Genomic DNA, 144179 nt, shown 5'->3' with positions numbered 1-144179 from the left:
GTCTTGACCAGGACAAAAAGTCTCTGTTCACTCTAGGTCAGATTATTCCCGGAAATTAAAATCCGGTGAGGGACCATATTATTACAGGAGGTCACATATGGATAGTGAGCTTAAGAATTGATTCTGACAAAAAGTCATGTAATAGACAAGAATCAAACATTATCTTGAAAACAATTTTGAGCAAGAATACTCAAAACTGAGGCTGATGAGCCGTAAGGTCCAGCTAAATATAAGAAGGTTGCTGGAGCAACCACCATTAGCATTATTTGTTGTGTATACTTGTAAAATTTGATATTATTTTCTTAAGGTTTCATCAAAATTGAAGGAATTCCAGAACAGAGTTAGGCAAAAGCGGAAGGCTTGAAAAACCAGTAAGCTTTTGGGCGTAACACCAGAATGGTATTGACCCAGAAAGGTACCATTGGCGTTAACGCAGAAGGGACCTTCTGGGCGTAACCAGAATTGAGCATCCTGGGCTCAGAAGCCAGGAAAGTTTCTGGGTTAATGCAGCCAGGACCTGCTGGGTTAAACCCCTAAGGCACAATGGCGTAAGGAAGGATAACGGGCGAGCAGAGGCAGGGGAGGAGATTTTGTTTCCAAATTCAAATTTTTTTTCAAATTTTCATGTTTTAACTCATAATTTTCTGCATAAACATGTTCAAACTTCATTATTCACCCTCAATTTTCAAAAATTCAACAATTCTCTAAATCTCTTTCCAATTTCTTTCAAATCCTTCCCAAATCTTCTTCAAAAACTCAAGTATCTTTTCAATTTCTTTTCAAATCTTTTCAAACCCATCATATCATCTCTTATTTCTTAGATGCATAACCAAATTTTCAGATTTAACCTCTTTATATCTTTTTCTATTGAAAATCTCATCTTTTTCATATCATGATTTTATTTTCTTCCACCAATCATATCTCTATGGCATATCTCTTTCAAAATTTTTGAAATCCCTCCCCTCCTCTTATAATACACATTTGGCCACCCTCCTTCTCCACCATTCGAATTTGCCTCTTCTCCTCTCTCTCCCCTTTCCTTTCTTTTGCTTGAGGCAAGCAAACTTCTAAGTTTGGTGTGTTTTTCTGTGATCACTGAGCTAAGACTCATCAAGTCATGGCACCTAAGGGAAAATAACCAAATCAAGAGGCAAGAAAGCAAATACTCCAAAGAGTCTTTGGAATCAAGAGAGGTTCCTAACCAAAGAACATGCATACCATTACCACAAAATAATGGGTCTGAGGTCAGTGATCGGGAAGTAAATTCAATCTAAAAGAGATGAATATCCAGAGATCCAAGAGCAAATTTGAAACAGAGGATGGGAAATTCTAGCTAATCCTGAACAAAGGTTGGAAGAAACATGGTTCAGGAATTCTACTCAAATCTGTGGCTAACAGATAAGTAGAGAATAACTGGAACCGCCTTTCATATCTACCGAACCATAGTTAGAGGGAGGCTTATTTACTTCCATCTGGACAAAATAGAGAGGTCTTCAAACTGCCTCAACTACAAGATGATCCAGAATCCTTTAATAGGAGAATGGTGAGAGTAGATAAGGGGTTGGATCAAGTTCTAGAGGACATATGCCTCCCTAGAACTAAGTGGATAACCAATTCAAAAGGTATCCCAAACCAACTCAAGAGGGGAGATCTCAAACCAGTTACAATAGGCTGGTTGGACTTCATTGGGCATTCTATATTGCCCACTAGCAACCGCTCTGAGGTCACTGTCAAAAGAGCAGTGATGATTTATGTATTATGCTTGGAAAAGAAGTGGAGATTCATCATCTGATTTCTTGTGAGATTTACATAATTACAAACAAGAACTCCACCGAAGCCAAACTGGCCTACCCAAGCTTAATTTCTTTCTATGTAAAGATGCTGGGTGAGGAGGGAGTAGATGAATTCATCCCAATCGAACATCCAATCACAAGAAGTCATTGGAAGGACAAGTGCAAGACAACTCCATAAAAAGGAGGGCCAGGAGTTCCTCCTAGAAATTCCTGAAATTGACTACTGGACCCGTCTAGAAGCATCTGTTACCAAGCTGCAAGAAGATATGGAACAACTTAAGGAAGAATAGCAGAATCAAAACTGCATGCTCTGTAAACTACTGAAGGAACAGGAGAAGCAGGGCGTGAGCTACAGGAGCTGAAGCGCCAGAAGCTCTCCCTTGAAGGACCAAGCACCCCACAGATTGAGGGAGCATCCACTTCTCAAGATCAAGGTTGTTGAGTCCTAACTCTGTGATAACCTTTATTATTAAGAATCTATTTAAGAGTCATTATTTTTCTGTTTTTTTTTACTTTTCTGTCTTCTATTATTATTAGTTTGCTCTTATATTTATTTTTAGTCTTATTGTCATTCCATGATTAATAAAATTTATAGTTTATGTCTTAAAGCTATGAATTCCTATGAATCCATCACCTTCTTAAATAAAAAGTGTTTTTAATTGAGAAAGAAAAAGAAGTACATGAATTTCAAATTTTAAAACAGTTTAATTACTTTGATGTGGTGGCAATACTCTTATTTTCTGAATGAATGCTTGAACATGCATATGTTTGAATTTGTTGTTTATGAATGTTAAAATTGTTGGCTCTTGAAAGAATGATGGAAAAGGAGAAGTGCTATTGATAATCTGAAAAATAAAAAAATTGATTCTTGAAGCAAGAAAAAGCAGTGAATAGAAAAAAAAAGAGAGGATGATATGCGAAAAAAAGAAGAAGAAAAAGAAAGAAAAAGCAAGCAAAGAAGCCAATAGCCCTTTAAACCAAAAGGCAAGGGTAATAAAAAGGATCCAAGGCTTTGAGCATCAGTGGATAGGAGGGCCCTCAGGAATAAAATCCTGGCCTAAGCGGCTAAACTAAGCTGTCCCTAACCATGTGCTTGTGGCGTGAAGGTGTCAAGTGAAAACTTGAGACTGAGCAGTTAAAGTCGTGGTCTAAAGCAAAAAAGGGTGTGCTTAAGAGCTCTGGACACCTCTAATGGGGACTCTAGCAAAGCTGAGTCACAATCTGAAAAGGTTCACCCAGTTATGTGTCTGTAGCATTTATGTATCCGGTGGTAATACTGGAAAACAAAGTGCTTAGGGTCACGGCCAAGATCATAAAGTAGCTGTGTTAAGAATCAACATACTAAACTAGGAGAATCAATAACACTATCTGAATCTGAGTTCCTATAGATGCCAATCATTCTGAACCTCAAGGATAAAGTGAGATGCCAACACTGTTCGGAGGTAAAAGCTAATAGCCCGCTCATCTAATTAAGACTGATCTTATAGTATTTTTGAATTCATTGTATATTTCTTCTTTTTATCCTATTTGATTTTTAGTTGCTTGGAGACAAGCAACAATTTAAGTTTGGTGTTTGATGAGCGGATAATTTATACGTTTTTGGCATTGTTTTTAGTATTTTTTAGTATATTTTAGTTAGTTTTTATTAATTTTTATTATTTTTATTTAAAATTCACTTTTCTGGAATTTACTATGAGTTTGTGTGTTTTTTTTGTGATTTCAGGTATTTTCTGGCTAAATTGAGGGACCTGAGCAAAAATTTATTCAGAGGCTGAAAAAGGACTGCAGATGCTGTTGGATTCTGACCTCCCTGCACTCGAAGTAGATTTCTTGGAGCTACAGAAGCCCAATTGACGCGCTCTTAATTGCGTTGGAAAGTAGACATCCTGGCTTTCCAGCAATATTAATAGTTCATACTTTGCCCAAGATTTGATGGCCCAAACCGGCGTTCTAAGTCAGCTTAAGAATTCTGGCTTTAACACCAGAACTGCATAAAAGCTGGAGTTAAACGCCCAAACTGGCACAAAAGCTGGTGTTCAACTCCAGAAAAGTCTCTACACATGAAAGCTTTAATGCTCAGTCCAAGCACACACCAAGTGGGCCCCGGAAGTGGATTTTTTACACTAAACATGCTAGTTTACTCATTTTTGTAACCCTAGGTCACTAGTTTACTATAAAAACTACTTTTAGTAATTCATCTTGTACCTCATGACACTTTACACGTTTTATATTTATCTTCTATGGCATGAGTCTCTGAACCCCATTGTTGGGGGTGAGGAGCTCTGTGTGTTTCGATGAATTAATGCAATTACTACTATTTTCCATTCTATCATGCTTGCTTCTATTGTAAGATATTCATTCGTACTTCAACCTGATGAATGTGATGATCCGTGACACTCATCATCATTCTCACCTATGAACGCGTGCCTGACAACCACTTCCGTTCTACATGCAATCAAGCTTGAATGTGTATCTCTTGGGTTTCTAATCTAAGATTGAAACCTTCGTGGTATAGGCTAGAATTATTGGCGGTCATTCTGAGATCCGGAAAGTCTAAACCTTGTCTATGGTATTCCGGTAGGATCTGGGAAGGGATGACTGTGACGAGCTTCAAACTCACATTGTTGGCGTGTGACAGACCAAAAGGATCAATGGATCCTACTCCAAAATGATCGAGAACTGACAGATGATTAGCCGTGCGGTGACAACGCATTTGAAATATTTCACTGAGAGGATGGGAAGTAGCCAATGACAACGGTGATTCCCAACATAAAGCTTGCCATGGAAGGAGCCTTGCGTGTGTGAAGAAGAAGATAGTAGGAAAGCAGAGATTCAGGGGACGGAGCATCTCCAAAACCTCAACCTGTTCTCCATTACTGCAAAACAAGTATTTATTTCATGTTCTTTTACATTTTACAATTAAATTGAGAATTATTGATATCCTGATAAGAGTTACAAGATAACCATAGCTTGCTTCAAGCCGATAATCTCCGTGGGATCGACCCTTACTCACATAAGGTATTACTTGGACGACCCAGTGTACTTGCTGGTTAGTTGTGGAATTGCAAAAGTATGATTGATTTTGTGACCACAAATGCAACATATAAAAGAAAATAAAATAGAAGAATAAAAAGTGAAAATTTGAGAAGAGAAGAAGAAAGGAGAGAATAAGAAGAAGAAAAGGAAAGGAAGGAAGAAGAAAGGAGAAAGAGAAAGAAAGAAGAGAACAGAGCAAAAACAGGGGAAACAGGGCGCGGAAGGGGACGCACGCGCTTCGGCGACGCGTACGCATCGGTAGGAAGAGGGGGTGAAGCGACGGTAAGCATTGTCCCCGCGTACGTGTGGAACGCAGAAAGTGCAGAAACGTCACCCATGCCTAAGCTGGGTCTTTGCATAGTTCTCGCACAAATTTCGCACAACTCTCTGTTTTTGTACCAGGAGTTGTGGAAGTGCAATCAAGGCGTACGCGTCGTCCACCTTACGCGTGGACACCTTTCTTTTTTTTAAAAGAAATGAAAATAGAAAAGGGCACTCTCCTATTCTACAAGCATTCTAAAGCAGTCAAAATTCAAATTTAACAAATCTTTTTGGTTTTGAAAAATTTTCAAGTACAAAGCAACAAAACTTACACTTCAAGTAAAACACTACTCAACAACAACTACTCTACAACTTTAGGCACAAACCTAATCAAACAAGCTAACAACTAAAACCCAAATAAACAAGAATATGCAAAGAAGAATACTACCTAACAATGGCAACTCAATGCATTAATTGATTATATATACAAGAGAATGGAAAGGGTTTACCATGTGGGGTGTCTCTCACCTAGCACTTTTAGTTTAAGTCCTTAAGTTGGACATTTGGGAGGCTCTTTGTCATGGTGGTTTATGCTTCTATTCATCCTTGAACCTCCAAGAATGCTTTCTCCTCAATTGGTTGTCAGAATTTCCAACCATCTTCACCAAGCTTGGTCTTCATGTTGTGATCGGGATCCTATATCTTATTTTCACACCCATCTTCTAATTGATCCTTATGGTTCCACTTGGTGGTAGGCGAGCCGAATTCTCAATGAGACCTCCAAATAACTTCCTAGACCCATGCAATTTAGTTCTGCACCAACTATTACTATTCAAGTTTGAGCATGCAACCATCATGAACTTAGAGTGATGTTTCCAACCACCACACAACTCTCTCCTACTCTTAATTCCACAAAGAGCTCTAAGTTGACCATCATTTCCAATCAAACCATATTCAAGTGAAAAAGTAAGCTTAGGGATAAGAATTTTACCCACTTGAATATTGTGTAGGATGGTGACTTAGGAAAGGTATCTCCAACGGTCTTGCAAGTTCCACTCCCTTGTTCTCTTCTTTGATTATCCCTACCTCTTCACAAGCTTCTTCAATTTCAATATCTTCCTCTTGATAGCTTCCTTCCAATTCAATCTCTTCTTCATTGCTTACCAAGGGTATGGGAGGTTGTGTATCTTCTTCCTTGATCTCTATCTCAAGTCCAATAGGAGATGATTCAATTGTAGATAGGAATTCATCAATAATTGAATCTATCTCTTGATCAACCTCTTCCAATCTTTCATCATTCATACTATGCCTTGGAGGTTGCACATTATCCTCCTCAACATTATTTTCAAGTTCAATGGAAGAAAGTTCAACAACTTCCACAAAATCATCAACAATATCACTTGGTGTGAAGTGTCCTCAAGCTTGGAATCCACCTCTTGTTCAACTTCGCCTAGGCTTTCAACCACTTCTTCTTCTTCAACAATCTCCATCCTTTCCACTTGTTGCATAACACACTCCATGCTCCGCTCTTCGATTGATTTCTCACATTCATCGTGGAGACGCCTTGTCTACGATATAAATCCCATACGTCTAAATTGGATTTAATTTTGGCAAGGTTAGCCTCGATAGCTTCATTCATCCTTTGGGCTTCCTCAAGCTCCTTTTGACGGATTATTGCTTGAAGCCGATCCATTGCTTCCTTGAGATGATCCATTGGCTCTTGTTCCACTTGGCTAGTATAAGTAGGATCATATTTCTCTTGGATGGATGGATATGGGTGTTCTTCCATGGAGGGTTGTGGTGGAAAGGAAAATTCATTATGTGGTTGAAAATTCTCATACATGGGAGGTGGTTCATCTTGATAAGAAAAATGAGGTGGTGATTCTTGAGGGTATTATGGTGGAATTGGGTGGTTCTACATATGGTTTATATGGTTCAAAAGGTGGTTGGTATGGTGGGTAAGGATTAGGGTCATATGGAGGTAATTGGGGGTAAGGGGCTTGTGAGTAAGGTGGTTCAAAACCATGTTGAGGAGATGGTTCAAAGCATATGGTGGTGGTTTTGACAATCACAATTAGAGTGATATGCATTAGGATTGGAATTATACCTATAAGGAACCGGAGGAGGTTGTTGCCAAGAAGGGTGACCAATCCTTTGAGGCTCCTCCCATCTTTGATTGTTCCATCCTTGGTAATATTGTCATTGTAGCTCCCATTTCCTACAACATAATTTGAACCAAACTCATAGCCAAAGGCTTGAGAATTCATAGTAGAAAATAAAAGCAAAAGCTAACAAAAATAAGCAACAAAGTCCTAAACCTAACAAAAACAAACAAACAAGCAAAAGAAACATATTCACATATTCACAATAGCCAATAACATAACACCATTGCAATTCCCCGAAACGGCGCCATTTTGATGTTAAGGAATTATCGTGTTGGTATAGAATTTTACAAATGAAATCTCATTGCAAGTATAGTTCTAAACCAACAAACAATCCTCAATAAAAAATTTGGTTGTCACAAGTACAAACCCCAATAAAAATTAATCGAAGTATTTAAATCTCGGGTCGTCTCACAAGGAATTGCAATGAAGTGCTTAATTATTGGCTATGAAGAACAAGGGGGTTTGATTTGTAATTGGCAATGATATATAAAAGCAAGAAAGTAATAACAAGAACTAATAAGAGAAAGAAAATAACTCTTGCTAAGACAGGGAATTGAGATCACCATGCTTGTCAACAACCATATATTGACAATTATGAGGGACCAACCCATTAAGTCTACTTCTATGCTTGAAGTATGTCAAATAGGCTTTATCAACATCAATCCATAAGTCCTAACCTAGCTACTAATTGACTTAGTAGTAGGCTAGTATCAATGGTTATCAAATTGACCATCAAAGGTTCTCAAATCACCAATTTAATGAGACCCAATGATTCAAGGTCACTCAATTCCTTAGCCTAGGCCAAGAGTAAAGAAAACTACTCAAAAACTAGTGGAAGCATTTCATCAAACACTAGAATGGAATGAAAGTAAACATCATAAAATGCAAGAATTACAAAACCCATAACTAATATAAGCAAGAAATCAACAATAGCAATAAGATAACATAAAAGAAGATATGGAAATATAACATGCATTAGAAGAAATCAAGATCAACAATTGTTCACAATATAAAAGAGAGAAAAATAAGAAATTAACAAGAGAAACTAAGAAGTTTAAGACAATAAAACACTAAAATATAAAGAGAATTGAAAGAGAAATTTGAGAGAGATTAACCTAACTTTACCCTAATTTCTACCATAAATCTAGAGAGAGAGAGAGCCTATTTCTCTAGAATTCTCCCCTAAAACATGATGAAAACTCAATGATGACTACTTGGTTCATTCCCCCCTTCAATCCTTGGGTTCAATAGCATCAGAAATAGTTGGATTGGCCCAAAATGAGCAAGAAAATGCTGGCCACGTTTTGCCCAAAATCGTCCACATGATCCTGCGATGCGTGCGCGTGGAATGACGCGTACGTGTCACAAACGCAAAAACTATGGAAAATTTTATAGATTTTGAAGCCCTGGATGTTAGCTTTCCAACGCAACTGAATCTCCTCATTTGGATATTTGTAGCTCAAGTTATGATCTTTTAGTACGAAGAGGTCAGGATTGCACTTAGCGATTCCTTCATTTCTTCATAAGTTCTCCCGCTTTGTATGATTTTCCTTCATTCCTTCAATCCAATCTTTGCCTTCTAAACCTGAGACCACTTAACAAAATATCAAGGCATCGAATGGAATTAAAGTGAATTAAATTTAGCTATTTTTGGCCTAAAAAGTATGTTTTTACACTTAAGCACAAATTAAGGGAGAATTACAAAACCATGCTATTTCGTTGAATAAATTGAGAAAAGTCGATAAAATCCCGTAAATTAAGCACAAGATAAACCACAAAATTGGGTTTATCAAACGCCACCGCCGTGCCTCCATCGTCAATGAAGACGTCGGTTGTTGCTACTGCTTGTGAGAGAGAAGACGTGAAGCGATGCTGTGAATAGGGTTGTTTCTCCACCATGAGTCTCGCTGCTGTTGATGCCATGGCCACTACACCACTGGCCACTGGGAACACTTCTGTGACTTCCGGAGCACCGCCAAAGCTTCTGGCCACTTTTGCTATCGCTAGAAAACTCTCCGGTAAGGGTTTCTGAGTCAGTTTCATTCATTTAAGATTCCAAAAGCTTTATCTCTATGTATGTGGGTTCCAGTAACTATCGCCAGAGTCCGGTCGCCGCTGCTGCTTGAGGTGGCTGCCGGGGCCGTCGTGCTGGTTCAGAGCCGCCACTTTTTGTTACACTAGTTCATAAGTATTTCTGCTTCGAAAGCCCGCGTAGTGTTCAGCACATGTATTAAAGCCTTTACGATGTTAATATTCTTAGGATTTAGTAATCGAGTTGCTTGTTGTGATTTACAGCTATTTATGCTGTTGCGAAAATGTGTGGGCTGTGCTTTAAGTGTCGTTGATTTTGGGTCGACACGAAAGGATTTCTGAGGCGTTTGGATTATAGTTTCGACAATCAAGGTAGAGGCTTTTTAGAAAATCATATTTTATAAATTTGAATTATTATATATGGATATTATGTGGTAAAAATGTATATTTGAGTGATTGTATAAGTCTTATGTAATGTTGGTTATTTTAGATGAATATGAATGCTTGGTTGATTAGATTATTATTTGGTTTTGTGAAACGGACGGTTTTAAAGTGTTTCTTAAAAGTCGCTTCTTTAAAGCTTTGAAATCAATTTAATCCGTTGAAAATTGACTTGAGTTTGATTGGGTTTTCTTGAAATATGAAAATGGAATGTATCTTTGGATTCAGTTGGATTTTGAGCTGATTTGGTTTTGAATCCTTTAAAGAGGGTTGTGGATTGGTTTGGAAGGGACTCAGAAAGGGTGGCAGAGTCCAAATTTTAGGGAGGTGCTGCCGAAATTTCGATAGAATCCGAGACTTTATTGAAGTGTAATTTGGAAAATTATAAGTTAAAGACTTCTACTATTTTATTTAGATTATTTAAGAAAGGGATGACTTATGCTTTTGAAACGAGTTGTTAAAAAGGAAATTATGATTTAGTCTTGGTTCTTAAGAAAAGTATTGTTTCTCTTTCGGGAGCAAGTTATTTAGATGAAACTTATATTTTAAGGCTATTTTAAATGTGAAAAGGGTTTATGTCTTTGAATTTGACTTGAGGGTTTCAATTGGAGGAGTTTCAGTGACCTTGAAAGAACCTGAATGTCTATTGACAAGTATCATTTTACAATGTTTAGGAAAAAGTTTAAAGTACTCTTTGAATTCTGAATTTTTGCAAGACTAAAATAATTTTTGAGCAGTTTGAAATGCTTTAGACTTAATCATGATTTTGGATATTTCAAAAGAGATCTTTAATTTGTCATGGTTTTGGAAGTTTTAGAAAGAGGATGCCGAGGGTGGCTTTGTTTTAAAAAGGGAACCTACTTTGAGTAAAAGTGGCTTATGAGCCTGAAATGATTTAAGAAATGGGAACTTTAAAGCCAAGGATGAAAAGAATTGATTTTTGATCTCAAAGTGAAGTGAATTAAGAAAAAGTGATTTATGGCTTGAATGATGATTTTATGAGTTTGATAATGTTGGATGGTGGCAGTGCTATTATGTTATGAGCCGAATAGCTATGTATGATAATGAATTATGGCTGATTGCGGAATATGTTATGAGCCGGATGGCTGACTATGAATCATGAATTTAAGCCGGATGGCTGAGATAAATGTTGATTTATGAATGAGAATAAATGCATATATGCCGAGTTATTGATAAAGTGATTGTTGCACTTCCAATTATCTGAGATACGACTTTTCCTGGGTAGAAGCAGTGGCTAGCCACCACGTGCTCCAGGTTAAGACTTGATACTCTGCTGACCCTATGTCGTAAGTGTGGTCGGACACTGTGAAAGTTCCGGATGAGCTCACCCCCGTGAATATACACCAGTGAGGGTGTTGGATGTGAATTATGATTATGATTGTGAATAACTCGAGTTGGGGATGCACGACAGAGGGACAGTCCAATGGTTAGCTACCAGGACTTGTCGGGTTGGGTTTATAACCGACAGATGAGACTCATCAGCCACTAGGACAGGCATTCATCATATGCATCTATGTGACATTATTTGAGTGTGCATATTGTACTTGTTCGCCTTTGTGATTAAGTGTGGTTAACTGCTAATTGTTCTACTTGAAGTAATTGTTTGTTTGTGCTTGAACTTTCCTACTTGTGTTTGCACTGGAATTCTGTTGAACCATGGTGATTGGTTCATGTTTGGATTATTTGGGCCTAGGGCCGTGGTTGATCATGAGGTGCTGAAAGCCGTGTTTGGTTGATGTTTATGGTTTAGAAAAGTATGGAAAACTAATCTGGTTCAGCATAGATAAACCTTTCCAAAGGCTTTTGAATTTTTAAGAAATGAACAGTTTCCTCTTTCAGAAAGATTTCAAATTTTCTTTATAGTAAACCTTTGCTTTTGAAAAGATGCATAAGGCGGTTATTAATCACTGAAATAATTTTATCTCGAGTATCCTATTATAGTAATTCTGTAACCTATAGTGAGAATCCTTTCGAGGATGATGTTCTACTCCCCTACAGGTCTCTTCTTTTTCAGGTTACGGATGACGAAGTTTGGAAGAGCTTATTTCTTTTCTATTAGACGATATTTCTGTATTGTTTAGTATTTATGTTTCCCTCGCCTTTAACTTTGCAAGTTTTGTAAGAGGGATAGTGTTCTGAGGGTTACCTGAAATTGTAGGTCGATCTTGGTCTAGATCAGCTGTGGTGGTCGGAGCTGTCGGTTCGACTGGTTGGATTTGGTAGTGCTGCCGATCCTTTGTCACCTGAGGGTGGTGGTACCTGCAAGAGACTCTGATGCTTAAGTTAGCATAGGCTTTAAGCTGGTTTTTAGTAGAATCAGAGTATGAGTTATGCCTGGGTGTTCCAGTATATTTATAGCAGTGTAGGCTGACCTTTCTAGATAAGATAAGTTAGTTATCTTATCTTTATCTTTACGTGGGGTCATCTTATCTTCTGCGGAACCACCCTTACCTTTCTAGGCTTTAATGCTTTAGATTGGTCTGTGTCCCTTTATTTGGGCCTTTTTGGGCTCTAATGTCGATTTGGCCGAACTCTTTTAAAGAAGAGGTCAGGGATCCTGACCTGAAGAGGTCGGTTGCTTTGTCTTCGATCTCCCTAGGTCGGATAGCTCGACCCAGTGTATGAACAGTGCCCCTGCTTGAGATCGATCTTTATTTTAGGGTCGTGTCTTCAGATTTGACTCCTTTTTGGCGAAGTCGAGCTCGAGCATTTTTCCTTTTGTCGATCTTTATAACTCCTGCTAGGCTCCTTTGAATCGAAGCGTTTTCCTCCTTTTTATTTGTAGCGCGTGTTGCTCTTTCCTTGGAAACGTGCGAGGGTTTTAAAAGCTCATTAATACCCCTTCTCCGTTTCCTTTTTTCCCTCTTTGGTACCTCACTTCGAATTTTTTCAAATCATTTACTTTACAGTTTCCTTCTCTAACTCTTTTTCCGTCTTCTTTGCTTTGTTCTTCGCAAACGTTTCGTTCCCCTACTCCCTGCATCTCTGTGTTTCCCTTTCCTCGCTTTCGAAAGCGTCTGTTTGGAGTGGGCTTGTTGCTATTTTCTTCCTGATTCTCCTCTCGCGCTCGTTTCTTCTTCCTCTTCAGGTTGCATTTTCTTTTCTTTTATGCTTTTTGTCGCCTTTTTGTGCGTTCTTTACGTTGCATGTGATTTTGCTTCTGAGAGTCTTGATCCTTTTGAGAAAATATTGTATCTTTCTTCTCGTCATTTGTGTTTTTACGATTTTCTTTGAACAAGCTTACGTCTTTATGGTGATCCTACACTTTGTTGTGATGCATGTGCTTGGTAGTTTTCTGCTTCTTAGGGTTTTATTCTCTTTCATTTGCGTCTCCTTGATCAAAGTCTTGGCCTTTTGTGGATTTGTTGGTTGATTGGAGGTTTATAATTCTGCGAAGTTTTTGTGGCTTTGATGATAAACTGTCAGTAGGAAAGGTTGTAACTTTGATGTTTCTTGTTTGATGATGATGACTTTCTTACTACTTTGTATGGGGTGATGATGCTAGAGAAGGATTTGTATTTTGAGAGATTTTGTATACTTGTCGATTTCTTTCTTTTCGGGTTCTTGCATGCTAACTTAAGCATCGGAGTCTCTTGCAGGTACCACCACCCTCTGGTGACGAAGGATCAGCAGCTCCCAAGTCAAACAAGTCGGACACGACAGCTCTGACCACCGTAGCGGATCTCATCCGAGATCGACCTTTAGTTTCAGGTAACCCTCGGAACAATTGGACATAAAGAATTAAGCAAAACCAAGGTTGCAATCATAGAAGAGATATAACACACAATGAACAAAATTAGAGGTTAAAAGATGTAACCACTTAATATAGCTCAAAAACTCACAAGGTATTTTTCTTTACTCATCTATGTTCCAAAATAATCATTCAAGAAAGTTTGAAAATCAATTTTTCAATCAATTCAATAGAACTCCCTAAAAACAAAAATCTTGAAAATCTTTGTTGTTTTTCACCAAAATTTTTCCTATATGTATGTATATATGTTGTGATGGATGCAATATTTCAAAAATTTCCTAGTTCTATTCCTAATTTTCAACATTGCAAAAAGAAAGAAAATTAGACAAAAAAAAAAATTAGCATGAACAATTAGGACAAAATTGAACTAGGTGTTATACTATTCACATCATCCAATCATAACTTCTATCTATCAAATATATACTGAGGAAAATATGCAAAAATGCAACATGTAATAGCTAGAAATAAACCATGATATGTATACTAAAAGAAAATGCAATGCAATAGTAAAAAACACTCCAAATATATACAAGAAACCTACTAAAAGAAAACAAAAAATGAAAGTGCAAAGTGTTTGGGAAAAGCAAGTTTACTACCCAAAATGACGAATCCTCCCCCACACTTAAGCGTTGCACGGTCCTCCGTACACGAACACGATCCGAGGAGAATGTCTCTAAGGTGCTCCATCTTCAGCTGACGGATGCGGGAGTTTGGGTAGTGTGGAAATCGCCAAGTCCAAGGTATTCTTGGCATCTCCATCCTCGGCTTCCTTCTCCTCTCCCGGTTCCTTGCCTTTATGTTTCATCTTCAAAAAGAAGGAATAAAGTATAATTAGGAATCATAGGGCAAGTAGCACAAAAAGGTAAAGGAGGGAGTAAATAAGCATCTAATTGAGGAATTTGGCATAGTGGTGTGGAATGATGAAAATGATGAGCCATGTGTGTATTCCAAAGATAAGGGGACCCACCCACAAAAGATAAGATAAGATAACTAACTTATCTCAAAGGGAGGTCACTCCATAATACTATAAATACACTAGAGCACCCAGGTATAACTCATACTCGGATTCCACATAAAATACCTGCTCAAAGCCCATGCTAACTTAAGCATCGGAGTCTCTTGCAGGTACCACCACCCTCTGGGGATCAAGGATCAGCGGCACCAGCTCCAACAAGTCGGACACGGCAGCTTCGACCACAATAACAGATCTCATCCTAGATCGACCTACAGTTTAAGGTAACCTCGGAACATTGGCCGTTGCCGGGAAACCTGGAAGTCATCCCCTACATGGAGGACAACCTTGACAACAATCACAACTCTGATTTGGAAGAAAAAACCCCGCTTAAAAATACGGATGCCACATCAAAGGATGTGCCTCAAACCAAGGGAGACAAGAAATCTCCAAACACCGAAATCTTAGATGCCCTCCGTGAGTAGTAGAATCGCCTTTAACAGCTCGAGCAGGAGGCCGCATATCAGCGGAGGCGAGAGAGACCTCCGAAGAGAAGCGAGACATCGCCGAGAGCTAGAGGATAAGCTCACAAAGCTCCGGGACGATCTCAAAACCAAAACTACTCATTCTAACAAGAAGATAACTCCCGCAAGGATCAAGATCCATTTACTAAAGAGATCATGAAAACTAAAGTCCCAAAGGACTTCAAAGCTCCTGACATGACCCCAAACGATGGTACGACTGATCCAAGCCATCATCTCAGCAATTTCAGAAGCAGGATGTATCTCACAGACGCTTAGATGCAATTTGATGCAAAGCCTTCCTTTCATACCCCGGGTCGAGCTATGTGACCTGAGCTGATTGAAGACGAGAGCGACCGACCTCTTAGGTTGGGTTGCCCCGACCTCTCCTTTAAAGAGTTGGCCAAATCGACATAGAGGCTTAAGCAGCCCAAACAAAGGAACACATCCCAAATCTAAAGGCGGCAAAGCCTTGAAAGATAAGGGATCCTTAAAAAAAGATAAGATAAGATAACTAACTTATCTTAAAGGCCACCCACACTACTATAAATACACTGGAGCACCCAAGTATAATTCACACTCTAATTCTACATAAAATACCTCCTCAAAGCCCATGCTAACTTAAGCATCGGAGTCTCTTGCAGTACCACCACCCTCCGGTGACCAGGGATCAGCCGCACACCAGATCCAACAAGTCAGACACGACAGCTCCGGCCACTATAACAGATCTCATCTGAGATCGACCTTCAGTTTCAGGTAACCCTCGAACATTGGGCCATTTCCGGGAACCTAGAAGTCATCCCACATCATGGGGATAACCTTGACAACGACCACAACTTGTTGGAAGAAAGAACCCCGCTTAAAAATACGGATCCACATCAAAGATGTATTCAAAATAAGAGGACAAGCAATCTCCAAACACTGAAATCTTAGAGGCACTTATGAATAGGAGAATCACCTTAAACAACTCGAACAGGAGGTGAACATCAGCGGAGGCCAAGAGAGACCTCTGAAGAGAAGCGAGACGTCACGGAGAGCTAGAAGACAAGCTCGCAAATCTCGAGGCCGATCTCAAAACCAAAACTGCTCATTCCAACCATGAAGATAACTCTCGCAAAGATCAAGATCCATTCACTAAAGAGATCATGAAAGCTAAAGTCTCAAAGGACTTCAAAGCTCCTGACATGACCCCATATGATGGTACTTCTGATCCAAGTCATCATCTCAGCAATTTCAGAAGCAGGATGTACCTCACAGACGCGTCAGATGCAATTCGATGCAAAGCTTTCCCGACTACCCTAACAAAAACAGTGATAAAGTGGTTCGACAATTTGCCTCCAAGATCAATCACAAGTTTTGACGACCTAGCCAAAAAGTTCCTCGCCGGATTCTCCATCCAGAAGGACAAGACTAGACACGCTCCAAGCTTACTGAGAGTTAAACAAGGAGATCGAGAAAGCCTTCGTAGCTACATGAAAAGATTCCACAAAGCATGTCTCAACATACAAGGTCTCCCGACAGAAGCAGCCATCATGGGGCTCATCAACGGCCTGAAAGAGGGACCTTTTAGTCACTCAATATCCAAAGAACGTCCAACATCTTTGAGCGAAATACAAGAACTGGCAGAAAAGTATATTAATATGGAGGAAAATTCTCGAGTAGGAGAAAACTCAAAATCTGGATTCTCCTACCCACCTCGAGATATGGATAAAGAGCCTAGGAAAAAGGAGGATCAGCCTGCTGAGAAACCTCGAAAATACCACAACTACACTCCGCTCAGAGTGTCACTTGTGGATGTATACAGAGAGATATGCAACACTGAAAAGATCCCGCCCCCTTGTACGATTAAACATAAATGAGGAGGAGGAAATCGGTCGGAGTATTGCGAATATCACCGAATCTGTGGACATTCCACCAACGACTGCTTTGATCTAAAGAACATAATTGAAAAACTGGTGCGAGAAGGGCGACTAGATCGGTTCCTAGCTAATAAAATAAACGAGCCAAGAAAAAGAAGAAGGGATGACGAGACCGGATGAGCTGAACGTCCCAATCGCACCCCGAAAGGCATGTCCACATGATCAATGGAGGATGCGCAGGAGGTGGGATCTCTAAGTCGTCATGCAAAAGACATCTTAAGGAGGTGTATCATGTTGGAGGAGGAGACAGGTCGGTCGACCTCCCTAATATCACCTTCACCCAAGAAGACGCCGTGGGAATCATCCCAGGGCATGACGACCCCATGGTCATTACCATAATACTGGCCAACGCCAACCTCCACAGAACACTAATCGACCAGGGAAGCTCTGTGGACATCTTGTTCAAATCTGCCTTCGACAAGCTCAGATTGCAAGATAAAGAGCTCAGAGCGTATCCGAATAGCTTGTTCAGACTCGGAGACACCCCGATTCAACCACTAGGATACATCTCCCTGCATACAACCTTTGGGAAAGGAACTCGGTCCAGAACGTTGAGCATAGACTATATTGTAGTCGACGTGAGCTCGGCCAACAACTCATTAATAGGTCGGACAATGTTAAACCAGCTCGCCACCGTGGTCCTCACTCCACATTTATGCATGAAGTTCCCCACTTTGGAAGGGATCGCTACTATAAAGGGAGACCAAAAACTCGCGCGACGTTGTTACAATGAAAGTCTGAACCTTAAAGGTGACCTCAAAGGAAAAGAAACCAACACTATAGAACTCGGGGGAATCTGAGCTCGCGAAGAACTCCGCCCTCAGCCAGAAGGTGAAACTCAAGAAGTTCAAATTGGAGACAATCCAAACAAAACAACAAATATAGGAGCAAATTTGAGAGAAGGCTTAAAGGAGCTGCTAATAAAGCTCCTAAAAGATAATTCCGACATCTTTGCATTGAAGGCCGCTGACATGCCTGGTATCGATCCCAGACTAATGTGCCACAAGTTAGCCGTATACCCAGGATCTCGGCCAGTACAGCAAAAGCGTAGGAAGCTCGGCCCGGAAAGGTCGCAGGCTGTAGAAGAGTAGGTACAGGCCTTACTCGAGCCAGGATTCATAAGGGAAGTAAAATACCCACAATGGCTAGCCAATGTGGTGTTGTTAAAAAGTCAAATAGGAAGTAGCGGATATGCACCGATTACACCGACCTCAATAAAGCCTGCCCAAAGGATCCCTACCCATTCCCGCACATCGACACACTAGTCGGCGCTTCATCTGGCTATCAATACCTCTCCTTCATGGACGCTTACTCAGGATACAACCAAATCCTAATGTATCAACCCGACCAAGAGAAGACATCATTCTTAACCCCAAAAGCAAACTATTGCTATATAGTTAAGCCCTTCAGACTTAAGAACGCAGGGGCTACCTACCAAAGACTAATGAACAAAGTCTTCGCCGATCACATTGGAAAGCTAATGGAGGTTTATGTAGATGACATGCTGGTAAAAACACAAAGTGAGGAATCACTGTTGTTCGACCTCACTAAAGTGTTTGACACCATAAGAAAACATGGCATGCGACTTAACCCCGCCAAGTGCACCTTTACGGTAGAAGCTGGCAAAATTCTGGGCTTCATGCTTACTTAAAGAGGAATCGAAGCAAACCCAGATTAGTGCCAGGCCATACTTCACATGAAGAGTCCGACCTGTGTAAAAGAGGTCCAGTAGCTCAATGGAAGACTAGCGGCTCTGTCTAGGTTCCTGGTTAGATCAGCCTTAAGATTTCTCCCCTTCTATGCAACGTTAAGGAAGGGAAAGAGGTTCGAGTGGACCCTGGAATGCGAACAAGCCTTCTTGGATTTCAAGAAATTTCTGAGGCAACCATCTGTCCTTACTCGACCTTGGGAAGGTGAAGAGCTCATACTATACCTCGCCGAAGGAAGTCGGGCAATAGCATCAGCACTAGTCAGAGAAGATGAAAGTGGGCAACAACCCATCTACTTCATCAGTAAGGCTTTACAAGGGGCTGAATTAAACTATCAAAATATAGAAAAGTTCACCTACGCCCTCATACTTACTTCCCGACGACTCCGACCATACTTTCAAGCTCACACCATTAGAGTATGAACCAACCAACCTATAAAGGGGATCTTGCAGAAAACAGACTTAGCAAGAAGAATCCTACAATGGGTTGTTGATAAACCCCCTTTTTAGGGTTTACCTTGTGTTGAATTTAGAGCATTTTGATAACCTATCCTCACATTTATTCAATGAATTAGCATAGTTTTGTGATTGTCTTCTTATTAGTGCTTAAATATGAAAAGATGCTTTTTAGACCTTTAATTTGATAGTTTTAATATTTCTTTGATTCCACTAGATGCCTTGATGTGTTTGCTAGTGATTTCAGATTGAAAAGGGCTAGGAAAGGATCAAAGGAGTGAAAGGAAAGCATACAAAGTGGAGAAATCATGAAAAGCCAAAGATTTGGTGAAAGCCCATGGACGCGCGCGCCCACGGTGCGCTTCCGCGCGGATTGTGAAAAGCTCCAGGGGCGCGTACGCGCGCTGTGCACGTACACGCCGAAGGCCGCACATGATTCCTTTAGTCAAACACGTGCCTGGCGATTTTGGAGGGTTGCTGGCCCCATTTGGAGCTTTGTTTTGGCGGGAAAAGGCTAAATAGACCAAGGAACGAAGGGGAAGGCATCATTCACATCATTCCAACATACACACACTTTAGGCTTAGTTTTAGTTTAGTTTTAGAGAGAGAAGCTCTCACTTCTCTCTAGGATTAGGAGTAGGATTAGGTTTAATTCTTAGATCTAGGTCTTAATTCATGATTTCACCTTCTTCTACTCTTGAATTCGTTATTGTTACATTCATCATTCTTCTATTGTTTGTTATAATTTCTTCTACTTTGTTTGTAGATCTACTTTTGTTCATTCTATTTTCTTTCAATTCAATTTGAGGTAATTCATGATAATTGTGTTTCTTTTGATTGTTATTATTAATTCCTTGCAATAATTGTTGTAAGATTTCATTGTTGTTGCCAATTTACTTTGCTTTTCTTTTGTGCCCTCCAAGTGTTTGATGAAATGGTTGGTTGGATTTTAGTATAGATTTTGTTCCTCTTGGCCTAGGTGGAGTAATTAGTGACACTTGAGTTATCTAATTCCTTTGTTGATTGATAATTAGAAGTTGCTAATTGACTTGGATACCACTAAAGCTAGTCTTTCCCGTGGGAGTTGGCTAGGACTTGTGGAATCAAGTTGATTCATCTACTTGACTTTCCTCTATGGTTAGAGGTTAACTAAGTGGTAGCAATGGACAATTCTAATCACAATTAACGAGGATAACTAGGATAGGACTTCTAGTTCTCATATCTTGCCAAGAGCTTTGTTAGTTGTTAATTTATTTTCTTTGCCATTTATATTTCTTGTCTAAAATCTCAAAAACCCCAAAACATACCTCATAACCAGTAACAAGACACTTTATCACAATTCCTAGGGAGAACGACCCGAGGTTCCAATACTTCGGTTTATAAATTTAGGGGTTTGTTACTTGTGACAAACAAATTTTTGTATGAAAGGATTATTGATTGGTTTGGAAACTATACTTGCAACGAGAATTCATCTGTGAAATTCTATACCGTCAATTTTCCGTTCATCAAAATGGCGCCGTTGCCGGGGAATTGCAATAGTGTTATATTATTGGTTATTGTATATATGTGAATATTGTGAATAGGTTTGTCAATTGCTTATTTTCTAGTTTTTGTTAGTTTTATTTTGTTTTTCCACTATGAATTCTCATTTTGGCTACGAGTTTGGTTCTCATTATGTTGTAGGAAATATGGGCTTTAATGACAACATGTATCAAGGATGGAACACTTCAAGATCGGAGGAGCCTCAAGAAATTGATCACTCCTATTGGCAACAACCTCCGGATACTTATAGGTATAATTTACATCCTAGTGCATGCCAATTTGATGGCTATGGTGACTCTTTTTGTGATAATCAAGTACCACCACCATATGCTTATGAACCTTATCCTCAACATGACTACCAACCATACTCACAAGCCCAATTCTACCAAGCACCTTTTTGTGACCCACATCCATTGTATGACCAATCACCTGTACCATATTCTTATGACCATTATGAGCAAGAACCTTTGGAAGCACCACTACCCTATTAAGATTACCACCAAGAACCACCTCAATGCATACCATCTCCATATCCTTACCAAGAAAAACCGCCTTCCTACTATGAACTATTTCTCCAAAATAATGAATCTTCCTATCCACCCCAAGCCCCAATAGATGATTCTCTCACCTTGCTACTTCAAGGCCAAGCGGATATGCAAAGGAACACCCTAGAGTTTGTGACTAATTTGACTAAGGTAGTGCATACTTTAGCCTGCCAATGTTTGAGCACTCAAGGTGCTTCCATGGCCACATGTAAAAAATCAAAAGATGAGCAAAGCATGAAAGAGAGATTGGAAAATCTGGTTGGGAAGAAGGAAGAGTCGAGCTTTATATTGGAGCAATTGGAGACGCTTAGGGTCATTGAAGAAAAGGAAGAAGTGGTTGAAGATCTAGGAGATGCGAAACTACCATGGAAGTCTCAACAACCTCCGGAGCATATAAAGATTGAAGAATATGAGAAGGTTGATAAAGAAATGGACTCAATCATCAATGATTTCTTATCAATAATTGAATCCTCTCCCATGGGATGCGAAATTGAAGCTATTGAAGACAACTCAACACTAAATAATGTTGGTGATCTCATTGAAGACTCTTCCATTGAATGTGAAGTTGATATGGAAGTAGATTTCACATAACCTCCCAAGTTTGATTTGATTGATGATGAGGAGGAATTGGAAGAAGTCAACAAGCAAGAAGAAGATGAAAGAAGTTGTCAAGAAAGTCAACCTTGCATTGTCTAAGTGCGGGGAGGTTTCCCTCCCTAAGTCACCATCCAACACGACATTCAAGTGGGTAAAATCTTCAAACCTAAGCTTTACTTTCTCACTTGAATATGGCTTGATTAAAACAGATGGACAACTTAGAGCTCTTTGTAGAGTTAAAGGTAAAAAGGAGTTGTGTAGTGGTTGGAGGTTTGGAATTAGGCTCATCGAGGTCAAAGCTTCAAAGCATAAGGACCATGATTGGATGAATGCTACTTTACATGAGTCTATGAAGAAGACTTTGTGTGCTAGAGAGAATTCTTTTTGTTAACCACCTGAACGAATAACTCATGAAGATCAACTAGAAGACGGGTGCGAGAATAAGATATGGGACCCCAGTTCAAAGCACGAAGACCAACCATGGGAGCTCATATCTTGGGTGGAACTCCATCCAAACTTGGTGAAGATGTGATGAATTGCATCATCTACCCTTCTTTCTTGCATAAAAAGGACCATAAAAGAGCATAAATCTCATTTGATCATTGCAATTCATGCACTATTTGATGAATATTATGGTACATTGCTTTGAGATGAGTTGTGCTGAATTTCAGGTGAAAAAGACATCAAAAATGGGAAGAAAGCAACAAAGAAGCTGGGCGTGTGAAACAGGCGTGCCACTTAGAGCAAGCGCCACAAAAATAAACTAGCGTGCCACGCCAGGAGCTGGGCATGGCACGCCAGTACTAAATTCCAGAGGAGAATTCTCAAGCATTCACAAGGGCGTAGAACGCTAGACCCTGGGCGTGCCACGCTAGTGCAAAGTTCCAGAGAAGCAACAATGGAGGACACTAAAGAGGCGTGGCACGGCTAACCCATCACCTACTGTGGGTGTGCCACTAGAGCCAAGGGGCGTGGCACGCCAGCTCACCACTCCAGGAGGAACCATCACTATGGCGTGCCACTTAGTATCGAAGGCGTGGCACGCCAGCTCTAAAATGTCACTTGGGCGTGCCACTTGAGGAACCAGGCGTGGCACGCCTAGCTTGATAAGTCCACAAATGAATGGGCGTGCCATTTGAGCAGCATGGCATGGCACGCTGGTACTAAATCCCAGAGAAGGGGCTGAAAGCCAATGAAGTCTGGGCGTGCCACTTGAGGTCGAAGGCGTGGCACGCCAGGCTCTCAATCTCACTTAGGCGTGGCACTTGAGCGACCAGGCGTGGCACGCCAATGCACAAAGAGGCCAAAGCAAGGGCTGGGCGTGCCACTTGGTATCGAAGGCGTGGCACGCCAGTCCAAGAATCTCACTATGGCGTGCCACTTGAGTGCTGGGTATGGCACGCCAGCTGCTTGAACCAAGGCAAGATCATGGGCGTGGCGTGCCAGCCTCTAGGCGTAGCACGCTGGTACAAGTTTCCAGAGAGAATGAAGGAGGCCAAACACATGGGCGTGCCACTTGGTGTCGAGGGCGTGGCACGCCACCCACTATTCCTCACTTAGGCGTGCCACTTGAACCCCAGGCGTGGCACGCCATTGTCATTCAGAAAGCAAGAGCCATTGGGGCGTGCCACTTGAGTTCGTGGCGTGGCACGCCAAACGGAAGAATCACTTACCTACAAAGGGCGTGGCACGCCAGACCTTGGGCGTGCCACGCTAGTTCAACTTTCCAAAGAGCTTGATCAAGTGTACAACAAGGGCGTGGTACGCCATACCCTGGGCGTGCCACGCTAGTTCAAGTCTCCAGAGGCAAGAAGAAGAGGAAAAAGGCTAGGGCGTGCCACTTGAGCTCAAAAGCGTGGCACGCCAGGGGTGTTACTGGAGAAAACGTGCCACTTGAGGGATTGGGCGTGGCATGCCAAGCCAGAATTGAAGGAGCACGTGACACACCACTAAAGCACCAGCCACACGCCAGCTGGGAAGTCATTCTTATTGAGTTTCTTTTCCCTCTAAATTGTAATTTTCCTTTTTCACTTTTGTAATTCTTTTATTTTAAGAGCTAGGAGTAGTATAAATACCCCCAAGAAGTACTGAAGAGGGGGTTAAGCAGTTAAAGAGATTTGTTTTGGATTCACTTTTACACTTCATCATCTTCTTTACTTTGGAGTACTTTTCTTTGAGCTATGCGTAGCTAAATTCCCTCTCAGTGAGAGAGAGATTTCTGTTGTACTTAATGGATTGATGATAGTAAAATTCTTCTTCTCTTCATCTTCTCTTTGATTTGCTAGAAGGAATTTCATTTCTAACGCTTAGTGTTCAATTATCTTGGGAAAGAGATTGAATGCAAAATGAGTTTCATGGGAACCTTGGGAAAGGAAACATGAAACCATGCTTGAAATCCCTTCTCACACTTGAGTAGGATCTGGGTTTTGGTGTTTGGATATGGTGACATATAATCCTCCCTCTACTTGGATCTATGATGATGTGTGGTATAATCAGGGACCAAGCATATCTCTCTTCATGAACAATTAGACCAAGGAATTGGCTATTGATCTAGATCTGAGAGATTGAGTCACCAAGGGATTGGGGCTCAATCAATCATGATTACCAAGAGGTCAATGAGTTACATGATTGAAGAGGATATAAGCTGAAATTGATCCAAAGAGACATCTCTTGATCTTAATGAATTTCCCCATTCTTATCTACCACTTTCTTTATAGCTTGCTTTTATATTCTGTAATTCTCCATTCCCATTTACAATCAAGCCATTTATGATTCTGCACTTTACATTCTGTCATTTTCATTTCTGCACTTTATTGCTTCCCTTTACATTTTAGCCATTTACATTTCAGTCATTTATAATTCTGCAAATCACAATTTATCTGTTCCACTTGACTAATTCATCAATTGGTTAAAACTGCTCAAATTTGCCAATCCCTGTGGATACGATCCCACTCCACTGTGGGTTATTACTTGACGATAATTTTGGTGCACTTGCCAAAAGAACTAATTCACCATTTTTTTGAATGGGGGTGTGAATTGGACTCATCAAGCTTTATGGTGCCGTTGCCGGTGATTGGCTTAAATTTGACAGTGATTAAATTGATTGGAGAACTAGATTAAGTAATTTAATTTCCTTGTTATTTTATTTTATCTTATTTTTTAGCACTTTTTATTTTTTTTCTTTCATCTCTGCTCTGAGTTCTATTTCTTTTTCTTTGATTATTTTAGTTACCCATCATCCATATTTCCACTATTCTAACTATTTGATTAATTGCATCAACAAAGCTAACCACTAATCTCAACAAGATTTTTCTTACTTCACTTGTTCTCTGCTGGTTATTTGCCAAGTGTATGACAGGTAGAAGAGGAGAGACTTCATCTCCCTTTGATAGTGAAATTGAAAGGACCTTCCTTAGACTAAGGAGGGAAGCAAGAGGCAAACGCATAGTTGGAGAAGAACTAGTGGAGGAAGATCTGCAAACCACCATGGATGACGAAGTACAGGACAATGTTGGAGGAGATGCTGGAAATCATGTTGGACAAGAAAGGAGAGTCCTAGGCTCCTATATCAACCCAAATCTAGGAAATTGTGGCAGCAGCATCCTAAGGCCAACAATCCATGCTAACAATTTTGAGTTGAAACCTCAGCTCATCACACTTGTCCAGAATAATTGTTCATATTTAGGAAGTTCCCAAGAAGACCATAATCAACATCTCAACATATTCCTGAGGATATGTGATACTGTAAAGTCCAATGAGGTGCACCCTGACATCTACAAGCTACTCTTGTTTCCTTTCTCACTCAAAGATAAGGCAGCAAAGTGGTTGGAATCATTTCCCAAGGAGAACCTAACCACATGGGAGGATGTTGTAAGCAGATTTCTTGCAAGATTTTACCCTCCACAAAGAATCAACAGGCTGAGAGCTGAGGTGCAAACTTTCAGACAAAAAGATGGAGAAACACTCTCTGAGGCTTGGGAGAGATTCAAAGACCTGACAAGAAGATGTCCACCAGAAATGTTCAACGAGTGGGTACAACTAAACATCTTCTATGAAGGGCTATCCTATGAATCATAGAAGGTCGTGGATCATTCTTCAGGAGGCTCACTCAACAAGAAGAAAACCATTGAAGAAGCCATAGATGTCATCGAAACTGTAGCTAAAAATGAGTATTTCTATGCTTCAAAAAGAACTCAGAAGAAAGGAGTGCTGGAACTCAACTCTGTAGATGCTTTGTTAGCTCAAAACAAGGCAATTGCAGCACAAATAGCAGCCTTAACCAAGAAGATGGAGGCTAATCAAATCTCAGCCATACAAGATCAAACTCCTCAACAAGAAGGAAGTGTATCAGAATCTGAAGGTGACTAGGAACAAGCTAATTATGTGAACAACTCATCCAGACCACCATATGATCCAAACTCTAAGACATACAACCCAGGTTGGAAGAACCACCCAAATTTTGGGTGGGGAAACCAGCAAAACCACAACCAGGACCACAACAAACCTTATCCATCAAATTAACATAACACTCACAACCCCAACCATCAAACAGGCAACCATAGACCTTACCATAATTCACAAAACACATCATACCATAGTAACCAACCAATACACAACAACCTCCATCAAGGCACACCACCCTCAACTATGCAACCTTGTGAAATCAAGAGCAATTTTGAGAGGATGGAGGCTGCAATAGCACAACTGTCATCACAGATTACAGGAGCAGTCTCCACCCTTATGGAGAGACAAGCACAGACTAATAGAAGGATAGACGCCAATCAAGAAGAATACAGGTCAAATATGAAAAATCTAGGTGCAACAATCTCAAAGTTGGAAGCACAAGTGGGGATCTTATCGAAGAAAATCCCACTACCCACACACACATTTCCGAGTGATACCATGGCCAACCCAAGAGGGGAATGCAAGGCCATTACACTTAGAAGTGGAAAAGTTGTGGAGGAAGGAGCCCCAAGCAAAGACAACCATGAAAAAGAAGTTGCAGACAAGCATGGGAATAAGAATGAAGAAGAGACCCCTGCTCTATCTTCACCAAAACCAGTCCTGAAGCTCTATGTGTCAAAGGCACCATACCCACAAAGGCTGGGAAAAGATAGGAAGGATGGCCAGTTCTCTAAGTTCCTATAGATCTTCAAGAAGCTCCAAATCAACATACCATTTGCTAAGGAATTGGAGCAAATACCACTCTATGCCAAATTCTTGAAAGAGCTTATAACAAGAAAAAGGAAATGGGAGGCAAAGGAGACCATAGTACTAACTGAGGAATGTTGTGCCATCATACAAAAGAAGCTACCTCAGAAGATAAAGGACCTAGGGAGTTTCCAAATCCCCTACATCATAGGGGATATCACTATTGAGAAAGCCTTATGTGACTTGGGAGCTAGCATAAATCTCATGTCCTTAACCATGATGAGAAGGATGAAGATTGAGGAAGCTAAGCCAACAAGAATGGCACTCCAATTGGCTGATAGAACATTTAAGTTTCCACATGGGGTGGTAGAAGACTTGTTAGTAAAAGTGGGGGAATTCATTTTCCCAGCTGATTTTGTTATGCTGGACATGGAAGAAGAGGCCAACACATCAATCATCCTAGGAAGACCATTCCTAGCTACTGCTGGAGCCATCATTGATGTGCAAAAAGGGGAACTAGTCTTGAGATTGCATGAAGAGAAGATGGTCTTCAATGTCTTTAAAGCAATAAATTACCCCAAAGAATCCATAGGAGAATGCATGATGGTAGACACCATGGAACAGATAGTTCAAGGGGTCTTGGAAGAAGAACAATGTGAAGGAACTATTGAGCTGGAACAAGCATCAAACGGAGAACTACTACAAGAGAACCATGAAAAATCCTATCATACCAACCACCACAGATAACAAAGAAGCAGAGACACCAAAACTATAATTGAAAACCTTACCACCCAGCTTGAAATATGCATATTTGGGTGCCAACAACACTCACCCAGTAATCATAAATTCAAGTCTGAGTGAGGAGCAAGAAGAGGAGCTTATCCAAGTGCCGAGACAACACAAGGATGCCATAGGCTGGTGATGAGAAAGACTTTTGTGTGGCCTAGAATTCACAATTCAAATCTCGTTGCAAGTATAGTTTCTAAACCAACAATAGTCCTTTCATACAAAAGATTGTTTGTCACAAGTAACAAACCCCTAATTATAAACCGAAGTATTGAACCTCGGGTCGTTCTCCCTAGGAATTACAATAAAGTGTTCTTGTTATTGGTTATGAGGTATTTTTGGGGATTTAAATGAGAAACATGAAAAATAAATGGCAATGAAAATAAACTAACAACTAAAAGAGGCTCTTGACAAGGTATGAGAACTAGAAGTCCTATCCTAGTTATCCTCCTCAATTGTGACCATAATTGTCCATTGCTACCACTTAGTTAACCTCTAACTATGGAGGAAAGTCAAGTGGATGAATCAACTTGATTCCACAAGTCCTAGCCAACTCCCAAGGGAAAGACTAGCTTTAGTGGTATCCAAATCAATTAGCAACTTCTAATTGTCAATCAACAAAGGAATTAGATAACTCAAGCGTCACTAATTACTCTACCATAGCCATGAGGAACAAAATCTATACTAAAATCCAACCAAGCATTTTATCAAACACTTGGAAGGCATAAAAGGAAAGCATAGTAAAAAGTGCAAGGAAAGTAAATCTACACTACTCAATTGCAAGAAATCAAACAACAACAAATCAAATGAACAATAAAAGATCATGAAAACATAAATTGCATTGAAATGAAAATAGAAGAAAAAAAAGTCCATGAAATTAACCTAGATCTAAGAATTCCTAATCTAGATCTAACCTACTCCTAATTCTAGAGAGAAGAGAGAGCTTCTCTCTCTAAAACTAACCTAAACTAAACTAATGATCAAAAGTATAAAAAGTGTGTTGATTCCCCTTCAATCCTTGGCTTAAATAGCATTAGAAATGAGTTGGATTGGGTCCACAAGGCTTCTAAAATCGATGGCCACGGGTTGCATTAAGTGAAGCATGTGCCACCATCGGCGCGTCCGCGCACCGTGCGCGTGCGTGCCCCTATGCGCGAATGAAACTATGGCAAATCTTATATCATTTTGAAGCCTCGGATGTTAGCTTTCCAATGCAACTAGAACCGCATCATTTGGACCTTTGTAGCTCAAGTTATGGTCGTTTAAGTGCGAAGAGGTCGGCTTGACAGCTTTTGCGATTCCTTCATTTCTTCATGAGTTCTCCATTTTTACATGCTTTTCCTTCATTCCCTTGATCCAATCTTTGCCTCCTAAATCTGAAATCACTTAACAGACATATCAAGGCATCTAATGGAATCAAAGGTAAATCAAGATTAAACAATTAAGGACCTAAAAAGCATGTTTTCACTCTTAAGCACAATTAAAGGAGAATTTACAAAACTATGCTATTTCATTGGATAAATGGGAGAAAGGTTGACAAAACCCTCTAAATTTAACACAAGATCCCTAAATATGGGGTTTATCAGTTGGACACTTGCAGATTTGAAAGGGATCAGTCCTTCAATGTGCATGCACAAAATCCTACTTGAAGAAGATGCCAAACCTTCAAGGCAACAACAAAGGAGGCTGAACCCAACCATGAATGAAGTGGTTCAAAAAGAAGTGTTGAAATTGTGGCAAGCAGGGGTGATCTACCCCATCTCAGACAGCCTTTGGGTAAGCCCGGTGTAAGTAGTCCCAAAGAAGGGAGGGATCACTGTTGTATCAAATGAGAAGAACGAATTGATACTCACAAGGACAGTGACCGGATGGCATATGTGCATTGACTACCGAAAACTTAATGAAGCCACCCGAAAAGACCACTTTCCCCTGCCCTTCATGGACCAGATGCTTGAAAGATTGGCAGGACATGAATATTATTGCTTCCTGGATGGGTATTCGGGCTACAATCAAATTGTTGTAGACCCCAAGGATCAGGAAAAAACTTCATTTACTTGTCCATATGGTATTTTTGCTTATAGGAGAATGCCCTTTGGATTGTGCAATGAACCTGCAACATTCCAAAGGTGCATGCTCTCCATCTTTTTGGACATGGTTGAGAAGTTCATAGAAGTATTCATGGACGACTTTTCTGTGTTTGGAAACTCATATTCTGATTGCCTATGCCATCTTGCTCTTGTGCTAAAAAGGTGCCAAGAAATTAACCTGGTTTTGAACTGGGAGAAGTGCCATTTTATGGTAACTGAGGGGGTGGTTCTTGGCCACAAGATTTCAAAAAATGGTATAGAAGTAGACAAGGCAAAGGTGGAAGTAATTGAGAAATTACCTCCACCGTGCAATGTCAAGACAATCAGAAGTTTTTTGGGACACGCTGGGTTCTATAGGAGGTTTATCAAAGACTTTTCAAAGATTGCAAAACCCCTTAGCAACCTACTTGTCTCAAATACTCCCTTTGTTTTTGATAGAGAGTGCATGGTAGCCTTTGATGAGCTTAAGAAGAGACTCTCCTTTGCACTTATTATAGCACCACCAAGCTAGGATCTTCCCTTTGAATTAATGTGTGATGCATCTGATTTCACTGTTGGTGCTATTCTAGGATAGAGGAAAGACAAGCTAGTACATGTTATTTACTATGCTAGCAAAGTCCTTAATGAGAATCAAAGGAACTATACCACCACAGAGAAAGAACTTTTAGCCATAGTCTTTGCTTTTGATAAGTTTAGATCATATCTTATTGGCTCTAAAGTAATTGTATTCACTGATCATGCAGCACTCAAATACTTGCTTACCAAACAAGAATCTAAGCCCAGATTAATAAGATGGATTCTGCTGCTCCAAGAATTTGTCATTGAAATTAAAGATAGGAGTGGAGCAAAGAACAAAGTAGCTGACCATCTCTCAAGGATTCCACAAGAAGAAGAAGAGACACACCAAGTTGCAGTAAATGAAAGCTTCCCTGATGAGAAGTTGATGATGATTCGAGTAGCCCCTTGGTTTGTAGACATAGCTAACTTCAAGGCTATTGGGGAACTACAGACCAACATCAACAAACACATGAGGAGAAAGCTAATCAAGGAAGCCAAACACTACATCTGGGATGACTCCTATTTGTTCAAGAAGTGTGCTGATGGAATCTTAAGAAGGTGTATCCCCCATGAAAAAGGGCAGGAAGTGCTGTGGCAGTGCCATAGATCCACAAATGGAGGCCACTTCAGTGGAGAAAGAACAGCAGCAAAAGTGCTTCAATCCAGATTTTACTGGCCAACAGTGTTCAAGGATGCCAAGGAATTGGTGTCAAGATGTGATGAGTATCAAAGAGCCGGTAATCTAACCAAGAGAAATGAGATGCCACAGCAATTCATACTAGAGCTAGAACTATTTGATGTATGGAGAATTGATTTTATGGGACCCTTCCCAACCTCCTACTCAAATAATTACATATTGGTGGCTGTTGATTATGTCTCAAGATGGGTAGTAGCCATTGCCACTGCGACAAATGACAACAAAGTTATGATAAGCTTCTTGAGAAAGAACATTTTCAGCAGATTTGGAGTTTCTAGAGCTCTCATTAGTGATGGAGGGACACACTTCTGCAACAAACAACTTGAAACACTCCTTCTCAGGTATGGAGTCAAGCACAAGGTGGCAACTCCATACTATCCACAGACCAACGGGCAAGCTGAAATCTTAAACAGAGAATTAAAGAGAATTTTTGAAAAAACTATTGGAAGCTCAAGAAAGGATTGGTCTAAGAAGCTGGATGATGCATTGTGGGCCTACAGGAAAGCCTACAAGACACCCATTGGGATGTCCCCATACCAACTGGTATATGGCAAGGCTTGTCACTTACCAGTTGAACTTGAGCATAGAGCTTTTTGGGCTCTAAAAATGCTAAAGTATGATGAGCAAGCTACTGGAGAAAGAAGATTAATGCAACTCAATGAGCTGAAGGAATTTAGAAATTAAGCATATGAGAATGCAAAAATCTACAAAGAAAACACAAAAATATGGCATGATCAAAAGATAGCAAGAAGGGAGTTCACTGAAGGACAAAAAATGCTGCTGTACAACTCAAGACTCAAGTTCTTCCCTGGGAAACTTAAGTCTCGATGGTCAGGACCTTTCACTATACTCAAGGTGTTTCCCTATGGTCATGTAGAGTTCATGGAGGACAAGACTCAGAGAACTTTCCCTGTCAATGGCCATAGACTCAAACACTACGTGGGAGGCTCTTTAGAGGAGCAGAGAGTGAGCTACAAGCTCAACTAAAGATGGAGGAGTGTCAAGCTAGTGACAATAAAGAAGCACTAGTTGGAAGGCACCCCAATACTTTATCCTTTTAATTTATTGTTTTTCTTAGAAGTAGTTTAAATTTCATTGCTTTAGATAGTTTAAATTTCAATTTCACACTTGTGTTGCATTACCATTTAGAATTAGATTACAAGTGGTAGGATAGGAAGTTTAAATATCATCTTTGGTAATTAGGATACCCTTACATTCTTTTGTCTTTTTTATTCCGGAATTGTAACTTGATGAATGATTACTAATGAAGAGTAAATGGGCTGAGAAGTAGCTAAAAGGCTAAGTTTGGTGTGGCCAATCACCCACTTAATCTAGGCTTACAATCATTTAGATAACTTGATTTTTAAGAGTAAGCCCAGAGATTAAGTTTAGTGTGGCCACCACCATACAAGGATCACCTAGCAAGCCCAATTCTACTCAATCTGAAAGGACTTAATATCTTGGCAAAAGCATGAATGTGGTTTAATGAGATCAAAGGAGGTTAGAAACAAAAGAAAATGAAAAGAGTGGAGTTACTCCATCCTTATGAACACATTAAATACACAATGATAAAACCAATTTATTAGATGCAAGAGCATTAAGTTTGGTGTCCCAAAGGACACCCATCAGTTGCAATCCCACTTAACCGTAATAAGAAGGAATGTGAAGGATTCTTTTGTCATTATTAACAGGTTTCAGTTTCATTTTCAGGAGAAAAGATGGGACCCACATGGAGAATTACTTTTAAAGCAAGGAAGTCAAAGTATACTTATACTTTGGAACTAAACACATGCAGAAGGCACAGTGAGAAAAGGGTTGGCGCCTCTTCCCAAGCTAGGCACCACTCCCCAAGTGGAAAAATATTGAATCCTTTTTATTTTCCACCATTCAAATCACACCCTTCACCCCTTATAAAAGCCTCACCTTCCCAACTATTCTCCCACTTCAAACCCCTGATCACACACGAAAAATAATCCAAACACCTTTCTTCTTCTTTTCTCTTTTTGCCTTCAACTACCTCTCTTCCCCTACTTCTTTTCCCTTTCTCTTGATTGGGACAATCAAGTCCTAAGTTTGGTGTTGGAGCAAAACCTTGTTTTGCTTGCATCTCTTGCAACCTCCCCCAAATTTTTTTTAACCTCAAATACACCCTCTCAACCTAATGGCACCACCAAAAAGCTCATCCTCAAAGAAAAGAAAAACCAAGGAACCAACTTCTGGATCTTCAAGATCATCTTTCAACGAATACAAGTTCCTCTCCGCATTCAACCAAAATCAATTCTATGGTTGGGTGAGTGAGAGGGAAATCATTCCAGAGGTTGGGTTCCAATTAGGGAGGAACGAGCATCTTGAGATCAACATTGAGATCAACAATAAGGGCTGGGAACTCCTATACAACCCACCAAGGAAGGTAGTAGAGAGCTTGGTGAGGGAGTTTTATGCCAACGCTGTACCTCATCCAGGATAACCCTATGGCTACATTAGCTATGTGAGGGGGAAGTCCATTAACTATAGTCCCTCCAGCATAGAAAGGATGCTAATGGTGAAGAGGACAAGCTCCACCCGGAGCTATGAAGAAAGAATGAAGCAGCAAGACCCTGGGTTTGATGAAATTCTGAACGAGATTTGCGTGCTGCATGTGCAATGGATCAAGGACAAGGATGGGATATCCAACCAATTGAGAAGAAGGGATATGAGCTCCCAAGCTAGAGGGTGGCTGGAATTTGTAAGGAGGTCCCTAATCCCCACATCCAACACTTTAAAGGTGACCAAGGAGAGAGCTGTGCTCATATACAGCATCATGAAAGGTAAGAATGTTAATATAGGGGAGATGATTACCAACAACATTAATAAAGTGTTGAAAAGCACTAGTGACAACACAAGGTTGGCATTTCCCAGTATTATACAGAGGTTATGTGATGAAGCTGGAGTTGAAAAGATCATTGATGAGGTGCTAGTGAAGCAAGACAAATTTATAACTGCCAAGAAGATGGCCAAAGTGGTGGCTGTTCACCCACTTCACAGAAAACAAAGAGCTCATGCTCATGAGCCACAACAGCAACAAGAAGAAGAGGCAGAAGAGCAACCACACTTTCTAGCACTTCAACCACCACCACACTACCAATACCAACAATTTCCTGAAGGATTCAACTGGGAACAACTACAAGGAGATGTACACCAAATGAAGGGAGACCTACACCACCTGAGGGAGGATGTTAACCAATTCAAGGAGACTCAGCAACAACAATGGAACCAAGTCAACCAGAACATCCAACAACTCCAAGGGAGTTAGGAGCAAATGAGGAGTGAGCAGCAGGAATAGTTCGACGGGGGGAAATGAGAAGTGCACTTAACAAAATAGTGGAGCAGAACAAATGGCAACAGAGGAACCTCGCTGAGTTCAGAAATCTTTATGATGCCAGAACCATTTCGAGGAGGCAGTATGATATAAACACACAAGTGAAACTGAATCATTTGTGCAATGTTGTGGCTGCTATTAACCCCGAATACCCCACATTCATGCAAGGGATAGAGGAATTAAGCGCCATATAAAAAGAGATTCTAGCTAAACATAAGGAGGATGAAAGAAATTATATGAGAAGGCTAGGATTTTGGAAGCCTAAGGACACTCAAGCGCAAGAGGGATCCTCCAAGAAGGAAGAAGATGAACCCTCCCCTTCCAAGAAGAAGGACAAAGGAAAGGGGCCAATGAACTAAAGATTTAAGCTGCTCAAGGTTGTTAAGTCCCATGGTTGACACCCTCTAATTTCTGAATCATGTTTAAGCTTTTGTTTGATTTACTTTCTGTCAAAAATAAATCATCATGCTAGGGTAGTTTATGTTTTCTGCTTAGTTTTATTTCATGTTTGGAGTCCTTTATGAGTCCTTTAAACTACAAGAAAGAAAATGCAATGTATTTCAAGTCCTCCTTTTCAACATGAATAAAGTAGAGCTTGTCTCCATAAGAATTGTTGTGAGGTGTGCAAAAACAAGAGTAAGAGAAACCAAGGCCAAGAGAGATCATTCAACAAACTAAGAAACAAGGAACTAAGTGTAGAACCTTGAATGAACTAAAAAGAAAATGAGTCATGGAAAGCAACTAGGCTTAGAAAGAATAACAAGAAAAGGTTAAGGGGTGCTCCTTGAATATCCATAGAACCAAGAAGTAGTAAGCAACAAAGACCCAAGGCTCTGAGCATCAACTACTAGGATGAGATAGAAACATTAAAAAGCTAAAAAAGAGTCAAAGATCCTAGTAGATGCTTGTGGTGAAGATGTGTCAAGAAGAGACCTGGGCAAGTAAATTCTTTGGGGTGCTTCAACACCTAGTACCCTAAAACCAACTGGTTTGGGAGTGCTAATTGAAAGCCTAATTAAAGGGTTGTCTTCAGATAGAACACTTAGAGTCGTGGTCAAGAAAAGCACAACCAAAAAGAAAGTGAAACAACTCTTACTATTTCAAGGTGACAATCAATAGAAAGGACCCCTGAAGCTTATACTTGAAAGAACCCTCAAAGATCTAAGAGCTCTTTATGACATTCAAACATTCATACATGTGTTGAACACTTAATCATAACCTTAGTTATGTTGCATTCATTCAAAGGCCAAGGTCTCAATTTATAAAAAGCCTACTCACATTAATTTGCTTGGGACAAGCAAACCTTAAGTTTGGTGTTGTGATGACTTGCATCATCTACTCTTCTTTCTTGCATAAAGAGGACCATAAAAGAGCATAAATCTTATTTGATCATTGCAATTCATGTATTATTTGATGAATATTAGTGTACATTGCTTTGAGATGAGTTGCGCTGAATTTCAGGTGAAAAAGACATCAAAAATGGGAAGAAAGCAACAAAGAAGCTGGGCGTGTAAAATAGGAGTGCCACTTAGAGCAAGCGCCACAAAAATAAACTAGCGTGCCACGCCAGGAGCTGGGCGTGGCATGCCAGTACTAAATTTCAGAGGAGATTTCTCAAGCATTCACAAGGGCGTGGCACGCTAGACCCTGGGCGTGCCACGCTAGTACAAAGTTCTAGAGAAGCAACAATGGAGGACACTAAAGGGGCGTGGCACGCCTAACCCATCACCTACTGTGGGCGTGCCACTTGAGCCAAGGGGCGTGGCACGCCAGCTCACCACTCCAGGAGGAACAATCACTATGGCGTGCCACTTAGTATCGAAGGCATGGCACGCCAGCTCTAAAAAGTCACTTGGGCGTGCCACTTGAAAAACCAGGCACAGCATGCCTAGCTTGAGAAGTCCACAAATGTATGGGCGTGCCACTTGAGCAGCATGGCGTGGCACGCTGGTTCTAAATCTCAGAGAAGGGGCTGAAGGCCAATGAAGTCTGGGTGTGCCACTTGAGGTCGAAGGTGTGGCACGCCAGGCTCTCAATCTCACTTAGGCGTGCCACCTGAGCGACCAGGTGTGGCACGCCAATGCACAAAGAGGCCAAAGCAAGAGCTGGGCATGCCACTTGCTATCAAAGGCGTGGCACACCAGTCCAATAATCCCACTATGGTGTGCTACTTGAGTGCTAGGCGTGGCACGCCAGCTGCTGGAACCAAGGCAAGATCATGGACGTGGCGCGCCAGCCTCTAGGCGTAGCATACTGGTACAAGTTTTCAGAGAGAATGAAGGAAGCCAAACACATGGGCGTGCCACTTGGTGTCAAGGGTGTGGCACGCCACCCACTATTCCTCACTTAGGTGTGCCACTTGAACCCCAGGCGTGGCACGCCATTGTCATTCAGAAAGCAAGAGTCATTGGGGCGTGCCACTTGAGTTCGTGGCGTGACACGCCAAACGGAAGAATCACTTGCCTACAAAGGGCGTGGCACGCCAGACCTTGGGCGTGCCACGCTAGTTCAACTTTTCAGAGAGCTTGATCAAGCGTACAACAAGGGTGGGGCACGCCATACCCTGGGCGTGCCATGCTAGTTCAAGTCTCCAGAGGCAAGAAGAAGAGAAAAAAGGCTAGGGCGTGCCACTTAAGATCGAAGGCGTGGCAGCCATACTACATGGGCATTACAAGACCCTGGGCGTGCCACTTGAGCTCAAAGGCGTGGCACGCCAGCGTTGTTACTGGAGAAGAGCGTGCCACTTGAGGGACTGGGCGTGGCATGCCAAGCCAGAATTGAAGGAGCACGTGACACGCCACTAAAGCACCAGCCACACGCCAGCTGGGAAGTCATGCTTATTGAGTTTCTTTTCCCTCTAAATTGTAATTTTCCTTTTTCACTTTTGTAATTCTTTTTTAAGAGCTATGAGTAGTATAAATACCCCAAAGAAGTACTGAAGAGGGGGTTAAGTAGTTAGAGAGATTAGTTTTGGATTCACTTTTACACTTCATCATCTTCTTTACTTTGGAGTACTTTTCTTTGAGCTATGGGTAGCTAAATTCCCTCTCATTGAGAGAGAGAGAGCTCTATTGTACTTACACTACAAGAAAAAAGGCCTATGGCCACGTTTTTTTCTTGCCACGCTTTAAAAGCGTGGCCAAAAGTGGTCAATGGCCACGCTTTTATGAGGGTGGCGATAGATTAGAGATTTGGCCACCTTTTTTTTGCCACGCTTCAAAAGCGTGGCCATAGAGAGCAACAAGGACGTTTTAAAAGCGTGGCGAAAGGGTTTCATTAAGGCCACGCTTGGAAAACGTGGCCATATCCTAGTCCTCTTTTGACACGCTTTAAAAGCGTGGCCAAAAGGTTTTTTTCTGCCACGCTTCGAAAGCGTGGCCGTAGAGAGAAACAGTTACGTTGTAAAAGCGTGGCAAGAGGGTCCCCAACCCATTGACACCAACCCGACCCACAACCCGGCCCGCAACCCGGTCCCCAAGCCGTTAGACACTAACCCTAATCTTCTTTTCCCTTCGAAACCACACTCGCCTGGAAGAGCTCCTTCGCCCTTCGCCCTCGTCACTGTTCATACTCTTCATACTCTTCATCTTCTTCATCTTCTTAATCTTCATCTTCTTCTTCATACTCTTCATCTCTCTGTTCACCTTCAAGCTCCACCAAACATGGGCGACGGCAAGGTATCCGCAACGCTCTCTTCTCCTCTAAGCCCTCCGATTCCAAAGGTATGATCTCTTCACCAAACCCTAATAAGCCCAAAGAAAGCTTCGAGACTACTCTATCACTCTTAACTCGATCTTACGCTGTCACTCTCAACTCCCATGTCTCAACCCTGGAAGAGCTCAGATCCCCGCCGTCACCAGCACCGTCCTCGCTGCGCCATTAGCCTCCCCTCTGCCTCGTCTCCCCCTCGTCACTAGGGTCGCCCTCCTCGCTGATCTCCTCTGCATCATCAGTGTCGTCTCTCTCTCTGCTCCCAACGCTAACTGCAATGTAAGTCTCCTCAGTCAGATCTGTTCTCTTTGTACTTGATTTCTCCCATGGATCTCATCCTATGTTAATTTGTTGTTTTCTTATTTATTGACCTGCACTTAGGGCTGACGACGAACCTGTTGATCAAAAGAGATATCTCAAAGACTCTTGCAAACCAAAGTGTGTCAAACCATTACTTGAATATCAGGTATGGATTCCCTTATTTTTGTTGCTTTTTCTACAAGATGGCTTCTGGAATGGCAGAATAGATAGATTCAAAGATTTAGGACAAAATGGTAAAATAGTACTAGGAAATGAAATGCTTATATTTTATACCTTAGGTTCTGCCTTCTTATATGGATGATGTGAGTTGGTTATAATTTTTTACTGAACCATATAATCTAGAAACAAACAAGAAATCCTACCATTCTTTCATTCTGTTCTTCAATTGCCTTCCTTTTTCTTCCTTCTGTGCAGAGGGTTGCCATGGCGATTTTTCCACCTGGTATAAACCCGGCAGTTGGCTCAAAACTCTCTCCTGGTTCTCCAGAGGCTCTTACACTAGCCAACTGGATCTGCTGCAGTTATAGGCAAGTCTGCATCTGTTGTATTGTGTTCAAGCTTTATTATTGAATATTCATTCTTGAAAAGTATCTAATGATGCCCTTCACTTTTGTGCTCTTTTTTCTTCTAATAACAGTTATTATTTGGGGGCAGAGTTGCTGAGATTTGATTCTCTCATTGGTGAGTCAGTGCTTAAACATTTGTGGCATCATTAGGATGCCATTTTGTGCTGTTCTTTGAAGGTATGGTAGATGTTTTGTTCATAGTAGAGTTCATCATTTCCATGAAAGCCTTTAATTTAAGATATATATGATTCTCTGTCTGGATCGTAGTCGGTGCCGGTGTTTATCTTTGCAAACCAGGCTGGCCTTGACATGTTGGAAACAACTTTGGTGGCTTTACAAGACATCACATGGGTATTTAGAGGAAGGTAATTCATTAAGTCTGCAAAATTGTAACAATGAATCTTTCTCTAAGTGTTGTTTATGTATGTTCAACTTTAATTTATGGGAAATGGGAATTGTTTCTTTAATTAACTGTTCTGTTTCTTTGTTTATCAGTGCCTTGTATTAACTCCATCTTGTGAAGGCAGAGAAAGCTAGAAGATACATTCCAAAAGAATTCAAATAGGTTGAAGCTTTTGGGTAGGTCCAATATTGTAATTTCCTCTCTTTAAATGCAGCAATTCTTTTATGGGTTTGAGTCTTTAGGCAATTTGTAAATATTGAATCCAAGAAATGTCGTCAGTTTGGAAGACTAACTATTACTGACGTGAACTCAGGGATATTTTTGTTTGATGTCTTCTGATTTGTATTTTAATCTTTACAATGATGGTTGCCCGATGTCCAGTGTTTCTCCGCAAGCCCAGAGCCACTACTAGACCCTGTTTTACTGTGCACCCACCCTCTGCCACTGTCGCTACCCCAGCGCCACCACTAGGCCGCCACCGTGTTGCTCCGGCCATTCACTCATCATCATCAATCTTTCTCTTCCTTTCCCCTGTTCCAATTCCCTGCTTCCCAGGTTCCCCTTTCATCTCATTTAATCTGGTTTATCTCATTCTGTTTATCTTGTTTAGTTCAACTAATTTAGTTTAGTTGAATTAGGTGGTTAGAGAATCTGGACTGGTTAGTGGATGTAGGTTTTGTTTTGTTTACTGCTGCTGCTTGGAATGAATTTGTCTTTCCTCTGAATGTTGCCCTGGATGAACTTGTTTATTGTGCTGTTTTGGTGTTGAATTCTGGACTTGTGATTGCTGTTTATTGTATTTTTTTTTTCATTGTCCGAAATAGATGCTGTAAAAGTGTTACTGTTTCATTAATTTTTCTTGGTTTGTTGTTGCTGAGTGCTGCTTTGCTTGTTGCTTGGTCCATATTATATGAACTGCAATGATTTCAGTTTGTGGAACTGGTTAAGTCATATGAATTCTGTTTGCTGCTTGCTTGAACCTCGAAAACATGCTATTTACTACTGCTATTTAATAAACAATTGCTTCTGTTGATGATTCTTTCTTATTTTGAGTTGTGTCTTGAACGTTCTGAATCCTGACACCAAAGTTTGATAATAATAATAATAATAATAATAATAATAATGTGATTTTTCTTGTAGTATCATTGATTAGCATGTCTGATCTCCTTTTTTGAGTTACTAATGTTCAATTGTAATCAATTTCAGGGGGCCAATATTCTTGTAGATAATAAAGGTTGCATTCAACTTGCAGATTTTGGGGCCTCCAAACAAGTTGAGCTGGTAATCTAAGTCTTCTTTACTTCTCTACTATAGTACTATTAGATATACTATTTTGATTTTATGAGGATCTTGTATCTGCGTATTTGTTTGATTTAGGAGTTATTTATAACATAGTCTCGATTTTGTGTTTCTATTAATATCTTAGTTATTTATAACTATCTTTGATGTGCATCATATTCATTACTTCACATACAAAAAGAAAAGATAATTGATATTCATTATTCATTATAATACAAAGAAATCGAGCTAGCTAGTTCTAAATTTCTAATAGAAAGAGATGGAACTGCTACAGTTTTGTGATGGGGTTGCAACTCTTATGGAGCACATAGGTTCATAATACACTTAATCTGAGCACATTGCACCATCAATATCTCAACCAATCATGTTTATTTCTGAAGTTTGAAGATTATATTAAAAAGATAATGACACTTGATCATTATGAGTTAGAGATACAACATTATAAATCATTATATATCGTTTTTGTTGGTTCAATTTGTTCTTGATATTTTGTTGCAGGCTAGTATTAGAATGGATTACTTGAACGTGCACAAAGTGGAGCAGTTTTAGGTTGATTCTGATCTTTTACCAAGTATTTAGGTTGATGATCATCTCTATTAGTGTAATTTGATATACTATGAGCAGTTCTAACTTGTATTGTTTTTGTATTTTTCTTCAGTTTTTAGTTTTGGAATTTGAACTCGAGATTTATTTTGTATTTGAGTATTAGTTTTTTAATGTATAAAACAATTATAGTAAATTATATATGTCACTAACTATTGTTTGATTTGTCTTGTAATAAAAATTGCATACTCTATTTGTAGGTTTGGTAATAAAAAAGGATTGAAAATTTATATTGTGTAGTAATGAAGATCAAGTAAGGAAAATAAATATTATTTTTTTTTAATTTAACAAGGCTTTCGCCACGCTTTTAAAGCGTGGCTGTATATCTTTGCTATCGCCACGCTTCCAAAGCGTGGCCATATCTCTCCCTATCGCCACTCTTCTAAAGCGTGGCCGTATCTCTCCCTATGGCAACGCTTCTAAAGCGTGGCTGTATCTCTCCCTATGGCCACGCTTCTAAAGCGTGGCCATATCTCCCGCATATGGCCACGCTTTAATGGGTGGCCAGTTGTAAAAAGTGTGGCAAAAGAAAAAGCGTGGCGATAGGTCACCAAAAGCGTGGCGATAGAGCAACCGCCACCCTTTGATAGGTCACCGTTTCAAAAGTGTGGCGGTAGCTCAAAAAGCGTGGCGAAAAGCTATCGCCACGCTTTTTTCAGAATCAGAATACTTGGTAAAAGAGATTGATGAAGAATTTCTTATAGACGTGTTTTCTTGTAGTGTTAATGGATTGATGATAGTGAAATTCTTCTTCTCTTCATCTTCTCTTTGATTTGCTTGAAGGAATTTCGTTTCTAATGCTTAGTGTTCAATTATCTTGGGAAAGAGATTGAATGCAAAATGGGTTTCGTGGGAACCTTGGGAAAGGAAACATTAAACCATGCTTGAAATCCCTTCTCACCCTTGAGTAGGATCTGGGTTTTGGTGTTTGGATATGGTGACATATAATCCTCCCTCTACTTGGACCTATGATGATGTGTGGTATAATCATGGACCAAGCATATCTCTCTTCATGAACAATTAGACCAAGGAATTGGCTATTGATCAAGATCTGAGAGATTGAGTCACCAAGGGATTGGGGCTCAATCAATCATAATTGCCAAGAGGTCAATGAGTTGCATGATTGAAGAGGATATAAGCTGAAATTGATCCAAAGAGACAACATCTCCTGATCTCAATGAATTTTCCTATTCTTATCTACCACTTTCTTTATAGCTTACTTTTACATTCTGCAATTCCCCATTCCCATTTACAATCAAGCCATTTATGATTCTGCACTTTACATTCTATCATTTTCATTTCTGCACTTTATTGCTTCCCTTAGCCATTTACATTTCAGTCATTTATAATTCTGTAAATCACAATTTATCAGTTCCGATTGACTAATTCATCAATTGGTTAAAACTGCTCAAATTTGCCAATCTTTGTGGATACGATCCCACTCCACTGTGGGTTATTACTTGACGATAATTTAGGTGCACTTGCCAAAAGAACTAATTCACCATTTTTTTGAATGGGGGTGTGAATTGGACTCATCAAGATGGTTGGAACTTCTGTCAACCATTTGAGGAGCAAAGATCCTTGGAGATTCAAGGATGAGTACAAGCATAAGCCGCCATGACAAAGAGCCTCCTAAATGTCCAACTTAAGGACTTAAACTAAAAGTGCTAGGTGGAAGACACCCCACCATGGTAAATTCTTTCCACCCTCTTGCATTTTTGAATAATAAGTGAATTGAGTTATCATTGTAGGTAGTTTTCTTTCCATATATTTGTTTCAATAAGTTGGTTGTAGGTTGTTTGTGGGGCTAGTAACCCTTGTTTTTATTTGAAGATTCTCAAATAGGCAAAAAGATTTTTTGTATCCTTACAATTTTGATTGATTCTGAGCTGTAGGTAGTGTTGGGGTATTTTGAGCTATTTTTGCTTTTTCCAAAAAAAAAGTGTCAAGGACGCGTACGCACATTGTGCACGTGCGCGTCCATACGCATATGCAGGCCCATACTTTTTTCATAGAGTTAGGCCAGTCTTGCGCCAACCCTGGGCCAATGGCATAACTGCTTGCGCGCGTGCGCGCACTGCGCGCATACGCGTCAATATCCATATTTTGCAAATACGTGCGCCCGCGCACATGCCGCGTGCGCGCCGATCCACTAAAACAGTTTCCAGGCCACCAACCCGAGAGTTGTGCTGTGCCTGGGCCAGCGTTAAGCCTCTCGCCCAACTCACCTCGCGCGGACGCGCACCATACGCATCCGCACCCATGCCTACCTACCCCATCTACGTGAAAGCGCACCTGACATTTTCGCACCACTCACTCATTTCCCCATCCACGCAAACGCGCAAAAAACGATTCTGCGCCAATCACTCTTCTCGCTACATGCGCGGACGCATACGGTGCGCGTGCGCGTGGATTCAAAAACTTAAAACCCTAACTACGCGAGGAACCCAGCGAATTCACGCACACCTGGCCCTCCACCCCTAACGTCTCTCCCTCTTCACTTTTTCCTTCCATAACCCACTCCCTGCAACCAATCACTACCGCGCTGTCTCCGGCGACATCATCGCCACCGCCATCACCCTCATTCCTCCTCTCTTCCCCAATCCTCGCTCTCTCTCTCTTCTCTCCCTCGCTGCCATCCTTCTCTCGCTGTTCTCCTTCGCAACCACCAGCAACCGCCACGACGACCGCCATTGTCACTGGCGAGCCTTCGCTCTCAACCCATCAACCCATTTTCTTCCCCTCAGCCGTTTCCTCTCTCTTCGCCACTACCCTCCCATTCCTCTATACTCTACCCAACGCCCCTGCTCTGTCTCACTGCCCACCACCGCGACCACCTGCGCCGCCTTGAGCCCCACTGCTGGTAGCACTACCTTGCTGCTTCTTCTTTCCATTTCTCCCTTCCTCCATTCTTGCTTCTGCTCTACCTCCAGGTTTCATGCTGCTCTATTTTTACTCTGTTTTATTAGTTTAGTTTAGTGATTATATTAGATTAGTTAATTGATTAATTTTTCATGTTAGGCTAGATAGAAATAATTTTGGTTAGGTAGTTAGGTTGTGGTTAAGGATTCTAGACCTGATAATTGCTCCGTCTGTGTTTATCTGTTTGAAATGCATATTCCTTTTTTGTTGAGTGATGGTTGATGACTTGCCCTGTTTCCATATTGATACTGCTTTGCTGCTATTTCATTGTTGCCTGCTGAATTTTGCTTGTGAAGTTAAATTTACTGCTGCATATATGCAATCCTTACTTATCATGTTGTTGCAAATTCTTTTGGATTCATATACTTGTATTTTGCTGCTATTTGCTATCCGGGAACATCCGATTTACTGCCGGAATGCTGTCTAATTTTTTTAGAAATTGTTTTTGGTTCTAAATATGTTACCTATAACTAAACTTCGTGCTTTTGGAATTGAGTATTCATCTGATTACACGAAGCTCAATTCTTAGGTAACTTTGGGCTGATTTCCCCATGTTTATTATGTTTCCCGTGATTTTCTTTGAACTTTCACATGCCTTCACCTTTCAAGTTAATCAAATGCCATTGGATTGTGCTTCTCTCATCATTTGATTCAACTTGCGATTTTGTTGAATATGGTTCATGCATTTGCAACAATTGGTTATTTCAACTTGTGTAACTCTCTTTCACTCAAAATAGTTTCTCACTTGGTTTATGTTACATGGAGTGCATTTTAACTTTTGCAACGCCAATTATTGTATTATCCATGACTACGACATTGATTGATGACTTGCTTAACAATTTCTTCTTTTGCAATTTCATATTTCATCATCAATGACTGCACTTCCCTCATGATTGTGAGCATGCTTGTTTTCTTTGCTTTGTGAACTTCTCTTGATTGAGACAATGACCATCATACTCCTAACCTTTGAACTAGATTTTCTAACTTCTAACTTCTTTTACCTTACTAACCTTCCTTTGTCGCTTAAGCTAACCCATTGACCATTCTTTTGGATATGATGCTCATTGAACTTAATAAACAAGCATGATGTGTTTAATGTTGGAATTCTTGGTTTATGAAGTATCTTCTTCTTTGGTTGTGATCACTTGCATTCCAAGATTTTATTCTTTTACCTCACTTTATAAATGTCTAATCCCATGCTTGCTATACCTCTACTTGGCTAAGTGCTTATATATCATATTTGCTTTCAGGATGGTCGATAGAGGAAAGGAAAAGGCTACTACCTCAAAAAAGAGGAAGAAATCTCAAGCCTCCACCCTTTCTCCTTATGCTAACTATGTAAAGAATCCACTTAATGAAGTGGATAAACAGAATCAACTGCTACCGCCCACTAACACATACACATTCCCCAATCTTTACTCTGAACTGCGTTTTCCCACCTATCAGAAGACAAAGCTAAACATTGAGAAGAAATTAACCCTTTCCAATGACCTGAGGCGCTCCATTAATGCTCATATTCAGGGATTGGGTTTAGGGTTTGTTGATAGAGATTTGGGGAGGATAAACATTTCATGGGTCAAGGGGTTTTAATGCAACCTCTTCCGCACGACTCTTGAGTCAGTCTACCTACGGGGCGGGTAGGTTTTAGTGACTGAGGCTGCCATTGAGGGTGTTTTGCATTGTCTACCTAGGACCAGTGAGACATGTGCTTACTAACAGGCTGAGGTAGCAATAAATGCTATGACCTTTGACTATGAGGCGCCGAAGTGCGTTATTACCACACCGGAAGCCCCTTGGGTGATGGACTCTAACAACCAAAGGCCCAAGGGGATGCTATTTGCTTACTTGTCTAGAGAGGCTAGGACTTGGCAGTAGATATTCGCCCACTATGTCCTTCCTACTACCCATTTTTCTGAGATTTTGATGGATATGCTTCTTCTGATTGGCTGTGTCATGGAGGGGAATGAGGTTTATTACCCCCGATTGATCAGGAGAGGTATGTGGCGAGCACACATCCGCGGCCTTCTACCATTTCCCACCATGGTCACTAGCATGGTTGAGTTAGCCGGTGCCCCATGGAGGGATGATGACGTGACACCACCATCCCTAAACACAGACAAAAAGGAAGTTACTATTCTGTGGGGTACGTGGGTGCACGAGAAGCCCCATCCAAGTGCCGCTCTCGGGCTAGAGCAGCAGTAGAGGCAGCTAGACCCTCATCTTCCATAGTAGCAGCAGGACCCTCTTCTGCTTCAGTAGCAGTAGCACCACCTTTACCACCCCTACCAGCACCCGAGCCGACATATCAGCTGGTGCAGTGCCTATTTCGCTTCATGGAGCGCAGCGAGCGTCGTATCATGAGACGTCTCGATCGCATAGACTAGGTGTTTGTATCACAGGGCATTGAGCTACCCCCTCTCCCCGACTCTCCCGCTTCTGAGGAGGAGGATCACGAGGCAGAGCACGAGGAGGAGCATGCCGAGGAGCCGGTTCAGCAGGAGGCTCCTCTACAGACACAGGCTACTAAGGAGACTCAGTAGCCTCCCAAGGAGCCAGTGCCCCAGGCAGTGCCCCAGCCAGAGCCAGATACGACTGTTGACCCTCACCATGAGCTCAATCACTAACATCGAGGACGATGCTTCATCTTAAGTGTGGGGAGGTCACCGTCGTAGCTGTTGGTGGATTTGGTGAACATTTTCAGACACTATCACCTAGTTCATCTTATTTTGCTTTATATTTTGCTTTATTTTGTACTATTTTGAGATTATTGTATATATTTGCTATTGTGGATACTTTTATTTTGGTTATTGCACACTTTTATTGTATATATTACATTTTAGCCTTGTGGTTATGATTTGAAAAATGTTTTGAATTATTGAAAACTTAGTTAAACCCTTTGTGCATAAAAGAATTTGTTTTGATTGAAAAAGAGGGTAAACTAAGGAATTTTAGAATTTCTCAATACAACATTGCATTTAGAATAAGCTTAATCAAAATAATGAATTTTTCCAAGGAATTTATAAAGAAAGGGCACCACCCCAGTTGAGTGAAAAAAAAATTTGTAGAACTTGCATGGATTTATAGCTTTGTGGATCATGTTTTGAGCTAAGAACACAAGATTGTGAGTTTTGAGCCTATTGTGTGGTTATATTTTATAACCACTTATTTTCCTTCTTGTGTGAAATTGTTCTTTTCCTATGATTGTGATCCTTGATTGTTTAATTCTTTATATCCAATTATTCCTTGTATTCATGCATTTATATGATTGAGGCCATTATTTCATTAGCTCACTTACCCAAATAGCCTACCTTTTACTCTCTATTGTTAACCAATTTTGAGGCTACGCTTAACCCAATTGTTCTTTATTTTAGCACATTACAAGCCTAAAGCGAAAAACAATAGAGTTCCTTGTTTGGATCTTTGATTAGCTTAGGCTAGTGAGAGTATTTTATATTCGAGTTTGGTGAGATTGGGAACATTGGTTGGAATAAAAGGGTGTTTTGTGTTTATATATTTTGGAATTGGGTGCACACTCATGTATTGATCAAATGTGTGGACCTTATGCATTGATGTTCTTGTATGTAGCTTGAAAGAAAGAAAAAATGAAAAAAAAAGAAAAAAAGAAAAGAAAAGAAAAGAAAAGAATAAATATATAGAAAAAAGAAAGAAAAAGAAGAAAAACAATAAAAAGGGAACAAAATGCCCCAAAGTAAAGTCCAATAAGAGTCAATGCATAAGTGTTGGGAAAATCAAAAGAAATGCATGAGTATGTGAAAAGTGAAAAATGGGTAGTTAGGTTAGAACTTAATTGTATAGGTCATCATAGGTTAGGCGGGGAAGTTTAAGCTCATCAAAGATTCAAATTCTAGCCCACTTATCAATATATGATCTTACCTTGACCCTAACATCATTACAACCTTATGGAAAAGACCTCATGATATTTTTATGCATGCATTGAATGATTATTAATTGTTAGATGAGTAACAAATCTTGGAAAGCATGATTAGTAGAAAATTGAGTGAATTAACCCCTAAACACTTGAGTGAATGGAGCGGATACACATCCGGTGAGGGTTTGATTGCTCAATTACATGTATTCAATTCAATTCAATTGCGGGTTGGATTTTGATCTTCATTACTCTAGCCCTTATGCTTATATATGTTCTCTTGGAAGTTGAGTTGCATTGACCAAGCATTTGCATTCATGATAGGTAGTTGCACTTAAATAGTTTGCATATAGCTTAGTTCCATTGAATAAATGTCATACCCTTTGCTTCATTCTTGGTTTGGCATGAGGACATGCTAAGGTTTAAGTGTGGGGAGGTTGATAAACCCCTTTTTTAGGGTTTACCTTATGTTGAATTTAGAGCATTTTGATAACATATCCTCACATTTATTCAATGAATTAGCATAGTTTTGTGATTGTCTCCTTATTAGTGCTTAAATATGAAAACATGCTTTTTAGACCTTTAATTTGATAGTTTTAATCTTTCTTTGATTCCACTAGATGCCTTGATGTGTTTGCTAGTGATTTCAGATTGAAAAGGGCTAGGAAAGGATCAAAGGAGTGAAAGGAAAGCATACAAAGTGGAAAAATCATGAAAAGCCAAAGATTTGGAGAAAGCCCATGGACCCGCACGCGCACGGTGCGCTTTCATGCAGATTGCAAAAAGCTCTAGGGGCGCGTACACGCGCCGAAGGCCGCACGTGATTCCTTTAGTCAAACACGTGCCTGGCAATTTTGTAGGGTTTCTGTCCCCTTTTGGAGCAGAGTTTAGGCGGGGAAAGGCTAAATAGACCAAGGAATGAAGGGGAAGGCATCATTCACATTATTCCAACATATACACACTTTAGGCTTAGTTTTAGTTTAGTTTTAGTTTGGTTTTAGAGAGAGAAGCTCTCACTTCTCTCTAGGATTAGGAGTAGGATTTGGTTTAGTTCTTAGATCAAGGTCTTAATTCATGATTTCACCTTCTTCTACTCTTGAATTCGTTGTTGTTACATTCATCATTCTTCTATTGTTTGTTATAATTTCTTCTACATTGTTTGTAGATCTACTTTTGTTCATTCTATTTTCTTTCAATTCAATTTGAGGTAATTCATGATAATTGTTGTTATTAATTACTTGCAATAATTGTTGTTAGATTTCATTGTTGTTGCCAATTTACTTTGCTTTTCTTTTGTGCCCTCCAAGTGTTTGATGAAATGCTTGGTTGAATTTTAGTATAGATTTTGTTTCTCTTGGCCTAGGTGGAGTAATTAGTAATGCTTGAGTTATTTAATTCCTTTGTTGATTGACAATTAGAAGTTGCTAATTGACTTGGATACCACTAAAACTAGTCTTTCCCTTGGGAGTTGGCTAGGACTTGTGGAATCAAGTTGATTCATCCACATGACTTTCCTCCATGGTTAGAGGTTAACTAAGTGGTAGCAATAGACAATTCTCATCACAGTTGAGGAGGATAACTAGGATAGGACTTCTAGTTCTCATATCCTGCCAAGAGCTTTGTTAGTTGTTAGTTTATTTTCTTTGCCATTTATATTTCTTGTCTAAAACCTCAAAAACCCCAAAACATACCTCATAACCAAGAAAAAGACACTTTATTGCAATTCCTAGGGAGAACAACTCGAGGTTCCAATACTTCGGTTTATAAATTTAGGAGTTTGTTACTTGTGACAAACAAATTTTTGTATGAATGGATTATTGATTGGTTTAGAAACTATACTTGAAACGAGAATTCATCTGTGAAATTCTATACCGTCAATTTTTCGTTCATCAATTGTCGAGTTATCCGAATTCGATATCAAGTATGAATCTCGGACAGCTATCAAATCCTAGTACCTGGTCGATTCCATCGCAGAATATACTGACACCCCGGGCAACCCCACAAAGTTGAGCCTTTATGTAGATGGCTCCTCAAACAAAGCCGGGAGTGGCACATGCATCATTTTAGAAAGCGATCAGGGAACTCAAATCGAGCTCTCCTTAAAATTTGAGTTTTCTGCCTCAAATAATCAAGCTGAATATGAAGCACTACTGGCTGGTTTGAGGCTAGCTAGGGACGTGGGAGCTCAAAGACTGACCATCTTTAGTGACTCCCAAATAGTCACTTCGCAAATAGAAGGGAGCTATCAAGCTAAGGATCCCATTATGAAAAAATACCTTGACAAAACTAAAGAACAGCTCAGACAATTCAAGGGATATTTGGTCTGACATATACCCCGAGAGTAGAATGCCCGAGCTGATGCACTCTCAAAACTAGCTAGCACCAAACCAGGGGGCAACAATAGAAGTCTCATCCAAGAAATACTTCAAAGTCTATCAACCTTGGAGGAAGAAAAGATCTTAGCCATATCAGGACAGGATCAAGGATGGATGACTCCCATAATCAACTACCTCAAGTCAGAAACGCTCCCAGCAGATAAAAAGGAGGCAAAAAGGCTAGTACGAGAAGCTCAGTACTACACCATAATACAAGATGTCCTATACAAGAGATGAATCTCTACACCTCTCCTAAAATGCATCCCAACCTCCACTACAAAGGAAGTTCTCGAAGAAGTCCATAGTGGCATGTGCAGCAATCACCTTGGGGCACGAGCCCTTGCCAAAAAGGTACTCCTAACTGGTTTTTACTGGCCGACCTTGCAAAGGGAAGTAACAGAGTTTGTCAAGACATGCCCACCATGGCAGAAGATGCCAACTTCCACATAGCTCCACCTGAGGAGCTCATCTGTATTACTTCACCCTGGCCATTCGCAAAGTGGGGGCTCGACCTCATTGGATCCTTTCCACAAGGGTCCGGAGAAGTCAAGTTACTCATTGTAGGCATAGACTAATTCACAAAATGGATTGAAGCAGAGCCATTAGCTAATGCCACAGCCCAAAGAAGTCGAAAATTTCTATACAGAAACATTATCACAAGGTTTGGGTTCCCATGCTCCATCACCACAAATAATGGTACTCAATTCACTGACACAGGCTTTAGAAATCTGGTAGTTAATCTAAAAATCAAGCACCAGTTCACTTCTGTAGAGAACCTACAAGCCAATGGACAAGCAAAAGCCGCCAACAAAGTTATACTGGCCGGGTTAAAACGGAGGTTACAGGATGCCAAAGGAGCTTGGGCTGAAGAGCTCCCGCAAGTCCTATGGGCATATCGGATAACACCACACTCAACAACTGGGGAATCGCCATTCCGACTTGCTTACGGAATGGAGGGAATGATCCCCGTAGAGATAGAAGAAGGATCTCCTAGAATGATCCTCTATAATGAAGATACTAACTTCTAGGCTCAAAGGGAAGAGCTCGACATACTTCCAGAAGTCAGAGAAAGAGTCCAGATTAAAGAAGAAGCCCTAAAGCGTCGAATGGCTCTGAGATATAATCGAAAGGTAGTCCAGCGAAGCATCACCACCAATGACCTCATTTTAATTGGAAATGATATCGGAGCAGGTCGGTCAGGAGAAGGGAAGCTAGCAGCTAACTGGAAAGGACCATACCGAGCAGCAGAGATACTGGAAAAAGGTTACTACAAGGTGTCCCACCTCGAGGGATGAGAGCTACCCAGGTTATGGCACGCTTGTAATCTAAGAAGGTACTATAGTTAGAAAACAATAAAAGATCTTGGGTCAAGGTGCACTCTTTTTCCTTAAAAGGTTTTTTAATGAGGCGCCAGGCCGAGATCTAGAAAGGTAAGCACTCATATGTATACACTCTTGTTCATATTTCTATTTTTATTATCATTTGAATAAAGTTTTCAGATTCTCTAAAAAGTTTCCTACCAAGACACATTAATCTAAGCTCATAAAACACAAAAATTCATCGTCCGATTACGAAGAGGTCGGCAAGGTGAAAACCAAATTCATCGTCTGATTACAAAGAGGTCGGCAAGGTGAAAAACAAATTCATCGATCGATTACAAAGAAGTCGGTAAGGTGAAAGTGATAGAAGCAGATTAATGCAAGAAGTTATAAAAAGTAACCCATAAAAAGCGACCTGACGAGGTCTGACTAAAAATGGATTACTAAAAATAACTTAAGAAGGCCCGACAGAGAACTCAAATCAAAGAAAGGATCACTAAAATGGGACAAAGACACCTCCAAAAGATCCGAGCTGCTTTGCTATATAGGTACAAGTCTTGCAAAAAAGACACTACCTAAAAAGCAAAAGCACAAGTCGTGACGGCACTAAAAAGTCATCCAAACAAACTATAAAGAAAAGGTTCCTAATCGGAACACTACCTAAAAAGTTGTTGGAATGTGACTAAAAAGTCCGGATAACGAAGTCATACAAGTCGAATGTTAGCAAAGAAAAGGCGCAAAGCACGATCTCAAAGGATAAGCCAAAAGGATGAGAAACAACTTAAGGCTCAAAAGGGGAACAACTCCGCTTAAACAAAGGAACAGGGCTACAAGGAAGTCGATGACTAAATAGGTTCTATAAAGAACACTAAAAAGTCATCAGACAAGTCAGCCCAGACACCAAAGGATGACCTCGCTCAAGCAGAAAGCAAGGCATAATCCAAAGAAGGCAAAACCCCCATAGAAAAAGAGATCGGACAGGAAGAAATCCACAAAAGTCACAAACGTGTGACTAACACAGCAGCAAAAGCATATCCATAATAAAGCATTTAAAGACTCAAAAGGGTACTACTGAAAGGCAGCCTTAGAGTTTGGAGTGTTTTTAACAAAATAAAGTTGCTAAGAACCAACCAAGTGTCAACAAAGTCAACCATAAAAGAGATTTACAAAAAAAAAAAGTCTAAAAGTCTAAAAGGATCTAAATTCTCCTCGGTAGCAGCATCCTTTGGAGAGGGAGGTCTGGTTGCAAGAGGGACGGCATTGACAACCCCATCTGGGCCATTCAATATCTCCACATCAGGATTGGACCCAGGGGGAGCCACCTCGGCAGAAGGAGTTGAAGAGGCTGAAGCTGCAGATGCTTTGGCTGGCGGCATAGGGGGAGGACCCTCATCTTCATCATCAGGAACATGCACTATCTTGCCGTCCTCTACCACAGTATCCAGGCTAAATAAAGTCAGGTCGAGCTCAGGGGCAAGAACTCGGACTTGGGCCTTCAGATTCTCATAGGCATCAGTCACACTACCCACCATGTGACCCAGAAGCTTGGCATAATCAGCATGGGCAGACTGAAGCCTTTTCCTAATCTCCAGCAGCTCGCCATATGTGCGGGTGTAGCTCTCCTTGTGTTTTTTCGCCATTTCCTCAGCCAAATTCGCAACTGCCTCAGCCTTGGTAGCTCGGGACTTTTCCTTCTCCAAATCCAACTCCAGCTTAATTACCTTGGCATCAAGCTCATCCTTCAAACCTTTGATTCTATTCAATTCAGACTTGGCATCCATCATAAAGGCTTTAGTCGCAAGGACCGGAGAATCCTGGACCGTACGGAACAAAGCCGCACCCATATGGGCCATCCAAACACTATTGCTGGTGATGAAATCCAAGTGACGAAGGATGGACACGTCATCCATTGGAAGTTGGCCATAAGGAGCAATATGTTCATCAACAAACCCCAGGACGTCAAAATCCTGGGCATCCAAGTTATAAGGACCAACAGTCTTTTGCTTTTTCAGAGGAGGACCAGCAGTAGGAGAAGAGGTAGCACCGGAAGTCGGTTGAACTGGGTCAGAAGGAACCATCCGGACCTGAGGGTTCGGAATGACCTTCCAACCTTTGATCAAAGTTGACCCTTCTAGTGAAAGGTGAGGATCTCCTTGCATCATTGGCAAGTTAAATGCCAACCTCACATTTTTCGGACTGAAATCCAAGTAATTCCCCCAAACCATTGTGAGCCAAATCTTTGGGTTCGGGTTTATATTTTGATCATGGTTCTTAGTGATCCATGCATTAGCATAGAACTCTTGAACCATTAAGATTCTGACTTATTGGATAGGGTTGGTGAGAGCTTTCCAACCTCTTCTTTAAATCTCACGTCGGATCTCCGGATATTCACTCTTTTTGAGCATGAAGGAGACCTCGGGAATCACCTTTTTCTTGGCCACAACTTCATAGAAGTGGTCTTGATGGACTTTTGAGATGAATCTCTCCATCTTCCATGACTCAGAGGTGGAAGCAATTGCCTTCCTTTTCCTCTTTCTAGAGGTTTCTCCAGCATTAGGTGCCATTAGTGTTTATGGAGAAACAAAAAATAGAGCTTTTTCCCATACCAAACTTAAAATGTTTGCTCGTCCTCGAGCAAAAGAAGAAAGAAAGGAGTAGAAGAAGAAGAAATAGAGGAGATGGAGGGGGTGAGTGGTTCGGCCAAGGAGGGAAAGAAGTGTTTGTGATGTGTGAAAGTGGAGGAGTAAGGAGGGGGTATTTATAGGGTTGGGAGAGGGAGGGAATCCATGTGAGAATGGGTTGGTTTGGGGGGGGGAATGTTTTCAATTTGAATGGTGAGGTAGGTGAGGTTTTATGATGGATGGATGTGAGTGGTGAAGAGGTTATGGGGAAAAGGGTAGGATTTGAGAGGTGAATGGTGTTTGGAGAAGAGGTATTGATGTGATTAGTCAAGGGTATTTGGAGAAGAGTGTTATGGTGAGGTGTGAAGAGGAAATAGAGTGAGTTGGGGTTTGTGGGGATCCTGTGGGGTGCATTGATCCTGAGGTGTCAAGGAATTCTGCTCCCTGCACCATTCTAGCGTTCAAACGCCCTCTGTCTACCAATTCTGGCATTAAACCCAGCTCTGCTACCTTTTCTGGCATTAAACGCCAGGCTGATGCCCCTTTCTGGCGTTTAACGCCAGCCAGACACCCTTTTCTGGTGTTAAATGCCAGTCTGTCTGCCAATTCTGGCGTTTAATGCCAGCCAAACACCAGTCACCCTTTTCTGGTGTTTAACGCCCAGAATGCTACCAGACTGGGCGTTAAATGCCCATTCTGCTATCCTTACTGGCGTTTAAACGCAAGTAAGCCTGTCCTTCAGGGTGTGCTATTTTTTGATGCTGTTTTTGATTTTGCTTTTAATTCTGCAGCTGTTTTTATGACTTCACATGATCATCAACCTAAAGAAAACATAAAATGACAATGGAATATAAATAAATATAACTAAATAACATTGGGTTGCCTCCCAATAAGCGTTTCTTTAATGTCAATAGCTTGACAGTGAGCTCTTAGAGAGCTTCAGAGAGACTCAGAGCTTAATAGTGGCCTCCCAATACCAAACTTAGAAGTTGAGTGTGGGGGCTCTGTTTGACTCTATATTGAGAGAAGCTTTTCATTCTTTCTCTCCATGGTTACAGAGGAAGATCCTTGAGCCTTAAACACAAGGTACTCCTCATTCAATTAAAGGACTAGCTCTCTTCTGTCCACATCAATCACAGCTCTTGCTGTGGCTAGGAAGGGTCTTCCAAGGATAATGGATTCATCCTCATCCTTCCTAGTGTCTAGGATTATGAAGTCAGCAGGGATGTACAGGCATTCAACCTTCATTAAGACATCCTCTACAAGTCGATAAGCCTGTTTCATTGATTTATCTGCCATATCTAGTGAGATTCTTGCAGCTTGTACCTCAAAGATCCCTAGTTTCTCCATTACAGAGAGTGGCATGAGGTTTATACCTGACCCCAGGTCATACAGAGTCTTCTTAATGGTCATGGTGCCTATTGTACAGGGTATTAAGAACTTTTCGGGATCCGGTTTCTTCTGGGGTAATTTCTGCTGAACCAAGGCATTCAGTTCATTGATGAGCAATGGAGGTTCATCCTCCCAAGTCTGATTACCAAATAACTTGGCGTTCAGCTTCATGATTGCTCCTAGATACTGAGCAACTTGCTCTTCAACAATATCTTCATCCTCTTCAGAGGAAGAATACTCATCAGAGCTCATGAATTGCAACAGTAAGTTCAGTGGAATCTCTATGATCTCTGTATGAGCCTCAGATTCCTTTGGTTCCTCAATAGGGAATTCCTTAGTGGTGTCAGTGGACGTCCATTGAGGTCTTCCTCATTGGAAATCACTGCCTCTTCCTCCTCTATAGGTTCGGCCATGTTGGTTATATTTATGGCCTTGCACTTTCTCTTTGAATTCTGTTCTGTATTGCTTGGGAGAGTACTAGCAGAAATTTCAGTAACTCTTTTACTCAACTGACCCACTTGTGCCTCCAAATTTCTGATGGAGGACCTTGTTTTAGTCATGAAATTGAGAGTGGTCTTAGATAGATCAGAGACTATGGTTGCTAAGTTAGAAAGGCTCTACTTAGAATTCTCTATCTGTTGTTGAGAAGATGATGGAAAAGGCTTGCTATTGCCAAATTTATTTCTCCCACCATTATTATTATTGAAGCTTTATTGAGGCTTCTGTTGATCCTTCCATGATAAATTATGATGATTCCTCCATGAAGGATTGTAAGTGTTTCCATAGGATTCTTTAGTACTACCGGATGCAGCTTGCATTCCAGTCAGATTCTGAGAAATCATATTGACTTGCTGAGTCAATATTTTGTTCTGAGCCAATATGGCATTCAGAGTATCAATCTCAAAAACTCCTTTCTTCTGAGTCATCCCATTATTCACAGGAAGAAGTATACATGAACTGGTTATTTGCAACCATTTTAATAAGTTCCTGGGCTTCTGCAGGTGTTTTCTTCAGATGAAGAGATCCACCAGCAGAGTGGTCCAATGACATCTTGGACAATTCAGACAGACCATCATAGATTATACATAAGATGCTCCATTCTGAAAGCATGTCAGAAGGACACCTTCTGATCAATTGCTTGTATCTTTCCCAAGCTTCATAGAAGGATTCACCTTCCTTCTGTCTGAATGTTTGGACTTTGATAAACCACTATTTTATAGTTTATAATGTGCTTAATTGTGTGGTTTTATCATGATCTTTACCCACTTATCCATATAAGTAGCATGCATTTATCTTTCCTTCTTAAAATTATTACATGATTGAAAATTTGCTTCCTAGAGACTTTTAATTATGTATTTTAATTCTCCTTTATTCCATTCGATGTCGTGATCTGTGTGTTAAGTGTTTCAGGCTTTATAAGGCATGAATGAGTTGGAGATTGGAAGGGAAGCTTGCAAAAATGGAAGGAACATAAGAAGTTGAGGAGATGACCAGTGAGAAGTGACGCGGCCGCATGGCTCACGCGACGAAAGAGAGGAAATCGCAGTGACGCGGCCACATGGCTCACGCAATCGCACGGATTCGAATAGTACAAGTGACACGGAGGCGTGGACGACGCGCTCGCGTGGCAGGGCAAAAAGCCGAATGACGCGTTCGCATGAATAACGCGATCGCGTGACATGCGCGATCTGCATAATCCGCAGAATTCGCTGGGGACGATTTCGGGCCCTGTTTTGACCCAGTTCTTAGGCCAGAAAAGTAGACTAGAGCCAGAGGACATGCAGAAACCAACAACAACATTCATTCTACACAATTTTTAGTTTTAGATCTAGTTTTCCTCCTCCTCTAGGTTTTCTCTCTACACATTCATAGTTCTTAGGATTTTAAATTTCTATTGCTTTTTGCATTGGGATATTGAGAAGAGTTATTACCTCATCAAGACTTTGTCATTCTAGTTCATTTTCTTTACTTGGCTTTACTCTTCCATGTCCTTTAATTTACTCAATTTTACAATTGGATTATTTTAGAATTTATTAATACAAGAATTACTTTTATTTTTAATTGATTCCTTTGAGTTTTATTTATCATGTCTTTCTTTAATTCCCTTTCCTATGTTATACATTCACAATGAGCGAGTAGTTCCCTAACTTGATGGGGAGTTGATTGAAAGGAACCCTTGAGTTAGAATGCTCAAAAGAGAAATTGTAATTGGGTTTATTGTTGGATTGCACTCTAGTCACTAACGCTAGTCCTTCCAAGTAAGCGGATTGGGACCTGTGAATAGAAATAGCATTCCAACTTGTTTGACTTTCCCTTACCTAGTAAGGGATAACTAAACAGAACAACCTTCAATTATCAATTAATCTTGAGAGTACTGCAACAAGAATAGGGCTTCCAACTAATCTACTCCCAGTCAAGGCTTTTATTTAAATTACTTAATTTCCCCAATTTAATTTCCTGTTTATTCAACTCAAACTCTTTTTGAAAACATCTGATTAATAAAATAGCACACCTTTCTGTAGCTCGTTGGGAGACGACCTGGGATTCATACTCCCAGTATTTTAGTTTTAATTTTCGTGACTACCCTTCTAAATTGATAAGTGGATTTCTGGTTGGTTAAGAACTATACTTGCAACGCATATCTTATAACAATTCTTAACTCGCCAATTTCCGCCACGTCAATTTTTGGCGCCGTTGCCGGGGAGTTGCAATAGAGTGCTAAAGTTAATAATTGGAATTTATTTATTTGTATTTTATTTTATCTTGCTACTATGAGCTGCTTGTTTCTTTCGCTAGATGACGCGTTCACTTCCTGATCCAAGCTTGCCAGTATTCGATCCTGAGATTGAAAGAACTATTTCATGAATAAGGCAAGCTCGGCGTCAGTTAGTCCTCTCAGAGGGCGGATCTAAAACGTTATTTTAGGAAGAAACCAGCCCCCGTTCTACTGATTCAGTTGATTTACGTATAGGTGACATGGCAGCACCTAGGAGAGTTACTATCCCAGAGGCTGGAGCCCCTGATTTTATAATGCAACCGTTTCAAGCGCATCACCCAGCGGTGGCTACAGACTTTGAAATAAAGACTGCACTGCTCAATTTGATGCCCAAGTTTCATGGCTTACCTGCTCAAGAGCCTATCAAGCACCTGAGAGATTTTCAAGCAGCCTGTTCTACTGTCAGGCGTGATGGTGCGAATGAAACTTCTATTCTGCTAAAAGCCTTCCCGTTCTCTCTTGAGGGAAAGGCGAGAGAGTGGTACTACACTCAACCCGCAGTGACTGTATCCAACTGGGATACACTTAGAAGAGAATTTTTGGAAAAAATTTTTCCAGCTGAAGTTACTGATAAACTGAGGAAAGACATTTCCATGATTGTTCAAGATGAATCTGAGACTCTCTATGAATACTGGGAGCGCTTCAATAATCTTCTGGAAGCATGCTCCCACCATATGATTGACAAGATAGTGTTACTCAGTTACGTCACACAGGGCATGAGGCCCCAAGATAAGACCACATTGGAAAGTGCTAGCAATGGGTCTATGAAAAAGTACAAGACCACTGATGAGGCATGGCAATTGATCAGTGACTTAGCTAAATCTACTCGGAATCACAAGCAGAAACAAGGCCGTTCAAAAGCCGTTGCAGAAGTATCCTCTAGCAGAGAGACTACTGCTCTAACTCAGAGTATCTATGAAATGACCAACTTGTTGAAGCAGATGCAATTGAATCAACAACAAGTTCAGCAAGCTCAACCTTCTCCACCACAGCAAAGCCAATAGTTAGTCCCACAAAGAGTTTGCGGAATCTGTGCTGATTATTACCATTATACAGATGAATGTCCGCAGCTCCAGCAGGAAGACAACACCGTGGCAGCCACTCATAACTTCTATAACCGCCCCAACCAAGGGTACAATCAAGGTGGCAATTACAACCACGGATGGCAGGACAATTCTAACCAGAATTGGAGGGACAACAACAATAGAGGAGGCAGAGACAATCAGGAAAATCAGAGGTGGAATAATAACATCAACAGGCAGCAGAACCAGAACCAGCCCTACAGAGCACCTCACCTGAGGCAATCCTAAGGACCACAGAATGCCCAACAGCAGACCTCTCAAATTAATTATCTTTCTTCATCTGCTAATGATAACTTACTATAATCTATTGATCGGAGACAACAAACCATGGAAAATAACCTTTATGCTATACTAAATGGTCTGAATTCTACTTTGCAAGCTCTTGTCTCACAGATTGGAGCAATGACTAACTCCAATAACCAGCCTTTGAGCTCCAGTGGAATCACCTCTCAACCATTACCCAATCCAAAGGGTGGCATTAATGCCATCACCCTAAGGTTAGGAACCACACTGCAGGAGAGGAATCAGGAAGAGCCAACCCACCAGAACACGCCTCAGCTGAAGAGATAGTGGAAATAGAAGATGTTGAATAAGAAGAGGACATACAGGACATAGCTGAAAAGAAGTTCAACTACAGGAGGAAGAACCACAGAGCGTAGACACTGCAGAAGACACCACTCCTATTCCATTTCCACAACTTGCAAGGAAGCCCAGGAAGCAGCTAGAACCTGATCCCAAAATGGTAGAGATATTCAAAAAGGTTGAGGTAACTGTTCCTCTTTTTGATGTTATTCAACAGGTACCTAAATATGCAAAGTTTCTAAAAGATTTATGTATATATAAAGACAAAATTAATGAATTAGAAACTATTCCTTTAGGTAGTTCCATATCTGCTTTAATGGGTGGTTTACCTGAAATATGTAGTGACCCAGGTCCTTGTATGGTTAATTGTACTATTGGTGGTGTGATAATTTCTGACTGCATGTGTGATTTAGGAGCATGTGTGAGTATAATGCCTTTGTCTATATATGATATTTTGAGGCCCCCTCCCTTAAAAAGGTCGGCAGCTCGTTTTGTGTTAGCAGATAAAAGCATTATTACAGTGGGTGAAGTTGCTGAAGATGTATTAGTGGGCATTAAGGGGCTCACATTCTCCATTGATTTTTATATCCTGAAGATGCCCCAAAATGACTCAGAGAAGCCATCATCAATCCTATATGGAAGGCCATTCCTGAAGACATCAAAGTTCAAATTGGATGCTTTTTCAGGAACATACTCTTTTGAAATAGATGGCCGATTAGTAAGTTTCAATCTGAATGGAGTTATGAAGCACCCTCCAGAAGATCATTCTATCTTCCAGTGTGACATCATAGATGAAACTGTAGCTGAAGTTCACCAGGAGGAGTTAGAAGAGAAGCACACAGGACAAGGTCCAAGTGTGGGGACACTCTTGAACGACAATGAGGGCACTTTGCCATTATCACCAGCTCCAGACAATCCAGAGCCTAACCATGAGCAGAAGTTAGAGTTGAAACCCCTTCCTCCACACCTCAAATATGCTTACCTTGAAGATGAGCAGAAGTTTCCAGTTATCATTGAAAGGGAACTCACTTCTCAACAGGAAGAGCAGTTATTTAGTGTGCTGAGGAGGCACAAGAAGGCAATTGGTTGGAGTTTGGCAGATATAGTAGGCATCAACCCTCAAGTATGTGAGCACAGAATATTTTTAGAAGAGGGAGCAAGACCTGTCCGTTAACCCCAGAGAAGACTGAACCCCACTATCTTAGAGGTTGTCAAGAAGGAAGTGACCAGACTACTGGAGGCAAATATCATCTACCCCATTTCAGACAATGAATGGGTAAGCCCAGTACAAGTGGTGCCCAAGAAGTCTGGAATCACTACAGTGAAGAATGAGCATGGAGATCTCATAGCAACTAGAGTTCAGAATGCCTAGAGGGTCTGCATTGACTACAGACGCCTCAACCAAGCGACCCGTAAGGATCACTATCCTCTTCCATTCATTGATCAAATGCTGGATCGCCTGTCAGGTAAATCACATTATTGTTTTTTAGATGGTTACACAGGTTATTTCCAAATTCATATAGCTCCTGAGGATCAGGAAAAGACTACTTTTACATGTCCTTTTGGGACTTATGCTTACAAGAGAATGCCCTTTGGCTTATGCAATGCACCAGCTACTGTCCAAAGGTGCATGATGAGTCTTTTCTCTGATCTTATTGAGTACTGTATGGAAGCTTTTATGGATGATTTTAGTGTGTACAGCGATTCCTTTAGCCTTTGCTTAGATGGATTATCTAGAGTATTAGATAGATGTGTCAATACAAACCTTGTATTAAATTTTGAAAAATGTCACTTTATGGTAAAACAAGGTATTGTACTATGACATGTTGTGTCTAATACTGGCATTTCTGTAGATCCAGCAAAGGTGGATGTTATTTCTAGTTTACCTTACCCCTCTTCTGTGAGGGACGTCCGTTCATTCCTTGGCCATGCAGGTTTTTACAGGAGATTCATTAAGGACTTCAGTAAGGTAGCACTTCCCTTATCTAGACTACTGCAGAAAGATATTGAGTTCGAGTTCAGTGAGGATTGCAAACAAGCGTTTGATAAGCTGAAGACCGCCCTGACTCAAGCTCCAATTGTGAGAGGACCATACTGGAGCCAACCATTTGAAATAATGTGCGACGCCTCCAACTATGCAGTAGGAGCAGCACTGGCTCAGCGTGAAGGTAAGGACCCCTTTGTTATTGCTTTTGCGTCTAAAACTTTAAATGCCGCTCAGTCCAATTTCACTACTACTGAGAAAGAGCTTTTTGCTATTGTTTTTGCTCTGGATAAATTCCGAGCCTATTTACTTGGTACGAAGGTAGTACTGTACTCAGACTACGCAGCTCTAAAGTATCTATTAGCTAAAAAGGAGTCCAAACCAAGGCTTATACGTTGGATACTGCTATTACAAGAATTTGATTTAGAAATTAAGGATAGGAGTGGTAACCAGAATTTAGTGGCAGACCATTTAAGTCGCCTTGAGCACATTACAGATGACCTCACTCCTATAGCTGATAATTTCCCATTTGATAACCTGTAAGCAGTATCTGAGGTAGTCCCTTGGTATGCACCTGTAGCTAATTATCTAGTTAGTCGCACCTTTCCTCCAAAATTTTCTAAGCATCAAAGAGACAAGCTGAAAAGCGAGTCTAAATATTATATGTGGGATGACCTATATTTATGGAGATGTGGCGCTGACCAGGTAATTAGACGGTGTGTGCCTCAATCAGAATTCCAGTCCATCTTGGAGGCCTGTCACTTATCTGAGAGTGGAGGACATTTTGGCACTCAAAGAACAGCTAGAAAAATCTTAGACTGTGGATTCTGGTGGCTTACACTTTTTAGAGACGCTGCTGAATTTTGTAGATCTTGTTTTCCATGCCAAAAATTTGGTAATATATCCAAGAAGGATGAGATGCCTCAACAAATTATGCTTTTCTGTGAAATTTTTTATGTTTGGGACATTGACTTCATGGGTCCATTTCCAAATTCTAATGGTTATTTTTATATATTGTTAGCTGTGGATTACGTTTCCAAATGGGTGGAAGCAATTCCTACCCGTACTGATGATGCTAACACTGTTGTTTCCTTTGTGAGAAACCATATTATTTGTCGCTTTGGATCACCATGAGCAATCGTGAGCGATCAAGGCACTCATTTTTGTAACAGGAGACTAACAGGATTAATGAAGAAGCATGGGATAATTCATAAGGTTGCAACAGCCTACCATCCTCAGACTAATGGGCAAGCCAAGGTGTCAAACAGAGAGATAAAGCGTATCATGCAGAAGATAGTCAAACCTCATAGAAGATACTAGAGCACCAGGCTACAAGATGTACTCTGGGCATACAAAACAGCATACAAAACACCCATTGGAATGAGTCTCTTCCGCTTAGTTTATGGAAAAGCTTGTCATCTCCCTGTTGAAATAGAGCACAAAGCCTTTTGGGCAGTAAAGGAGTGCAACATGGGAATTGAGAAAGCCAGAGCTGAAAGAAAATTGCAACTGCAAGAATTGGAAAGCCTTCGCCTAGAAGCTTATGAGAACTCAAGACTGTACAAGGAGAAGATGAAGGCTGTACATGATCAGCACATCAAGAGAAAAGAGTTCCAACTTGGGGACTTAGTCCTCCTTTACAAATCTCGACTGAGACTCATGCCAGGCAAGTTGAGATCAAGATGGGAAGGTCCATACAGAGTAGAGAAGGCCGAACCATATGGAGTTTATCACCTAAGCCATCCTTCAAGCTCTGAACTTATCAAAGTTAATGGACATCATTTAAAGCTATACCATGCAGAGAGGATGCAGAAAAACAAGGAGCTCAAGATCTTCCTCTTGGAAGATCCCCACATAGCCGAAGACTGAGCTAGTGGAGCGTCCAACTTACGGACGTTAAAGCAAAGTGCTAGGTGGGAGACAACGCACCATGGTATGATCGTTCTTTTCTTTATTCTTAGTTTTTCTATTCAATAACTCTTCTCTTTATTAGTACATTTCGTGCATCTGCATTTACATACTTTTATTTAAAAAAAAAAATTCACGCGACGTGACCACCTCATTGACGCGTCCGCATCGCAGGAGATGGGATGAATTAATAAAATAAATAGAGAGTCACGCAAGAAAAGGATAGAGTGATTACCCTATACACTAGAGAGACTAGAGTATACATACATCATCAGTGAGAGTTCAATGCTTGAAATTCTATGTTCCCTGCTTTCATGAGCTATCTTCATGTATTTTTATCTGTTCTTGCTGTATGAGAATTGAACTAGTGGAATTTGATTTGTAATTATTTTGAAGATCTTATTTACTATTGATCAAGTAGACAAGAATCATATAGTTGCATCCACATATATAGGTTGCATTGCATTGCATGAGTTTTTACATGTTCCTACTCATTTGTTTTATCTCCTTCAACTAAGCATGAGGACATGCTAATGTCTGATGCACGGAAAACTTGTCTCATAACAAATTTCCTTCGGCAAGTGTACCGAATTCGTCGTGAAGTAATAACTCACAAAAGAGTGAGGCCGAATCCCACAGATATTAACGGATTAAGCAATTAATAGTTGATTGATTATCCTAGTTAGACGATTCAGATTTGGATGATGAGTAAAAAGGGAATGTAAATTGCATGAATGTAAAGAAAGCAATAAAGTGCAGAAAAGTAAAATGGCAAGAAAAGTAAATGTAAGAACTAAAAAATAAAATGAACATTGGGATCAAGAGATATTGCAATCCTCCGGATCAAGTTCATTCTCATCTCTTTCTCAATCAATGCATTCATTGATCTCCATGGCAATCTTAATTGATCGAATTCCAATTTCTTGGAATTCAATCTCTCAATTCTTGATCAATAGCCAATTCCTTGGTCAATTGCTCATGAGAAGAGATGAAGTATGGTCACTGATTATACCACATGCATTTCCCAAATCAAGTGTTGGTAGGATTATAGTCACAAATCCTTCCAAACCCAATTTGGTCCAGCATGAGAAAGCATTTCTAGCATGATCTCTTCATTCCTCTTTCAAGGTTCAGAAGATATCCAAGTATGAATAGCTTCTTTTCCAAGATAACTACCCAATTGGATGAAGACCGAAAGCTTTCAAGCAAAATTAAGAGAAAAGATAGAAGAAGAAGAATAAGAACTACACTTAATCCATTGAATCACAATAGAGCTCTCTAACCCAATGAAAAGAGTTAGTTGATCATTGCTCGACCAAAATAGAAAGGAAAGAAAGTGCAGAAAAGTAAAGATGAAGATTAAAACTAAAATTGAAACTTCAAAGTTCATAAATGAAAAATACAAACTAGAATTAAACTACTACTAAGGAAAGAAAAAGAAGAGAAAAGGAAGAAGAGTGTAGAAGGGGAGGGGTCCGAAGACCCACTCCCCTTGGTGTGTGCCAATTCACAGAAGTTCGAATTGGTCTTCACTCTCTCCCCCTTCCTTCAATTTTCAGAATGCTTTCAATGTAAAAACTAAGGCCTTTATATAGGCTCTCCTAAATTACAAAATAAAATTAAAAGCAAATTACAATTAAATGAAAATTCCTATTCTAGATGCTTCTTGTGGTCTTGATTGGTTGACAATTATGGGCTTGCTTACTTGAGCTTTGAAGTGGACTTGAGGGAGAAGTGAGTCAAGTTGAGGTCCAGGTGCTAAAGTTAGTGCTAAAGTTAGCCACACTAACGCTACAAGTGTGGCGTTAGTGCTAAAGTTATTGTGGCTAATGTTGCACTTCATGCCCACTATAGAGTATTATATATCGTTGGAAATCTCTGAATGTCAGCTTTCTAACGCAACTGGAATCACCTCAATTGGATCTCTATAACTCAAGTTATGCTCCTTTGAAGTGGACATGGTCGCTGGCATAGTCGCTAGCGTTAATGGAAAACGTGAGTCCCGATAACGCTAGCGATCAGGGGCTTAATATTTCCAGGTTCTGGAGCTCAAAATCAATGTCCACCCCATACTATTATATATTGTTAGAAAGCTCTGGATGTCTACTTTCCAATGCCTTTAGAAGCGCATCATTTGGAGCTCTACAACTCGAGTTACACTTCTTGGAAGGTGAAGCGGTCAGTTGGCCTTAATACAGGTTGATACCATGTTCATCATTGCACTATCGGGGCAGGTTTTCTACCTCAAATTTAGTGTCAACCATGTAGTGCCATATATTCTTGGAAAGCTCTGGAAGCCTACTTTCCAATGCCACTGGAATCACCTCATTTGGAGCTTTGTGGCGCAAGTTATGCGTGTTTGAAGAAGGCATGGTCAGGCTGCCAGGTGGGACTTTTGCCCACGTTAACGTGGGTCTTTTTGCTCTGCCAACGTTAGTGGAACTCACCTTTTCCACTAACGTTGGTGTTCCCCTTTCCTTCCACGTTAGTTCCCACGTTAATCTCACTAACGTGGAGACTAACGTGGGTCTTCTAGTCTTCACAAATGTTAGTGGCACTCTCTTTTTCTACTAACGTTGGCATATACCCCTTTTGCAAGCGTTATTGGGGCTCACCTTCCCCATTAACGTTGCTTGGTGCCTTTTGTCCCTACGTTAGAGTTCACGTTAGTGTAGCTAACGTGACTCTTAACGTGGGTCTTCCTTGCTATCGTTCCATGCTCTCCTTCTTCAAAGTTAATGCCACTAACTTTTCTCCCTAACGTTGGGGCTTTCCTTCCTTCCACGTTAGTGCCCACGTTAGTGTAACTAACGTAGCCACTAACGTGGCTCTTCTCTTCTTCTTTTGGCCTGAAATCAATCAAACAAAGTGCATCAAAGTTTTGCCCTTAATCATGGGATCATGCATCATCCAATTTATCATATAATTCATGCAAAATTCTCATGAAATCATGTAAAGTGCACAATGTATGCTTGAATCAAGATGTAAGTGAATATCTACCCAAAACTCACTTATATTCTAAGAAAATGCATGAAACTACCTTAAAAACAGTAAAGAAAAGGTCAGTGAAACTGGCCAAAATTCCCTGGCATCACAACACCAAACTTAAAGCTTGCTTGTCCCTAAGCAAGTACTGGAACAAGAGAATGATGAATGGAATGCCAAGAGAAAATGAGTCATTCTTGTGGAAGTCATGTCCCTGGTTTTATGGTGGTTTCATGCATAGCAACTTAGGTTCATTCCTTCACTGGCTTTCAGACCTTTATCATGTCCTAGAATACTCACTTTGCTTGCATCCCATGAGACTTTTATTCATTGATCCCTTTTGTTTCTTGTCAATTCAGGGATTATTTGTGTTCTTAGGCTAAGTGCTCTGTAAGGGGGCAACTCTTTAAAATAAGCTTTCAGCCAACACTCCCTAACCAGTTGGTTCAAGGTTCTAGGTGTTGAAACACCCCTATGGACTTACTTCCTCAAGTCTCTCCCCTATACATACACACCACAGGCACGTGGTTTGTTTATTTTCTTTCCTTGAGGTCTTGGTGTCCAGCACCTCTTTGGGCTACTAAATGTTCTGTAGCAAAGATTGCTCTTGATAGTGGACTTTCAGCTGATAATCCCAGGTTAGTTAACCCAAGTTATCAGGTGATAAAGCACCCCTGAGAGCTTAGTAATCCAAGCAGATCCTTGGTACAAGAACACCACAGACACATCCCTCAAGACTCAAACCCTTGGTGCCTAGCCTCTTTTCTTGCTATTTTTTTTCTTTTATTTTTCAACCTTTGTTCTTTCCTTTTTTCTTATTAGGATCTTGTTATTTAGCTAGTCTCCTGGGGTGTGTTCAAAGCATATGATTCAGGACAGATAGTTGTCTTCCCACTTTGTGGTTGAACCAACTTAGCTAACTTATGACCACACCACAAACTCAGGAACTTACTCCATAGTATGAACTCCACTCTGGTCTTTTATAAAACACTCATTCTCTTTTCATTTGATTCAAAAGGGACAAGCATACAAGTAAGCAAAGTAAGGATGCAGTAATGACATTCAGACTAGAAAACACAGCCTTAATCAATAAAAAGTTTAAAAGACATAATTGACATGCTTATTCACAAGGAGCAAGCACACATACATACAAAGAACTTAGAAGACAATCATGCAATTGAATGTACTGGAAATAAGTAAGAGGAAAAAGGAACTTTACCACCTTGTAGTTCATCTTTATTGTTGTTGCCCTTTTTCTCCTACTTTTCTCCCTTCCCACACCAATTTAGACTAATTGCTTGTCTTCAAGCAGCAAATAAAACAGTGGTAGTGGGGTCTATGATGGGTCATGAACGTCTTACATACTGAAATGTAAGTGATGTATGTGGTTAAGCAAGCAAAAATTAAGGATAACACTGCAAGCCTAAGAAGCAAAGGCATTATGATTATACAAACAAGTGGTGTTGCTTGATACATTGCATAGAAAAATAAGTGGCACACCAAACTTAGTGTGACACTTTCTCTTAGAATTGATGAAGTACCTAGAAAGATTGAAAACAGATTATTGCAGGGCAACACCAAACTTAGAATGTGATCATATGCCAATTTTATTTGGAAAGAAGCTGAGTAAAAGAACTGTTGTATTAATAACAAAATCACCAAGAGCCAGAGCTGTCACAACAGGGGCTTCTTGGTGAGGCATTAACACAAACAGTTAGAGAGCATAGAAAATAAAGAACTAAAGCAATTACATGAATAAAGCAAAACAAAAGAAAATGTCTAATCTAGGTAATCAACCAACCGGTAGTTTGTTAATCACAATTAATCCCCGGCAACGGCGCCATAAACTTGATGCACGGAAAACTTGTCTCATAACAAATTTCCTTCGGCAAGTGTACCGAATTCGTCGTGAAGTAATAACTAACAAAAGATGAGGTCGAATCCCATAGAGATTAACGGATTAAGCAATCAATAGTTGATTGATTATCCTAGTTAGACGATTCAGATTTGGATGATGAGTAAAAAGGGAATGTAAATTGCATGAATGTAAAGAAAGCAATAAAGTGCAGAAAAGTAAAATGGCAAGAAAAGTAAATGTAAGAACTAAAAAATAAAATGAACATTGGGATCAAGAGATATTGCAATCCTCCGGATCAAGTTCATTCTCATCTCTTCCTCAATCAATACATTCATTGATCTCCTTGGCAATCTTAATTGATCGAATTCCAATTTCTTGGAATTCAATCTCTCAAATCTTGATCAATAGCCAATTCCTTGGTCAATTGCTCATGAGAAGAGATCCAAGTATGAATAGCTTCTTTTCCAAGATAACTACCCAATTGGATGAAGATCGAAAGATTTCAAGCAAAATCAAGAGAAAAGATAGAAGAAGAAGAATAAGAACTACACTTAAACCATTGAATCACAATAGAGCTCTCTAACCCAATAAAAAGAGTTAGTTGATCATTGCTCGACCAAAATAGAAAAGAAAGAAAGTGCAGAAAAGTAAAGATGAAGATTAAAACTGAAATTGAAACTTCAAAGTTCCTAAATGAAAAATACAAACTAGAATTAAACTACTACCAAGGAAAGAAAAAGAAGAGAAAAGGAAGAAGAGTGTTGGAGGGGAGGGGTCCGAAGACCCACTCCCCTTGGAGTGTGCCAATTCACAGAAGTTCGAATTGGTCTTCACTCTCTCCCCCTTCCTTCAATTTCCAGAATGCTTTCAATGTAAAAACTAAGGCCTTTATATAGGCTCTCCTAAATTACAAAATGAAATTAAAAGCAAATTACAATTAAATGAAAATTCCTATTCTAGATGCTTCTTGTGGTCTTGATTGGTTGACAATTGTGGGCTTGCTTGCTTGAGCTTTGAAGTGGACTTGAGGGAGAAGTGAGTCAAGTTGAAGTCCAAGTGCTAAAGTTAGTGCTAAAGTTAGCCACACTAACGCTACAAGTATGGCGTTAGTGCTAAAGTTATTGTGGCTAATGTTGCACTTGCTGCCCAGTTGGTGTTTTTGGGGCTTAAAAGATGCCTCTTGTTTGTGCTCCAATTTCATGCCCACTATAGAGTATTATATATCTTTGAAAAGCTCTGAATGTCAGATTTCTAACGCAACTAGAATCACCTCAATTGGATCTCTATAACTCAAGTTTTGCTCCTTTGAAGTGAACATGGTCGCTGGCATAGTCGCTAGCGTTAATGGAAAACGTGAGACCCGATAACGCTAGCGACCAAGGGCTTAATATTTCCAGGTTCTGGAGCTCAAAATCAATGTCCACCCCATACTATTATATATTGTTGAAAAGCTCTGGATGTCTACTTTCCAACGCTCTTGGAAGCGCATCATTTGGAGCTCTACAACTCAAGTTACACTTCTTGGAAGGTGAAACGGTTAGTTGGCCTTAATACAGGTTGATACCATGTTCATCATTGCACTATCGGGGCAGGTTTTCTACCTCAAATTTAGTGTCAACCATGTAGTGCCATATATTCTTGGAAAGCTCTGGAATCCTACTTTCTAATGTCACTGAAATCACCTCATTTGGAGCTTTGGGGCTCAAGTTATGCGTGTTTGAAGAAGGCATGGTCAGGCTGCCAGGTGGGACTTTTGCCCACGTTAACTACCACGTTAACTTAGTTAACGTGGAAGTTAACGTGGGTCTTTTTGCTTCGCCAACGTTAGTGGAACTCACCTTTTCCACTAACGTTGGCGTTCCGCTTTCCTTCCACGTTAGTTCCCACATTAATCTCACTAACGTGGAGACTAACGTGGGTCTTCTAGCCTTCGCAAACGTTAGTGGCACTCTCTTTTTCCACTAACGTTGGCATATACCCCTTTTGCAAGCATTATTGGGGCTCACCTTCCCCATTAACGTTGCTTGGTGCCTTTTTTCCCTACGTTAGAGTTCACGTTAGTGTAGCTAACGTGACTCTTAACGTGGGTCTTCCTTGCTATCGTTCCATGCTCTCCTTCTTCAAAGTTAATGCCACTAAGTTTTCTCCCTAACATTGGGGCTTTCCTTCCTTCCACGTTAGTGCCCACGTTAGTGTAACTAACGTAGCCACTAACATGGCTCTTCTCTTCTTCTTTTGGCCTGAAATCAATCAAACAAAGTGCATCAAAGTCTTGCTCTTAATCATGGGATCATGCATCATCCAATTTATCATATAATTCATACAAAATTCTCATGAAATCATGTAAAGTGCACAATGTATGCTTGAATCAAGATGTAAGTGAATATCTACCCAAAACTCGCTTATTTTCTAAGAAAATGCATGAAACTACCTTAAAAACAGTAAAGAAAAGGTCAGTGAAACTGGCCAAAATGCCCTGAAATCAATGTCTAAGTGTGGGGAGGTTGATAAACCACTATTTTATGGTTTATAATGTGCTTAATTATGTGGTTTTATCATGATCTTTACCCACTTATTCATATAAGTAGCATGCATTTATATTTCCTTCTTAAAATTATTACATGATTGAAAATTTGCTTCCTAGAGACTTTTAATTATGTATTTTAATTCTCCTTTATTCCATTCGATGCCGTGATCTGTGTGTTAAGTGTTTCAGGCTTTATAGGGCATGAATGAGTTGGAGATTAGAAGGGAAGCTTACAAAAATAGAAGGAACATAAGTTGAGGAGATGACCAGCGAGAAGTGACGCGGCCGCATGGATCACAGGATCGCGCGAAAGAGAGGAAATCGCAGTGACGCGACCACATGGCTCACGCAACTGCGCGGATTGGAATAGCACAAGTGACACGGAGGCGTGAACGTCGCGCTCGCGTGGCAGGGCAAAACGCCGAATGACGCATCCGCATGAATGACGCGATCGCGTGACATGCGCGATCTGCATAATCTGCAGAATTCGCTAGGGGCGATTTTGGGCCCTGTTTTGACCCAGTTCTCGGCCCAGAAAAGTAGAGTAGAGCCAGAGGACATGCAGAAACCAACAACAACATTCATTCTACACAATTTTTAGTTTTAGATCTAGTTTTACTACTCCTCTAGGTTTTCTCTCTACGTATTCATAGTTCTTAGGATTTTAAATTTCTATTGCTTTTTTGCATTGGGATATTGAGAAGAGTTATTACCTCATCAAGACTTCGTCATTATAGTTCATTTTCTTTACTTGGCTTTACTCTTCCATGTCCTTTAATTTACTCAATTTTACTATTGGATTATTTTAAAATTTATTAATACAAGAATTACTTTTATTTTTAATTGATTCCTTTGAGTTTTATTTATCATGTCTTTCTTTAATTTCCTTTCCTATGTTATGAGTTCTACATTCACAATGAGCGAGTAGTTCCCTAACTTGATAGGGAGTTGATTGAAAGGAACCCTTGAGTTGGAATTCTCAAAAGAGAAATTGTAATTGGGTTTATTGTTGGATTGCACTCTAGTCACTAACGCCAGTCCTTCCAAGTAAGCGGATTGGGACTTGTGAATAGAAATTGCATTCCAACTTGTTTGACTTTCGTTTACCTAGTAAGGGATAACTAAACAGAACAACCTTCAATTATCAATTAATCTTGAGAGTACTGCAACAAGAATAGGGCTTCCAACTAATCTACTCCCAGTCAAGGCTTTTATTTAAATTACTTAATTTCCCCAATTTAATTTCCTGTTTACTCAACTCAAACTCTTTTTGAAAACATCTGATTAATAAAATAGCACACCTTTCTGCAACTCGTTGGGAGACGACATGAGATTCATACTCCTAGTATTTTAATTTTAATTTTCGTGACTACCCTTCTAAATTGATAAGTGAATTTCTAGTTGGTTAAGAACTATACTTGCAACGCATATCTTATAACAATTCTTAACTCGCCAATTTCTGCCACGTCAGACTTCCACTCTAAGCTTGCTCATCTTTTGAGGTGGAAACAATTTGGCCAAGAAAGCATTGACCAAGTTTTCCCAAGAGTTCAGAAATTCTTTAGGTTGTGAGTCCAACCATATCCTAGCTCTGTCTCTTACAGCAATAGGGAAAAGCATAAGTCTGTAGACCTCAGGATTAACCCCATTGGTCTTAACAGTGTCACAGATTTGCAAGAATTCAGCTAGGAACTGATGAGGATCTTCCAATGCAAGTCCATGAAACTTGCAATTCTGCTGCATTAGAGAAACTAATTGAGGCTTAAGCTCAAAGTTGTTTGCTCCAATTACAGGAATTGAGATGCTTCTTCCATAGAAGTTAGAAGTTGGTGCAGTAAAGTCACCAAGCATCTTCCTTGCATCCCCACCATTGTTGTTGGGTTCGGTTGCCATGTCTTCTTCTTTTTTGAAATTTTTTGTAAGGTCCTCTCTGGAGTGTTGTGCTTCAGCTTCTCTTAGCCTCCTCTTCAGAGTCCTTTCAGGTTCAGGATCACCTTTAACAAGAATGTCCTTATCCTTGTTCCTACTCATATGAAAAAGAATAGAACAAAGAGAATAGTGGAATCCTCTATGTCACAGTGTGGAGATTCCTTTATGTAAGTATAAGAATAGAAGAATAGATGAATGAGGTAGAGAGAGAATAAAAGGAATTCGAGCACAGAGAGAGGGAGAGGGTTCGAATTATGAGTAGAAGAGAAGTGTTAGTAAATAAATAAAATAAACAGAAAGAGATGGGAGAGAAAGTATTCGAATATTAATTAAAAGAAAAGAAAAATATTTTTGTTTTTATTTTAATTATAAGTTAGAATTCGAAATTTAAGAAAGGAAATAAAATAAAATTAGAATTTAAAACAATTAGTTAATTAAAAAGAATTTTGAAAAAGTGGTTAGTGATTTTTGAAAATTAGAAGTGGAAAAGTAGTTAGGTGGTTTTGAAAAAGATAAGAAATAGTAAACCTTTTAAAATTAAAACAAACAAGTCAAGTGGTTAATGGAAAAAGATTTGAAAATAATTTTTGAAAAGATGAGAAGTTAGAAAAATATTTTGGAAATAAATTTTGAAAAAGATATGATTGAAATTTATTTTGAAAAATATTTGAAAAAGAAATTTAAAAAGATTTGATTTTTAAAATTAAAGTTGATGACTTAGCTAACAAGAAACTAAAAGATATGATTCTAGAATCTAAAGATTAAACCTTTCTTAACAGGAAAGTAACAAACTTAAAATTTTTGAATCAAAACATTAATTGTTAGTAAAGTTTTTGAAAATCTGAAATAAAATTAAGAAAAAGATTTTAAAAAATTTATTTTAAAAAATTTTCAAAAAACATGAAAGAAGAATGAAAAAGATTTGATTTTGAAAAAGATTTGAAAAGATATAATTTTTAAATTGAAATTTTGGCTCGACTAACAAGAAACAACTAAATTTTAAAAATTCTTAACTAATATAACCCAAAATTTTGAATTTTATGAGTGAAATAAGGGAAAGATATTATTTTTTATTTTTTGAATTAATGAAGAAAGAGAAAAACAACAAAATGAAACAAAACATAAAAATTTAAGATCAAAACAAAGAATGCATGCAAAAACACTTTGAATGTCAAGATGAACACCAAGAACACTTTGAAGATCAAGATGAACATCAAAAAAAACATATTTTTGAAATTTTTTTTTTAGAAAAGAAAGACATGCAAGACACCAAACTTAGAAATTTTTAATGTTTAGACACTATGAATTCGAAATGCATATAAAAAATAACAAAAAACACAAAACAAGAAAAATTAAAGATCAAACAAGGAAAATCATCAAGAACAACTTGAAGATCAAAGAAGAACACAATGCATGAATTTTCAAAAATCTAAGAAAAATTAAAAATATGCAGTTGACACTAAACTTAAAATTTGACACTAGACTCAAACAAGAAACACAAAATTTTTTTTTGGTTTTATGATTTTATTATTATTATTTTTTTTGTATTTTTTTTGAAAATAAAAATAAAAAGCTTAAACATAAAATAAAATTACCCAATCTAAGCAACAAGATGAACCGTCAGTTGTCCAAACTCAAACAATCCCTGGCAACAGCACCAAAAAATTGGTGCACGAAATTGTGATTCACACTTTTCACAACTCCGCACAACTAACCAGCAAGTGCACTTGGTCGTCCAAGTAATACCTTACGTGAGTAAGGGTCAATCCCACGGAGATTGTCGGCTTGAAGCAAGCTATGGTCATCTTGTAAATCTCAGTCATGCAGATTTAAATGGTTATGAGTTTTGATAACTAAAAGATAAATAAAACATAAAATAAAATAAAGGTACTTATGTAATTCATTGGTGGGAATTTCAGATAAGCGTTTGGAGATGCTTTATTGCTTCTGAACCTTTGCTTTCCTATTTTCTTCTTCCAACCATACGTGCTCCCTTCCATCGCAAGTTGTATGATCCCCTCGGATAAAAAATACCAGGTACGATCTCTGCAAGGCTAATCAACTGTCGAATTTCTCGTCTCGAATGAAAAATACCAGGTACAGCTACCGTACGGCTAATCATCTGTCGGTTCCCACTAGCGTCGGAATAGGACCCTTGTCCTTTTGCACACCGTCACTGCGCCCAACATTCGCAAGTTTGAAGCTCGTCACAGTCATCCCTCCCCAGATCCTACTCGGAATACCACAGACAAGGTTTAGACGTTTTCGGATCTCAGGAATGGCTGCCAATAGTTCTAGCCTATACCACGAAGATACTAATCTCACAGACTCGGTCCGTGTATTAGATACCCAAGAGAATATACCCCGGCTGTCGTCCAATGACTACGTTGAATATCATGTAGACCGCTTTGTGGTTGTCAGGCACACATATCTTGGCTAAGCGAGCAACGAAGATTGGGTGATTGTCACGGGTCATCCCTTCATTCTAACTTAATTGAATTAAGTACGAGAGTATATCTTGGAGAACAAGTAGGAGTGAATTGAAAAAGAAACAATAGTACTTGCATTAATTCATGAAGAACAGCAGAGTTCTAAACCTTAATCTATGGGGTGTAGAAACTCCACCGTAGAAAATACATAAGAAAAAATAGTCTAGGCATGGCCGTGTGGCCAGCCTCCAAGTCCAAGGATGATAATCTCATAATCCCCTAATACAATAGTAAAAAGTGCTATTTATACTAAACTAATTACTAGGGATTACAGAAAATGAATAACTAAGTGCAGAAATCCACTTCCGAGGCTCACTTGGTGTGTACTTGGGCTGATCATTGAGCTTTACACATGCATAGGCCATTCTTGGAGTTAAACGCTAGCTTGGGTGCCAGTTTGGGCGTTTAACTCCAGTTCTGGTGCCAGTTTTGGCGTTTTACTCCAGAAAAGGGTCTTTGGTGGGCGTTTAGACGCCAGTTTGGGCCATCAAATCTAGGGAAAAGTAAGGAGTATTATACATTGCTGGAAAGCCCAAGATGTCTACTTTTTAACACAATTGAGAGGGTGCCAATTGGGCTTCTGTAGCTCCGGAAAATCATTTCGAGTGTAGGAGGATTAGAATTCAATAGCATCTGCAGTCCTTTTTCAGCCTCTAAATCAGATTTTTGCTCAGGTCCCTCAACTTCAGCCAGAAAATACCTGAAATTATAGAAAAACACACAAACTCATAGAAAAGTCCAGAAATGTGATTTTTGCATAAAAACTAATAAAAATATAATAAAAAGTAACTAAAACATACTAAAAACTAGGTAAAAACAATGCCAAAAAGGGTATAAATTATCCGCTCATCAGGTTGATTCTGCCACCATTAGAGTCCCGCTGCCATTGATGGCTTGGCCGCTGCACCTCTGGCCGATGGAAACAGTTCTGTGACTTCCGGGACCATCGCCTAAGCTTCTGGCCGCTTTTGCCGTCGCGGGAAAACTCTGCCGGTAAGGGTTTTTGGGTCAGTTTTCATTCATTTAAGAATCTGTAAACTTTATCGTCTCTGTATATGGGTTCCAGTCACCATCGCCAGAGTCCGGTTGCCGCTGCAGCTTGAGGTGGCTGCCGGGGCCGCTGTTGAGCTGGTTCAGAGCCCGCCACTATTTTGTTTCACTAGTTCATTAAGTATTTCTGTTTTGAAAGCCCTGATAAACCCCAATTTTATAATTTATCTTGTGCTTATTTTGCGAGATTTTATCACCTTTTCTCACATTTATTCAATGAAATATCATGGTTTTGCAATTCTCCCTTAATTTGTGCTTAAATGTGAAAACATGCTTTTTAGGCCCTAAAATTGGTGATTTAATCCACTTTAATTCCATTCGATGCATTGATATGTTTGTTGAGTGATTTCAAGTTCATAAGGCAGGTATTGGATGGAAGAAGTGAGGAGAAAAGCATGAAAAGTGAGAGAACTCATGAAGAAATGAAGGAACCGTAAAGCTGTCAAGCTTGACCTCTTCGCACTCAATCGACCATAACTTGAGCTACAGAGGTCCAAATGAGGCGGTTTCAGTTGCGTTTAGGGGTGCACACGTGCCATGTACGCATGCGCACTGATGGAGCACGTGGTTCACTAAAGTAAAATCGTGGCCAGCGATTTCTGAAGCACTTTGGGCCCAACCCAACTCATTTCTGATGCTATTAAACCCAAGAATTGAGGGAGGAATGAACCAAGTAGTCATAGTTTAGTTTTCATCATGTTTTAGGATAGAATTCTAGAGAGAGAGGCTCTTTCCTCTCTCTAGATTTAGGATAGTAATTAGGGTAAAATTAGGCTTTTGGTTAGCTTGGAGTGGCTAGAAGTGTTTCTTGAAACAAGGCTGCGAGGTGGACCTAGAGGGCTATCTGTCCATTGTCCATTGATTATGGAGGTCTCACGGATTAGAGGGGGGCCTAGACCTTTTCAGAGTTTGGACTCATGGTTTACGCATGGTGGGTTCTTGAGGATGGTAAAAAAAGAATGGAGGAGTTTAGAGGAGGTACAGTTTATGGACAAGCTAAAGGCTTTGGGAATGCCACAGAGCAGATGGCATAAAGAGCACTTTGGGGGCATGGACACTAGGATCACATAGCTTGGGGATGAAATAAGGAAAATGGATGACATGGTTGGTACTGGAGTGGCTGATGGGACTACTGAAGCAAGGAGAAAGGCGCTTGTGAGTTTTTGTAGAAGGTGGTATATAAGAAAGGAGCTACATTGGAAGCAGATGTCAAGATCCCAGCATGTGAAGGAAATGGATAAAAATACCCGGTACTTTCACAATTTAGCCTCAGCGCGAAGAAGGTCCAATCGGATTGATGCCTTACTAGTGAATGGGAGGTTGGTCAGGAATCAAGCAAGGATCAAGATTGGTATCCGAGACTTCTATAAGGAGCTGTACCACCAGGAGCCTTCGCCGGTTATTGGGTTCAGGGATGGGCTGGTAAAGCAAATTCTTCTGGAAGAGGCAACAAAGCTAGAGCTGATGCCAACTACTGAAGAAATAAAGGAGGCTGTTTGGGATTGTGAGTCAACAAAGGCACCAGGTAGTGATGGGTATAATATGAATTTTATAAAGAAGTGTTGGGAAGATTTAGGTGGAGAGTTCACTGGAGCGGTGAAAGGGTTCTTCCAGTCAGCAAAGCTTCCTAGCGAATCGAACGTCACTTGGGTAGCGCTGGCGCCGAAGTTTACTGGAGCCAGAGAAATAAAGGATCTTCGGCCGATTAGTATGGTGGATTGTGTCTATAAGGTCATTTATAAGGTTTTGGTTTGGAGGATGCGGCGGGTAATGCTGGGTCTGGTAGGAGAGACTCAGAGCGCTTTCGTGAAGGGTAGAAAAATACACGATGGGGCTTTGATCGCCTGTGAAACCGTGCATTGGCTGAAGGCACGGAAAAAGAGATCCGCGATAATAAAGCTGGATTTCCAAAAGGCATATGATAGAGTCAAGTGGGATTTTGTGGATATTGTTTTACAGAAGATGGGTTTTGGTCAAAGATGGAGAGGCTGGATTAAGGAGTGTGTCTGTTCTGCTTCTATGTCGGTACTTGTCAATGGATCACCTTCAAAGCCGTTCAAAATGGAAAGGGGTCTGCGACAAGGTGACCCGCTATCTCCGTTCCTGTTTGTTCTAGTTGTTGATGTGTTGCATAGGATGATTGTAGAAGCGGTCAGGAACGGTCGTATCTCTCTGCTACTGGTTGGGAAGGATAACATTGGGCTGTCTCATTTGTAGTTTGAAGATGATACTATTCTCCTCTGCCCACCTGATGAGGAGACAATCAGAAATTATCAGCGACTGCTCCGGTGCTTTGAACTAATGTCTGGATTGAGCATCAATTTTCAGAAGTCCAACATCATTCCGGTCAATTGTGATAGGCTGTGGACCCATAGTATGTGTCTATTATTGGGTTGTACAAAGGCATCATTACCAATTAGATATCTGGGCATTCCCCTGGGAGCAAATCCGAGGCTATTTAGGACATGGAAACCAGTGATGGATAAGGTGGAAGAAAAGTTGAGCTTGTGGAAAGCGAAGACCCTCAACAAAGCGGGCAAGCTGGTACTCATTAAGTCGGTCCTAAGTAGCCTGCCTATTTACTACCTCAGCTTGTACAGGATGCCGAAGACGGTGGCAGAGAAGTTGATTACATTACAATGCCAGTTCTTGTGGAGTACGGAGGAGGGGAGGCAAGGATTACCACTTGTGAAGTGGGAAGTAGTAATGACTCCAAAGAAGGCAAGTGGATTGGGAGTTGGTGATGTAGTTATTCGAAATATAGCATTGTTGTTTATGTGGTGGTAGAGGTTCTAAAAGGAAGACTGTACCTTATGGAAGAAAGTGGTTTGCTCTTGTACCCACATGGATCCTGCTGTGATGCTGCACGACCAGCCTGTCCCTAAAAGAGGGGGGCCTTGGAAGGATATCTGTCAGCTACATATCTGCGAATTGCGGTTGAGAGAAAAGATGATCAGCGGGTTGTTGATGGACCTCGGGAACGGCAGAAAAATCCAATTTTGGGAGGATAGCTGGCTACCTAATGGGGTATTGAAAGATTTGTTTCCTAGACTCTACTCGGTTTCAACCCTTAATGGTTCAGTGGTAGGGGATTGTGGATTTTGAGATGGGTTAGACTGGATTTGGAGTTTCCAGTGGAGAACGGAGTTGTTCCAATGGGAGTTGGATTTAGTTAACCAACTTCATGAGACTTTACACACAGTCAAGCCCACAGCTGAGAGAGGATAGCGTGGTGTGGAAATTTGATAGAACAGGTGTTTATTCAACTAAGTCCTTTCCCCAGGCGCTGCATGCGGAAGTTCTACCGGAGGAAGTCACAAGCTATAGCTTCACGAGTGATGTTTGGAAAGGGTTCATCCCCCCGAGGATTGAGCTTTTGTCCTGGTTTGTGTTGATCGGAAGGGTGAATACTAAGGACCGGCTGGGTAGACTACATGTCATTGATCAGAATGACACTTTGTGTGTGCTATGTTGTAAGTCTGAGGAAACTGCCTTTCATCTGTTTATTGGTTGTGAGATTAGATGGCAGGTGTGGTGTGCTTGGCTATTTGCCTTTGGAAGGAGTTGTTGTTTGCCAGGTACTCTAAAGGACCACATTGAAAGCTGGACGACCTCAGTAGCAAGGAAGGTAGATCGAAAGCGGTGGTTCATTGAGTTCTTTGCTGTTGTCTGGACAATCTGGTTAGAAAGGAATAGCAGGCTATTCCGAAATTAAGCCTCAGGTGTGCCGGCAATTATAAACAAGTCGTTAAGTTTGCTGAGGAATGGATTGGTGGGGAGTCCTTTGGTTGTTGATGGCCTTGCCGAAATTGATTAGGGGTTGTTTGGTATCTAGTTTATTCTTGGTCTTTGTATCACCTTTTCACTGCTCCATCCTGTTGTGTTGTGCTCCCTTTAATTCAAAAAATAAAAATACTCTCAAACTTCTCTTTCAATTCTTATTTTGATTTCAATTCTCATTATATTTTAGTATTCTATTGTCTCAATCTTCTTAGTTTCTCTTGTTAATTTCTTGTTTTACTCTCTTTTATATTTATGAACAATTGTTGGATCTTAATTTTCTTTAATGCAATTTTATGTTTCCATGCTCTTCTATGTTTATCTTCATTATTATTATTGATTTCTTGATTATGTTAGTTGTGGGTTTCACTAATTTTAGCATTTTGTGAAGTTTTACTTTTATTGTACACTAGGTGTTTGGTGAAATGTTTTCTCTAGTATTTGAGTAGTTTTCTTTACTCTTGGCCTAGGCTAAGGGAATTGAGTGACCTTGAGTCATTGGGTCTCAATGATTTGGTGATTTGAGAACCCTTGGTGATCAATTTGATATCCATTGACACCAACCCACTACTAATCTAATTAGTAGATAGGTTGGGACTTATGGGATGATGTGATCAAGCCTATTTGACGTACTTCAAGCCTAGGAGTAGATATTACGTACTTAAGGCTTTTGGAAGTAGACTTAATAGGTTGGCCTCTCATAATTATCAATGTTTAGTTTGTAGACAAGGATGGTGACCTCAATTACCTATGTCTAGCCAAGAGTACTTTTCATTTCTTTTATTAGTTTTTGTTAGTTTACTTTTCTTATCATTTAATTTCTTGCAAAAATAAAAAATTCAAACCCCCCTTGCATTTTCATAGCCAATAATTGAGCACTTCATTGCAATTCCTTGTGAGACGACCCGGAGTTCAAATACTTCGGTTAATTCTTATTAGTGTTTGTACTTGTGACAACTCAAATTTTTGATGTGGAAATTGTTTGTTGGTTTAAACTATGCTTACAACGAAGTTCTTATTTCTAGAAGAGAAATTCTAGACCATCACAACAATTTTCATCAATCAAAATGGCGCCGTTGCTGGGGAGTTGCAATGGTGTTATGTTATTGGCTATTGTATATATGTTAATATGCTTCTTTGCTAGTTTTTGCTTATTTTAGGAGTTAGTTTTTATTAGTTCTTACTAGTTTTGTTTTTATTTTCTCTTGCTATTATGAATTCTCACCACTTTGGCTATGAGTTTGGTTCAAATTATGTTGTAGGAAATGGGAGCTACATTGAGGATGTGCATCAGGGATGGAACAATCAAGGATGGGAGGAGCCTCAAGGGATTGATCAATCTTCTTGGCAACTACAACCTCCAGTTTCTTATGGGTATAACTCTAATCCTAATGCATATTAATCTAATGGATGTGGTGACCCTTATTGTGATTGTCAACAACCACCACCACATGCCTATGAACCATCCCCTCAACATGGTTTTGAACCACCTTACTCACAAGCCCCCTACCACCAAACACCTCATCATGACCCTAATTCTTATCCACTATACCAACCACCTTATGAACCATATGAACCACACATGGAACCACCACCATTCTAACACAATTGCTCTCAAGAACCACCTCAATATACACCACCTCCATATCTTTACCAAGATGAACCACCTTCCAATTATGAGCCCTCTCTCCCAAAAAATGAATCTTCTCTTCCACCACCGCCCTCCGATGAAGCCCTCATGCAAGAACTAAGAGATCTTGAGTCTCATATCCTAAGGCAACAAGAGGGAACGGAAAAAGACTTTAAGGAGCTAGAAGCCAAGATAGCCATCATGGTAGAAGCCGTTAGCAACATGGTCTCGTCCCGCCTAAGCCTATGCGATCAAGGAACTCCCATTGTTGAATGTGGAGAAGCAACCAAGGAGCTTAGTGAGGGAGCGAGTTTGGAGCTCCAAGGTGAAGAAGAGGAGTTGAAGCAAGAATTGTCACAAAGGGAGGAAGATGAGACAATTGAGTCGGAAGAAGTGGTTGAAGATCTAGGAGATGTTGGAAGTCCATGGGAATGTAGAATTGGAGAGCCCTCTTCCAAGATGCTTGATTTTGATGTTGAGGAGGGTGTACAACCTCCAAGGCATATCGTGGTGGAAAATTTTGAAGAGGTTGATCAAGAGATGGATTCAATCATTGAAGAGTTCCTATCTACAATTGAATTCTCTCCCATTGGGCTTGAAATTGAGATCAAAAAAGAAGATGCACAACCTCCCATGCCCTTGGTAAGCAATGAAGAAGAGATTGAATTGGAAGGAAGTAACCAAGAGGAAGAGGTTGAAGTTGAGGAAAGTTGTAAAGAGGTGGAGGTAATCAAGGAAGAGTACAAGGGAGTGGAGCTTGCAAGATCATTGGGACTACCCCTTCCTAAGTCACCATCCTACACAACATTCAAGTGGGTAAAATTCTTATCCCTAAGCTTTGCTTTCTCACTTGAATATGGTTTGATTGAAAATGATGGTCAACTTAGAGCTCTTTGTGGAGTTAAGAGTAGGAGAGAGTTGTGTAGTGGTTGGAAACATCACTTTAGGTTCATGATGGTTGCATGCTCAAAGTTGAATAGCAATGGTTGGTGTAAAACCAAATTGCATAGGTCTAGGAGAATGTTTGGATGCTTAATTGAGAATTCTAAGGTCATGCCACCCAATTGGAATCATGATGATCAATTTGAAGATGAGTGTCAAAACAAAGTGTGGGATCCTGGATCGCACAAGGAGAATCAAATTTGGGGAGCCCATGGCTTGTGTGGAACTCCATCAAGGCTTGGAGTTATCATCTTTGAAGACTAAAGCTTATTGGAGATTCAAGCATTGGTGGATGTTCAAGGATAGCTTCAAGCACAAGCCACCTTAAGAGGAGCTCCCCATAAGTCCAACTTAAGGACAATAAACAAAAGTTCTAGGTGGGAGACACCCCACCATGGTAATATCTTTTCATTTTCTCTTTTGTAAATATTGGTAGAATTAGTCTAAATTCATATTTAGAGTAGTTTGTTGAGTCTATTTGGTAGTATAATATGTTAAATAAGGTTTTATGGTGTTTGGGTAGCTGTTTGGAGGTTTGGAATGCTTGGTTTGGAGCAAGAACTTGGAAAAATTTTGAAAAACAGAGCACCAACCCGCGCGTGCGCGCACCTGGCGCGTACGCGCGCCTCAAGCATTTTCGACCATCCATGCGGATGCGCCATGTGCGCGGATGCGTGGATTGAAAAATCTCACCCCTCCATACATTGACCCGAGAGTTGCGCCTACACTGCGCCAGCACCATGCTTGAAGCACAAACCACCCGCGCGTGCGCGCACCTGGCGCGTACGCGTCCTTGAAGCTAATTGCGCAATGCGCCCCGATAGCGCCACCTGCCCTCCTGGTACATGTTCTAGAGAGTTATGTCCAGTTTGTGCCTATTTTGTGCCTGCAACTCACGCGTGCATGCACCTGGCGCGTACGCGTCCTTTGGCCAAACTGCGCATCGGCGCGGAAGAGTGCATGACGCGTCCGCGCCGGTAAAAAAAAAAAAGAGGGATGAGTTTTTCTTTTCTTCCATTTTCTTTTATTGCATTCTCTTATTTTCATTTATTGCTTTTTAATTTTATTTTTATAGCTTGTTCTTATCTTCTTTTCTAAGTTTCTTATTTTAATAATGGTGTTGAACGCTCTTACTCAATTGTTGAGAATTTCTTGATTAATCTTGGTGCTTCTTGACTTGTTTGATATTGTTGGGTGATGAAACTTTTAAATCAGTGCTTAAGCTTGTATAACTCTTATATTCTTTGTGCATTGATATGAATTTGCATGTCTTTCATGACCCACTCTTTCTAGTTGAACTTGATGCTTTTGAGTGCTCTTCATGCTTTAACTTGTTCTTGCATCAAGTGTTAGTTAATATGTCTTTAGCTTATATTGTTTTCTCACTCACATGTTGTAGCTACCATAGAGTGAGAACTTTACTCTAATATGGCATTAGCCCTCTGATAAACCACTATTTTATGGTTTATATTGTGTTTAATTGTGTGGTTTTATCATGATCCTTACCCACTTATTCATTAAATTAGCATGCATTTAGATTTCCTTCCCTGAATTTATTACATGTTTGAAAACTGCTTCCTAGAGACTTTAATTATTCAATTTTAATTATCCTTTATTCCATTCGATGCCGTAATTTGTGTGTTAAGTGTTTCAGACTTTATAGGGCATGAATGAGTTGGAGATTGGAAAGGAAGCTAGCAAAAATGGAAGGAACACAAGAATTTGAGGTGATAACCAGCGAGAAGTGACGGGGTCGCATGGCTCATGCGACCGTGCGAAGGAGAGCAAATTGCAGTGACGCGGCCGCATGGCTCACGCGGCCGCGCGGATTGGAAAAGTTCTAGCGACGCGGTAGCGTAGACGACGCAAACGTGTGGTGAGGAAAAGCGCGAATGACGCGTCCGCATGGATGACGCGATCGCGTGACATGTGCGATCTGCATAATCTATAGAATTCGTTGGGGGCGATTTTGGACCCTATTTCGAACCAGTTTTTGGCCCGGAACAGCAGACTAGAGTCAGAGAACATGCAGAAACAAATAATTCATTCATTCAGAGAGAGTTTTAGATCTAGTTTTACTCTCTTAGGTTTTCCTCTCTAGGTTTTTAGAATTTTAATTTTCAATTGGTCTTAGCATTGGAACATTGAGAAGAGTTATTTCCTCATCAAGACTTCATCATTCTAGTTTGTTTTCTTAACTTGGTTTCATTCTTCCATGTTCTTTGCCTCGTTCAATTTTGTCATTCAGATAATTTTATGATTATTTAATGCAAGGATTATTTCTTTTTAATTTAATTTCAATTCCAATAATCATGTCTTCTTTTAATTCCCTTTCATGTGCTGTGGATTCTTTATTTACAATGCGTAAGTAGTTTCCTTACCTGATGGGGAGTTGATTAAAAGGAACTCTTGAGTTGGAAGGATTGAAAGAAATATTTGTAATTGGGTTAAATGTTGGATTGCTATCCTGTCACCAACGCCAATCCCTTTGAACTAAGTGGGTTGCAACTTGTGAACAGATCTGGCATCCCAGCTTGTTTGACTTTTCCTTACTTAGTAAAGGATAACCAAACAGAACAACCATTAATTATAAATTAATCTTACAATCACTCCATCAATAGTAGAAATTCCAACCAATCAACTCCCAGTCAAGGTTTTTATTCATATTAATTAAATTTCCTCAATTTAAATTCCAATTTACCCAACTCAACTTCTTCGAACATCTGATTAATAAGATAGCACACTTTTCTGCAACTCGTTGGGAGACGACCTGGGACTTAAAACTCCCAGTAATTTTTAATTCAAACTCTCTGTGACATACTTCTAAATTGATAGGCAGATTTTTGGTGAGTTAAGAACTATACTTGCACGTAACCATTTTAATAATTTTTAATTCACCAGCTTCTGCGTCTCATCAATTTTTGGCGCCGTTGCTGAGGAGTTGCAATAGAGTGCTAATTTTATTAATTAGAATTTATTTATTTGCATTTTATTTTATTTTGCTACTATGAGCTGCATGTTTCTTCCATCAAATGACGCGTTCACTTTCTAATCCACGCTTGCTAATATTCGATCCTGAAATTGAAAGGACAATTTCACGAATAAGGCGAGAACAGCGTCGGTTAGCCCGCTCTGAGGGCGGATCTGAAAGTGAATCTTAGGAAAAAACCAGCCCCCGTTCTACTGATTCGGTTGTTTTACGTGCAGAAAACATGGCATCTAGGAGAGTTACCATCCAGGAGGAAGGAGCCCCTGATTTTACAATGCAACCATTTCAAGCGCATCACCCAGCGGTGGCTATAGATTTTGAAATAAAGCCCGCACTACTAAATTTGATGCCCAAGTTTCATGGCCTACCTGCTCAAGGGCCTATCAAGCACTTGAGAGATTTTCAGGCAGCCTGTTCTACTGTCATGCGTGATGGCACTGATGAAACTTCAATTTTGCTGAAAGCTTTTCCATTTTCTCTCGAGCGAAAAGCAAGAGAGTGGTACTACACTCAACCTCTAGCAAATGTATCCAACTGGGATACACTCAGAAAGGAGTTTCTGGAGAAATTTTTTCCATCTGAAGTTACTGATAAGCTAAGGAAGGATATCTCCACAATTGTTCAGGATGACAATGAGACTCTCTTTGAATACTGGGAGCGCTTCAATAATCTTCTGGAAGCATGCCCCCACCACATGATCGACAAGATCGTGCTACTCAGCTATATTACACAGGGTATGAGGCCCCAAGATAAGACCATACTGGAAAGTGCCAGCAATGGGTCTATGAAGAAGTACAAGACCACTGATGAAGCTTGGCAATTGATCAGTGATTTAGCTGAATCCACTAGGAACCACAGACAAAAGCCAGGCCGTTCAAAAGCTGTTGCAGAAGTATCTTCTAGTAGAGAGACTGCTGCTCTAACTCAAAGCATCTGTGAAATGACCAACTTGCTGAGGCAAATGCAGTTGAATTAACAAGCTCAGCAAGCTCAACCTCCACCACAGCAAAACCAACAACTAGTCCCACAAAGAATTTGCGGAATCTGTGCTGATTATAGCCATTACACTGATGAATGCCCGCAGCTCCAACAAGAAGACAACATGGTGGCATCCACTCACAACTTCTATGACCGCCCCAACCAAGGGTACAATCAAGGTGGAAATAATAACCATGGATGGTAGGACAATTCAAACCAGAATTGGAGGGACAACAATAACAGAGGAGGCAGAGATAATCAGGGAAATCAGAGGTGGAACAATAACAATAACAGGCAGCAAAATCAACCTTACAAAGCACCTCACCTGAGGCAGAACCAAGGACCACAGAACAATCAGCAGCAGACCTCTCAATTTACCCATTCTTCTTTACCTTCTACTGAAGACCTACTGCAATCTTTTGAGAAAAGACAACAGACCATGGAAAGTAACATCATGAATAGTATTAATGCCAGTCTGAATGGTTTCACCTCTACTATGCAAGCTTTTATGAAACAGCTTGGATCAACACAAAATTCCAGTAACCAACCTTCAAGCACCACTGGAATCCCCTCTCAACCATTACCCAATCCAAAGGGAGGCATTAATGCTATCACCCTGAGGTCCGGAACCACACTGCAGGAGAGGATTCAGGAGGAACCAAGCTCACCAGAATACGCCTCAGCTGAAGAGGTGATAGAAATCGAAGATGTTGAAGAGGAAGAGGATATACAGGACATAGCTGAAGAAGAGATAGCTCAACCACAGGAGGAAGCACCAAAAAGCGCAGGCACCACAAAAAACACTACTCCCATTCCATTTTCACAACTTGCAAGGAAGCCCAGGAAGCAGCTGGACCCCGATCCTAAAATGGTAGAGATATTCAAAAAGGTTGAGGTAACTGTTCCCCTTTTTGATGTTATTCAGTAGGTGCCTAAATATGCAAAGTTTCAAAAATACTTATGTATCCATAAAGACAAAATTAATGAATTAGAAACTATTCCTTTAGGTAGTTCTATATCTGCTTTAATGGGAGGATTACCTGAAAAATGTAGTGATCCAGGTCCTTGCATAGTTAGTTGTACTATTGGTGGTGTAGTAATTTATGATTGCATGTGTGATTTAGGAGCATGTGTCAGTATAATGCCTTTGTCTATATATGATGTTTTGAGGCTCCCTCCCTTAAAAAGGTCGGCAGCTCATTTTGTGTTAGCAGATAAAAGCATTACTATAGTGGCTGGAGTTGCTGAAGATGTTTTGGTGAACATTAAAGGGCTCACATTTCCCACTGATTTTTATATCTTGGAGATGCCCCACAATGATTCAGATAAGCCATCATCAATCCTACTTGGAAGACCATTCCTGAAGACATCAAAATTCAAATTTGATGCTTTTTCCGGAACATACTCCTTTGAAAAAGATGGCCGCATAGTAATCTTCAATCTGAATGGAGTCATTTACAACCCCCCAGAAGATCGTTGTATCTTCCAGTGTGATGTCATAGACGAAAGTGTGGCTGAAATTCAAGAGGAAGAGTTTGAAGAGAGGCACACCGGACAAGGTCCAAGTGTGGAGACCCTCTTAACTGACAATGGAAGCACTTCGCCATTTTCACAAGCCCCAGATAATCCAAAGCCCGCCCATGATCAAAGGTTAGAATTGAAACCTCTCCCTCCACATCTCAAATATGCTTATCTTGAGGATGAGCAGAAGCTTCCGGTTATTATTGCAAGGGAACTGACTTCTCAACAAGAAGAGCAGTTACTTGATGTACTGAGGAAGCATAAGAAGGCAATTGCGTGTAGTTTGGCAGACATAGTGGGAATCAACCCTCAAGTATGTGAGCACAGAATATTTTTAGAAGAGGGAGCAAGATCTGTCCGTCAACCCCAAAGAAGATTGAATCCAACCATCTTGGAAGTTGTCAAAAAGGAAGTGACCAGACTATTGGAAGCAGGTATCATATATCCCATTTCAGACAGTGAATGGGTAAGCCCAGTACAAGTAGTACCCAAAAAATCTGGAGTCACTACAGTGAAGAGTGAGCATGGAGAGCTCATAGTAACTAGAGTTCAGAATGCTTGGAGAGTCTGCATTGATTACAGGCGTCTCAACCAAGCTACCCGTAAGGATCACTACCCACTTCCATTCATTGATCAAATGCTGGATCGCCTATCAGGTAAATCACATTATTGCTTTTTAGATGGTTACACAGGTTATTTCCAGATTCATATAGCTCCTGAAGATCAGGAAAAGACTACTTTTACATGTCCTTTTGGGACCTATACTTATAAGAGAATGCCCTTTGGCTTGTGCAATGCACCAGCCACCTTCCAAAGGTGCATGATGAGTCTTTTCTCTGATCTTATTGAGGATTGTATGGAAGTTTTTATGGACAATTTTAGCGTTTATAGTGATTCTTTTAGCCTTTGCTTAGATGGATTATCTCGAGTATTAGATAGATGTGTTAACACAAACCTTGTATTAAATTTCGAAAAATGCCACTTTATGGTAAAACAAGGGATTGTATTAAGACATGTGGTATCTAATAATGGTATTTCTGTAGACCCAGCAAAGGTGAATGTTATTTCTAGTTTACCTTACCCCTCTTCTGTGAGGGAAGTCCGTTCATTCCTTGGCCATGCAGGTTTCTACCGGAGATTTATTAAAGACTTTAGTAAGGTGGCACTTCCCTTATCCAGATTACTGCAGAAGGATATTGAGTTCGAGTTCAGTGAGGATTGCAAACAAGCGTTTGATAAGCTGAAGACTGCTCTAACTCAAGCCCAAATTGTGAGAGGACCAGACTGGAGCCAGCCGTTTGAAATCATGTGCGATGCTTTCAACCATGCAGTAGGAGCAGCGCTGGCTCAGCGCGAAGGTAAGGATCCTTTTGTTATTGCCTATGCGTCTAAGACTTTAGACACTGCCCAGTCCAATTATACTACTACTGAGAAGGAGCTTCTTACTATTGTTATTGCTCTGGATAAATTCCGAGCTTATTTACTTGGTACTAGAGTAGTAGTGTATTTGGACCATGCAGCTCTAAAGTATCTATTAGCTAAAAAGGAATCCAAACCAAGACTTATACGTTGGATACTGCTGTTACAAGAATTTGATTTAGAAATAAAGGATAGGAGTGGTAATCAGAATTTAGTAGCAGACCACTTGAGTCGCCTTGAACATATTAAGGATGATTCTACTCCTATAGATGATAATTTTCCTTTTGACAACCTGCAAGCAGTATCTGAGGTAATCCCTTGGTATGCACCTGTTGCTAATTATTTAGTTAGCCGCACATTTCCTCCACATTTTTCTATACATCAAAGAGACAAGCTGAAAAGCGAGTCTAAATATTATATATGGGATGACCCATATTTATGGAGATGTGGCGCTGACCAGATAATTAGACGTTGTGTGCCTCAATCAGAATTCCAGTCTATTTTAGAGGCCTGTCACTCATCTGAGAGTGGAGGACATTTTGGCCCTCAAAGAACAACTAGAAAGATCTTAGACTGCGGATTCTGGTGGCCTACTCTTTTTAGAGACGCTGCTGAGTTTTGTAAATCTTGCCCCCCGTGCCAGAAATTTGGTAATATATCCAGGAGGGATGAAATGCCTCAACAATATATGCTCTTCTGTGAAATTTTTGATGTTTGGGGCATTGACTTCGTGGGTCCATTTCCAAATTCTAATGGATATTTTTATATATTGTTAGCTGTGGATTATGTTTCCAAATGGGTAGAAGCAATTCCTACCCGCACTGATGATGCTAACACTGTTGTTTTCTTTGCGAGAAACCATATTATATGTCGCTTTGGATCACCACGAGCGATCGTGAGCGATCAAGGTACCCATTTTTGTAACAGGAGACTAACATGATTGATGAAGAAGGATGGGATAATCCATAAAGTTGCAACCGTTTACCATCCCCAAACTAATGGGCAAGCCGAGGTGTCGAACAGAGAAATTAAGCGTATCTTGCAAAAGATAGTAAAGCCTCATAGAAAAGACTGGAGCACCAGGCTACAAGATGCACTGTGGGCATATAGAACAGCATACAAGACACCCATTGGGATGAGTCCCTTTCGTTTGGTTTATGGAAAAGCTTGTCATCTCCCAGTTGAAATAGAACACAGAGCTTTCTGGGTAGTTAAGGAGTGCAACATGGGAATTGAGAATGCTGGAGCTGAAAGGAAGTTGCAACTGCAAGAACTGGAGAACCTTCGCCTAGAAGCTTATGAGAACTCCAGAATTTACAAGGAAAAGATGAAAGCTATGCATGATCAAAACATCAAGAAGAAAGAGTTCCAACCTGGAGATTTTGTCCTCCTTTACAAATCTCGACTAAGGCTCATGCCCGGTAAGTTGAGATCAAAATGGAAAGGTCCATACAGAGTAGAGAAGGCTGAACCGTACGGAGTTTATCACCTAAGCCATCCTTCGAGCTCTGAACTTATTAAGGTTAATGGCCAACGCCTGAAGTTGTACCATGGTGAGAAGGTGCAGAAAAATAAAGAGCTGGAGATCTTCCGCTTGGAAGATCCCACATCGCAGCAGATTGAACTAGTGGAGCGTCCAACTTACGGACGTTAAAGCAAAGTGCTTGGTGGGAGACAACCCACCGTGGTATGATCGTTCTTTTCTTCACTTTTAGTTTTTCTTCTTTCATAACTCTTCTCTTTATTAGTGCTTTCGGGATCTTTCATTTACATATCTTTAGATTTCTTTTAAAAAAAAATTTTTGTTTGCCACGCGACGCGATCGCATCAGCGACGCGTCCGCGTCGCAAAGGGGGTGAGAAAACAAATAAACGAATAGAAAGTTCGGCTGGAGTGTGGCTGGAGGCGTGCCAATGGCACAAATCGACCCACGCGATCGCGTCGCTGACGCGTTCGCGTCACATGGGAATCATGGCCCCCCACGTGACCGCGTGCTCCACGCGGCCGCGTGCCCTGAATTTTCGACGTAAAAGGGTGCACACTGAAATATTGTGCAAGAGTAGTGCTGGATTGGTGCTGGAAGCACAATCCTTTTCACGTGACCGAGTCGCCGACGCGGCCGCATCATCTATTTTCTGATGCACCCTCATGCGAACGCGTGCCCCACGCGATCGCGTCACCTCAATTTGGCAATTAAATTAAAATGAACAGAGAGTTGTGCTGGAGCGAGGCTGCACTCGCGCTAGCAGCGTAACATGGGTCACGCGACCGCGTGACCGACGCGATTGCGTCCCCTTACCTGACGCGCACCCACGCGAATGCGTGTCCCACGCGGCCGGGTCGCATGCGCCGCACAGCTCAACCTAAAATTGCCACATATCTTATCTTCCCTCCTAATTTTTCTTTTCCCTCCTTATTTCTTCCTTCCCCCTTCCACCTTCTATCTCACCTTTCACTCTCTATCCCTCTCACCACCACTAACAAGGTTTTACTCTCTTCTTCCTTCTTCTCTTTTCCATCATTCTTATTATATTATATACATTTTATTTTCTTATTCTTTCCTTTTTCTTTTCACTTTTGTATTTTATTTTCTTCTTTTCCTTTTTACATGGTGCTAGAAAATCTTTGAGTCATTATCCCTCATTATATGCTTGTGACTTGTTACAATTTATTTGACAAGTATTATTATTTTTAAGGGGATTGCTCGCATGTTCAATTTCATACTTTTTATATCTTATTTACCATGCATGCCATGTGTTTGTGAAAAAGCCTATATAGCCCTATGCACTTTTCTACATTACTTTACTCTACTATTCAATGCTTGCTTTTCACAAATCTCCCTTATTATTTTATTAATTGAATTCAATTGTCAATACAAACGTGATGGTTTGTTACGAAGTAATGCTTGGTCTATGCTACTCACGCCCTTTTCCTGCATGCCAATAAACACCTTGCATTCACTTGACTTTGTATGCACTAGCTATTTTCCATTGTTGGCTTTTCATTTGTACTCGAGAGCATGTGTTAATGTCATCTACATTTTGCTGTACATCATTCACCCTCTTTTCCGTTTCCTTCCTTGCTGTATATCTCTTTAAATTTAATTTTCTTTCTCTTCCCTTCTTTCAGGATGGCCACCAAGAAAGGAAAGGAGAAAGCAACTTCCAAACCACCAGCAAGAAGAGGAACTAAAAGAGCAGTAGTGGTAGAGCCTTCTTCCACCGCAGTCAAGCCCTCAATAAAACGAGTTAAGAGGATAATAAAGGTTGACGAAAAGGAGAAAACCTTTCCAGCAAAGGACGCTGCGCGATTTTCCAATCGCTACTGTGAGCAGATGTTCCCTATCCTGGCAGAAAGGAACTATAACAATGAATACCTTCTTATCCTCCTGTCCAATATTGCCACCTTTGTTGAGCCGCAAATTGAGCGAAGACAATGGAGTTTCCTACGGAGACAGCCAAGGCAGGCCAATCTTTCTTGGGTAGTTGAGTTCTACTCCAACTTCTACATACCGACCCTGCAGTCTATTTATGTCCGATAGAAGTAAGTCCCCATCACAGAAGAGGCCATTCAGCAAGCTCTGAGTCTTTCCCCTATTCCAGCAGGAATGGACGCTTTTCAAGAAGCCACCCTTTAGCGCCAGAGATACCAATTTGACTGGGACTCCGTTCTCGGAATCATCGCCTTACCTGGCAGCCGTTGGATCTACGGATACCACCGTACCCGTCCTAAGGGAATCTTGGCTTCAGCACTTACCTTGGAGGCTCGCGTATGGGCACAGATCATGTCCCATTACGTCTTTCCGAGCACTCATGAGTCCTCCTTCACTACGGACATGGTTGTTCTACTCTGGTGCATCCTTACAGACCAACCTCTGAATCTCTCAAGACATATCCGGAATGCTATGGAACACGTACAAATTGTGGGCAACTTACCTTTCTCCGCCTTGGTCTTAGATCTTGTCTTAGCAGCCGGAGTTTCCTACGGAGCTGGGGACACCAAAGCCATGCTTCCAGGGGATGATCAGTATGTCCTTAACAGGAAATACCTCAGACTTTCAGCAGCCACTACAAGTCTTCCTACTGCTCCAGTTGAAGATAATCATTCTTCAACACCACAAGCACCTACAACTGAGAAATTGCTCCAGCAGATAATCGAACGGTTGGACCGGCAAGAACAGAAAGCAAAGATGAGAGAGCGCCGTAACGAGCGCTGATTCAAATACCTCAAGGAGCTACTCAAAGGACACTTCAGAGACTCTGACACTCCGGACTCCACTTCCTTTACCAGCACAGGGAGCCATGACGGCCCCGACTGTGGAGATACTGCTACCAGCCCACCCCTGTTCCTGACAGATGGCACCGAGGACGGTGCAAAGCCTTAAGTGTGGGGAGGTCGGTCAGTACCTGACTCTCGGAGGTAATTTCTCTTCTCTAGCACCAATAATTAGGATATTTTAGTTAGATTTTCTTTCCTTTATAGAATAGAATAAATTGCATAGGTTAGGATAGTTGCATGCATGTTCTACTTGATTGAAAAGACAATAAGTTTCTTTTAAAAATCTATCTTCGGAACAAAATTTCAATAATTTTTCAAAATTTTTATGATAAATTTGCTTGAGTTGTATTTGGAACATGATATTTGAGTTAAAGAACACACAACCTCTAAAAAATTTGAGCCTTTATAAATGGTTACATTATTTAACCATAATTATTTCATTTCTGTGTGTTTACTTCTCTATGATTGTAATCTATATTTTGTTTTATCTTATATGTCCAATAGTTATTATATTTGCATGCTTGCACATGAATGAGGCCATTATTTGTTTAAACTCACTCATCCAAATTAAGCCTACCCTTTTCAATTACCTTTGTTAACCACTTTGAGCCTTTAATTCCCATTTGTTCGATATTTTACCACATTACTAACCTTAAGCCGAAAAACAATTGTATACCCCAATTTGAATCTTTGGTTAGCTTAAGATAGAATTGTGTGTGCTAGTTAAGTATGGGAAATTGTGGGAACAGAAGTTGTAAGGGAATGTGTCATAAAAATTAAAGGGGAATTGGGATACCTACTCATGTGAAAATATAAGAATGAAAAATCTATGTGCATTGATAAGCTTTATTTATTAAAATATATATATATATATATATATATATATATATATATGAAAAATCAATAAATAAGGGGACAAAATTACCCCAATGTTAAATTCAGAATTCAAAGATCAGTGCAGATATAATAGAACCAAAATATAAGTTGATACATGAGTATGGATTGAAAACGGGAATTCTGGGTAGCTAGGTATGAACTTTAAAGATGACATTAAGTGTATACAAGTTATGTTAGAGCTTAGGTTAATTAAGGATTCAATTTATTAGCTCACTTGACCAAATATACACCCCTACCTATACCTTAGTCCCATTACAACCTTGGAAAGACCTCATGATATTTGCATTGGTATATTAACTATTGTTGATTGGTTAGGAGAAGAACAAAAGTTAGAAAGCATGATTAGAGAAGGATAGAGTGACCACCCTATACACTAGAGATTAGAGCGTACATACATTATCAGTGAGGGTTCAATACTTGAATTTTCAAGTTCCCTGCTTTCATGAGCTATCTTCTTGCACTTTTATCCATTTTATTGTGTAATGATAAAATTAGTGGAATTTGATTTGTAATTGTTTTGAAGAGCCTATTTACTTTTGATCAAGTGGACAAGAATCATATAGTTGCATTTATTTATATATATATATATATATAGGTTTGCATTGCATTTCATGAGTTTCTACATGTTCATACTTGTTTCCTTATCTCCTTCAATTAAGCATGAGGACATGCTAATGTTTAAGTGTGGGGAGGTTGATAACCACTATTTTATGGTTTATATTATGTTTAATTGTGTGATTTTATCATGATCCTTACCCACTTATTCATTAAATTAGAATGCATTTAGATTTCCTTCCCTGAATTTATTACATGTTTGAAAACTGCTTCCTAGAGACTTTAATTATTCAATTTTAATTCTCCTTTATTCCATTCGATGCTGTAATCTGTGTGTTAAGTATTTCAGACTTTATAGGGCATGAATGAGTTGGAGATTGGAAAGGAAGCTAGCAAAAATTGAAGGAACACAAGAATTTGAGGAGATAACCAGCGAGAAGTGACGCGGTCGCATGGCTCATGCGACCGCGCGAAGGAGAGCAAATCGCAGTGATGCGGCCGCATGGCTCACGCGGCCGCGCGGATTGGAAAAGTTCTGGCGACGCGGTAGCGTGGACGACGCGAACGCGTGGCGAGGAAAAGCGCGAATGACGCGTCCGCATGGATGACGCGATCGCGTGACATGTGCGATCTGCATAATCTGCAGAATTCGTTGGGGGCGATTTAGGACCCTATTTCGACCCAGTTTTTGGCCCGGAACAGCAGACTAGAGTCAGAGAACATGCAGAAACAAATAATTCATTCATTCAGAGAGAGTTTTAGATCTAGTTTTACTCTCTTAGGTTTTTCTCTCTAGGTTTTTAGAATTTTAATTTTCAATTGGTCTTAGCATTGGAACATTGAGAAGAGTTATTTCCTCATCAAGACTTCATCATTCTAGTTTGTTTTCTTAACTTGGTTTCATTCTTCCATGTTCTTTGCCTCGTTCAATTTTGTCATTCAGATACTTTTATGATTATTTAATGCAAGGATTATTTCTTTTTAATTTAATTTCAATTCCAATAATCATGTCTTCTTTTAATTCCCTTTCATGTGCTGTGGATTCTTTATTTACAATGCGTGAGTAGTTTCCTTACTTGATGGGGAGTTGATTAAAAGGAACTCTTGAGTTGGAAGGATTGAAAGAAAAATTTGTAATTGGGTTAAATGTTGGATTGCTATCCTGTCACCAACGCCAAACCCTTTGAGCTAAGTGGGTTGCAACTTGTGAACAGATCTGGCATCCCAGCTTGTTTGACTTTCCCTTACTTAGTAAAGGATAACCAAACAGAACAACCATTAATTATAAATTAATCTTACAATCACTCCATCAATAGTAGAAATTCCAACCAATCAACTCCTAGTCAAGGCTTTTATTCATATTAATTAAATTTCCTCAATTTAAATTCCAATTTACCCAACTTAACTTCTTCGAACATCTGATTAATAAGATAGCACACTTTTCTGCAACTCGTTAGGAGATGACCTGGGACTTAAAACTCCCAGTAATTTTTAATTCAAACTCTCTGTGACATACTTCTAAATTGATAGGTAGATTTTCGGTGAGTTAAGAACTATACTTGCAACGTAACCATTTTAATAATTTTTAATTCACTAGCTTCTGCGTCTCATCACCCTCGCCTATGTTCTATTTGCTTTGATATCTTGATATAGGCTTAATTATCCTTCTTTCTCCTTCCTTTTAGGTTGGTCACCAAGAAGGAAAGGATTGGAAAGGCTTCTAATGGGGCAATAAACAAGTTCATCCGCACAACCTTTTGAAGGAGCTCATCAATTGTAGCAACCCATCCACCTTGATCTTCTTTGCATGCACCGAGGACGGTGCAAATTTCTAAGTGTGGGGAGGTCGTTCGACCGATCTCCATGGGTAACAATTTCTTTCTTTCAACACCAATTCTTGATTTCTTTTGTTAATTAGTTATTGCATTGCATGATAGGTTGCATGATAGGTAAAATTTGTACATATTTTATCACTTCTTTTTATGTTAGGACCACTTGGTTAGGGTGATGATTTCTTTTCCAAGAAACTGTTTTTAGGGCACCCTACCAATTTGAAATATTTTTCTTGTTGAACTTGCTTGAAGAATTTATTTTGGAACATGGTTTTTGAGCTAAGAACACAAGCATGTGAATGTTGAACCTAATTGTGTGGTTACATCTTATAACCACTTATTTTTCATTCTTGTGTGCATTGTTCTCTTTCTATGATTGTAATCTTTGATTTGTTTGATTCTATATTTCCATTATTCCATGTATATATGCATTTGAATGATTGAGGCCATCATTTCATTTAGCTCACTTACCCAAATAGCCTACCTTTCATCAACCATTGTTAGCCACATTTGAGCCTATTTAATCTCTTTTGTTCTTAATGTTAGCACATCACTACCCTTAAGTAAAAAATAATAAATGTCCTTAATTTGGATCTTTGATTAGTTTAGGCTAGTGAGAGTGTGTATCATTTGGGTATGGGAAACTTGGGACATTGGTTGAGAGGAAAGTGTGTTTTTGTATTTTTGTTGAAGATTTTTGGGAATCGGGTACATATTCATGCACTATATGTAAAACCATATGCATTGATATATTTGTATATACTTTAAAAAAAAATGATAAAGAAAAAGAAAAAGAACATATATATATATATATATATATATATATAATAAAAAATAAAAAAATATAGAAAAAGAAAAAAAAAGAGAAAAGGAAATAAAAAGGGGACAAAAATGCCCCAAAGTAAAGTTCAATAAAAATCAATGCATATGGAATGTGAATTAAAGAGAATGCATGAGTATGTGAAAAAAAAAGTGAAAATCATGGGTAGCTAGGTGATGTATTAGAATTGTATAGGTCGTTATATGTGTTTAGTGAGAGCTTAGGCTAATCAAAGATGCAAATTTTAAGCTCACTTGACCATATGCATCCTTACCTTTACCTTATCCCCATTACAACCTATGAATAAGTCCTTATGATGAATGTTGGTGCACGAAATTGTGATCATCAATGGCGCCAACAACTTGGTACGCACAATTGTAATCTCAACTCTTTGTCACAACTCTGCACAACTAACCAGCAAGTGCACTGGGTCGTCCAAGTAATAAACCTTACGTGAGTAAGGGTCGATCCCACGGAGATTGTCGGCTTGAAGCAAGCTATGGTCATCTTGTAAATCTCAGTCAGGCAGATTCAAATGGTTATGGAGTTTAAGATAATTAAAATATGAATACAACATAAAATAAGATAGAGATACTTATGTAATTCATTGGTGAGAATTTCAGATAAGCGTATGAAGATGCTTTGTTCCTCCTGAACTTCTGCTTTCCTATTGTCTTCATCCAATCATTCATACTCATTTCCATGGCATGCTGTATGTTGGGTTTCACCATTGTCAATGGCTACCTCCCGTCCTCTCAGTGAAAATGGTCCAAATGCTTTGTCACCGCACGACTAATCATCTGTCGGTTCTCGATCATGTTGGAATAGGATCCATTGATCCTTTTGCGTCTGTCACTACGCCCAACACTCGCGAGTTTGAAGCTCGTCACAGTTATCCCTTTCCAGATCCTACTCGGAATAACACAGACAAGGTTTAGACCTTCCGGATCTCAGGAATGGCCGCCAATAATTCTAGCCTATACCACGAAGGTTTTAATCTTAGATTAGAAACCCAAGAGATACACATTCAAGCTTCTTTGCATGTAGAACGGAAGTGGTTGTCAGGCACGCGTTCATAGGTGAGAATAGTGATGAGTGTCACATAATCATCACATTCATCATGTTTTTGTGTGTGAATGAATATCTTAGAGAAGAAATAGGCTTGAGTTGAATAGAAAAATAATAGTACTTTGCATTAATTTATGAAGAACAGCAGAGCTCCACACCTTAATCTATGGTGTGTAGAAAATCCACCATTAAAAATACATAAATAAAAGAAGGTCTAGGCATGGCCGAATGGCCAGCCTCCCAAAGAGGGTTCAATCATCAAAGCATGATTAAAAGATGATTCAAAGATGTAAATACAATAGCAAAAGGTCCTATTTATAGAGAACTAGTAGCCTAGGGTTTACAGAAATAAGTAAATGATGCAGAAATCCACTTCCGGCCCCACTTGGTGTGTGCTTGGGCTGAGCATTGAAGCTTTCACATGTAGAGACTTTTCTAGGAGTTAAACGCCAGCTTGGGTGCCAGTTTGAGCATTTAACTCCAGCTTTTATGCCAGTTCTGGCGTTTTGACGCCAGAATTTTTATGCTGACTTGGAACGCCGATTTGGGCCACCAACTCTCAGGCAAAGTATAAACTATTATATATTTCTGGAAAGCCCTGGATGTCTACTTTTCAACGCAATTGAGAGAACGCCAATTAGGCTTTTGTAGCTCCAGAAAATCCACTTTGAGTGCAGGGAGGTCAGAATCCGATAGCATCTGCAGTCCTTTTTCAGCCTCTGAATCAGATTTTTGCTCAGGTCCCTCAATTTCAGCCAGAAAATACCTGAAATCACAGAAAAACACACAAAATCATAGTAAAATTCAGAAATGTGATTTTTATTTAAAAAATAATAAAAATATAATAAAAACTAAAACATACTAAAAACTACCTAAAAACAATGCCAAAAAGCGTATAAATTATCCGCTCATCACAACACCAAACTTAAATTGTTGCTTGTCCCCAAGCAACTGAAAATCAAATAGGATAAAAAGAAGAGAATATACAATGAATTCCAAAAACATCTATGAAGATCAGTCTTAATTAGATGAGCGGGGCTATTAGCTTTTTGCTTCTAAACAGTTTTGGCATCTCACTTTATCCTTTGAAGTTTAGAATGATTGACATCTATAGGAACTCAGAATTTAGATAGTGTTATTGATTCTCCTAGTTCAGTATGTTGATTCTTGAACACTTTATGAGTTTTGGCCATGACCCTAAGCATTTTGTTTTCCAGTATTACCATCGGATACATAAATGCCACAGACACATAACTGTGTGAACCTTTTCAGATTGTGACTCAGCTTTGCTAGAGTCCCCAATTAGAGGTGTCCAGAGCTCTTAAGCACACTCTTTTTGCTTTGGACCACAACTTTAACCACTTAGTCTCAAGCTTTTCACTTGACACCTTCACACCACAATCACATAGTTAGGGACATCTTGGTTTAGCCGCTTAGGCCAGGATTTTATTCCTGTGGGCCCTCCTATCCACTGATGCTCAAAGCCTTGGATCCTTTTTATTTTACCCTTGCCTTTTGGTTTAAAGGGCTATTGGCTTTTTTCTGCTTGCTTTTTCTTTTTTTTTTCTTTTTCTCTTTTTTTTCTTTATTTTTCGCCTCTTTTTTTTTCACATATTTTTTTTCTGCAAGCTTTTCACTGCTTTTTCTTGCTTCAAGAATCAATTTTATGATTTTTCAGATTATCAATAGCATTTCTCCTTTTTTCATCATTCTTTCAAGAGCCAACACTTTTAACATTCATGAACAACAAATTCAAAAATATGCATTGTTCAAGCATTCATTTAGAAAAACAAAAAGTATTGCCACCACATCAAAGTAATTAATATGTTTTAAAATTCGAAATTCATGTACTTCTTTTTCTTTTTGCAATTAAAAACACTTTTTATTTAAGAAAGATGATGAATTCATAGGACATTCATAGCTTTAAGGCATAGACACTTAGACACTAGTGATCATGTAATAAGACACAAACATAAATAAAACATAAAGCATAATTTTCGAAAAACAGAAAAATAAGAATAAGGAAATTAAAGAACGGGTCCACCTTAGTGATGGCAGCTTGTTCTTCCTCTTGAAGTTCTTATGGAGTCCTTGAGCTCCTCAATGTCTCTTCCTTGCCTTTGTTGCTCCTCCCTCATAACTGTTTGGTCTTCTCTAACTTCATGGAGAAGGATAGAATGCTCTTGGTGCTCCACCCTTAGTTGTCCCATATTGGAACTTAATTCTCTTAGGGAGGTGTTGATTTGCTCCCAATAGTTTTATGGAGGAAAATGCATCCCTTGAGGCATCTCAGGGTTTCATGATGAGGAATTTCCTCATGCTCTTGTCCATGAGTGGGCTCTCTTGTTTGCTCCATCCTTTTCTTAGTGATGGACTTGTCCACATCAATGAGGATGTCTTCCTCTATGTCAATTCCAGCTGAATTATAGAGGTGACAAATGAGATGAGGGAAGGCTAACCTTGCTAAAGTAGAGGACTTGTCTGCCACCTTGTAGAGTTCTAGGGATATAACCTCATGAACTTCTACTTCCTCTCCAATCATGATGCTATGGATCATGATAGCCCGGTCTATAGTAACTTCAGACCGGTTGCTAGTAGGAATGATTGAGCGTTGGATGAACTCCAACCATCCCTTAGCTACGAGCTTGAAGTCATGCCTTCTTAGTTGAAGCGGCTTCCCTCTTGAATCTCTCTTCCATTGAGTGCCCTCTTCACAAATGTCTATGAGGACTTGGTCCAACCTTTGATCAAAGTTGACCCTTCTAGTGTAGGGGCGTGCATCTCCTTGCATTATGGGTTGATGTGATCAAGCCTATTTGACGTACTTCAAGCCTAGGAGTAGATATTACGTACTTAAAGCTTTTGGAAGTAGACTTAATAGGTTGGCTTCTCATAATTATCAATGTTTAGTTTGTAGACAAAGATGGTGACCTCAATTACCTATGTCTAGCCAAGAGTACTTTTCATTTCTTTTATTAGTTCTTGTTAGTTTACTTTTCTTACCATTTAATTTCTTGAAAAAATACAAAATTCAAACCCCCCTTGCATTTTCATAGCCAATAATTAAGCACTTCATTGCAATTCCTTTTGAGATGATCCGGAGTTCAAATACTTCGATTAATTCTTATTGGGGTTTGTACTTGTGACAACTCAAATTTTTGATGTGGGAATTATTTGTTGGTTTAGAACTATGCTTACATCGAAGTTCTTATTTCTAGAAGAGAAATTCTAGACCATCACAACAATTTTCATCAATCAAGCCCCGCCTTAGTGTTCTGCACGTGTATTAAAGCCTTTACTATGTTAATGTTCTTAGGATTTAGTAACTGAGGTTTCTTGTTGTGATTTAGAGCTGTTTATGCTACTGCGGAAATGTGTGCGGTTGTGCTTTGAAGCTACCGTTGATTTTGGGTCGAGACGAAAGGATTTCTGAGAGGCGTTTGGATTATAGTTTCGACAATCGAGGTAGGGGCCTCTTTAGAAAAGCATATTTTATAAATTGGAATTATTATATATGGATATTATGTGGTAAAAATGTATACTTGAGTGATAGTATAAGTCTTATGTAATGTTGGTTATTTTGGATGAGTATGAATGCTTGGTTGATTCGATTATTATTTGGTTTTGTGAAACGGACGGTTTTGAAGTGTTTCTTAAAAGTCACTTCTTTAAAGATTTGAAATCAAGTTTAATCCATTGAAAATTGACTTGAGTTTGATTGGGTTTTCTTGAAATATGAAAATGGAATGTATCTTTGGATTCAGTTGGATTTTGAACTAATTTGCTTTTGAACCCTTTAAAGAGGGTTGTGGATTGGTTTGGATTGGACCCGGAAAGGGTGGCAGACTCCAAGTTTTAGGGGAGGTGCTGCCAAAATTCTGATAGAATCGAAGACTTTATTGAAATGTTATTTAAAAAATTATGAGTTAAAGACTTCTACTATTTTATTTTGAGTATTTAAGAAGGGGATGACTTATGCTTTTAAAACAAATTGTTAAAAAGGAAATTATGATTTAGTCTTGTTTCTTAAGAAAAGTATTGTATCTCTTTTGGGAGCAAGTTATTTAGATGAAACTTATGTTTTAAGGCTGTTTTAAATGTGAAAAGGGTTTATGTCTTTGAAATTGACTTGAGGGTTTCAATTAGAGGAGTTTCAGTGACGTTGAAAGAACCTGAATTTCTATTGACAAGTCTCATTTTACAATGTTTGGGAAAAAGTTTTAAGTACTCTTTGAATTCTGAATTTTTGGAAGACTAAAATAAATTTTGAGCAGTTTGAAACGCTTTAGACTTAATCATGGAATTGAAGATGGTTTTGTTTAAGTAAAGGAAATGGTTTTAAAAGGAGTAATTGATTACATGACTCGGTTTGGCTTAGATTCTATTTTTATTACTCAAATCAGGAAGCCAAGGTTTTAAAGATTTTAAGCGAATTTGAAGGAATGAGTTATGTTATTCTCCCCTAAAGACTTGAAACTTTGCCAAAGAACTTTTGTTACAAAATCCTGTTTTTGGATGGATGATTTTGGATATTTCAAAAGAGATCTTTAATTTGCCATGGTTTTGGATGTTTTGGAAAGAGGATGTTGAGGGTGGCTTTGTTTTAAAAAGGGAACCTGCTTTGAGTAAAAGTGGCTTATGAGCCTGAAATGATTTAAGAAATGGGAACTTTAAAGCCAAGGCTGAAAAGAATTGATTTTTGATCTCAAAGTGAAGTGAATTAAGAAAAAGTGATTTATGGCTTGAATGATGATTTTATGAGTTTGATAATGTTGGATGGTGGCAGTGCTATTATGTTATGAGCCAGAATGGTTGTGTATGATAATGAATTATGGCTAATTACGGAATATGTTATGAGCCGGATGGCTGATTATGAATCATGAATTTAAGGTTCATGGCTAAGATGAATGTTGATTTATGGCTAAAAATAAATGCATATATGCTGAGTTATTGATAAAGTGGTTGTTGCACTTCAAATTATCTGAGATACGAGTTTCCCTGGGTAGAAGCAGTTGCTAGCCACCACGTGCTCCAGGTTGAGACTTGATACTCTGCTGACCTTATGTCGTAAGTGTGGCTGGACACTGTGAAAGTTCCGGACGAGCTCACCCCCGTGAATATACACTAGTGAGGGTGTTGGATGTGAATTATGATTATGATTGTGAATAACTCAAGTTGGGGATGCACAACAGAGGGACAGTCCAATGGTTAGCTACCAGGACTTGTCGGGTTGGGTTTATAACCAACAGATGAGACTCATCAGTCACTAGGACAGGCATTCATCATATGCATCTATGTGACTTTGTTTCAGTGTGCATATTGTACTTGGTTTGCCTTTGTGATTAAGTGTGGTTAACTGCTAATTATTCTACTTGAAGTAATTATTTGTTTGTGCTTGAACTTTCCTACTTGTGTTTACGACTGGAATTCTATTGGACCATGGTGATTGGTTGTTGTTTGGATTATTTGGGCCTAGGGCCATGGTTGATCATGAGGTAGCCGAAGGCCATGTTTGGTTGATGTTTCTAGTTTAGAAAAGTATGGAAAACTAATTTGGTTCAGCATAGATAAACCTTTCGAAAGGCTTTTGAATTTTTAAGAAATGAATAGTTTCCTCTTTCAGAAAAGATTTCAAATTTTCCTTATAGTAAACCTTTGCTTTTGAAAAGATGCATAAGGTGGTTATTAATCACTGAAATGATTTTATCTCGAGTATCCTATTATAGTAATTATGCAACCCTATAGTGAGAATCCTTTCGAGGATGATGTTCTCACTCCCCTATAGGTCTCTTCTTTTTCAGGTTATGGACGACGAAGTTTGGAAGAGCTTATTTCTTTTCTATTAGACGATATTTCTGTATTATTTTAGTATTTATGTTTCCCTCGCCTTTAACTTTGCAAGTTTTGTAAGAGGGATAGGATTTTGATATGAGATGCTTGTAAATTAATATGTATGTATATGTATATATATATATATATATGTATCTCCTGTCAGTATTGTAATTTATATTGTAAGTATGAATATATGTTTTCAAAAGAATCAGTCTAAGTTTTAAACAGGCTCATATTTTAGTATTGAATATTATAAGAGTCATCGTAATGCCCGAGCTATCAGAGTGGCACAGCCAGAAGCGTGACATTGTGATAGTTAGGGTGTTATATTATAGTATCAGAGCGGTCTTGTAGAGCCTGAGGAATGGACCGACTATGCTTTAATTGCATACTCTGAGCGTTGTCATGTAGTAGGTCTTGTTCGGATAACAAGAATTAGAGCTTTATGCACATGACGGTCTATTGATCAATGCCATTAGACTTGCATTGCATAGTTCTTGATATTAAGTTTGGCCGGCTTAATACTAGTGAATTATGTATATGGGAACACTAATGGGTTGTCATAGGCAATATACGAGTAATAGGTAACACGATTAGTGGGGTTTTTGGAACATTAGAAACTATTTCTCGAGGTTATTCAGTTATGTGTCTTGAATTCTGTTCGAGTCAACTTGTTCTTTCATAAGCTAACTTGAAGTTCTTGTTTGCTAATCCTTTTGAAAAGTAGTTTAATTTTTCAACCCTATTCCTATATTCATATGCAATCTTGTTTGATCCTAATTGCATATGCTTGTTTGAAATCCTTATTGTATCTATCTTTCTTTGTTTAAATTCTTTCTTATGGATTCATGTATTCTTTGATAAAGCTTTGAACTTGTCTTGATGCGTTATGCCTTTTTAGTCCTTATTCCGAGTCCATTCTTAACAAAATCATGATTTTGTTTTTTCTTTTACTTGGCAGTAATTACAACCAATTTTGAAATTTTTATAAAAGTGCTGTTGATTCGATATACACCTATCTATATAAAACTTTGAAAATTCCTTATACAGTTTAACAACTATTTATTTCTAATACCTCGCCTGTACTTTTACTGGTTTATGGAACTACATTTACGTTAAATAGATTTTGATTTTCTAATAATTTTACTTCAGTTCCAATGCATATCTTTATTTGATTATTGATTTAGGTATTTTTCAAAATTCTGGAAAGAAAGGATCTTTCGCTTTCATCCCGGTTGATTTTCATTTGATAAGCTTCACTTAATTTATTTTGATTTGAGTTTGGTTTAGCATACTACATTGTTTAAGCCATTGTTGCTCTTTTGAAAATGTTGGACTCATAGCTTTCTTCTTATGAATGGACTCGTTCTTAAGCTTTTCATCTCTATGAATGTCATATTTGATTCTGTTTTTAAATATTCTTCTACCTCTTGTGAGCACTACCATCAATCTTGGCTTCCCTTCTCTTGTGAATCTCACCCTTATATGAGTCAGCTTGATTTGTTTTAATTTTGTGCATCGTTTGTCCTCTCATTGTTTTTGCCAGAGTTCTTAGTCAAAGATTCTTTCTCGATAATTGCTATTGATAAGTTGATTCCCTTTTAGTACGTCCTAATCTTCTTGAATGTCCTTGTGAGGTGGTGATTTCTAGTCTACTCTCAGAGTTTTGTTTCGAACTTTTTAAAGACGTTTTGGTTCCTCTTTAAGGATATTTGATGAGTGGATAATTTATACCCTTTTTGGCATTGTTTTAACATAGTTTTTAGTATGTTTTAATTACTTTTTATTATATTTTTATTACTTTTTATTCAAAAATCACATTTATGGACTTTACTATGAGTTTGTGTGTTTTTCTGTAATTTAAGGTATTTTCTGGTTGAAATTGAGGGACTTGAGTAAAAATCTGATTCAGAGGCTGAAAGAGGACTATAGATGCTGTTGGATTCTGACCTCCCTGCACTCGAAGTGGATTTTTTGGAGCTACAGAATCCCAATTTGTGCGCTCTCAATTGCGTTGGAAAGTAGACCTCCTGAGCTTTCCAGCAATATATAATAGTCTATACTTTGCCCGAGATTTGATGGCCTAAAAAGGCATTCAAAGTCAGCCTAAAACATCTTGGCGTAAAACGCCCAAACTGGCACCAGAATTGGAGTTAGACGCCCAAACTGGCACCAAAGCTGGCGTTTAACTCCAGGAACAGCCTAAGCACGAAAAAGCTTCAATGTTCAGCCCAAGCACACACCAAGTGGGCCCCGGAAGTGGATTTCTGCAATATCTGCACTTAGTTACTCATTTTCTTTAAACCCTAGTAACTAGTTTAGTATAAATAGCACTTTTTACTATTGTATTAGGGAGCTTTTATGCCATATTTCATGTTGGGAGGCTGACCTCATGGCCATGCCTAGACCTTTTTCACTTTATGTATTTTCTACGGTAGAGTTTCTACACCCCATAGATTAAGGTGTGGAGCTCTGCTGTTCTTCATGATCTAATACAAGTACTATTGTTTTTCTATTCAATTCATGCCTACTTCTTCTCTAAGATATTCACTCGTACTTCAACATGATGAATGTGATGACCCGTGACACTCATCATCATTCTCACTCATAAACGCATGCCTGACAACCATTTCCGTTCTATCTGCAATAACTTGAGTGTATATCTCTTGGCCTCCTGGTTCATGACGCATGGTTACCTCTCCTGACAACAGAGCATTCCATTCCGTGAGATCAGAGTCTTCGTGGTATGGGCTAGAACCATTGGCAGCATTTCTGAGATTCGAAAAGTCTAAACCTTGTCAGTGGTATTCCGAGTAGGATCTGGGAAGGGATGACTGTGACGAGCTTCAAACCTGCGAATGTGGGGCACAAGTGACAGTGTGCAAAAGGACAATGGTCCTATTCCGACGCTAGCGGGAATCGACAGATGATTAGCCGTGCGGTGACAACGCATATGGATTTGTTTTCATCCAAGACGATCATACAACTTGCCATGGAAGGAGGTAACGCATGGTTGGAAGAAGACAATAGGAAAGCAGAGGTTCAGAAGCAACAAAGCATCTCCAGACGCTTATCTGAAATTCCCATCAATAAATTACATAAGTAACTTTATCTTATTTTATATTTTATTTATATTTTATTTATCAAAATCTCATAACCATTTGAATCTGCCTGACTGAGATTTACAAGGATGACCCTAGCTTGCTTCAAGCCGACAATCTCCGTGGGATCGACCTTTACTTACGTAAGGTATTACTTGGACGACCCAGTGCACTTACTGGTTAGTTGTGCGGAGTTGTGAAAAAGAGTTGAGATTATGATTGTGCGTACCAAGTTTTTGGCGCCATTGTTAGAGATCACAATTTCGTGCACCAAGTTTTTGGCGCCGTTGCCGGGGATTGTTCGAGTTTGGACAACTGACGATTTATCTTGTTGCTCAGATTAGGTAATTTTATTTTGTATTTAAGCTTTTTGTTTTTACCCTTTTTATTTTGAAAAAAATAAATAAATAAAAATATATTTGTTCTTCAGAATTTTTAAGAATGAATTCTAGAGTGTCAGATGATATGTGAAGCCTGGCTGGCTGCTAAGTCATGTCTAAAATTTTTGGACTGAGGCTTTCACTTATCATTGCAGGAGCTTTTTTATTCCCATCAATTTGGCTGTTGTATGTAATGCTCTACTGAAGCTTGGCTGGCCATTTGGCCATGTCTAATCTTTTGGACGGAAGCTTTCATATAAAGCTTGGCTGGCTATTTAGCCAGGTCTAAATTTTTGGATCGAAGCTTTAGACTAACATTACATGATTTCTGGAATTCTTATTAAAAATTTTGTATCTTTTTATTTTCTTTTTCCAACATAATTTTTGAAAAATAAAAAAAAAATTATAAAACAATAAAAACAAAAAATTTTGTGTTTCTTGTTTAAGTCTAGTGTCAAATTTTAAGTTTGGTGTCAATTGCATGTTCTAACTTTTCTTAAAATTTTTTAAAAATTCATGCATGTGTTCTTCATTTATCTTCAAGTTGTTCTTGATGATTTTCCTTGTTTGATCTTTAAACTTTCTTGTTTTGTGTCATTTCTTGTTTTTCATATGCATTTTTGAATTACTAGTGTCTAGAGTTTAAAAATTTTTAAGTTTGGTGTCTTGTATGTGTTTCTTTTCTTAAAAATTTTCAAAAATATGTTCTTGATGTTCATCATGATCTTCAAAGTGTTCTTGGTGTTCATCTTGACATTCAAAGTGTTCTTGCATATTTTTCTTGTTTTGATTCATAATTTTTATGTCATGTTTCATTTTGATGTTTTTCTCTTTCCTCATTAAAATTCAAAAATAAAAAATATATTTCCCTTATTCTTCTCATAAATTTCGAAATTTTGAATTGATTTAGTCAAAGAGTTTTAAAATTTAGTTGTTTCTTGATAGTTAAGTCAAAATTTCAAATTAAAATTTCTATCTTTTTCAAATCTTTTTCAAAAATCAAATCTTCATTTTTTTTATATTTTCGAAAATTTTAAAAATTTGATTTTCATAATCTTTTTCTTATTTTATAATTAATGCTAACAATTAACGTTTGGAGTCAAAAAATCTTCAAGTTGTTACTTGCCTATTAAGAAAGGTTCAATCTTTAAATTCTAGAATCATATCATTTAGTTTCTTGTTAGTCAAGTAATCAACTTTAATTTTCAAAATCAAATCTTTTTAATTTCCTTTTCAAATCTTTTTCAAAATGAATTTCAATCATATATTTTTCAAAATTTAATTTCAAAATCCTTTTCTAACTTCTTATCGTCTCAAAATTGATTTTCAAATCTTTTTCAATTAACCACTTGATTAGTTTGTTTTAATTTTAAAAAGTTTACTATTTCAATCATATCTTTTTCAAAATCACCTAACTACCTTTCGCTCTCCAATTTTCGAAAATCACTAACCACTTTTTCAAAATTCTTTTTCTAATTTTAATTTATTTTCTCTCTTAAATTTTGAATTATAACTAATAATTAAAATAAAAACAAAAATATTTCCTTTTATTTTAATTTAAAATTCGAATTTTCTCTCTCTCTCATCTCTTTCTATTTATTTATTTATTTACTAACACTTCTCTTCTTATAATTCGAACCCTCTCACTCTCTCTGTGTTCGAATTCTTCTTCTCCTTTCTTTATTTTATCTCTTCTATTCTTCTACTCACATAAAGGAATCCCTATACTGTAACATAAAGGATTCCTCTTCTTTTCTGTTCTCTTCTTTTTTATATGAGCAGGAGCAAGGATAAGAACATTCTTGTTGAAGCTGATCCAGAAGCTGAAAGGACTCTAAAGAGGAAGCTAAGAGAAGCTAAGGCACAAAACTCTGGAGAGGACCTGACAGAATTTTTCGAAAAAGAAGAAGAGATGGCCGAACCGAACAACAATGGTGGAGATGCAAGGAAGATGCTTGGTGACTTTATTGCACCCTCTTCTGACTTCTGTGGAAGGAGCATCTTAATTCCTGCAATTGGAGCAAAAACTTTGAGCTTAAGCCTCAATTAGTTTCTTTGATGCAGTAGAATTGCAAGTTTCATGGACTTCTATTGGAAGATCCACATCAGTTCTTAGCTAAATTCTTGCAAATTTGTGATACTGTTAAGACCAATGGGGTTAATCCTGAGGTCTACATACTTATGCTTTTCCCCTTTGCTGTAAGAGACAAAGACAGGACATGGTTGGATTCACAACCTAAAGATAGCCTGAACTCTTGGGAAAAGTTAGTCAATGCTTTCTTGGCCATATTCTTTCTACCACAGAAGTTGAGCAAGCTTAGAGTGGAAGTCCAAACCTTCAGACAAAAGGAAGGTGAATCCCTCTATGAAGCTTGGGAAAGATACAAGCAATTGATTAGAAGGTGTCTCTCTGACATGTTTTCAGAATGGAGCATCATATGTATATTCTATGATGGTCTGTCTGAATTGTCCAAGATGTCATTGGACCACTCTACTGGAGGATCTCTTCATCTGAAGAAGACGCCTGCAAAAGCCCAGGAACTCATTGAAATGGTTGCAAATAACAAGTTCATGTACACTTCTGAAAGGAATCCTGTGAATAATGGGACAACTCAGAAGAAAGGAGTTCTTGAGATTGATACACTGAATGAAATATTGGCTCAGAACAAAATATTGACTCAGCAAGTCAATATGATTTCTCAGAGTCTGTCTAGAATGCAAGCTGCAACAGGCAGTACTAAGGAAGCTTCCTCTGAAGAAGAAGCATATGACCTAGAGAATCCTGCAATGGAAGAGGTGAATTACATCGGAGAATCCTATGGAAACAACTATAATCCTTCATGGAGGAATCATCCAAATTTCTCATGGAAGGATCAACAAAAGCCTAATCAAGGCTTCAGTAACAATAATGGTGGGAGAAATAGGTTTGGCAATAGCAAACCTTTTCCATCATCTTCTCAGCAACAGACAGAGAATTCTAAGCAGAGCCACTCTGACTTAGCAACTGTAGTCTCTGATCTATCTAAGACCACTCTCAGTTTTATGACTGAACCAAGGTCCTCCATTAGAAATTTGGAGGCACAAGTGGGTCAGCTGAGTAAAAGAGTTACTGAACTCCCTCCTAGTACTCTCCCAAGCAATAAAGAAGAGAATCCAAAGAAAGAGTACAAGGCCATCTACACGTCCAACATGGCCGAACCTGTAGAGGAAGGAAAGGCAGTGATTTCCAGTGAGGAAGACCTCAATGGACGTCCACTGGCCTCCAAGGAGTTCCCTAATGAGGAACCCAAGAAATCTGAGGCTCATATAGAGACCATAGAGATTCTACTGAACTTACTATTGCCATTTATGAGCTCTGATGAGTATTCTTTCTCTGAAGAGGATGAAGATATTGCTGAAGAGCAAGTTGCTCAATATCTAGGAGCAATCATGAAGCTAAATGCCAAGTTATTTGGTAATGAGACTTGGGAGGATGAACCCCAATTGCTCATCAATGAACTAAATGATCTGGCTCAACTGAAATTACCTCAGAAGAAATAGGATCCTGGAAAGTTCTTAATACCTTGTACCATAGGCACTATGACCTTTGAGAAGGCTCTATGTGACTTAGGGTCAGGGATAAACCTCATGCCCCTCTCTGTAATGGAGAAACTAGGGATCTTTGAGGTGCAAGCTGCAAGAATCTCACTAGCGATGGCAGACAATTCAAGGAAACAGGCTTATGGACTTGTAGAGGATGTCTTAGTGAAGGTTGAAGGCTATTACATTCCTGCTGACTTCATAATCCTAGAGACTGGGAAGGATGAAGATGAATCCATCATTCTTGGAAGACCCTTCCTAGCCACAGCAAGAGCTGTGATTTATGTGGACAGAGGAGAGTTAGTTCTGCAAGGGAATGAGGAATACCTTATGTTTAAGGCTCAAGGATCTTCTTCTGTAACCATGGAGAGGAAGCATGAAAAGCTTCTCTCAATACAGAGTCAAACAGAGCCCCTACACTCAACTTCTAAGTTTGGTGTTGGGAGGCCAACATCAAGCTCTAAATCTCTGTGAAGCTCTCTAAGAGCTTCACTGTCAAGCTACTGACATTAAAGAAGCGCTTATTGGGAGGCAACTGATGAGCAGATAATTTATATGCTTTTTGGCATTGTTTTAACATTGTTTTTAGTATGATTCAGTTAATTTTTAGTATATTTTTATTAGTTTTCAAGCAAAATTCAAATTTTTGGACTTCACTATGAGTTTGTGTGTTTTTCTGTGATTTCAGGTATTTTCTAGCTGAAATTGAGGGACCTGAGCAAAAATCTGATTCAGAGGCTGAAAAAGGACTGCAGATGCTGTTGGATTCTGACCTCCCTGCACTCGAAATGGATTTTTCTGGAGCTACCAAAACCAAATTGGCGCGCTCTCAATTGCGTTGGAAAGTAGACATCCAGGGCTTTCCAGCAATATATAATAGTCCATACTTTGCATGAGTTTTGACGATGCAAACTGGCATTCAAATGCAAACTTCCTGCCCTATTCTGAAGTTAAATGCCAGAAACAGGTTACAAACTAGAGTTAAACGCCACAAACAAGCTGCAACCTGGCGTTTAACTCCAAGAAGAGTCTCTACACGTGAAAGCTTCAATGCTCAACCCAAACACACACCAAGTGGGCCCCGGAAGTGGATTTCGGCACTATCTGCACTTAGTTACTTATTTTCTGTAACACTGGCTACTAGTTTAGTATAAAAATTACTTTTAGTGATTTATTTTCACATCTTTTGATCATTTTTGAGACTATCTTTGTATCACTTTTGATCTCTTGATCACGTTTAGGGGGCTGGCCATTCGGCCATGTCTGGACCTTCATCACTTATGTATTTTCAATGGTGGAGTTTCTACACCCCATAGATTAAGGTGTGGAGCTCTGCTGTTCCTCATGAATTAATGCAAAGTACTATTGTTTTTCTATTCAATTCAAGCTTATTCTTATTCTAAGATATTCACTCGCACTTCAACATGATGAATGTGATGATCCGTGACACTCATCATCATTCTCACCTATGAACGCGTGCCTGACAACCAGTTCCATTCTATCTGCAATAGCTTGAGTGTGTATCTCTTAGCCTCCTGGTTTATGATCAGAGTCTTCGTGGTATAGGCTAGAATTATTGGTGGCCATTCCTGAGATCCAGAAAGTCTAAACCTTATCTGTGGTATTTCGAGTAGGATCTAGGAATGGATGACTGTGACGAACTTCAAACTCATGAGTGTTGGGCATAGTGACAGACACAAAAGGATCAATGGATCCTATTCCAACATGATCGAGAACCGATAGATGATTAGCCGTGCGGTGACAGCGCATTTTGACCATTTTCACTGAGAGGACGGACGGTAGCCATTGACAACGGTGATCCCCCAACATAAAGCTTGCCATGGAAAGGAGTATGAATGATTGAATGAAGACAGTAGGAAAGCAGAGATTTAGAAGGAGCAAAGCACCTCCATACGCTTATCTGAAATTCTCACCAATGAATTACATAAATATTTCTATCTTATTTTATATTTTATTTATATTTTAATTATCAAAACCTCATAACCATTTGAATCTTCCTGACTGAGATTTACAAGGATGACCATAGCTTGCTTCAAGCTGACAATCTCCGTGGGATCGACCCTTACTCACGTAAGGTTTATTACTTGGACGACCCAGTGCACTTGCTGGTTAGTTGTGCGGAGTTGTGAAGAAGAATTGAGATTATGAACGTGCGTACCAAAGTTTTGGCGCCGTTGCGATCACAATTTCGTGCACCAAGTTTTTGGCGCCGTTGCCGGGGATTGTTCGAGTTTGGACAACTGACGGTTCATCTTGTTGCTCAGATTAGGTAATTTTATTTTAATTTCAAGCTTTTTATTTTCAAAAAACTTTCAAAAAAATAAATTATTCTATGTTCTTCAGAATTTTTAAGAATGAATTCTAGAGTTTCATGAGATATGTTGAATCCTGGCTAGCTGTTAAGCCATGTCTAATCTTTTGGACCGAGGTTTCAACTATCCTTAGAAGAGCTTCTTTGTATTTCTTAGCAATTTAGCTGTTGTATATAATGATCTGCTAAAGCTTGGCTGGCCATTGGCCATGTCTAGTGTTTTGGACCAAAACTTTCACTGAAAGCTTGGCTGGCTAGTAAGTCATGTCTAATTCCTGGACCTGAGTTTTAGACTAACATTGCATGATTCCTAGAATTCTTATTAAAAATTTTGAAATCCTTATTTTTCTTTTTCCAAATAATTCTCGAAAAATACAAAAAAAATTAATAAAATCATAAAACCAAAAATTTTGTGTTTCTTGTTTGAGTCTTGTGTCAAGTTTTAAGTTTGGTGTCAATTGCATATTTTTAATTTTCATTAAAATTTTCGAAAAAACTCATGCATGAAACTGTTCTTCATGATCTTCAAGTTTTTCTTGATGATTGTCTTTGTTTAATCTTGTGATTTTCATGTTTTGTGTCTTTTCTTATTTTTCATATGTATTTTCAATTTGTTAGTGTCTAAAATTTGAAAATTTTTAAGTTTGTGTTCTTGCATGTTTTTCTTTTCTTAAAAATTTTCAAAAATAAGTTCTTGATATTCATCTTGACATTCAAAGTGTTCTTGGTGTTCATCTTCACATTCAAAGTGTTCTTGCATATATTATGTGTTTTGATCTTGAATTTTCATGTTTTGAGTCATTTTGATGTTTCTCTCTCTCCTCATTAAAAATTCAAAAATAAAAAAAATATATCTTTCCCTTATTCTTATCATAAATTTCGAAAATTTGGATTGACTTAGTCAAAAATTTTTAAAAAAATTCTAGTTGTTTCTTATGAGTCAAGTCAAATATTTAATTTAAAAATCCTATCTTTTCAAAATCTTTTTCAATTAACCACTTAACTTTTTCTTTGATTTTAAAAATTCTTATCTTTTTTAAAACTATTTAACTACTTTCCTCTCTCTAATTTTCGAAAACTCCTCCCCACTTTTTCAAAATTTATTTTAATTAACTAATTATTTTAAATTTTAATTTAATTTTATTTCTCTTTTTAATTTTCGAATACTAACTAATAATTAAAATAAAAACAAAAATATTTTTCTTTTATTTTAATTTAAATTTCGAATTCTCCCTCTCTCTCCTTTCTTTTTATTTATTTATTTAATCACTAACACTTCTCTTCTTCTTAAAATTCGAACCCTCTTTCCCCCTCTGTGTTTGAATTTCTCTCTTCTCATTCTTCTATTCTTTTCTTCTTCTACTCACATAAGGAATCTCTATATCGTGACATAGAGGATTCCTCTTCTTTTCTGTTCTCTTCTTTTTCATATGAGCAGGAACAGGGATAAAGACATTTTTATTGAAGCTGATCCTAAACCTGAAAGGACTCTTAAGAGGAAACTAAGCGAAGCTAAAGCACAACCCTCTGGAGAGGACCTGACAGAAATTTTCGAAAAAGAAGGAGAGATGGCCGAACCCAAAAACAATGGTGGAGATGCAAGGAAGATGCTTGGTGACTTCATTGCAGCCTCTTCTGACTTCTATGGAAGAAGCATCTCAATTCCTGCAATTGGAGCAAACAACTTTGAGCTTAAACCTCAATTAGTTTCTCTAATGCAACAGAATTGTAAGTTTTATGGACTTCCATTAGAAGATCCTCATCAGTTCTTAGCTGAATTCTTACAAATTTATGACACTGTCAAGACCAATGGAGTTGATCCCGAGGTCTACAGGCTTATGCTTTTCCCTTTTGCTATAAGAGACAGAGCTAGAACATGGTTGGATTCACAACCTAAGGAAATCCTGAACTCTTGGGAAAAGCTGATCAGTACTTTCCTGGCCAAATTCTTTCCACCTCAAAAGATGAGCAAGCTTAGAGTGGAAATCCAAACCTTAAGACAGAAAGAAGGTGAGTCCCTCTATGAAGCTTGGGAAAGATATAAGCAATTTATCAAAAGGTGTCCTTCTGACATGCTTCCAGAATGGAGCAACATATGTATATTCTATGTTGGTCTATCTGAGTTGTCAAAAATGTCACTGGACCATTCTGCAGGAGGATCTCTTTATCTAAAAACCCCTACAGAAGCTCAGGAACTCATTGAAATAGTTGCAAATAACCAGTTCATGTACACCTCTGAGAGGAGTCCTGTGAACAATAGGATGCCTCAGAAGAAGGGAGTTCTTAAAATTGATACTCTGAATGCCATATTGGCTCAGAACAAAATATTGACTCAGCAAGTCAATATGATTTCTCAGAGTCTGAATAGATTGCAAGCTGCATCCAACAGTACTAAAGAAGCATCTTCTGAAGAAGAAGCTTATGATCCTGAGAATCCTGCAATGGCAGAGGTGAATTACATGGGAGAACCCTATGGAAACACCTATAATCCTTCATGGAGAAATCATCCAAATTTCTCATGGAAGGACTAATAGAAGCCTCAACAAGGCTTCAATAATAATGGTGGAAGAAATAGGTTTAGCAATAGCAAGCCTTTTCCATCATCTTCTCAGCAACAGACAGAGAATTATGAATAAAGCCATTCTGGCCTGGCAACCATAGTCTCTGATCTATCCAAGACCATACTAAGTTTCAAGAATGAAACAAGGTCCTCCATTAGAAATTTGGAGGCACGGGTGGGTCAGCTGAGTAAGAAGATTACTGAAACTCCTCCCAGTACTCTCCCAAGCAATACAGAAGAAAATCCCAAGAGAGAGTGCAAGGCCATAACCATGACCAACATGGCCGAACCTGGAGAGAGTGAGGAGGACGTGAGTCCCAGTGAGAAAAGCCTCATCGGACGTCTTCTGAACAGAAAGGAGTTTTCCTTTGAGGAACCAAAGGAATCTGAGGCTCATATAAAGACCATAGAGATTCCATTGGACTTCCTTCTGCCATTCATGAGCTCTGATGAATATTCTTCCTCTGAAGAGGATGAAAACATCATTGAAGAGCCAGTTGCTAAATATCTAGGAGCAATCATGAAGCGCCAAGTTATTTTGTAATGAGACTTGGGAGGATGAACCCCCTTATTCACCAATGAACTGAATGCATTAATGAGGCAGACATTACCTCAGAAGAAACCGGATCCCAGAAAATTCTTCATACCTTATACCATAGGCACCATGACTTTTGAGAAGGCTCTATGTGACCTGGGATCAGGGATAAACCTCATGCCACTCACTGTAATGGAGAAACTAGGAATCTTTGAGGTACAAGCTGCAAGAATCTCACTAGAGATGGCAGACAAATCAATGAAACAGGCTTATGGACTAGTAGAGGACGTGTTAGTGAAGGTTGAAGGCCTTTACATCCCTGCTGATTTCATAATCCTAGACACTGGGAAGGATGAGGATGAATCCATCATCCTTGGCAGACCCTTCCTAGCCACAGCAAAAGCTGTGATTGATGTTGACAGAGGAGAGTTGGTCTTTAAGTTGAAGGAGGACTACCTTGTATTCAAGACTCAAGGTTCTCCTTCTGTAACCATGGAGGGGAAGCATGAAAAGCTTCTCTCAATACAGAGTCAAACAAAACTCCCACATTCAAACTCTAAGTTTGGTGTTGGGAGGCCACAACTAAACTCTAAGTTTGGTGTTGAGAGGCTCCAACCCTGCTCTGATTATCTGTGAGGCTCTATGAGAGCTCACTGTCAAGCTATTGACATTAAAGAAGTGCTTATTGGGAGGCAACCCAATGTTATTTAATTATATCTATTTATTTTCTATTATTATTTTATGTTTTCTGTAGGTTGATGATCATGTGAAGTCACAAAAACAACTAAAAAATCAAAAACAGAATGAAAAATAGCATTAAAAATAGCTCACCCTGGAGGAAGAGCTTACTGGCATTTAAACGCTAGTAATAAGCATCAGACTGGCGTTTAACGCCAGAAAGAAGTATCAAGCTGGCATTAAATGCCAGAAACAGGCTACAGTCTGGCGTTAAACGCTAGAAACAGGCTACAGCTTGGCGTTTAACGCCAGAAACAAGCAGCATTCTGGCATTAAACGCCAGGATTGCACTCTAAGGGTATTTACACGCTTAAATGGAGCAGGGATGATAAGTCCTTGACCCCTTAGGATCTGTGGACCCCACAGGATCCCCACCTCTCTCTCTTTCTCTCTCCCACCTTTTCATAACACTCTTTTCCAAAAACCCCACCTACCTCCAAATTTAAAATCCTTTCCCTCCCAACCCCAACCTTAATACACGAAACCTAACACTCCCCCCACCCCTATATAAACCTCTCACCAGTCCTTCATTTTCACACATTACAACCACTACTTCTACCCCTTGGCCGAACCACATATCTCCCTCCATCTCCTCTATTTTCTTCTTCCTCTACTACTTTCTTTCTTCTTTTGCTTGAGGACGAGCAAACCTTTTAAGTTTGGTGTGGTAAAAGCATTGTTTTTTATTTTTCCATAACCATTAATGGCACCTAAGGCCAGAGAAACCTCAAGAAAGAGGAAAGGAAAGGCAATTGCTTCCACTTCTGAGTCATGGGAGATGGAAAGATTCATCTCAAAGGTCCATCAAGACCACTTCTATGAAGTTGTGGCCAAGAAAAAGGTGATTCCTAAGGTCCCTTTTAAGCTCAAAAAGGGCGAATATCCGGAGATCCGACAAGAGATTAGAAGAAGAGGATGGGAAGTTTTCTCCAATCCTATTCAACAAGTCGGGATCTTAATAGTTCAAGAGTTCTATGCACACGCATGGATCACTAAGAAGCATAATCAAAGTATGAACCCGAATCCAAAGAATTGGCTTACAATGGTTTGGGGGAAATACTTAGATTTCAGTCCGGAAAATGTAAGGTTGGCGTTCAACTTGCCAATGATGCAAGAAAACACACGCCCCTACACTATAAGGTTCAACTTTGATCAAAGGTTGGACCAAGTCTTCATGGACATATGTGTGGAAGGAGCTCAATGGAAAGGAGACTCAAGAGGCAACCTGGTTCAATTGAGAAGACCGGACCTTAAGCCTGTAGCTAGAGGATGGTTGGAGTTCATCCAACACTCTATCATTCCTACTAGCAACCGATCCGAAGTAACTGTGGATCGGGCCATCATGATCCATAGCATCATGATTGGAGAGGAAATGAAAGTTCATGAGATTATACCTTAAGAACTCTACAAGGTGGCTGACAAGTCTTCCACTTTGGCAAGGTTAGCCTTTCCTCACCTCATTTGTCACATCTGCAATTCGGGTGGGATTATCATAGAGGGAGACATCCTCATTGAAGAGGACAAGTCCATCACTAAAAAAAGGATGGACAAACAAGAGAGCCCACTCATGGACCTCAACAAGAGCATGAGGAAATTCCTCATTATAAAATCCCTGAGATGTCTCAAGGGATGCACTTTCCTCCACAAAACTATTGGGAGAAAATTAACACCTCCCTAGGAGAATTAAGTTCCAACATTGGACAACTAAGGGTGGAGCACCAAGAGCACTCCATCATTCTCCACGAGATTAGAGAAGATCAAAGAGCTATGAGGGAGGAGCAACAAAGGCAAGGAAGAGACATAGAGGAGCTCAAGAGCACCATTGGTTCTTCAAGAGGAGGAAGACACCACCCTCACTAAGGTGGACCCGTTCCTTAATCTCCTTGTCTATTTATTTTTCTATTTTTCATTTACAATGCTTTATGTTTATTTATGTTTGTGTCTTTATTACATGATCACTAGTGTCTAAGTGTCTATGCTTTAAAGCTATGAATCTCCTATGAATCCATCACCTTTCTTAAATGAAAAATGTTTTAATTACAAAAGAACAAGAAGTACATGAATTTCAAATTCATCCTTGAAATTAGTTTAATTATTTTGATATGGTGACAATACTTTTTGTTTTCTGAATTAATGCTTGAACAGTGCATATGTCTTTTGAATTTGTTGTTTATGAATGATAAAATTGTTGGCTCTTGAAAGAATGATGAAAAAGGAGAAATATTATTGATAATCTAAAAAATCATAAAATTGATTCTTGAAGCAAGAAAAAACAGTGAAAAACAAGGCTTGCGAAAAAAATGGCAAAAATAAAAGAAAAAAAAGAAAGAAAAAGAAAAAGCAAGCAGAAAAAGCCAAGAGCTCTTTAAACCAAAAGGCAAGAGCAAAAAGTCAGTAACCCTTTAAACTAAAAGGCAAGGGTAAAAAGGATCCAAGGCTTGGAGCATTAATGGATAGGAGGGCCTAAAGGAATAAAATCCTGGCATAAGCGGCTAAACAAAGCTGTCCCTAACCATGTACTTGTGGCATGAAAGTGTCAAGTGAAGAGTTTGAGACTGAACAGTTAAAGTCGTGATCCAAAGCAAAAAGAGTGTGCTTAAGAACCCTGGACACCTCTAATTGGGGACTCTAGCAAAGATGAGTCACAATCTGAAAAGGTTCACCCAGTTATGTATCTGTGGCATTTATGTATCCGGTGGTAATACTGGAAAACAAAGTGCTTATGGCCACGGCCAAGACTCATAAAGTAGCTGTGTTCAAGAATTAACATACTAAACTAGGAGAATCAATAACACTATCTGAATTCTGAGTTCCTATAGATGCCAATCATTATGAACTTCAAAGGATAAAGTGAGATGCCAAAACTGTTCAAAGGCAAAAAGCTACTAGTCCCGCTCATCTAATTGGAGCTAAGTTTCATTGATATTTTGAAATTTATAGTATATTCTCTTCTTTTTATCCTATTTGATTTTCAGTTGCCTGGGGACAAGCAACAATTTAAGTTTGGTGTTGTGATGAGCGGATAATTTATACGCTTTTTGGCATTGTTTTTACATAGTTTTTAGTATGATTCAGTTAATTTTTAGTATATTTTTACTAGTTTTCAAGAAAAATTCAAATTTTTGGACTTCACTTTGAGTTTGTGTATTTTTCTGTGATTTCAGGTATTTTCTGGCTGAAATTGAGGGACCTAAGCAAAAATCTGATTCAGAGGCTGAAAAAGGACTGCAGATGCTGTTGGATTCTGACCTCCCTGCACTAGAAATGGATTTTCTAGAGCTACAAAAACTCAATTGGCGCGCTCTCAATTGCGTTGGAAAGTAGCCATCCAGGTCCAGCAATATATAATAGTCCATACTTTGTTCGATTTTTGACGACGCAAACCGGCGTTCAAACGCCAACTTCCTGCCCTATTCTGAAGTTAAACGCCAGAAATAGGTTACAAACCAGAGTTAAACGCCACAAACAAGCTGTAACCTGGTGTTTAACTCCAAGAAGAGTCTCTACACGTGAAAGCTTCAATGCTCAGCCCAAACACACACCAAGTGGGCCCCGGTAGTGGAGTTCTGCACTATCTGCACTTAGTTACTTATTTTCTGTAACCCTAGCTACTAGTTTAGTATAAAAACTACTTTTAGTAATTTATTTTCACATCTTTTGATCATTTTTGAGTCTATCTTTGTATCACTTTTGATCTCTTGATCACTTTTAGGGGGCTGGCCATTCGGCCATGCCTGGACCTTCATCACTTATGTATTTTCAACGGTGGAGTTTCTACACCTCATAGATTAAGGTGTGGAGCTCTGCTGTTCCTCGTGAATTAATGCAAAGTACTATTGTTTTTCTATTCAATTCAAGCTTATTCTTATTCTAAGATATTCATTCGCACTTCAACCTTATGAATGTGATGATCCGTGACACTCATCATCATTCTCGCCTATGAACGCGTGCCTGACAACCACTTCTATTCTATCTGCAATAGCTTGAGTGTGTATCTCTTAGCCTCCTGGTTTACGATCAAAGTCTTCGTGGTATAGGCTAGAATTATTGGTGGCCATTCCTGAGATCCGGAAAGTGTAAACCTTGTCTGTGGTATTCCGAGTAGGATCTGGGAAGGGATGACTGTGACGAGTTTCAAACTCGCGAGTGTTGGGCGTAGTGACAGACACAAAAGGATCAATGGATCCTATTCCAACATGATCGAGAACTGACAGATGATTAGCCATGCGGTGACAGTGCATTTGGACCATTTTCACTGAGAGGACGGACGGTAGCCATTGACAACGGTGATCCCCCAACATAAAGCTTGCCATGGAAAGGAGTATGAATGATTGAATGAAGACAGTAGGAAAGCAGAGATTCAGAAGGAGCAAAGCACCTCCATACGCTTATCTGAAATTCTCACCAATGAATTACGTAAGTATTTCTATCTTATTTTATATTTTATTTATATTTTAATTATCAAAACCTCATAACCATTTGAATCTGCCTGACTGAGATTTACAAGGATGACCATAGCTTGCTTCAAGCCGACAATCTCTGTGGGATCGACCCTTACTCACATAAGGTTTATTACTTGGACGACCCAGTGCACTTGCTGGTTAGTTATGCGGAGTTGTGAAGAAGAATTGAGATTATGAACGTACGTACCAAGTTTTTGGCACCGTTGCGATCACAATTTCGTGCACCAGCAACCCCATATCATTTAATTATATTTATTTATTCTCCATTGTTATTTTATGTTTTCTTTAGGTTGATGATCATGTGAAGTCACAAAAATAACTGAAAAATCAAAAACAGAATGAAAAACAGCATTAAAAATAGCACACCCTGGAGGACAGGCTTACTAGCATTTAAATGCCAGTAAGGATAGCATAATGGGTGTTTAAAACCCAGCCTGGCAGCATTCTGGGCGTTAAACACCAGAATGGGCAGCACTCTGGGCGTTTAATGCCAGAAAGGGTTGTCTGGCACAGGCTGGCGTTAAACGCCAGAAATGGGCAGCAGAGTGGCGTTTAACGCCAGGAAAGGTAGCAGGGCTGGCATTTAACGCCAGGAAAGGTAGCAGAGCTGGCATTAAATGCCAGAATTGGCACAGAATGGGCATTTGAACGCCAGAATGGTGCAGAGACTCAAATTACTTGACACCTCAGGATCTGTGGACCCCACAAGATCCCCACTTATCCCATTTCTTCTTCTCTCCTCTTCACACCTTTCCATAACACTCTTCCCCATACACCCTTGACCAATCATCTCAATACCTCTTCCCCAAACACCATTCACCTATCAAATCTTACCCTCTTCTCCATACTCTCTTCACTACTCACATCCATCCATCATAAAACCCCCTACCTCACCATTCAAATTCAAACCATTTCCCTCCCAAACCCTCCCCTTCATGACCGAACCCCCCTCTCTCTTACCCTATAAATACCCCTCCTCACTACCTTCAATTTCACATAACATACACACTACAACCCACCTTGGCCGAACCTACACTAACCCTCCATCTTCTCCATTTCTTCTTCTTCTACTCTTTTCTTTCTTCTTTTGCTCGAGGACGAGCAAATCTTCTAAGTTTGGTGTGGAAAAAGCTAAAGCTTTTTGTTTTTCCATAACCCTGAATGGCACCAAAGGCTGGAGAAACCTCTAGAAAGATGAAAGGGAAGGCAATTGCTTCCACCTCCGAGTCATGGGAGATGGAGAGATTAATCTCAAAGGTCCATCAAGACCACTTCTATGAAGTTGTGGCCAAGAAAAAGGTGATCTCCGAGGTCCCCTTCAAGCTCAAAAAGAGTGAATATCTGGAGATTCGACATGAAGTTCGAAGAAGAGGTTGGGAAATCCTCACCAACCCCATTCAACAAGTCGGGACCTTAATGGTTCAAGAGTTCTATGCCAATGCATGGATCACTAAGAACCATGACCAAAATGTGAACCCGAACCCAAAGAATTGGCTTACAATGGTTCGGGGGAAACACTTGGATTTTAGTCTGGAAAATGTGAGGCTAGCATTTAACTTGCCAATGATGCAAGGAGATCCTCACCCTTTCACTAGAAGGGTCAACTTTGATCAAAGGTTGGACCAAGTCCTTAGGGACATTTGTGTGGAAGGCGCTCAATGGAAGAGAGATTCAAGAGGCAAACCGGTTCAACTAGGAAGGCTTGACCTCAAACCCGTGACTAGGGGATAGTTGGAGTTCATCCAACGCTCTATCATTCCTACTAGCAACCAATCTGAAGTTACAATAGACCGGGCTATCATGATCCATAGTATCATGAATAGAGAGAAAGTATAAGTTCATGAGATCATATCTCTAGAACTCTATAAAGGTGGTGGATAAGTCTTCTACTTTGGCAAGGTTAGCCTTCTCTTATCTCATTTGTCACCTATGCAATTTAGGTAGAATTGTCATAGAGGAAGACATCCTCATTGAAGAGGACAAGCCCATCACTAAGAAAAGGATGGAGCAAACAAGAGGGCCCACTCATGGACCTCAACAAGAGCATGAGGAAGTTCCTCATCATGAAATCCCTGAGATGCATCAAGGGATGCACCTTCCTCCACAAAACTATTGGGAGCAAATCAACACCTCCCTGGGAGAATTAAGTTCCAACATGGAACAACTAAGGATGGAGCACCAAGAGCATTCCATCCTCCTCCATGAAATTAGAGAAGACCAAAGAGCCATGAGGGAGGAACAACAAAGGCAAGGAAGAGACATCGAGGAGCTCAAGCACTCCATAAGATCTTCAAGAGGAAGAACTAGCCGCCATCACTAAGGTGGACCCGTTCTTTAATTTCCTTGTTCTTTATTTTCTGTTTTTCGTTTCCTATGCCTCATGTTTTATCTATGTTTGTGTCTTTATTACATGATCATTAGTGTCTAGTGTCTATGCCTTAAAGCTATGAATGTCCTATGAATCCACACCTTTTCTTAAATGAAAAATGTTTTTAATTACAAAAGAACAAGAAGTACATGGTTTCGAATTATATCTTGAAATTAGTTTAATTATTTTGATGTGGTGGCAATACCTTTTGTTTTCTGAATGAATGCTTGAACAGTGCATATTTTTGGATTTGTTGTTTATGAATGTTAAAATTGTTGGCTCTTGAAAGAATAAAGAAAAAGGAGAAATGTTATTTGATAATCTGAAAAATCATAAAATTGATTCTTGAAGCAAGAAAAAGCAGTGAATTAGCAAAGCTTGCAGAAAAAAAATGGCGAAAAAAAAGAAAAAAAAAGAAAAGAAAAAGCAAGTAGAAAAAGCCAATAGCCCTTTAAACCAAAAGACAAGGGTAATAAAAAAAAGGATCCAAGGCTTTGAGCATTAATGGATAGGAGGGCCCACAGGAATAAAATCCTGGCCTAAGCGGCTAAACCAAGCTCTCCCTAACCATGTGCTTGTGGCATGAAGGTGTCAAGTGAAAGCTTGAGACTGAGCGGTTAAAGTCGTGGTCCAAAGAAAAAAGAGTGTGCTTAAGAGCTCTGGACACCTCTAACTGGGGACTTTGGCAAAGCTGAGTCACAATCTGAAAAGGTTCACCCAATTATGTGTCTGTGCCATTTATGTATCTGGGGGTAATACTGGAAAACAAAATGCTTAGGGTCACGGCCAAGACTCATAAAGTAACTGTGTTCAAGAATCAACATACTGAACTAGGAGAATCAATAACACTATCTGAATTCTGAGTTCCTATAGATGCCAATCATTCTGAACTTCAAAGGATAAAGTGAGATACCAAAACTGTTCAGAAGTAAAAAGGCTACAAGTCCCGTTCATCTAATTTGAACTAAGTTCATTGATAAGTTTGGAATTTATTGTATATTCTCTTCTTTTTATCCTATTTTTTTTAGTTGCTTGGGGACAAGCAACAATTTAAGTTTGGTGTTTTGATGACCCGATAATTTATACCCTTTTTGGCATTGTTTTTACATAATTTTTAGTATGTTTTAATTACTTTTAATTATATTTTTATTAGTTTTTATTCAAAAATTACATTTCTGGACTTTACTATGAGTTTGTGTATTTTTCTGTAAGTTCAGGTATTTTCTGGCTGAAATTGAGGGACTTGAGCAAAAATCTGATTAAGAGGCTGAAAAAGGACTACAGATGTTGTTGGATTCTGACCTCCCTGCACTTCAAGTGGATTTTCTGGAGCTGTAGAAGTCCAATTGGCGCGCTCTCAATTGCGTTGGAAATTAGACATCCTGGGATTTTCAGCAATATATAATAGTCCATACTTTGCCTGAGATTTGATAGCCCAAATTGGCGTTCAAAGTTAGCCTAAAATATCTTGGCGTAAAATGCCCAAACTGGCACCAAAATTGGAGTTAAACGCCCAAACTGGCACCAAAGCTGGCGTTTAACTCCAGGAACAGCCTAAGCACGAAAAAGCTTCAATGCTCAGCCTAAGCACACACCAAGTGGGCCCCGGAAATGGATTTCTGCACTATCTGCACTTAGTTACTCATTTTCTGTAATCCCTAGTAACTAGTTTAGTATAAATAGCACTTTTTACTATTGTATTAGGGAGCTTTTATGCCATATTTCACGTTGGGAGGCTGGCCTCACGACCATGCCTAGACCTTTTTCACTTATGTATTTTCTACAGTGGAGTTTCTACACCCCATAGATTAAGGTGTGGAGCTCTGCTGTTCTTCGTGAATTAATACAAGTACTATTGTTTTTCTATTCAATTCATGCCTACTTCTTCTCTAAGATATTCACTCGCACTTCAACCTGATGAATGTGATGACCCATGACACTCATCATCATTCTCACTTATGAACGCATGCCTGATAACCACTTCCGTTCTATCTGTAATAGCTTGAGTGTATAACTCTTGGCCTCCTAGTTCACGACGCATGGTTGCCTCTCCTGACAACAGAGCATTCCATTCCGTGAGATCAGAGTCTTCGTGGTATAGGCTAGAACCATTGGCAGCATTCCTGAGATTCGGAAAGTCTAAACCTTGTCTGTGGTATTCCGAGTAGGATCTGGGAAGGGATGACTGTGACGAGCTTCAAACCTGCGAATGTGTGCAAAAGGACATTGGTCCTATTCCGACGCTAGCGGGAACCGACAGATGATTAGCCGTGCGGTGACAGCGCATATGGATTTGTTTTCATCCGAGAGGATGATACAGCTTGCCATGGAAGGAGGTAACGCATGGTTGGAAGAAGACAATAGGAAAGCAGAGGTTCAGAAGCAACAAAGCATCTCCAGACGCTTATCTGAAATTCCCACCAATGAATTACATAAGTAACTTTATCTTATTTTATATTTTATTTATATTTTAATTATCAAAACCTCATAACCATTTGAATCTGCCTGACTGAGATTTACAAGGATGACCCTAGCTTGCTTCAAGCCGACAATCTCCGTGGGATCGACCCTTACTTACATAAGGTATTACTTGGACGACCCAGTGCACTTGCTGGTTAGTTGTGCGGAGTTGTGAAAAAGAGTTGAGATTATGATTGTGCGTACCAAGTTTTTGGCGCCATTGTTAGAGATCACAATTTTGTGCACCAATATTGTAAGTTAAATTTTTCTGGTGCTTTATTGTAATTGAAACCACTCTTCAATTTTTGATAAAGTTGTTTTAAAGTTGGCATGCACTATTTTAAATGAAGTTTTGAAAAACTTCCTTATTTAGTAGAAACCTGTCCATTTGTAACGCACTACTTATCTCCTGTACTAACTTATAAGCAAATTTTTACTTGGATTTTCTTTTCTAAATAGATTTTAGCTTCCTCTTTCGTCCTTGCTATAATTTTTATAAACGCTTGTTTGAATATGAACTTTGAGGAATTTGGAATAAGCATTTGATTTCTTCCGAGTTCTTTGAATTACTTTTGTTTAATTTGTGAACCTAACTATCCTTCTAAAATATTTGAAAACGTGAAATAGTTTTTGAAAGGTTTTTCACTCTTCATGAGCAATGCATTTGAAAATATTTTAATCCTACACTTGAGTCTTGTAAGCTCTGTTTTTGGTTTTAGGCATTTCTCCTTTTGTAAACCTTATACTTCTTTGACTCAACTTGACTTTGTTCAAACCACTGTGCTACCTTTTCTTTTATCACTCCTGTCGGACTTCTTTGATTCGGGTGTTATTCTTGAGGTTGCCAAAGTAACTTTCTTTCCGTCATTCTTCACTCCTTGTAGATTCTTGATTACTTGTGATATCAACAATCCTTTCAAGCTCTTGTGGTTTTTGTCCTTGTCACTTGTCCTTTTCAAATGTCTTGTATGCTTTTGAATAAACTTGAGGATTTCCTTAGAGTCACATATGACCTTTAAGCGTAGCAAGCGAAACGTTAGCCTCTTTAGAATGCTGTTCGTGAACGTGAAAGGGGTGGATCGGTAAGTGTGTAACGTTATGAGGAGTGTGGTAGTTTTATTCCTTGTGAAAGAGTTTGCGGGTGTTAGACTTGTGACCAGTTATGGAGTTGTAAAGTAACTAATGAAGTTAGGAAGTTGAAGTTCTGAAGTAGGTACGAGATCTATGAGCGAACGTTATATCCGTTGTATAAATACCAGCATACCTTGTAGCCTTTTACCACATTAACTACCACTCTGCTTTGTGAACGCCTATCCTGATTTGCACTCTACCTTGTTACTTCAAGTTTTTGTAAAGTCTTGAGACCATATGACCTTTTGCATCGAGCCTATCTGGTATCCTCTGCCTTACACCATACTTTACTGCTATATTTAAATCTTATGGTTATCCAGTATTTGAACCTTTATAAATAACATGTGCTAAGGTTTCTTACTTTTCTAAAAGGTATTTAAAAAGTAGAGTGCTAAGACTATGTATTACCTTATGTGTCGCTTTAATTTTTGGGGGACAAAAATTTTTATAAGGTGGGTGGAATGTAAAACCCAGAACTTTTGGAAAATCTCATTTCGGGTCAATTTCAAATTGTTTATTCATTAAGTATTTTAATTTTAGAAATTATTTTAATAAGGCTAATTAAATCAAGTGTTGATAATTAAATTTGGATTTTTATCTAATTTCATAATTATTGGATAATTTCCATATTTAAATTATGAAGTTTGGTAATGGTAAAATAATAAAGATTTTATGAATTACTTTACATAATTGAGATTTTAGAATTTAATACTTTAATTCTTATGAATAAAAAAAATTAATTATATTATCTCTATTTACTAAATTAGAGCATTTCCTTGAAATTAATTTGTAATTTATGATCAAATAATATTTTGTTTAAAGGTAATTTTGTTGAATTAAAATTTGTTTTCAATTACTCTATTGCCCCCTAATTTTATTAAAAATTACCTAAACTACCCCTAGCCTAACCCTAACCCTAATTTTACTCAAAACCCTAATCCCCTCTAACCCTAACAGCCACTAAAACCCCTCCACCAACACCCAACAGCAGCAACGCTGCAATAAGGAAGAAAAAAGAAGCAGAAAGCGAGAGGGAGACAGAGAGCTGCGGCAGGAGAGGATGAGAGGGACGAGCCAGCACCGGTGGGCCTCGCCGTCGCCGCCGAGCTGCTCGCCACTCGCTGCCATCGTCACTGGTGTGACGCGGAGGAGGGAGCTAGAGGAGAAGAAGAACGACGCCGTTCCTCATCGCGGCCGAAGCTCACCGCGTCGCCCCGCCACTGCTGTCTGTGAACCCACTGCTGCTGCGAATCAGAACTGAGGCAAGAGAGAGGACTGTGAAGGAGGGAATCGCACCGCCCACTCACTGCCTGTGCTGCCAGATCCATCGCACTCTGCTGCCACGAGGTCGCTGCCGTCGCTGCTTTGAAGGGAGCCTCAGTATCTCCGTCAAGTCGTGTCGGAGGGTCAACGCTGATGTTAAGGAATTATCATGTTGGTATAGAATTTCACAAATGAAATCTCGTTGCAAGTATAGTTCTAAACCAACAAACAAGCCTCAATAAAAAAATTGGTTGTCAAAGGTACAAACCCCAATAAAAATTAACCGAAGTATTTAAACCACGGGTTGTCTCACAAGAAATTGCAATGAAGTTCTCAATTATTGGCTTTGAAGAACAAAGGGGTTTGACTTGTAATTGGCAAGGAAATATAAAAGTAAAAAAGTAAATAACAATAACTAATAAGAGAAAGGAAAAGAACTATTGGCTAAGACATGGGAATTGAGATTGCCATCCTTGTCTACAAACCATATATTGACAATTATGAGGGACCAACCCATTAAGTCTACTTCTATGCTTGAAGTATGTCAAATAGGCTTGATCAACATCAATCCATAAGTCCTAACCTAGCAACTAATTGACTTAGTAGTAGGATAGTATCAATGGTTATCAAATTGACTACCAAGGGTTCTCAAATCACCAATTCAATGAGACCCAATGACTCAAGGTCACTTAATTCCCTTAGCCTAGGCCAAGAGTAAAGAAAACTACTCAAAAACTAGTAGAAGCATTTCACCAAACACCTTGAATGCAATGAAAGTAAATATCACAAAATGTAAGAATTACAAAACTCATAACTAACATAAGAAAGAAATCAACAATAGCAATGAAGATTGACATAAAAGAAGACATGGAAACATAACATTACATTAGAAGAAATCAAGATCCAACAATTGTTCATCAACATAAAAGAGAGTAAAATAAGAAATTAACAAGAGAAACTAAGAAGACTAAGACAGTAAAACACTAGAATATAAAGAGAATTGAAATCAAAACAAGAACTGAAAGAGAATTTTGAGTGAGATTAACCTAACTTTACCCTCCCTAAATCTAGAGAGATGAGAGAGCCTCACTCTCTAGAATTCTCCCCTAAAATATGATGAAAACTCAACTATGACTACTTGTTTCATTCCTCCCTTCAATTCTTGGGTTCAATAGCATCAGAAATGAGTTGGGCCCAAAATGAGCTAGAAATCGCTGGCCACATTTTGCCCAAAATGGTCCACGCTGATCCTGCGATGCGTGTGCGTGGAACGACACGTAAGCATCAGCAAACGCAAGGCAACTATGGCAAATTTTAAATCCTTTTAAAGCTCTGGATGTTAGCTTTCCAACGCAACTAGAACCGCCTCATTTGGACCTTTGTAGCTCAAGTTATGATCGTTTTAGTACGAAGAGGTCAAGATTGACAACATAGCGATTCCTTCATTTCTTCATAAGTTCTCCCACTTTGCATGCTTTTCCTTCATTCCTTTAATCCAATCTTTGCCTTCTAAATTTGAGACCACTTAACAAACATATCAAGGCATCGAATGGAATTAAAGTGAATTAAATTTAGCTATTTTTGGCCTAAAAAGGATGTTTTTACACTTAAGCACAAATTAAGGGAGAATTACAAAACCATGCTATTTCATTGAATAAATGTGAGAAAAGTTGATAAAATTCCCGAAATTAAGCACAAGATAAACCACAAAATTGGGGTTTATCAAAACTCCCCACACTTAAACCAAGCATGTCCTCATGCTAAGAATAAAGAAGGACAAGAACAGGCGTATGAACATTTATTCAATGCAAATAAGCTATATGCATCTATCTATATAAATGCAACTAGATGCAAAATACTTCTATCTACTTGGTTAAAAGTAAATCAATCTCCAAGAACACATATGAACAAGTAGGGCAAAGATCATATGACGATTCATGAATTCCACCAATTCAAATATCAAAATGAAGTTCAAATAGACTTGCAAGAAGAAAGCTCATGAAAGCTGGGAACAAGGAAATGAGTATCAAACCCTCACCGGAAGTGTATCCGCTCTAGTCGCTCTAGTGTATAGGGTTGATCAATCAATTCTCTTCTAATCATGCTTTCCATGATTCGTTTTTCATCTAACAATCAACAATTATTCAATGCATGCATACATTTATCATGAGGACTTATTCAGAGGTTGTAATGTGGCTAGGGTCAAGGTAGGGATGCATATGGTCAAGTGAGCTTGAAATTTGAACCTTTGATTAACCTAAGCTCTCACCAAACACATATAACAACCTATACAATTCTAATACAATACCTAACTACCCATGATTCCCACTTTTTCACATACTCATGCATTCTCTTTAATTCACATTCCATATGCATTGTTATTATTACTTTACTTTGGAGTATTTTTGTCCCCTTTTTATTGCTTTTCTTTTTCTATTTTTCTCTTTTTATTTTTCTTTTGATATATATTTTTCTTTATTTTGTATTTTTTTTTCTTTTTGGAATAAAGTATATACAAGAGTATCAATGCATATGATTTAACATAATTAATATATGAGTATGTACCCAATTCCTAATATTTTTAATAAAAATACAAAGCACACTTTTACCTCAACCAATGTTTCCGAGTTGCCCATTCCCATATGATACACACCCTCACTAGCCTAAGCTAATCAAAGATCCAAATTAAGGGACACATATTGTTTTTCACTTAGGGGTAGTGATGTGCTAAAATTAAGAACAAAAGGGATTAAATAGGCTCAAAATTGACTAACAATGGTTGATGAAAGGTAGGCTATTTGGGTAAGTGAGCTAAATGAAATGATGGCCTCAATCATATAAATGTATTCATACATGGAATAATGGACATAAAGAATTAAACAAATCAAAGATTACAATCATAGAAAGAGAATAATACACACAAGAATGGAAATAAGTGGTTATAAGATGTAACCACACAATTGGGCTCAAAACTCACATGCTTGTGTCCTTAGCTCAAAAACCATGTTCCAAAATAAATTCTTCAAGCAAGTTCAACAAAATATTTTTTTTCAAATTGGTAGGGTGCCCTAAAAATAGTTTTCTTAGGAAAGAAGTCATCACTCTAACCAAGTAGCCCAAACATAAAAAGAAGTGGTAAAATATGTACAAATTCTAACTATCATGCAATGCAACAACTAATCTAACAAAGAAAATTAAGAATTGGTGTTGAAAAAGGAACTTGTTACCCATGGAGATCGGTCAGACGACTCCCCACACTTGAAGATTGTACCGTCCTTGGTGCATGCAAAGAAGAGAAAGGTAGATGGGTTGCTATAACTGATGAGCTTCTTCGAAGAATTGTGCGGGTGGACTTGTTTGTTGCTCCATCTTGAAGCTTTTCCTTTCCCTCTTGGTGGCCAACCTAAAAGGAAAGAAAAAGAAAGAAAATTAAGCCTACAACAAAGATATCAAAGCAATAGAGCATATGCGGGGCTAATGCCAAATAAGAGTAAGATTCTCACTACATGTTAGCTACGCATGTAAGTAAGAGAGCAGTACAGGCAAAGGGCATATCAACTAATACTTGATACAAGAGGAAAGTCAAAGTATAAGTGAATAACATGAAGAGCATGTTGAGCATCAAGTTTAAACAAGAAAGAGTGGGTCATGAAAGACATGCAAGTTCATATCAATGCACAAAGAATACAAGAGTCATAAAGATTAAGCATTGATTTAAAAGTTTTATCACCCAACAACATCAAACAAGTCAAGAAGCACTAAGACCAACGAAGAATTCCTCAACAATTGAGTAGGAGAATTCAACACCATTATTAAAGTAAAAGACTTAAAAGAGAAAATAAGAACAAGCTATAAAAATAAAATTAAAACACAATGAATGATAATATGCAAATTGATGAGCGGATAATTTATACGCTTTTTGGCATTGTTTTTAGTATGTTTTTAGTATATTTTAGTTAGTTTTTATTATATTTTTATTAGTTTTTATTTAAAATTCACTTTTCTGGACTTTACTATGAGTTTGTGTGTTTTTCTATGATTTCATGTATTTTTTGGCTGGAATTGAGGGACCTGAGCAAAAATCTGATTCAGAGGCTGAAAAAGGACTGTAGATGCTGTTGGATTCTGACCTCCCTGCACTCGAAGTGGATTTTCTGGAGCTACAGAAGCCCAATTGGCGCGCTCTCAATTGTGTTGGAAAGTAGACATCCTGGGCTTTCCATCAAAATATAATAGTCCATACTTTACCCAAGATTTGATGGCCCAAACCAGTGTTTCAAGTCAGCTTAAGATTTCTGGCGTTTAACGCCAGAACTGGCATAAAAGCTGGAGTTAAACACCCAAACTGGCACAAAAGCTGGCGTTTAACTCCAAGAAAAGTCTCTACACATGAAAGCTTCAATGCTCAGTCCAAACACACACCAAGTGGGCCCGGAAGTGGATTTTTTACACTAAACATGCTAGCTTACTCATTTTTTGTAACCCTAGGTCACTAGTTTACTATAAAAACTACTTTTAGTAATTCATCTTGTACCTCATGACACTTTACACGTTTCATATTGTATCTTCTACGGCATGAGTCTCTGAACCCCATTGTTGGGGGTGAGGAGCTCTGCTGTGTTTCGATGAATTAATGCAATTACTACTATTTTCCATTCTATCATGCTTGCTTATATTCTAAGATACTCATTCGTACTTCAACCTGATGAATGTGATGATCCGTGACACTCATCATCATTCTCACCTATGAACACGTGCCTGACAACCATTTTCGTTCTACATGCAATCAAGCTTGAATGTGTATCTCTTGGGTTTCTAATCTAAGATTGAAACTTTCGTGGTATAGGCTAGAATTATTGGCGGTCATTCTTGAGATCCGGAAAGTCTAAACCTTATCTGTGGTATTCTGAGTAGGATCTGGGAAGGGATGACTGCGACGAGCTTCAAACTCGCGATTGTTGGGCATGTGACAGACGCAAAAGGATCAATGGATCCTATTCTAACATGATCGAGAACCGACAGATGATTAGCCGTGCGGTGACAGCACATTTGGAACATTTTCACTGAGAGGACGGGAAGTAGCCTTTGACAACGGTGATGCCCAACATAAAGCTTGCCATGGAAGGAGCCTTGCGTGTGTGAAGAAGAAGATAGTAGGAAAGCAGAGATTCAGGGGACGGAGCATCTCCAAAACCCCAACCTGTTCTCAATTACTGCAAAATAAGTATTTATTTCATGTTCTTTTACTTTTTACAATTAAATCTGAGAATTATTGATATCCTGACTAAGAGTTATAAGATAACCATAGGTTGCTTCAAGCCGACAATCTCCGTGGGATCGACCCTTACTCACGTAAGGTATTACTTGGACGACCCAGTGCACTTGCTGGTTAGTTGTGCGGAATTGCAAAAGTGTGATTGTGATTTCGTGCACCAAGTTTTTGGCGCCGTTGCCGGGGATTGTTCGAGTTTGGACAACTGAAGGTTTATCTTGTTGCTTAGATTAGGAATATTTTGTTTTTGTTGGTTTAGAGCCTTTTATTTGAGTTTAGTTTCATATTTTAAGTTTGGTGTCAATTGCATGCTTTTACTTTCTTTTAATTTTTTGAATTTGCATGCTCTTAGTTGTTTCTTGATCCTTAAAAATTCTAAGTTTGGTGTCTCCTTTGTGTTTTCCTTTAAATTTTCGAAAATTTGTGTTTGATTTTCTAAAAATTTTAAGTTTGGTGTGTTTCGTGCCTTTATTTACTTAAAAATTTTTTAAAAATTTGTTCTTGGTGTTCATCTTGATATTCAAAGTGTTCTTGGTATTCATCTTGACATCCAAAGTTTTCTTGTTTGTTCTCTCTGTTTTGATCTAAAATTTCTAAGTTTAGTGTCATTTTGTTGTTTCTCTCTTTCCTCATTAAAATTCAAAAATAAAAAAATATCTTTTCCTTATTTTACTCATAATTTTCAAAATTTGGCATTAAGGTAGTCAAAGATTTTCAAAATCATATCTTTTCTTTTTAGTCAAGTCAAAATTCTAATTTCAAAAATTGATCTTTTCAAATCATTTTCAAAAATCAAATCTTTCTAATTTCTTCAATCATATCTTTTTTTTTAAATTGCAATCATATCTTCTCAATCATATCTTTTTCAGAATAATTTTTAATCATCTCCTTTTGATTGCTAATCTCAAAATCCTTTTAATTAATTAATTAATTTAGTTTTCAATTTGCTTTTATTTTATTTTTTTTCTTGAAAATTTTATTTTATTTTCCATTTGTTTTATTTTATTCTATTTTAATTTCGGTCACTTTTAATTAAATAAATAAAAATAAAAATATAATTTATCTGCAATTCATTTCAATTTCCTTTTCTCCATCATGGACATAAGTGGAAATGAACAATCCAGAAGGACTCTGGGATCATATGCTAACCCCATTACTACTGCATATGGAAGTAGCATCTGTATACTTCCCATCAAAGCAAGCAGTTTTGAGCTAAATCCTCAGCTCATTATCATAGTGCAGCAAAATTGCCAGTATTCCGGTCTTTCACAGGAAGAACCTACTGAGTTTCTGGCACAGTTCTTACAAATTGCTGACACAGTACGTGATAAAGAAGTGGATCAGGATGTCTACAGATTATTACTGTTTCCATTTGCTGTAAAAGATCAAGCTAAGAGGTGGTTAAATAACCAACCCACAGCAAGTATAAAAACATGGAGACAGTTATCAAACAAATTCCTAAATCAATTTTACCCTCCAAAAAGGATGACACAGCTGAGGCTGGACATCCAAGGCTTTAAACAAGAGGATCATGAATCTCTTTATAATTCCTGGGAGAGGTACAGAGGGATGCTAAGGAAATGCCCCTCTGAAATGTTTTCAGAGTGAGTACAGTTAGACATCTTTTACTATGGGCTTACAGAAAGAGCTCAAATGTCTTTAGACCACTCTGCTAGTGGATCTATACACAGGAGAAAGACAATTGAAGAGGCTCAAGAACTCATAGATACAGTTGCTAGAAATCAACATCTGTACTCAAGCAGTGAGCCCTCCATAAAAGAAGAAGTTATGACAGCAACTACTGCTCATAATCCTCAAGAACAGATTGTTGAACTTAATCAGCAATTACTCCTTATGACAAAACAATTAGCAGAATTTAAAGAGATGCTCCAAGACACTAAAAATGCTAACAAAAATATAGAAGCACAATTGAATCAGACAAGATAGCAGCTATCTAAACAGATAATAGAAGAATGCCAAGCTGTCCAACTAAAGAGCGGAAAGACATTGAATAATTCAGTTCAAAAAAGCAAAAAGTCAAGAAAAGAACAAATGACAGAGGATGATCAAACCACTGCCCAAAATCCCTCTGAGGACAGCAAGCGCCCAGAGAGGAATAATTCTGGCGTTCAAACGCCAGAAAAGGGAGAAAAGTTGGCGTTAAACGCCCATTCCTTGCCCAGTTCTGGCGTTCAAACGCCAAAAAAGGGTGGGAAGCTGGCGTTAAACTCCCATCCTGCACCCAATCCTGGCGTTCAAACACCAATGAGGGATCAGACACCTGCAAGTGCTGATAATAACCCCTCTAAGAAGGCTTCTCCAACCACTTCTGTAGGGAATAAACCTGCAGCAACTAAGGTTGAAGAATATAAAGCCAAGATGCCTTATCCTCAGAAACTCCGCCAAGCGGAACAGGATAAATAAGTTGCCCACTTTCCAGACTATCTCAGGACTCTTGAGATAAAGATCCCATTTGCAGAGGCACTTGAGCAAATACCCTCTTATGCTAAGTTCATGAAAGAGATCTTAAGTCATAAGAAGGATTGGAGAGAAACTGAAAAGGTGTTTCTCACTGAAGAATGCAGTGCAGTCATTCTGAAAAGCTTACCAGAGAAGCTTCAAGATCCAGGAAGCTTTATGATACCGTTCACATTAGAAGGTGCTTGTACCAAGACAGCTTTATGTGACCTTGGAGCAAGTATCAACCTAATACCAGCATCCACTATTAGAAAGCTTAGCTTGACTGAAGAAGTCAAACCAACCCGGATATGTCTTCAACTTGCTGATGGCTCCATTAAATATCCATCAGGCATAATTGAGGACATGATTGTCAAGGTTGGGCCATTTTCCTTTCCCACTGACTTTGTAGTGCTGGAAATGGAGGAGCACAAGAGTGCAACTCTCATTCTAGGAAGACCTTTCCTAGCAACTGGACGAACTCTTATTGATGTACAAAAAGGGGAAGTGACCCTGAGAGTCAATGAGGATGAGTTCAAGTTAAATGTTGTCAAAGCTATGCAGCATCCAGACACATCAAATGACTGCATGAACACTGATATTATTGACTCTTTGGTAGAAGAGATCAATATGACTGAGAGTCTTGAATAGGAGCTAGAGGACATCTTTAAAGATGTTCAGCCTGATCTGGAGGAACCAGAGGAAATAAAAGAACCTCTAAAAATCGCTCAGGAAGAGGAGAAACCTCCTAAACCCAAGCTCAAACCACTACCACCATCCCTGAAATATGCATTTCTGGGAGAGGATGACACTTTTCCAGTGATCATAAGCTCTGATTTAAATCCACAAGAAGAGAAAGCACTAATTCAAGTGCTAAGGACACACAAGATAGCTCTTCGGTGGTCCATAAGTGATCTTAAGGGCATTAGCCCAGCAAGATTGATGACAGGTCATCTAAGCCTAGTTTCACTAGCCTTTTTCCTTTGTTTTCAATAGGTTTTATGCACTTTCTTGAGCCATAAGTAAGCTATTTGGGTAGAATTTCATATTTTCCTTAGATTCAATCAACCATGGATAAATTGATGCATTTTCATGAGTTTTTGTACCATAACCACTTGAATTTCAAGAAGAAGAACTCTCATGGTTATAGCACAGCTTTGATGCAATTGTTGATTGATGATAGGTGGAAAGAGGTTTGGAAGAAGGTTGAAGAAAAGGGGATAGCAAGGGGCAAGAAGAAGCACTCACGTTTGAGCTCAAGTTTGCCTTAAACTTGGACTCAAACGTGAGGAAGAGTGCAACCACACCCTGGAGCTATGCAACGTTTGTGCCAACGTTTGCCTCCAACTTGAGGTCAAACGTTGGCCACATCTCAGCAAGGAAAATCACCCCTGGAGCTTGGCAACGTTTGCGCCAACGTTTGCCTCAAACTTGAGGTCAAACGTTGGTGCCATAAGAGAATGAATGAACACCCCTGTTTGATGATTCAATGAGCCACGTTTGCGCCAACGTTTGCCTCAAACGTTGGGCCAAACGTTGGCTAGAAGAGCTGATTGGGAGGAGCCATGTTTGAGCTCACGTTTGACCTCAAACGTTGGCTCAAACGTGGATGACAGCAAAAGTGGCCGAGCTTCATAATTAGTTTCACGAAGACGTTTGAGTCAATGTTTACCTTAAACGTTGACTCAAACGTGAATGGTTCATGGTCCGGTTCACAAGTGGATTTCTTCCCAACACCAAGAGCAATCAACAGAGGTTATTATCAACCCAATTCTATCAAGACCAAGGGCCCAATTCAAGGCTTGAAGATCATTAGAAGAGAGTGTATAAATAGATTAGAATTTAAATTTTTTGGGAGCTTCCCTTTTTAGAATTTTTAATACTTATAGTAGAGAGCTCATCTTGACATTTTGAGTTGTTGCTTTTAGAATTTGAGAGTTCCTGGGAAGGAGAATTAAATTCTCTTTTCCTGGGTTGTTTTTGCTTTTTTCTCTACACACTTTGTTTAAATCTTGGGGGTTGGAGAATTGAAGGAATTCTGTTTCAATCTCACCCTGAGATCTCTCTGTTTGATTTATTGCACTTTTTGAGAAATCAATATTTGAATTCCTTTCTTCTACTGCTTGATATTTACTTTTCTTGCAATTGAATTCTAAATTTGGATCTAGGAAGGCATTGAGATCTAGACTTGGTTATCTAGTCTCTTGGGTCCTGAGATCTGGATTTATCATTTTATTTTCTCTGTTGAATGCTTTTCAAGTTTTACATTCCTATTTTAGATCCGGTTCAATTCAAGTCACCTTCTACTCTTCTATGTGTTGAGATTTATTGTTCTTTTGTTTAATTCTTGCAATCCCACATCCCTGACCCATTTACAATTCAAGATATTTACAGTTATTGCACTCTAAGATTCTGTAATTTACATTTCTTGCATTCTAAGTTTCTGCCATTTAATTTCTTGTTCTTTTAGATTCAGCACTTTTATTTGCTTTTCTCTTTAAATTACTGCAATTCACCCTTCCTCTTTTACATTCCTTGCAAATTTGGCTACTGTCAATTACAAATCAAACAACCAATACTTGATTCGCTTGACTAAATCGATCACTAAACTAAAATTGCTCAATCCTTCAATCTCTGTGGGATCGACCTCACTCACGTGAGTTATTATTACTTGATGCGACCCGGTATACTTGCCGGTGAGTTTAGGTGATTGGAATTTGTTTTTCCACAAAAACACCATCAAGTTTTTGGCGCCGTTGCCGGGGATTGAAATAGATTGACAATGATTAAGTGAAGTGGAGATCTAGATCAAGAATTTTTTCTTTTCTGTTTCTATAATTTTTGACTAACACGCTAACTGTTTGAATTTTTGCTTAAGCTAACTAAAACTTCATTCTAGCAATAGATTGAAGTTTTCCTGGTTTCTCTGGCTTTGTGTGATTCTTATGCTTTTGCTTGTTGAATATACGAGAGAAGCAATTTTCTTTTATTAATCTTTCAAGCCTATCAACTGTTTGATACATTGTGTCAGCTAATCTTTTGATCACATCTTGGGCATGAATATATTCAATCTTCATTTGGATAGTTTGTGATTGTGCAGATCATGGAGGGGAACTCAACGAATTCCAGTAATCATGGGAGTAATATCCCCACCTTAGATGATAATGCAACCCATAATTTGAAGCACCCACTCATCACCATGAACGATGTTGCTCAATGGTTTGAAGCTTTCCCACAAGGAAGCATCATCGGATGGAAAGAACTAATGAGTGAACTCCTAGTCAAGTTGAAACCACCTCAGGGAATTGTTAAACTAGAGGCAGAAGTGCAACCATACACACAAGAGAAGAAAATTTAAGGTGTCCATGCAGTCATGAACCAAAACAAGCAGATGCATCAGCAAACTCTACAACAATTTGATATGATGGTCAGAAAAATCAATGAGCTGCGAAATGCTGTAGTACATGCATACAACCTAACTCAAAACTCATACGGTTAGAATCAACCTAAACAAGGTTTTGGAGCAATTAACCATGAGCAACAAAGTTATGAGCAATCACACTCTCCAAACAGTTCCTCTAGCATGTTCCAACATAAGTCTCAGAATGATGGGTACAACCCACCCTGGAGAACTCATTCCAATTGGAGGGGGGTCGAACACCAAAATCAAAGACCAAGGGACTTCAACTGCAACAACCCCAACTTCAAAAACCAGCATAAAAACCACCCTCACAACAACAACCATCATGCACCACCCCAATACACACACTTCCAACCCCATCCTACCTCACAACTCGCCCAAAACGACTCTCATCAACCATCACAGTTGACACAACCAGGACCAACTCTAAACTTTCAAAGAATCTATGTTCTAGACATGATAATGGAGAGGTTCGTGAAAGCTCAAGAGATGGCAATAATAGAGCAGGAAGAAGGAAGGAAAAATCAAGAGATGATAAGCAGAAACCAAGAAACCTCACTCAGAAGAATTGAGAGGCAAATGGAACAACTGGCTAAGCACCTTGCAGAAATGGGCGAGAGGAGGGCGAATATGTCCCTCAGGGCCACTGAAGACGACCCAAAGAATAGCGAAAAAGCTGCTAGGATGAAAAAAGGGAAAGCAGTCATGGAGGAAAGTGAGAGGGCTACGGGGAAGGAATCAATCATCCAAGAAAAGTATCACAGAAAAATTCCACAAGAAGAAACAGAGGAAAGGAAGCCCATAGTGAGAGGAGGAAACCAAAGGCAACAGGATTTTCAACTCCCATAATCAACAGAATGGAGGATGTCAAGCTAATGACAATAAAGAAGCGCTTGTTGGGAGGCAACCCAACCTGAGATAACTTTCTTTTCATAACTATTTCAATAAAAAGGTTAATTAGTTTTATCTATATTGCAAGAAGCTAAGTTTGGTGTTGCACACCAAAACAATCTAAGGGAGAATGAAGGATTCTAAGTTTGGTGTTCCACCAAAATCCCATCATAAAATATGTTCTCACCTTCTGCATAATGCTAGCTTCAAGCATTTAGATAAACTAGTTAACTATTCTGCTGTTTCCTAGTTTTCAGTTTTATTGCTTTTGAAAAAGAAAAAGAGTTTCACACATGGTTAATCTGATGCATGAGTACCATTGGCAAGGTACTAAGTTTGGTGTTGCCATACCAAAGTAAGTTCAAAGGCCCACAAATAAATCATGCATGCTAACCATTTTTTTTAGTGCTTGGTGAACAAGCAACTTTCAATATCACTGCAGAGCACCATACAAACTTTTGGAAAGATTAAGCATCATCAATCAAAGAGATGAAAGAGGAATGTGAAGACCAGCAATGATGATGATGAGGAGGAGGACAGCAAGTAAATTCCAAAAGATTGTATTGTTTAGTGATTATTTTATAGCAGATACTGCTATGATTGAAAGTGATATAATACCCCTGCCTGTCTGCATAGTATAGTTTTTCTGTAATTCAATAATTAAGATGTTTGATTAATCACAACACTACACCTTTCAAACTTGCATACACTCAAGATTTCAAAAAAAAGGGGGCACCACATGACAGTTCTTTGAAAAGAGGGATTGAGGAATTAAACCATTTTGAGGCAAGCAAAAGATTAGGAGAAGTGGTGGTTCTAGTTGTATAATTATGTATTGAGGTTGCATGCTTATGAAAACTTGCATGGGAGCTCATAGGCAGGACATAGAGTTCAAAGAAATATTGTGGAGATTCTCAAACATTTATTGATCCAAGAAGCAGCAGACAAAAGAAAATAAAGAAGATATAAAAACAAAGAGAACATGGCCCAAGGCTCTGAGCATCAATTACTAGGTAGAAAAGAAGAAAGAAACAAGAAGTCAAAGAGTTATTATCCTAGTAAATGCTTGTGGTCGAGTTGTGTCAAGGAGAGAGGCTTGAGCAAGTAAATCCTAAGGGGTGCTTCAACACCTAATACCTTAAAACCAACTGGTTTAGGAGTATTGATTGAAAGCTTACTAAAGAGCCGCTTTGAGACATGACACTTAGAGTCAAAGCCAAAACACAAATCATAAGCTGCTTCAAGGTGATTACCTATAGAGAGATCTCCATGATATCATTTGGATGAAAGTTCTAAGACCAAAGACTTCCAAGATGTAGGGACTAGTAAGCACTGGAGCCCTTGTATGAGCATATAATTTAGAGTTCACCCCACTGTCACTTAATCACTTCACTCACAGGAAATTACAAGTTATTCTTCAATCCATCCTGATGGAAAGAACTTTTGAGCATAATTATCTTCTTGCTTGGGGACAAGCAAGCTTTAAGTTTGGTGTTGTGATGACAAGTCATCTTAGCCTAGTTTCACTAGCCTTTTTCCTTTGTTTTTCAATAGGTTTTATGCACTTTCTTGAGCCATAAGTAAGCCATTTGGGTAGAATTTCATGTTTTCCTTAGATTCAATCAACCATGGATAAATTGATGCATTTTCATGAGTTTTTGTATCATAGCCACTTGAATTTCAAGAAGAAGAAGAACTCTCATGATTATAGCACAGCTTTGAT

At 39.2% G+C, this 144179-nt stretch overlaps 1 non-coding gene across 1 annotated transcript; it reads right to left on the bottom strand.

Moving 5' to 3' along the window:
- Positions 1–116867: 116867 nt before the first annotated feature.
- LOC112767545 (small nucleolar RNA R71) lies at positions 116868–116975 on the bottom strand. Its single transcript, XR_003184987.1, has one exon. It is a non-coding gene; the product is annotated as a small nucleolar RNA R71 (small nucleolar RNA).
- Between the last annotated feature and the right edge of the window lie 27204 nt (positions 116976–144179).

Source organism: Arachis hypogaea, chromosome 17, assembly GCF_003086295.3.
Source record: "Arachis hypogaea cultivar Tifrunner chromosome 17, arahy.Tifrunner.gnm2.J5K5, whole genome shotgun sequence".
In the NCBI taxonomy this organism is placed as follows: domain Eukaryota; kingdom Viridiplantae; phylum Streptophyta; class Magnoliopsida; order Fabales; family Fabaceae; genus Arachis; species Arachis hypogaea.
Note: the sequence above shows the minus strand (reverse complement) of the source record. Positions and strands in the feature narration are given on the sequence as shown.